This window comes from Tiliqua scincoides, chromosome 4, assembly GCF_035046505.1.
Source record: "Tiliqua scincoides isolate rTilSci1 chromosome 4, rTilSci1.hap2, whole genome shotgun sequence".
NCBI lineage: Eukaryota > Metazoa > Chordata > Lepidosauria > Squamata > Scincidae > Tiliqua > Tiliqua scincoides.
In genome coordinates, this window is record NC_089824.1 from 116,501,114 (window position 1) to 116,624,948 (window position 123,835).

The 123,835-nt window shown below is 43.8% G+C and overlaps 3 protein-coding genes across 7 annotated transcripts; 2 read left to right on the top strand and 1 right to left on the bottom strand.

Annotated features, from left to right (window-relative positions):
- Positions 1-38,669: 38,669 nt before the first annotated feature.
- On the top strand, positions 38,670-54,283 carry NPL (N-acetylneuraminate pyruvate lyase). Of its 3 annotated transcripts, none has more exons than XR_010794379.1 (11): positions 38,670-38,742; positions 41,648-41,721; positions 42,733-42,820; positions 44,429-44,486; positions 44,960-45,035; positions 47,125-47,217; positions 49,532-49,674; positions 50,575-50,621; positions 50,903-50,987; positions 51,592-51,748; positions 53,765-53,823. XR_010794379.1 is itself a non-coding variant. In XM_066625710.1 (11 exons), exons 1-11 carry the CDS (start codon positions 38,678-38,680, stop codon positions 53,914-53,916), a joined length of 921 nt encoding a protein of 306 aa, XP_066481807.1. In that variant the 5' UTR covers positions 38,670-38,677; the 3' UTR covers positions 53,917-54,283. The 3 variants fall into 3 exon arrangements, 2 of the variants coding, with proteins under 2 accessions (XP_066481807.1, XP_066481808.1); XM_066625710.1 differs by having other exon boundaries at positions 51,709-51,748; positions 53,765-54,283; XM_066625711.1 differs by lacking the exon at positions 38,670-38,742 and adding an exon at positions 38,749-38,852 and having other exon boundaries at positions 51,709-51,748; positions 53,765-54,283.
- A 4,832-nt stretch (positions 54,284-59,115) lies between these two features.
- DHX9 (DExH-box helicase 9) lies at positions 59,116-87,213 on the top strand. Of its 3 annotated transcripts, XM_066623774.1 has the most exons (28): positions 59,116-59,250; positions 60,254-60,392; positions 62,703-62,843; positions 63,866-63,983; positions 64,184-64,296; positions 64,848-64,996; positions 67,890-67,936; positions 70,048-70,184; positions 70,417-70,506; positions 70,612-70,773; positions 71,084-71,161; positions 71,761-71,952; positions 72,854-72,995; positions 73,445-73,527; positions 75,220-75,376; positions 76,901-77,001; positions 78,466-78,679; positions 78,831-78,925; positions 79,463-79,536; positions 79,963-80,115; positions 80,622-80,782; positions 81,740-81,851; positions 82,325-82,486; positions 82,617-82,744; positions 83,519-83,748; positions 84,549-84,664; positions 85,476-85,676; positions 86,715-87,213. In XM_066623774.1, the coding sequence occupies exons 2-28, from the start codon at positions 60,282-60,284 to the stop codon at positions 86,989-86,991; spliced, it is 3,744 nt and encodes a 1,247-aa protein (XP_066479871.1). In that variant the 5' UTR covers positions 59,116-59,250; positions 60,254-60,281; the 3' UTR covers positions 86,992-87,213. The 3 variants fall into 3 exon arrangements, with proteins under 3 accessions (XP_066479871.1, XP_066479872.1, XP_066479873.1); XM_066623775.1 differs by lacking the exons at positions 59,116-59,250; positions 60,254-60,392 and having other exon boundaries at positions 62,762-62,843; positions 63,870-63,983; XM_066623776.1 differs by lacking the exons at positions 59,116-59,250; positions 60,254-60,392; positions 62,703-62,843; ... (1 more) ...; positions 64,184-64,296; positions 64,848-64,996 and adding an exon at positions 66,668-66,773.
- Positions 87,214-98,243: 11,030 nt separating this feature from the next.
- SHCBP1L (SHC binding and spindle associated 1 like) lies at positions 98,244-120,739 on the bottom strand. Its single transcript, XM_066624535.1, has 10 exons — positions 120,479-120,739; positions 118,083-118,232; positions 115,922-116,136; positions 111,195-111,281; positions 108,085-108,303; positions 106,083-106,188; positions 103,500-103,653; positions 101,334-101,584; positions 98,900-99,022; positions 98,244-98,741 (listed from the first exon to the last, which is right to left on the bottom strand). The coding sequence occupies exons 1-10, from the start codon at positions 120,737-120,739 to the stop codon at positions 98,505-98,507; spliced, it is 1,803 nt and encodes a 600-aa protein (XP_066480632.1). The 3' UTR covers positions 98,244-98,504.
- Positions 120,740-123,835: the final 3,096 nt, after the last annotated feature.

Consider the following 123,835-nt stretch of genomic DNA (forward strand, 5'->3'; position numbering starts at 1 on the left):
GTGCAGCTACTATTTACCAAGCTTAATATGATGGTGCAGTTTTGCCTTGGAGACTCTTACTTACATGACATACATGGAATGGAACACTTCAGACCATTGAAATGCACCATATAAATATGAAGCGTTCTCATTTACATTCAAGGGACTAATGCTGAGTAGTTCCATTGCCAGGTCTCTCAAGGGTTGAAACCCAGGTCCAATTACAACACAACAAAGTGGACAACTAATCTGAAGTATGGGTGGGGAGGGATTAGAAGGAAGAGGCCATCAGGATTGGATGCACAGCCTTGTGTGCACATACAGGAGCAACAGTGAGAGAAAGTACAATTTGTGCCACAATTTTTAAAAACCCTGCACACAGTGGTGGTCCTCTTATACTGAGGGAGGAGAACTACCGCTCTTCACTCCAGCATTGCTGACTGTTCCAGAGGGTCACTCTTGCACCTTTTTAAAGATTGTGAGCTCTTTGGAAACCAAAGTCAAGGGCTGGATTGCACCCTCAGTTATTTTGAATACAGTGATCCTGCTTTCTTACTTAAAAATCTTCTAGAACAATTATATACAGCAACAGTGGCTGAACTTCTATATCCACTTTCCTGGGAGTAAGCCTCATTGAACACAGTGGGACTTCTGAGTAAACTGGCACTGGTTGCTTTACAGCATTGGATTGGGCCATTAACTTTATATGGCTATAATACTTCCTTGGTTTTGTTTTTTCTTGGGTTGAAAGTTACAGTTGATTTAATTTTTAACAACAGTTTCCCTTCCTGATAAGATTTCCTTAACTCAAAAACAATGAGGTCTTTTCTTTTGTTATATTGTAGTATGTGTATTTTTCTTCTTGGTGTGCTAACTTTTAATTTGTAGTTATTGTTGTTATATGTGTTATGTTTCTTGGAGTTTATATTATCAAAATAAAAATGTCAGGAAAATAGAATTATTCTATTTAACAAAATACCATTCTGGCTTCCAGATCAGTGTCCCGAGAACACAGATTTTATTCATTCCCAGACTACTAGTTGCTTGCTCAATGGATTTTGATAGTGGCATGTAGGCACAAGGCAATCCTACCTGAAGATAGAAACTGAGACCAGTGTTCCTCCAGAGCATGTGTGCATGAAAAAAACAATGTAATGGAAGCGTCAGAAGACTGGAATCTCATGACTACCTAAGGGGGTTCAGACATATTGTTTTCTCTGAGGAATAACAAATTCCAGCATAGTGTCTCTGGGTGTTTGCCTGCTCCCTACTCCCCTGTGCTCAACTTATATATTTACAAGAAAACAAATACCACAACAATGCTATAAGTGCTTTGTACTGTCTCTAATAATAATAATAATAATAATAATAATAATAATAATAATAATAATGGTGATAATAACTAGGTATGAATTTAACCCTATAAAAACCTGTAAAAGGCTGGGCCGTAGAACTTCCTACTGTTTGCGGAAGAAGTGAAGAACCATGTGAAATAATCTGGTACCAGCAGAAGTGGGAGTAGAGCTTTATGACTAGTAAAGTCTTTTCCATCAATGCATTTCTGGTGTATGCTAGACACACTGGCAAGCATATTTTTAGCTACAAATTGCTGTTCCATGGCTAGATTTAGATAAGGTAAGGCAGGGCAAAGGAGTTATAAAATCATTACTGCATGGTGCTAAGGGATGTGTGTGTGTGTGTGTGTGTGTGTGTGTGTGTGTGTGTGTGTGTGTGTGTGAGAGAGAGAGAGAGAGAGAGAGAGAGAGAGAGAGAGAGAGTGCTGCTTATTGGTGATTTTCCACTGTTTACAAATTGCACCAGGATCAGCTCAACTATCTAGGCAGACTAGTTAGCAGAAGCCTAGGATAGCAGAAGCCAAAGGGAGCTTGCCCTGCTGGAAGCAGCACATAAATGCAGGCTCTTACTCTGCTTCAAGCGTAACCAACTCCCCATGTACACTGAAAGTGCACAGAGTTGTGAGGCATTCTGGGGCACATTCTCATTTTGCAAGGGAGCGCCCTCAGGCTTCCTATCCTCCCTCTCTAACTAGGATGGCTAAGGGCCCAATCCTATCCAATTTCCCAGTGCCAGTGCAGCTGTGTCAATGGGGCATGCATTGCATCCTGTGGTGGGCAGGTAATCACAGAGGCCTCCTCAGAGTATGGGAGCATTTGTTCCCTTACTTCCGGGCTACATTGATGCTGGAACATTGATGCACTGGTGCTGGAAAATTGGATAGGATTGGGCCCTAAAACCCTTAAGCCAGGCATGTACTGGCTTAAGTTCGTTAGGTAACCTAACCCAGAGTTCGCTCGGTAACCTAAGATCAAAACTGCACAGATTGAAAGGTTGCCTCACGACCCATTTGTGCACGGAAAAGTTACCTCCTTCATTATGCCATTTCCTGCTTCGTGACATCACTTCTGGCCCTCAGCAGGCATTGCAAATGCTGTTTTTGCCCACTGTGTGAAAGGAGCTTGACACCCCTGCTCTAGATCACAGGAGTAGCCCATGTGATTTTCTGACAACTTCTGCATAAACCTTGTGGCACCTTAAAGATAAAGGCTGCAATCCTAACCACACTTTCCTTAGAGTAAGACCCATTGAGCAAAATAGGACTTACTTCTGAGTTGACCTGGTTAGGATTGTGCCCTAAAACAGTTATACTGTAGTGCCATTCTGTGCATATCTACCCAGAAGTAAGACCCATTGTGTTCAGTGGGGTTTACTCCCAGGAAAATATTTATAGGATTTCAGCCTTATCATGGCACTACTTTTAATAGGTCCAAAACTACTTACTGTCAGTTTTCTTTATATGCAAATTTGCTATCTGTGAATTTGCTTATCTGCCAGAGAGAGAATTGCTACCTTCTCTTGTTATCTGCACCTCTGTTCTCGTTATCCACTATGCAGAGACCTTCCGGAGGTTTCAGGGACCTTCAAAATGGCACCTCTGACCAGCATAGACCCCTTTAGAATGGCCAGCTTTGCTTCTGCCAGTCATTTTAAAGGGGTCTGTGCTGGTTGCAGGTGCCATTCTGAAGGTTCCTGCCTCTTCTGGAAGGTCTCTGCAGCATTCAGAGCAATATTGGTACTACCTGTTGCACTCTACTGGTGTTCTGAGAGTCTCTGCTGGATTCTTCTGATTTTACGCCTTCCACCCCAGGGTACACCTTGTACCTAACCCCATTGATCCCATGAGATCTATGGTTTGTTATCTGCAAATTCGCTATCCACTAGGTTTTCCAGGAACTTAACTCTAGTGGATAATGAGAACTCTGTAATGAGAACTGACTCTACATTTATTTGTAAATATATAATGTCAGATCTGAAAAGACATAGAAAGAGTTGCTTTTGGAACTTATTGAAGCTGCCAGTCTTGTGTGTTTGTGAGATGCCTTGGATTTAAATTCCTTGCATAAATTCCAGATGTTATTTATTGTTGTTGCTTAGATTACAGACAGATAGCAGTCATCAAGGTTGCTGAATGCTATCTCTAACCCTGCAGCTTGTACTGCTTTGGATCTGTACAGTCTTGTATTTCACACAAACTGCTGCTAACCACCCACTGATTTTTCATTCTTTGGTTCTTTTTTTCATGCCTGTAAGATCCCTCTTCTCATCCAGCTGGTCTTCTTTTCAGACCGTCTCCTTAATTAATTCATTAGGAGTCAAATACGAGCACATCGTGTTGGCAGGACTAGCTACACCATTGTTGCAGAAACAAAAATGAATCAAGGTCTTGAATATTTAGCCAGAGTTAGATATATAATGCATTCAGACCAAGACAAACCCGCTTGTTAAGGGTTGAATCTCCTTTGTGCATCCAGTCCGTCCTGATTGGTAGGTTATGTGATGATGACACAGTCCCCCTTTTCTCTCAGAGTGTGTGCAAATTTTACTGCAGCTTGTTAACACCCAGAAATAACTTGCTTATGGTCTGCTTATGTGAGCAATGTAATGCACAGCCAGGTGGGATCTGGTCCACAAAAGCTTGTGCCACAATTAATTTTGTTAGTCTTTAAGAGTGCCACAAAAGCCTCTTTGCAGGAGAAGAGGGCTCGTTCTTGAAAATTGTACTGCTACTTCTGTACTTAGGAGAATCACCAGATGCCACTACCCAATGACTTCTGAAACTGGATTTGCACAGTGCTGCTTGGCCAGCCCTTGTGTCAATCATGAAGCAAATTCCCCTTTTTCAAATTGTGCAGAGCACTGATTAGCCAGCCCTTCTGTCAATCATGAGGGTACCTGCAAACAGCCCTCTGTCACAGCAGTTTTGAAAGTGTGCAAAGTGAGAAACCACTTAAAAATGTGCTTATCTGCCAGAGGGAGAATTGCTACGTTCTCTAGTTATCTGCACCTCTGTTCTCATTATCCACTATGCAGAGATCTTGCGGAGGTTTCAGGGACCTTCAAAATGGCAGCTCTGACCAGCACAGACGCCTTTAAAATGGCCAGCATTGTTTCCACCAGTCATTTTAAAGGGGTCTGCGCTGGTTGCAGGTGCCATTCTGAAGGTCCCTGCCTCCTCTGGAAGGTCTCTGCAGCATTCAGAGCGATGTTGGCACTTCCTGCTGCTGGCTGAGGGAGTGAGCAAGTAGCATGGTGGAGGCAGCCAATCAGGGAGGACAGAGGCATGCATAGTCAGAATGCCACTCCCCACAGCCTGCAGCTTGAGGTGATCATGTCACCCCACCAGCTCATAAACACCAGCCCTGCTGCCCTGCCAGCAGCTCCATTTATTTATTTCTTTATCTTGAGATTGAATATGCTACTTCACAGAGCAGACTTGGCTACTTCTCCACTAGTCTTTGAAACTAGTGCACACACTTCTGCACACCTATGAGAGCAGCAGTGGAACATTCTAGAGGGAGGGGGAATAAGAGTGGGTTGCTTACTCCTTCCAGAGGAGAAAAAAAAATCTGCCTGATGCACACACATCTTCAAGTCTAAGAATGCTGAATTGCTATTTTTACTTGCTGGGATTGCTGTACTTTTCTTTCAAGTCTAAATTCATCCAGGACACTTTGCTGAATAAAAGGGGGCTTACAGCTGCAATAAGAGCTAAAACTGTCAGGCAAGTTCATTTCTCAAGTGTAATCACTACAGGCTGTGTAGCTGCTGGGAAGAAGACAGAAGTGCCTTGGACTCAACTTAATCCAGTTTTGGTGGGAACCCCCTGTCCATTTTCTCCTCCCTTTGGGTTTTCTCTCAGAGTTACACTTCCATGATGTGCTCATGAGGTTGTTGGCATGGAGCTCTCTACTGGTTACAAACAACTCAGATGCCTCAACAGTCAGAATTTCCACATCCTTTGCAAATATCGACAACACAGTCCCCATATAATGAACTAGTCACATAAGCCTACCATTGACACTAAGTATCTCTAGGCCAAGGAATAAACAAAAGCTACTGTGGCTGCCAAAAGAGAAATTCCAATCATAAAATGACAATGGAGAAGAGGAAGCCTATCATTGTTCCTATAAACATTTCTCACATTTCTTCCGGCCATATTCATAAGCAAGGAAATTGAGGTTCAGCTGCCTGGAATGTTATACTTACAATGGAAGGCCACACCGTTCATTGTCGCATATCACATCTGAGTTATTTTTCTTGCTATTGTTCCACTGGTGCTTCCTATTAACCACAGAACTCAAAACTGCATGCAGGCTGGGAGCTACTTCTTCATTGCAAAGTGGCATCAACTGAGGCAACTTGTTGGGGAGACAAAGTGGGCAGGAGAAAGAATGTTTCAACCTTCCATTTTCTACACCTTCTCCCCTTCAATTCTATGCAACACACACCCACCAAGTGAAGTTTCAGACCTGGGTGTGTAACAAAAACACAGACTGGGAACCCCAGCCCCAATGGTTAGGGGGAACTGCAAGTGAAGGATTACACTCTTCTCCCACTACCCAGCTTCTTTCTTGAAAACTGTCACCTTCCAGTGCCTCTTTGCAGAGGAGAGGTGGGACCCAGGGTTTCATCACATGGCTTCACTAATGGCACGATCCTATGGGCATGCCGCACAACCAGAACTTGTATTCTGGTGGCATGGCATGCTTTATGGTGGTCATAAAAGGTGGCATGCTGTTCAGTGCAGCTGGGCTACTGCTGCAAGTGGCCATGCACCTGTGGTCTGCATAGGAACCCCAGTGCCAGTAAGTCAGCACAGGGGTGAGCAGGGGCAGGGGGTAGGTGGAATGAGACGAGGAGGGGGAAGAATGGGGTTGAGACCAGGATGGGGTGTCAAGGCCAGGAAGGTGGTCGTATTGGGAGCAGCAGTGCTGTTGATATCCTATCCCCTTCCTGTCGTTGATCTGCCTTTGTGGGTCTACTTGGACTTGCACCTCTCTGGCCCAGGTCCAAGTTGAGCCATTTGGGCAGTGGAGGCTAACCCCCAAACAAGGGAACAAATGATCCCTTGCCTAGAGGAGATCTCTGGAACTGCTTCCTTCCCCCCCCCCCAACCGCAGGATGCAGCATGTGCTCTGGTGGCACTGCTGCATAAGTGGGAGCGGTTTAGATGGGATTGGGCTGCCTGTAACATCGCTCTAACCTTAAGTGTGGAAATAGTTTCTAGCTTTGGTTGGTCTGGTTAGTTATTGTTTGTACATGAATTCTTTTTAACATAAGGTTGTAAGTGGTCTTTGTGTTCCATTAAATGGGACAGAAAGGCGGGATAGAAGTACAGGTGCAGCCTATTTATCCACGGATTTTTTATCTCTGTGCGGATTTGTCTCAATGAGAATGGGGTGGGGGAACCAAAAGTCACACACACCTTTGCCTCCTTTGCCCTGCACTGGCATCTCGATCCATTTCCAGGCAGCCTTCCAAAAAGGCTCTGCCTGGCCCAGGCAGGGAAATAGCCCTGGAGCCCTGGAAGAGGTTTCCCTTGGAAAGGTACAGTAACACTCCTGGAGACCCTGAGCCAGCAAAGAGGCTGAAGACGGGAAGGGGGGGGGGCAAAATCTCTGTAGGCAGAACATGTGCAGCAAGGTGGAGCTCTCTCTCTCTCTCTCTCTCTCTCTCTCTCTCTCTCTCTCACTCACTCACTCACTCACACAGGGGCAGGTGTGGTAGCAATAGAGGGAATTGCTTTAAAAAACCCAGGGAGTGTTTGCCAAATTCCCCCCCCCCCATTGAGATGCTGCAGGCAATCACTGACAAAAGCAAACCCCCCCCCCCATGGTGCAGGCAATCACCGACACAAGTAAGCCTTCCCACCAAGCAAAGCATGAGATATAACCTACAATCCTCTCCACACTTTCCTGAGAGTAAGCCCCATTGACTACAATGGAGCTTACTTCTGAATAGAAACGCATAGGGCTGGACTCTTAAAAGATCAGCATCCCAGCTGTGAAAGAAGCTGGGCAGCTGGCAACGGGGAGGGCTGAGTACAGAGCGGAGGGGAGGGGATTGATAAAAGCTGCCTTAGTTTCCTTCCATCCGGAAGTGTCAGGCTGCAGTGTATTTGCTTAACTCTATGGAATTTAGCAGAACACGTTTTTTGTTTATCCTGCCAAGTCACGGAACGGAACTAATGCGGATAAATAGGCTCCACCTGTATTTAAAATAAATCAGACTGCAAAAACAGATTTGACAGTCTATAGTCAATGTTCGGTAAAATCATGAATACTGAGGTAGTTGTGGTTTCAAAGATGGATGCTCGCTGGTCAAGAGTGGGGCTAGTTTCCACTCCTTATGTGTAGCAAAACTGTTCAGACCTATGCAAATGCACCTGATTCAGACAGATATCAGTTTTGAACATTCTTTGTTACAGAATTTTGTATCTCAGTTCACTGGTCTAGTATCTGAGCATAAAGTTGGTTTGTTATTTGTGTACAAAGCCCAACCTGAGAAACAGGAAAAAAGAACTTCAAGCATCAGGAATACAGTGAGATACCCAGAAGGTCCATTTCATACATTATGCAATATTATGCCACAGAAGCAAGAGAGATCCATGCCAGTATTTTATAATTCCCAAAAAAGTTTATCTCCATTAGCAGCACTGATATAATTACTTGCAATTTTGGAGAGGTCTGCCATGTTCTCAGTGTTATTTGTTAAAAATATAACTGCCAGTTATGTTGCAATGTATTGTAAACAAGAAGCCAACCCTGCTCCTGTTGAAAACAGTAACATGTCAAAGTGACAGCCGCAGACTGACAGGAACACGGTATTTAGTGGGGAAGGAAAAGCTGGAATGATTTTCCAAATGAACATCTTTATCTATGGGATAAATCATCTTTGTGCATTTATTATTTTGCAAACCAGGGCAGGGGCTACTGGGGGGGGGGAACAACAGCATTATCAGGGGAGAAATTAACACAAGATGTTCCAAAGAAGGCGGGAAACTGGAAACTAGTGGCGAATAAACAAGATAAATTCAAAGCATTCAGTCCACCAGAGGATTCTCTCATGTGATCACCATTCATTTTACAGGGTCATTGGCAGTTACAGCTACAGTAATATTTGAGTTTTCAGGGCACTGAGCAAGGCCTGGAGGGGATTGATCTTGAGCAGGAATAATCAAGCAGCAAGAAACAGGGTCAGTTCTTCAGCACCTGGGAGAGCTCCCAGGGAAGGAGGATGTTGTTTTAAGAATGGCACAATTGTATTGGCCATTTAAATGCTCAAACCCTACCTTGAAACAGAAGCCCAGACCAAATGTGCAAAATTCCACATGAAAACCTGCACTTCCCCTAGAATAACTGCATATTTGAATTCAAAAATCCACAAGAGTTTCCTTACCCATAGATTTTCCCCATTGAATAAGCCAAGTAACTTTTTTCACTTTGTGCAGCGCAATCCTATCTTGCATTGGAACAGGCAGGCCAGGAGGCCTGTGCTGTATCCAGTGCAAGATTGGGGCCAAAAGTGACTCAGCCAGAGGCAAGGGGAAACTCTTCCCCTTACCCCAGGGTAAGCCACCACAGCCCCAATAGGTCTCCTCCATTGCGCAACCTCAGGAGATGGTACAAGTCCATCGCTGCTTGGGGAATGGGGTTGGGATCCAGCATAACAGCCGGGTACCAACCCTGTCTCCCCATCCCCTCCCTCTCCCGGGACCTCCCCCTGCCCTGAAACGCCTCCCTCCTGCCTCCTTGCTGCTTCCACCCTGCCCTCCCCAGACACCTGCATTGGCTGAGCTCAGCCGATGCAATCCTCCCTCCTCAAGTCAGTGCAGAGGCTGGATACAGCCTCCATGGGCTGGTACGCGTCTCTGTACCAGCCCAGCCAACTCCCAAGGAGGTGCAAACGTGCTTTACAGCACATTTGTGACCCTCCTGGTTCAGCACAAGGGACTTGCACCGACTTAGGGCGCTGTTAAGATTGCACCCTTAATCTGTTAGTTATGAATCTTCCAAGAGCGTTTTGAATATATGGTTGGAAAACTCAATAGTTGGAAAACTCAATGGAAAAATTAATATTGTTAATATCCATGATTTTTGAGTCCTCAGAGGAGATGCAGCATCACCCTAGACTGCCTCTTTGCAGGATCATCTTTCTTCAGAGCTTATCCGCTCCTTCTTTTCACCTCTTCCTCCTCACTTGTGGTGAGGTGAGAAAGGCATGAAAGCAGACCTATTTTGGCTGAATCTTTGGATTGACTAATGAGGCAGGAAAGTAGCATTCCAGCAATTTCAGCTACTCCTGCCAGCATTAATGGGCTTCCTCCTCACTGTCTGAGGCAGGGGTGTCAAACATAAGGCCCGGGGGCCAGATGCTTTTTATGTGGCCCTTAGGCTCTCAGCTGCTGAACAGTGCTGAGGTGTTACAGCTAAAAGGGCAGCCCCCACAAAAATTGGGCTCTCCCATATCTTGAAATATGATATAAAGATTTGCATGTTTTCTCTTCTGTCATTTGTACTTAAAGAATTCCTAAGTGAGAAAAAGTGCTTATTTTTGGTTATGAGTTGTTTAATGACATCGCTTCCTGCCTAACGACATTGCTTCGGCCCTCAGCAGGTATCATGAATGTCATTCGGCCCTCGGTATGAAACGAGTTTGACACCCCTGGTCTGAGGAATCCCTCATGGAGTGAAGAGGAATGGAGGGCCTTCATTGGCATTTGGCAGAAAGAGGTTGTCCAGGCAGCTCTCATCAAATATTATTGAAATGTAGAGAAGTTCTGCTATACTTCAGAGAAGCTCAAGAACATGAACTACCAGAGGTATCTTGAGGCATTCAGAGAATTACAAAATGGTAGTGCCTCCTTGCTGTCCAAGTTCATAACCTCATGTGTTGAGTCTCAAGTCTCTACCCTCAAGTCAAATCTGAGTCTCCGAGTCATAACTCAAGTCTTCTCAAGTTTCTGAGCCAAATTTATAGAAAAAAGGGAGGTGGTGGGGAACTGTGTAGGGGGGATGGCAGACACCGATGGCAGGCACATCCAGAAGTCTGCTTCCCAGTGTCCAGTGGCAATCAAACTGCTGCAGCCAGCCTGGAGCCACCAGCCACTGTACAATAACCCAGGCAAGGCGAACAGGAAGTTCCAACCTTGCCCGGGTGATTGTACTTGCTCCTGGATCACCAAGAAGCTTTTGTGATACTTCCCGGCAAAGTAGGTTAGTAAGAACACACACATAGTGACTCAGATGCAAAGATGGCTTCAAGTCCTAAGTTGAGTTGCAAGTCACTGCCTCAATCCCAAGTCTAGTCAAAGTCAGTGATTGACAAGACTTAAGTCTGATTTGGGAGCGAATTGTGGTACTCAAGTCTACATCACTGCAAAATGGTGAATGAGGGTAATAGCCATTATGGGTGCTCCAGGACAAATATGCCTTTGACATCCTTGGCTCCTTCCTGTGACTGGACAATGGAGTGATTATATTTCATGCGAGTGGTTCCCACATATCTCACAGGGGCGGTGCAGCAGAAACTCACATGGAAGAACTGCCATGCTAAAGGACGCGGAGGAAGAAGAAGACAGCTAAGAAGTGGTCTTGAGTCTGATTTCCATTAATCCAGAGTTCTCCACAGCCATTCTGACTTGCTGGGGATGAATAGTTGATAGGAGCAGGGAGATCTGAAGGGGGGTTGATGTCTTTCCCACCTTTATAACTGACCACAGAAAAGATAAGCCAAACACTGAACTATTTAAAACCAGACTCTCCTTTGCAGAAATTGAGCAATGCAGACTCAGATGACTGGGGTGGAGAGAATTCAGCATTTGAGGTACAGGCAGAAGCAGCAGCACTTGAGTTCTCCAGGAAGTTGTTGCCAGCAAACTGGAAAATGAGTGACAAGTTCAAAGAGATCCTCAACAGCCTCCAGGACAGAGACCAAGCAGTGTGGGACACACGCTTGGAGAGGGCAGTGGCCAACAATGAGTCAGGCTCAGACAATCTGATCACCAGCCTTGAGGCTTGGCAGAATAGAAATTGCAGGACATTAGGATGCTGGTTGGGACTGCTGAAGTATTCAGTGCATGGTGAGTGGCTTCATGGAGACTGTTATGATAGAAGCTTACCTGTCCAGGCCTGAACCTCCACATGCTGAGGGGAGGGGAGAAACTCTAAGATGTTATTGAGGAGCCACAAGACAAGGCACCTTTTGTGTACCTCGCCACATACAGAACAACCCATTTGCTAGCAATTGTTTTGGATGCATTTGTAATTACCTGTTGTTACACTGGAATGCTGTAACTATACCATTAAAGATTTATTTTGGAATGGTTAACATTAACATGGCAGTAAATTGTTTTAAAAATAAGCCCTCGTTTGTTCTAAAAAAGAAAAGAAAACCTATGTCTTTATGTGAACTAGTAATCCAGCAGCAGCAACCACAGTGCCAAGACACTCACTGGACCAGAAATTGTGCTGCCCTCTGAAGGGCCATCTTTCATGCATGCCAGCACACACATCCTCGATATGCAGACTGAGTGTGCCCTGGGGGTCCCTGGGACATGTTTTCTCCAAACACCAAAAAATTCATAGAAAATTGGTATGTGTAAAATGTGCAGTAGAATGTACTGTTTTCACTCCACTCTCCTCTCTTTGCCTCTCTTTGAAAACTTCTCCATCCTTGGTTTTGTTGTGATTCCCAAAACTGAAAGCATGGGGAAGAAAACAGGGAGCAGTAGTCTAACTTCCACTGATTATGACTGAAATGTGGTCACCTACAAAGTGATCATCAAGTTCTGTGTTGCCCGTGGGCTTCCTTTCCTGGTTCCAACTGGGGTGGGTCATCCTTAGTGCCAACAGTCAATTAGCCACCCAACAATCAATTTATGGAGATCCTCCCTGCTCCGAAGCAGGAAGAGAAGCCAAAGTTGCAGCAGGTGGGCAAGCTCGGCCTGCACAGCCTGCCCTTGCACTTCCAGATTTGCTTCTGCTGCTGCCCAATTTCAAGGGCCAGCCCCCCCCCCCAAATCTGAAAATGTCATAAGCCCCAATGCTTGCCAAGCGCAGGCCAGCCATCCTGACTATTAACATCTACCAGGCGGCAGCAGCTGGGAAGATTACTCAGTTGGCCCATGCCTCAACAACCTCTCCCCCTGCCAGAGTGGGTGCTGCTGGCTGCACTGCTTAAAGGGTGGCCTGCAAAGTGCTGTCCCTTCGGCTGAGGCTTGGGAAGGCAAATTCTTCAAACATGCTGTCCCACACATGTCCCATTTCTCATCATCCAAAGTGTTCGAGCAGCACTAGGACACAAAATCACAGAGAGGCACAAGTAAGCACAGGGAAATGGTTACATTGCCATCCCCCTTGTGCCTGTGAGAACAATGTGCTCTCATCCACTTCATGTGGAACATGTAGCTTTCCCACACAAGCCTCCCCAGAAATGGATGGGAGTTATGCAGTGCCCGTTCATTTCTAATGGGGCGTGTGCAAGTGAACACTCCACTGGACTGTGCCCTAAGAAAGCATCCCTTTCTGAAAGTTAAGGATGCCATTGACCTGAATGCTTTTCATTCATCACATTTATATGCCAATGTAATGATTAGGGCTCCAAGCCTGAATTACTTTAATTGGTAGTTTAATCAGCCAAAGCTTTATTAGCTTAATCAGTGAGTGCTGATTTTAATCATTAGGGTAGAGAGTTAAAGGAATACCGTACTTGTTTGTTTAGGCTCTTTTTTGTTCTGTTGGGTTAATAGAAAATATTAAAGATGGACTTTCCTTCTGGGGACTATCAAATTATAAATTATCTCCAGTTTTGCTTTAGTATCTGAAAAAGACCCCTTTGGTGAGGCTTTGTAGCAACCCCCCCCACCTCACTTCATCCCAAGGGGGTAATTTATCAAATAGGTGGCTCATACTCCCTGGGGCCATTTCCCCCTCTCTGGGGGAATCAGACAGAAGACAGTGACTTGACATTACTACAACTCTCCTTTAATTGAGGTACACATGCTTTCTGGGTCTTGATGGACGCTTCTCCCCGAAGCCCTACCCAGGCAGAACCCCCCAGCACTTCAAAGGCTTTGATGATGTGCAAGTTCATTTACATTTGATCATTAACTATTTGATTGGTAAAAAGGTAAATTGTTGTTCCTCTCAGCCTTCTTTAAATGGCGGACAACACTAAGGGCGCAATCTTAACCAACTTTCCAACTGTGGAAAGTTGTGCCAATGTGGCGTGCACAACTGTGCCAATGTGGTGTGCACTGCATCCTGCAGTGGGGAGGCAGTCAAGATGCCCTCCTCAAGGTAAGGGCATGTTTGGCTAGGTCAGTGCTGGAAAGTTGGTTAGGATTGCACGCTAATTGTCATACAGCCTGCTAACCTGCACACAACGTGGCAGGCCTGCAAGCCTGAAGGAGGTCATAATCTCCAATGGGTCCAGAAGGCTCTTAACAATAATGACATGGAATTGGTCCCAGATCTGCAGCAGATGGGAGGGCCATTAAGGGCTCTCTCCACTGGACCCTCTGCAACACCCTTGAGCTCCCCTGAACATCTTCTCAAGCCAAATAAAAAATCTGACCTTTTAAGCAGTTTGAGATTTGAGGAAGCTGATATTACTTGTAAGTTCTAGCATTTTGCTAGAATCAGCATCTGGCTTCAGCTATCATCATCAGACCAGGCTGAGAAAGGGTTTTTTAAACCCTCAGTTGGGAACTAACTAATTTCTGAGACACCATTTTTGCCTAGTTCGGCTCCTAAAGCTGCACAAGGACTTCCAGTTCATAGTATCTCCAGTCCCTCCAAGAGCTTCCTGTTTCAGACCTACTGGCTATTCTGCTCCAGACTGCAACTATGTACGTCCTTGCCACTGAGCCAGAACTCAAACCATGACAGATATAGACCGTTGGATTTCCACTGGTGTGTTACAACCTGACTTCAAGTGAGCTGCATGAGCAATGCTACCACCATTTATTTCTTGAGTTTTTGTTCTCTCTTATTGATTTTCAGGGAAGCAGCAAAAAAGGCTGGATAAGTCAGCTCAGTTATGTGTGTGAGGTGAAAGAGTCCAAAATTGCTGCTGTTGAACACTTGTTTATCAGCAGCTGGTGTGAAAGTCATGTTTGGGTTGCAGGAGGAGTTAAAACAGAAAATTGGGAATGTCAGAGAAAGAGATAAGATTAAAAGCAAGTCCTCTGTTGAAGGCTATAGTTAAATGTTTTCCTGGTTCTAGAAAAGTTGAATTAAGTCAAGTTGTACTGGTTCTAGAAAATAAAGTCCCTAGCCTAGTGATTTATTGTATATTTGTCCAAGGAATCCTGGTTCCCTACACTGACTGTTGAGTTAGATCTCCATGGCAGAACAGGGCAGCACACACAAGCTTCCTATGTGCATGGGCTTAAAATGCCTTGGTTTGATGGTGTCATCAGATGAATTGATCAAAGGAGCGGAACCCACCTGCCTTCACCTTCCCATTACTTTACCTAGACAGACATGTTTGATGGCCCAATTGGTAAGGCAGGCTTATTGCTAAGCAGAAACTAGAGGAATTTTCTGAATCCTCATTGACATGAGGCAGGGAATAATGGAGTTCCAAACAAGGGACAAAGGACACGCTTGCCAGCAGCTCTTTAGGCTGCTCAACCTGTATAGGGGCTTCAGGGGAATTAGAAGTCTCTGAAAATAAGAGAAATAAGCAAATAGAAGGAAAAAAAATGGGGCAGTTGTCACAGCATAAGACAACTTGTGTACAGCAAACACATTGTGACTGAACAAACATGGGGGGGGGAACAGAATATGTGGATAGGCCATAAATGCTAGTACAGTGTTGCTCTCCAGAGAATTCTTTGAATTATCTTTGGAAGATGTTATGTTGGATATACCAGTTATACCCACTGGCACTCTTTCAGTGTTGGCATTCCTCTTTCTCAATGTTATTGCCATTTTCTCCCTTGATGAAAAGAAGAAATAAAATTTTCGCCAACGTAATTCAGCAATGTCACAGGAACCGTTGTAAAACTAAATCTGTTAATGGGGGTATAAAGTCATGATTTTTTTTTTTTTTAAAAGGGTTGCTACAAGCAGTCCAGTTAAACCTTCACCAGGGCATAAATTGTGTCCAAGATTATTATTGTACCAATCTCATAACTTCCAGTCAAGCTCCAGCTCAGAAGAGATGCCAAAGGATGATGACAAGCCAAGTCTCACAAAGTGGATGTAAATCATGATACAATAAAGCGTTTTGAGGATTCTTCAGTTAAAAAAACAAAGAACACAAACTATAAACCGACAAACAACGATAACAAATAAACCACAAAAAAACAAGAAAAGCCAAAACCCAGAAAACCAAAATTCTTAAAGCAAGAATGAATTATGGAAATTGGATGAAATTGCACATCCGAAAAAGCCTTTTTAAAAATGAAAGCTGTTGCTTTTTGTGCATCTGCTCAATCTCCAGGAGTCCACGTGAGGCACCTGCACTGCCTGCTTGGCAATATCATCAGTCACGTTGATTTTCTGAGCCACCAACGATAAACACAAGACTGTAAAAGTAATACATCTTTCTTAGTCAATGACACCTTCTCAAATACTTTCGGGCACTAAATATAACACAGTTAAGCCATGGCATATGGTAAGGCAGAGAAGTGAGACCACATGATTGTGTGGAAAATGCTCTCTTGGGTTTTAATGCTATCATAGGAGCTCACAAAAAATGTACCAACCTTACTACAATAGCATTTAGCAACAACCATAGGTATTTAAAGGAGCATTTCACAACTCATTCCAAACTAGCCACTTTCCTGTCCTTCTGCCAAATACCTATACATATTCCTATAAGGTGGGGTCAAGAAGACCTGTTGGAAGAACCTGATTGACCACTGTTAACAAGATACTGGACTCTGTGGACCCTCAAGTTGAATCCAAATGTGTGTACACCAGTATTTGGTTGGGTGCAAAATTCTGAAAATGAAACCCATACGCATGCACGCACAGAGATGCATTTAAATCAGGGTGGCCCATCCTTAAGGCCGTCTGTTGCAGGTTGCATCAGTAATAGATTGCAAGGGGTCTGAGGGGGCAGAAGATCAGGGGTGCCTCACCCTGCATCTGCTGCTGCTGCCTCTCTCCAACACACTACTGATTAAAGCTGCAATGATGTGCTTCCCACTCACTCAGAGCCCAATCCTGAGCTCGACGTGCTGGCTTACGTGCTAGTCCAACGCTGGCCAGTGCTGGACTAGTGCCGGGCGGGCGCCCGGCCTCTGCCGCTCAGTGGTCACACAGACCAGCGAGCCACAGAGAGGAAAGCGGAGGCAGGGGGGGCCTTCCGGGGAGGGAGGAGGTGGGCGGAGGGCGGGGAGAGGGTGGGAGGAGGCATGACAGCGAGGCGGGGAGAGGGCAGGGAAGAGGGCGGGGGAGGGAGGGAGGCAGGACCAGTGAAGTAACGCTCTACCGGATCCTGAGCCTTCTCATCAGGCTCAGCGCAAAGGCTCTTGCTTCACTGCCAACCTTTTGGTTGGTGGTGAATTGAGTAGCCCCATTGTGGAGCTACTCCCTTTACCCAGTGGAAGAGGATGAAAGTCCCCTTCTCCGGAGGTGCCGCCTGCAGCTGCCATGGGAGCGCAGGTTACGGTGGTAGTCGTTTTCGGTGAGCCTCAGGCATGCAGGAGCTCAGGATTGGGCTCCTTCTTACCAAGCTCCTCGTATGCTGTCATCAAACCCAGAAGAGCAGGACTTTTGGTTTTATTTACAGGGACAGTGAAAGTAAAGGAGTTCCTTTGTGCTATTCTTGTAAACAGAATTGGAATCCCACACCTCCAGGTTGGACAACAGGACAAGAAGAGCACAGTAAAGGTTTGGGGGCTTTTGTTGCAGAGGCAGCAGCTGCAAGACATCATCCAGCTGCAATCCAGGTCACTCCACCACAATTTAAAAGTAAAATAAATATAAACTAAAGATGGAGCAGCAGTAATGTGTAAAGCTCAAAAAACCCTGCTGAACTGGGGCTGCAGTCTGATACATACCTGGGAGTAAATCCCATTGAGCTCAGTGGGACTCACTTCTGAGTACACCTACACAAGATTGCTCTGTAAGGGCACAATCCTAACCCCGGGTTAGGCTGGCACAAGTCACTTGAATCAATCCAGGGGTGTTGCAAACGTGCCATAAGGCACATTTGCTCTGACGTAGGAGTCGGGGAGGGCAGCACAAGGAGTTGCGCTGGCCTCCCCGCGCCGGATCCAGGTCTGGCAGGGTAGGTTTGCGTCAGCCAAGCACAGCCAACACAGGTAAGGTGGAGAGGGTGCGAAGGAGGCGGGGAGGAGGCATTTGGGGTGGGGGCAGGCAGCAGGCATTCCTGGGGGCAGGTGGGTGGGGAACAGGAGGCAGGGCCAGGATCTGGCGGTTATGTCGTATCCTGATCCCGTTCCCAGGCAGCACAATGCGGCCCCTGGTCATTCTGCCTGGATCTGCACCACCTTGTCAGGTGGCACAGATCTGAGGAGACCCATTGGGGCCACTGCAGCGTGACACGGGGTAAGGGGAGCAAGCTGTGTATCAGATATCTCACCACCAAATACACATTGGCATCTAGTCCGCATGTGCAGTTTGTGACTGAGCAAGGACATTCATGCAAGCCTCCATCCATGAATTTTCCCTGCTGGATTTTGGGAGAAATGCTCAGAATTTTAACAGCTATGAGCCAGTGAGGAGGCAAGATAATTCTAATCAAAGCGAGTGAGAGAATGATCTTGTCCCCTCACTGGCTCACATCTGTTAAAATTCTGAGCATTGCTCCCAAATCCAGCAAAGAAAATGCACAGAAGCTCACATGAATGCCCTTGCTCAGTTGAAAACTGCACATGCAAACTAGATGCCAATGTGCACTTGGTGGTGACTTTTTGCAGTACTCAACGACCATAAGCCCAGGAAATACTTAAATAACCGGATGTCTTACTCTGATAAAATGACTTCTACTGAAGTACTTTGAGACTCTGTTTCTGAAGATTGAATTGCTTTGATTTTCAGAACGTCCCAGTGGGGGTAGAAGAGACTAGTCCAAGAAACAGACATGACACTTCCCTGCAAATATAGAAACCATAATGACTCTTCCAAATAATGAGCTCTGGGAACATTATGGTGTCACAGCATTGCAAAGGAGGAAATACGGATGTCATTTACATCTGTAAGTGACAACTTAAAGTCTCGGCAGAGTGCAGCTTTTATCATGAGGTGTCAGCTTGAGACTTTTCTCAACTGACAGCAGTTTTAATAGCCTCTTGAGCTTCAGCCCAGAAGCATCTGGCCCAGTTAGCAAGCCTGAAGAGACTGGAAAGGGAGGGTGCCTTTTATACTTTGAATTGAATGGTCCTTCAGAAGTAGGTACCATTTCAGAGAATGAAATATGTCTTCAGAAGTCTTGTTCTAAGATTGTTCTAAGTCTCAATGGTATCTCACAGAGAAATTTGTAGAATGTCTAATTTGGGCAACCCAGAATATTGAGGGTGTGGGTGTGACAGAGCAAACTTCTTTCACAAAAGGTGGACTTATTTAAAGGTCAAAGATAATTGAAAATTATCTTCAAATAATTTGAAAACCCTTCAAACAATGAAGAACTTTGTAGGCTGTGTCAGTCAGTTTGCTCCTCAGTTACTTCACATTTAAAAGCCTCATTATAAATTCCTTGAATGTAGGTTGTTTCTTGCAGAGATGTTGCTTCAGAATAAACATCCTCACAAGTTATCTCCATCTATTAAGGAATCGTTTCGTAAACTGGAGAACCACAAAATTAGTTTAATTAATGCAATTTGTTCCTATCAGGCAACATCTTTCCAGAAAGACCAATTTTTACAAATTGCATGGTCTACTTTTTAGATATTGGGTTAGTTTGCCTCCACTAAAGAGCTTTGGGATATACTTGCTTTGACTCTTCTGTATATGTGTGGGTATTCACATCTGGCTGTTAACAGTCATAGTCCTTTTAAAAAAAACATTTAATAACGCACTACTGCTATAGCTTACAGCTATTGCCCCCTTCTTGAATTTCCACACAACTCTGCATTTCTCATCTGACACCTGTTGTGAGGTGTTTTCAAGTTAAAGAAAACTGGTAGTGCCCCCAGTCATCTCCATAATGAGGACTTTGTGAATGCTAATCAATGAAATACAGTATACCAGAGAGCGAAAGATGCAATACTCCTTGGAGAATGCTGGCTCCTGAAGGGGTAATAACATTAACTTTAATGTAGCATAATTAAAAAGAAGCAAGTATAGATAAAGTCATTCATCACTGGCCTACTTTCCTGACAAACCCTTAGATGAAACAAAACGATGGATTCACAAGGCTGTATTCTCCCTAAGCAGGGATTTTATATATGTATCCACAAGGAACTTTTCTCTCATGAAAGAGCTCCAATATACATTTGTCACCTCATGAAAGAGTTCCAGTATACATAATTATGCATGGGAAGGATAAAGTGGATAGAGAGATGCTCTTTATACTCTCACATAACACCAGAACCAGGGGACATCCACTAAAATTGAGTGTTGGGAAGGTTAGGACAGACAAAAGAAAATATTTCCTTACTCAGTGTGTGGTGATGGCATCTAGCCTGGATGCCTTTAAAAGGGGATTGGACAAGTTTCTGGAGGAAAAATCCATTATGGGTTTCAAGCCATGATGTGTATGTGTAACCTCCTGATTTTAGAAATGGGCTATGTCAGAATGCCAATGCAAGGGAGGGCGCCAGTATGCAGGTCTCTTGTTATCTGGTGTGCTCCCTGGGGCATTTGGTGGGCCACTGTGAGATACAGGAAGCTGGACTAGATGGGCCTATGGCCTGATCCAGTGGGGCTGTTCTTGTGTTCTTATGTTCATTTGTCACAGATCTGACTGGAGGTAGAGCTAGTCATCTAAATAAACAGGCATATACAAGTAGAGCATGGGGGGGGAGCAGCTTGGCTGGTTCCAAATTCACTGCACCAACAATGCCAACTGGTTGGAAACTGCAGCCACTACACATTCCTAAGGAGGCTCCTATAGTGAGCTCCCTCAGGAGGCTCCTATAGTGAGTCAGCAGCCTGGAAGGCTGAGTCATTTGGAAGCAGCAGCCATTTCTGCTTTGTTGTTTACCATTCCCTTTATCCTCCAATGACTGGTGAACAGAAAGACTTGGTTTTGAACCAGCTCATTGGGTGGTGAAGCCCACCCGATTCCCGAGAGCTGGAGAGTCAAAGCTCTCAGCTAACCCCAAATAATCCAACAAGTATGCCCAGAAGTTATACAAAGGAAAATGAGGAGAACTCCATTGTGTATTTGCCCTGGTCTCTTCTCTAGTGCCACAGCATATTTAAAGTTAATTGAACAATGTTAACAAAATTCATATTTTAAAAATCTGCCATATCTTTGTCAATAATACCTATGCTTTTGCACTCATTGACCAGACCTCAAGAAGCAGGAGCAAGTTCATCACATTGCACCACACTGTAAACTAGAAAGCTAGAAAATGACTTTAAAAATATATATACTTTTATATATACCCGTGGGTGCCTTCGAAGTTACAGACCTGAGGACATCTTTGTGTGCCTCCCTATTCGGCCTCTCCAGGGAGAATATCTGTGCAAGTGTACCATAAATCTTTCCCAGAATAAGAACCACTCCAAGGTCCCTTTTCATATGTATCATTCCAGATGAGTCATTGCTTAATCCTAAGAAGCCCTTGGAGCTAAATCTTCTCTATCAATTCAAAACCAGAATTTCAAGCAGAAAATAAAATTACAGCTTGTCAATTCTCATTCCATCAGAGAGCACTGACAGATAAAAGAGGAGAGCATGCAGGGAAAAGGATAACAGTGATTAAAGAAGTGCAGCGGGGGGGGGCCCTCTAAATTATACATAGTTATTGGGGGGGATTCACTGAAATGTCTACAAAATGCCATCTGCTTTGCTCAGGATGGGAATGCATATTTTCTAAAAATATGGATTCAACAAGACAATCATCTCTACTAGTTATCACATCTGCTAATAAATGCATTATATAACATTTTGGGTTAACTCCCAGCAGAACACAAAATACGTTCTCTCTAGATGGTGGGGGGGGGGGCAAAGTTGTAAATCATAAGAACATAAGATCAGGATCAGGCCATAGGCCACTGGATCCAGGCCACTGGATCAGGCCATAGGCTCATCTAGTCCAGCTTCCTGTATCTCACAGCGGCCCACCAAATGCCCCAGGGAGCACACCAGATAACAAGAGACCTCATCCTGGTGCCCTCCCTTGCATCTGGCATTCTGACATAATTTTTACTGTACAGTTCTGTTGTACAGGTTTGCTCAGAAGTAAGTCCCATTGTGTTCAACTGTATGATAAGTATGCACATGATTGCAGCCTTAATACTGTTATGTATTCTTCTTTCCCTCAGTCGATAGGGAACAAGCAATCTATGGGTGTAGAAAGATGACATTTTTCCAGAGATTTGAAGGTGGTTTGGAAGAGGGACTGCAGCCTGCTTTGTGAACACTCATCCCACTTTCATTTCTGGTGAATAGAAATGCAGAATTTTGTACTGCCTGTCAGACCTGTTTGATCTGAAGCAACTGTGGAGCAAAAGAAATATGTACAGCATGGAAAATGTATGTCTTTCTTAAGCACTTTTGAGATGCTTACAAACTTTGGGCAAATAGACACGTAACATTTTTAGAAGATTGAGGCTGCAATCCTATGCATGCTTTCCTGAGAGTAAATCCCACTGAAGACAATGACACAATGAGTAAACAAGCATAGGATTGTGCTCTAAGGCTAATCAAAAAGTGTTTGTTAGCCAGTGGAACAAATACCAGTGGCAGAACTTCATAGTATGACAGCTGATACTTGACCCCACTACACAAAGACTACATGGCTTTGGTGTTCCTGGCCTGAACCTACTGGAGATGACTAGGGCCTCAGATCACTTTCAGCAAGGTGTGACTGTATGGCATCTCTTCAAAAGTTGTGTGGGTTGGGCAACAAGTGTGCAGAGTGGAAGAGAAATCAGGAGGCACCAGCAACCAGAGACAGTGGCATCACTAGAATTTTTGTTACCTGGTGTGGGAGGCCTTAGGGAGGCCTTAGGCCTTAGAACTGCAGCCTGTGAGCCCAATCCTAGGCATGTCTACTCAGGAGTAAGTCCCATAGTGGTCAATGGGGCTTACTCTCAGGAAAGTGTGGGTAAAGTAAACATAACCATGTGGCTGAGTTTGCTTTCCATAGAGCTCAATAGACTGCAGGAGGGAGGGAGGGAGGAACCTCCTCCTCAGGTGTTTTGGGGGCTGCATTCATTGGATCAGGACCATTCTGGTGTTGTTAGATTCCTCTCAGCCTGCCTTTTCCTAGGACTATGGCATGACAGGGTAGCTCGAGGGTAGCTGAAGCTGCGATGTTAGTGCGTCACCCCCCCAGGGCACGTCACCCGGTGCGGCCCACACCCCCCGCACCTCCTAGCAACACCAGTGGATGGAGCCAAAGGTAGGGCCAGCCTGGGCTCAAATGTTTATATAGGTCAAGGTGGAAGATGCACCCTGAGTTGTTCTATACAATTCTTTTATGTTGGAGGTTGGGAAACTCACAGCACAATCCTAGACATAGCTACTCAGAAGTAAGCCCCATTGCATTCAATAGAATTTAGATCCTGGTATGTATGTATAGGAAGGATCTCAGCCTTACATTTATTTTTCTATTTGGTTATTTACATTGTGCCTTTTCACCAAAAAACAAAACATAAAAGCCTTCCCAAAAATCTTCAAAATGGGCAAATAGCCATTTTAAATAGCTGTGATTTTGGGTGGGAAAATGGCAGAAGGAGAAAAGCTGAACCCCATTTCTCTGAACCATGGTCCTGATCAGGATTGTCTCTCACAGCAATTTTCAGTGAAAATGAGGCAGTTTTGATAACAAGGAAGCCTCTTTAAAGCATATTTCGATGCACATCTGATTCAGCCCTGAACAAGGTAAAGAGGTCAATCAAAGAGAGCCCCTGGCTACTTCTTTGGCTGCAGCACAGGCCTGGCTGGCTCCACCATCAGTCTTCTCTTCCTGCGGTGCTTTGAGTGGGCTGTCTGCTTTTTTTATTTTTAAAGTGTTGCATGAACATTCACACTTTTATGCATTTGTCAACTCATTAATTAAAAAAAATTAAGTGCAAAACTGTTCTCGGGACTGGGAAGTATTTTGGTGACATCAGTGCTATGCACAGCTGGCTTCTGTTGCCAGCTTGCAGAACTATTTTCCCCCAGATTTCAACCCTGTGAAGCAGCACTTTTCAACATTTGTCCTCCTCTGTACCAATTCACATGGTTCACCTATTCAAAGTATCACCAGAAGTAACTGGTGATGGCACCATTGCCTGTTACTTCTGAGTTGGGAGACCAGATTGATGCAACAAATACCAGTAAGAGGCTCAGGGTGGATGAGAGGGCTTTTATAAGCATTGAAAAGCATGCTTTGGAGCTCTGCTCACAGAGCTGAGCCTCCTACCATTGTTTGTTGCATCATGTTCCTGGTCTTGCTGCCAGGTAGTAGGTGTTCAGGTGTCCGCTGTGTGCCACCAGACACCACCTCACATACCACTGGTTGAGAAACACTGCTGTAAAGAAAATATAGCTTTGGCTTGACCACTTCTAGACTAGAAAAGGTTTGCAGCTTCTTTCTTTGAAAGTACCATTTTGCTGTGTGTCTCCTTTTTGCAAGTACTTTTTCCAAGTTCCACCTTCTCAAGCACTGTTACCACCAGAGATGGCTGCCACGCACCAAAGTCAGTGGGTTTATTCCATAGTTCTCCCTACAGTAAGGAAGATACTTCTCTGGTCACTGGTGTCTCTAGGGAGGTCCGAGCGGTGCGGGTGGCACAGAGTGACGCGCGAGGGGGTGACGTGCCCTGGGGGGTGACACGCTAACATCGCGGCTTCAGGAGCCACCCCGTCATGCCATACACCGTTGGATGTGGAATGTCCATCGGAGTGCAATGCAAAAAACAGAATTGAAATAGCTCTTTTCCTTTTCAAAAGTTATGGCCAAAAAACCAAAAAAGAAAATGAATGGATCCCTATGGAAAGTGAAAGTGAGTCGTATTGCGCGTTTACTCGCGAGTAGGCATACTTGCCATAGTCCGTCAGGAAAGGCAGGCTGAGAGGACTCCAACAACACCAGAATGGTCCCGATCCAATGAATTCAGCCCCCAAAACACCTGAGAAGGAGGTTCCTCCCTCTCTCCTTCAGTCTATTGAGCTCTATGGAAAGCAAACTCAGCCACATGGTCGCGTTTACTCGCGAGTAGGCAGGCGTGCCTTGCCTTTTGGTCAGGTCAGGCAAAGGGGAATGTGAGGCCACCAGAAGGGTCCCAATCTGATGGAACTGGAGCACCACAAATGCTCCAGAAGGCAACCGTCCCCCCACTAAGAAGGACAAAGAGGCGAGGCTTGAACTGTTAAGGGGAAAGTTTTCTATTTTGCACTTGCAAAGCCAGGTGGGTCTTTACCTTGATATGCTTGAAACAGAAGAACTTTAAACTGGGCACTGGGAGGGCTGGAAATCTCACTGATTTTTTTTTTTGGGGGGGGGGGGGGGTTATTGCAGGCAGGCTACAGAGTAAGCCCCATTGACCACTATGGGACTAACTCCAGAGTAGACATGCATAGGATTGGGCTCACAGGCTGCAATTCTGCCCACACTTTCCTGAGAGTAAGCCCCATTGACCACTATGGGACTTACTTCAGAGTAGATTCACTTGGTGGAACAGGACTGGCTCCCCCTTATTTAATTATTTCTTTTATTTTAATTTAATTATTTATAATTATTTATTTTAATTTGTTTGATGATCTCCCTCCTGGCCATGACATCACTTCCAATGGGTCCTGGACAGATTGTCATTCTAAAAAGTGGGTCCCAGCGCTAAAAGTTTGAAAACTGCTGCAATAAGGTGTTAGTAAGTTGACACAGGGTGTGTGTGTGAGAGAGAGAGAGAGACTCTACAAGTTTTCAAAATCACTAAAATCAGAGTTTGGAGGAGTAACATCATCATGTTATATATCAATCAATGCGTAATTTCATGCAGAATGCAATGAAACAAACCACATTGAAATATCTATCAAAAGGTACAGCCAAAAAAACAGTGGGGGCAGGGTGTTGGGGTGTTGCCCCACCCACTGCATGGGATGGCGCGCAGGCCTCCCGCACCGGGTGACGCGAATCCTAGTGATGCCACTGGTTCCATCTGCTATACGGATGGGATCTGCAAGAGAGCAAAATAGACTAAAGCCCTGGGCAGATTAAATTATTATTATTATTATTATTATTATTATTAACAGTATTTATATACCGTTTTTCAACTAAAAGTTCACAAAGCGGTTTACAGAGAAAAATCAAACAACTAATGGCTCCCTGTCCCAAATCTAAAAAGATGCAAAAAGAACACCCACAGACAGCCACTAGAAAAGACACTGCTGGGGTGAGATGGGGCAGTTACTCTCCCCCTGCTAAAAAGAGGAGCACCCACTTGAAAAAGTGCCTCTTGCCCAATTAGCAGGGGTAAATATGAAACAAACCCTTATAGTTTTACTGTGAGGTTTTAAGATGTTTGTGAGTGTATAAAACTGAACTGAATAGGATTATAGACATCCAACCAAAACTTCCCCCTTTTCCCCACCCCATACTAATTTTGGACTAAATCATTCTGAATACTAGAGCCTGAGTCAAGTAGATCGATTTCTCTACATTTGATTCACGTCCACTTGGGCCTGGTTAATGTGTTCCCTTGATTACTAACAGCAAGATGTGATAACTTGCAAGCATGAATGGGACTTCACAGACAGGACCTTCATGTCACTGCGAATGCTTGGCTTTTCAGCATTCTGTCCCCCTCTTCCTTTTTCAATCCAGAGAGCAGGAGGAGGAGGAGGTGATTAGCACTCCCCCCAGTCTGCTGCCTGAGGCAACCGCTTCAGTTGGCCTTATGGATGGGCCAGCCCTGTGTGTATAGTACTCATATACAGAGAAATTGTGTTACGTATATGCATGTGTGAAACAGCCCCCTGAGTTGGCTTTACATGTTGGGTTCTCTGAATGCCAGAAGCATCATGCCAAGGTTGAATATGCCCACAAAATCAGCATACAAAGCCACCTTTATTTGACTTGCATTCTAGGGAGACAAATTAACTTTCATGCAAATCCTTTCATGCAAATTTCATTCCTGGTATTTCAGATTAGGGCTGCCATCCTAACCCTATTACATGGTATTTGGGTTGGAGAAATTGAACTAGTCACTTCAGCATCTTTAAGAGTTTCCCAGATGGCAAAACACATTCTGCAGATGCAGCTCCCCACTCTTCCACACATGAAATTAAAAGTGCTTTTATGCATGTCCTCCATCTATAAATCAAAGAAACTGTTGCCATCTTTGGCCTTTTCTCTTAAACCTGCATTGATTTTGATATTTATATTTGAGTACTTGGTAACATTGCCACCGTGAAATGAACACTCATTTCACTCAATTAGAGTGTTCAACTAACAATTAACACATACCATATTAGAATGCACGAATTGCAATTAATCCTTCTATTAATTCCCTGCTAACTAGGTAAGAGGCGCTTTTTCAAGTGGGTGCTCCTCTTTCATTTAGCAGCGGAAGAGTAACTGGCCCACCTCACCTCAGCACTGTATTTTCTAATGGCTGTCTGCTGGAGTTCTTTTGCATCTTTTTAGGTTGTGAGCCCTTTTGGGACAGGGAGCCATTAGTTGTTTGATTTTTCTCTGTAAACTGTTTTGTGAACTTTTTGTTGAAAAGCAGTGTATAAATACTGTTAATAATAATAATAATAATAATAATATTTGCTACAGTGAGCAGTGTGCAAGGTATCTATTGAAAGTGTGATTCAGTCTTCCAGTGCCCTGTGTGTCTGCAAACTTTGGTATATAACTACAGTAAAGAACCCAATTACATGATCTCTGGATACCCATAGTGCCAATTAAGTAAACTAACTGGTACTGGCATTCTTTGGTAACAGTCACTCACTAATACTGAAGATGATGGAAAGAAAAATGATCACAGCAAGGGAGGGGGAGACAAAGGAATAATTCACATGGGAGTTTTTTCATTCTTCATCTTGCTCTATAGCCCTGGTCTTCATATTGAGGTATCAATCACCCAGTCAAAAGAAAAAAAACAATTACATGTCTTCTTACAGCTCATTAATCTAACATGAACTGCGGTGGGGAATCATTTTGTGTACAAGAGTGTTGATTTGTCATTTGTATAGAGATTTATGGGAGGGATTTAAGATGTCTTTGCATCAGGTTGCATGTGAGTATGTGGTAAGGGTTGCCTTGATAGATCTCTTCCTGGGGGAGAGGGAAAGAGGAGGACACTCTTAATAGTTGTGGCATTCATGAAGCATCTTGTTCCTCCATTGTTCCATGGTACACAGGTGGAACTGTGGCTGGGGCAAGTGGAAGAAATTTTGAGAGACTAGACAGAGTTGGGCTGGAGCTTTAAGCACTCCCATATTGTGGAGTCCCAGCTGTCTCTGCTTGTTTCCTTCCTCCTCATGTCTCAGGAGACAGACTCCCCACACTGCTAAATGCTGACAACACTATTAAGGGAAATTTATATCCTTAGAAAGATTAAATGGCATCAGGCTTAAAGCTGTCAAGTCTAAACCTCTGGCAGACAATTATATGGCGCCTCGATGATATGCACAATCTTCAAACGGTGCACCGAAATATTTTTTTCAATGGGTTTTACTCTCAGGAAAGTGTGGTTAGGATTGCAGCCACAGTGTTTTTAAAAATGAAGGAGCAAATGGTGGAATAACAGTGATGGCAAAGTAATCTGCAAATTAAAGGGCTGCTTTCATCAAAGAAGGTGGCCTAAAGACACAGGAGTAGCTTTAAACCACACCAAATAGAGAGACCTGCACTCCTAAGTGCACTTTCTACAATCAAAGAGGCTTATTTCGGATCAAACGGATTCATAATCTTGCTCACTGCAGGATTGTTATGAGGGAATATAATATGGATGGCATATGGAGCTACAGTCTTCATTCTCTTCCCAGCTGACTATAGAAAAGCAATACCTCAACAGTATTAAAGGGCCTAAGGGAGCAATCCAAAGGCACCTTAAGCCGGCCCAAGTCCCTTGGGCCGGCATAAGAGGGTTGTAAACGTGCCGTAAAGCACATTTGCGCCTCCTTGCAGAGAAGCCAGGCCGGCACTCCAAGAAGTGCCGGCCTGAGGAGGCTGGCATAAGGCTCCGCTGCTGCTTCCCCACAGTAGCTTGTGTCAGCGCACTCACGCTGGCACAAGTGGCAAAGGAAGGCATGGGGGAAGCAGGAAGGAGGAGGGAAGGAGGTGTTTCTGCACGGGGGAGGGCGGGTGATGGGTGGCCCCGGGAGCAGGTGGGCACGCAGGGAGCCGGAAGTGGGGCTGGGACCCGGCAGTTATGCTGGATCCCAACCCCCATCCCCGTGGAGAATGGAGCGGCTTCAACCACTCTGCTCTCTTCGGACTTGCACTACCTCTAGAGGTGGTGCAGGTCCAAGGAGACCCATTGGGGCCAGCAGCCCTTACCCAAGGGTAAGGGAAAGAGTTTCCCCTTGCCTCTGGCTGAGCCGCTGCTGCCCACAAACCCACACTGGATGCAGTGCAAGCCTCCTGGCTTGCCTGCTCCAGCGCAGGTTTGGATTGCGCCCTTAGTGTATCTTTCACTTGAAGATCTCCAGGCTGAGAGAAATATTTCAGCAGATCCCACCTCTGATCTTAGGACATTCCCATCAATTACATTAAAAACACTTCTTGCATTTCCTGTTTCTATAATTCAGATACCAAACTACACTTGGCAAAAATGTACCCTTCATTAAGTTTTGAAATGGCCACCTGGTTTCAGCCTACATTGATGACTTTCACACACATACACAAACCAAGCAAAAGAAGCCAAACGTGCTTTTAAAGTTTTGTCTGAAAATGACTTTTGAGCGGCCCAGCTGACAGCCATTCTGCTGTGCCTGAGAGCTCTTTTCAAAGAAATGGCTGTCCTCTCCAGGTTCAGAAGTGACAAGCAAAGAGAGGGAAGGGAGTTGGATCCGGAATAGTTTGTGGTTACCACCTTGCTCTGAAAAGTATGGGCACTGCAGATAATACTGACTTCGCCCAGAACTGGTTGGGAAGAGATTTTGGCAGTCTTTTCTTTTTTAATTAACATATCAAACTACAAATAAAGCTTCAAATTCCTGTCAAAACATTGATACATGCTAGATCAGTATTCATGATGTGAAAAATGATATAACATTACTCAATTCAATCCTCATTTGATATTCATGAAATGAGAACTAATAATGGATGATTAATATATAATAGCATAATTGCAATTCTAAAGTTTTCAGTTTAAGTTGCCAAACTAATTTGTCATTCTTGTGTTCTTCAACTCTTATATCAAATTACACCATATCAACAAAATTATTCAAACTTAACCCATTGTTTCAACTCGTTTAATCCATCCGTACATCTGCCTCCGTACATCTCAGTCTATCCTTTCTGTACCTTGTTATTTGTGTCAGTTTAAGAGAACTTAGCATAGTCCTTAATACTGCAAAATTGATGGTATGTGGAATTTCTTCCACTGTTAGGGCCCAATTCTATCCAACTATCTAGGGCTGATGCAGCCTTGCCAATGGACTGTGAACTGTAACCTGCAGCGGGGAGAAGGCAGTCATGGAGGCTTCCTCAAGGTAGGGTAACATTTGTTGCCTTGCCTCAGGGCTACATTGCTTCTGCATCGGCATTGGAAAGTTGGATAGGATTGGGCCCTTAAGCTATTAAAATGTGAGCAGACAAATTAGCTTGATTTCTTGCTTAAACCTAGCCTATTTAAGTAACATAAGAGTACTACCACAGACTCTAATGGGACCTGTACTCAGGTGATGTCCCTCACTTTAACGAGGACTTTCAAAAAGGTCTGTACAAGAATTCTGCAGTCTTTTGCCCTTTTCAATAACATTTCTGAACTAAAGCTAATGTGTAACCATCACAGCAAGATGCCACATGGAAAGTCGTGGGGTATAGTGTGCCCTTGGGTTAACATGAAGTGGGAGAGGTGCTTTTCTCCAACCAGTCCTGACCAGAGCTGGCCCAAGACCTCACAGCACCCAAAGCAGCATGCCAGATGCTGTCCCCCTGACCTGCTGATGTTCCAGTCTCTCTTCTCCCACTTTCTGGATTAGAAACCAGTGAGGCGATTGGAGCAGCCAAGGAAGTATAGAGGAGAAGGAACCACTGGACTAGAGTGTCAGAGACATTCTGATCTTATGGCTCTTTTCTCTTCCATACTTCCTGTTCTGCTTTTATCCCCTTCTTCCTTTTTCAATCCAGGGAGAGGGAGAAGGAGGAGCAGCAGCAGATGCTATTATGCCAATGAAGGTGAACACATCTTGCCAATCTGCTGTCTGAAACAGCCACTTCAGTCATCTTCATGGATTGGCATGACATTGAACTTGCTGTCTGCTTTGCATTGCCAAGGAGGTCAGATATAATTGCAATGCCATCCTTTCTGAGCTATGGCTTTGTGGATATTGAACAATCACTGAGTGGACTCATTGGAGTCCTATAAAAGACTGAGGGCCTTCCAATCAAGGAAAAAACAAACTTCATTTGTTCCCACTCAGGCTTTCACATGCAGCCTCTGGCCATGTGGTAGCTGCTGTTCCATGAGGTGCTCCCATGACACTAGGGGTCGCATGTGAGTGATGCAGCCTTATTAGCGAGGCTGATTCCAGACAGTGCCAGAGATCAGCCAAGTGAGCACAGACCAAAGGTAGATGCCCATGAAAGGGCCCACTTAGCCAGACCAACCCCTGAACCTTCAGTACCAGTGGCAGACCCCAATATCTATAGAGCAAAAAAGAAGGCATTTGGTCTTGTTCACAAGGTTGCAGCCCCCAGCATGATGGAAAAACAGTTACCACACAGCTGGAGACTGCATCTGGAGGGCATCTCCCATGGGTCCCATCTAGCTCCAGCAACACTCTGTCAGTATTCACATAACGGATGGGGTTAGTGCTCATCAGGGTACAGCATTGCTGTACTGAAGTATCTGTCAGCTGGCTGATTTTTTAAAGTGATGTTTTGATAGGACAGAGACTTCCAATCCTATCCAATTTTCCAGTGCCAGTGCAGTCGTGCCAATGGGGCATGCAGTACATCCTATGGTCCAGAGGCAGTCAGGGAGGCATCCTCAAGGTAAGGAAATGTTTGTTGCTTTATCTCAGGGCTGCATTGCAGTTGCACCAGAGCTGGAAAGTTGGAGAGGATTGGGCCCTCAGCTCTCACTGAAGTGTCTGGACTGTGCCACTTCAGACTGGAGGTGGGGCTCATGTCCTGGAATGTTCCTGTATACATACAGTTTGCTCCACAAAGAAAAATACCATATCAGACAAAATACCAAATCAGACAGAAGGTTAGGCTAGAACCTTTTTCCTTGATGTGTTACTTTTCCTCTTGCTGAAGTGGTACAGCATGAAATATAGTGGTACAGTGAGGGCTAGGCCAGAGTTGTGGCATATCTATACAGAGAGCCAGCTCAGACATTCACGTATAATACAGGAGAGAGGCCTTACTTTAATAGTGACAGGAGGATGTAGGAGATGGCTGATGGTCTGTCCTTACCTCCCCTCTGACTTGCGCCAGCCACTTTTCTCTGTTGTGACTTACTAGTTATTTTTAGTTGACAGTGAACTTTTGGTAAGGCTCATTGTGTCTGAATGTTAGAGAAGGGTTTTATTTGAAAGAGGAGGAAAACTACAGTGGTTTTATTTTTTTGACTTTTCTGTAGAACCATTGCCCTCTAGTGTTGGAAATAATATTTGCACTCATTTGCAAATAATAAGAGCCTTTCCAAATTTTCAATTTAGTGCAATAAAATAGTTGGAACCAATATGAATTCCTTGCAGGAAACCAAGGCAATCTTCCCTCAAGGAAGTCATCCAAGCATTCAATTGACAACATTTTGTCATTAAAGGAACTCACATCTTCCTTTGGTAGCCATCTGTGGCTTTCGAAATAGTTGCATGAAATGTTGTGAGTTAGTCTCTCCAGTGCTGAGGTGTGCACGTTACGTTATTAAATAAATAAATCATAGAATGAAAGGGATCTTGGAGGTCATATAGTCCAAGCCCCTGCTCAGAGCAGGCAACTACAGCAGATGGCCATCGAGCCTCTGCTGAAAACCTCCAATGAGGGAAAATCCATAATTGCACAAGGCAGGGTCTTCCAGTGCTGGACAACTTTTACAGTTAGGAATTTTTTTCTCATATAAAGCCTAAATATACTTCCTTGTAGTTCAGCCCATTGGTTCCAGTTCTGCCCTCAAGCGGCAGAGAGAATGTCCTCACCACCAGCGTGGCAGCCCTCCACATACCTGATGGCTATCGTATCTCCTCTTTGCCTTCTCTTCTCCATGTTTAACATACCAAGCTCCTTTAACAGTTCCGTGTAGTGTTTGTAAAGCTGGCTTGGCTTTCTCACCTTGCCTCATCACAACACTAAAAGGTCCATCCTTGTTCTGGAAAGGAGCACTTCCAATTTGGACAGCTTGAACCTGAACAGTATCTGGAACTGGTATCTCCCAGAAAGACACATCACGTAACATTTGTAAATCTTTCCCCTGGACACCACTCATCTGATGTTCAGTGTCTGTGTCATGGCTAGAGTCACTTTCAGCTGTATCCTCCACTTCTTCCAATTCTTCCATGTTTTCCGCTTCTTCTGCAGAATGCATGCTAGCTTCGGATTCATAAGAAGCAGCTTCTTCAATGGGAGGCAGAGCAGTGTCTTTGGAGGAACCAGGCTGCTCATCTTCTGGTCTTTTTTTTTGCATATTGAAGCATGGCTCCAGCTTGTTGCTTGATAATTTTCTTTTGCTTCTCGCTTTCTTTCTGTTGCTGGGCTCCACTGGGCCTCTTAGACCTATGCAGTCCAGTTCGCCCCATAATTGAATATCCCTCTTAATAAAAGAAAAAGTCACAATATTTTTCCCCTGGAAAGGAGAACACAGCTCTCTCTAACAGATACAGGCACAATAATGCTTCACATGCACATTCATCATGCAATGACAACTGTGCATGCATACTACATACATTACATGCATACTGTAAATGCACAGGTGGACCAGACCTTCATGTGAAAATGTCACAGGAACAGCTAGGACAGTCACAATCTGTAGGTAAGACTTTGAATATCTGAACTGGCCCTGGAATTGTAAAATCTGCAATCTTTCAAATGTGGAATGCTGCTTAACTTTGCAACTGACTTAGTGCAAACAGTTATTTTACCAACATATTGTTGCACCAGACTCTCTTTGTGAGTCTGGAAAACGTGGTAGCTGCTCTACCAATGCATTTGTTTAGCTCGGTATCGAGAGAAAGAGTGTCGGAGATCGTTGAGCCAAGGTACACAAAGTCATGGACAACCTCCAGTTCATGCGCAGAGATTGTAATGCAGGGAGGTGAGTCCACATCCTGAACCATGACCTGTGTTTTCTTAAGGCTGATTGTCAGTCCAAATCTTGGCAGGCCTTGCTAAAACAAATCATGAGCTGCTGGAGATCTTTGGCAGAGTGGGTAGTGACAGCTGCATCATTGGCAAAGAGGAAGTCACGTAGACATTTCAGCTGGACTTTGGACTTTGCTCTCAGTCTGGAGAGGTTGAAGAGCTTTCTGTCTGATCTGGTCCGGAGATAGATGCCTTCTGTTGCAGTTCCAAAGGCCTGCTTCAGCAGGACAGTGAAGAAAATCCCAAACAAGGTTGGCGCAAGAACACAGCCCTGCTTCACTCTGCTTCGGATGTCAAAGGGGTCTGATGTGGAGCCATCAAAGACAACAGTACCCTTCATGTCCTTGTGGAAAGATGATGCTGAGGAGCCTGGGTGGACATCCGATCTTGGGGAGAATCTTGAAGAGGCCGTCCCTGCTGACCAGGTCGAAAGCCTTCATGAGATCTATGAAGGCTATAAAGAATGGCTGTCGTTCCCTGCATTTCTCCTGCAGTTGTCTAAGGGAGAATACCATATCAGTGGTGGACCTGTTGGCTCGGAATCCACACTGTGATTCTGGATAGACGCTCTCTGCAACTACCTGGAGCCTCTTTAGTGCAATGCTAAGGAGAGAGATGCCGCAGTAGTTGTTGCAGTCACCCCTGTTGCCTTTGTTCTTGTACAGTGTGATGATGTTTGCATCCCTCATGTCCTGAGGTACTCCACTTTCTCTCCAACAGAGACAGAGGATTTCATGCACTCAGTGACGATGATCACAATGATCACTTTGCGGCACTTTAGAGCTTCAGCAGGGATGCTGTCTTTTCCAGGTGCCTTGCCAAAGGCAAGGGAGTCCAGGGCCACGTGAAGTTCTTCTAGGGTTGGTTCACTGTCAAGCTCCTCCAACACAGGCAGGCACTCAATGTTTTTCAGCGCTTCTTCGGTGACTATATTTTCTCTGGAATAAAGCTCAGAGTAGTGCTGCACCCAGTGTTCCATCTGCTGCATCCGATCCTGGATGACCTCGCCTGCGGCAGACTTCAGAGGGGCAATTTTCTTCTGTGTTGGACCTAGGGCCTGCTTGATACCTACCATCATACATCCCCTTGATGTTGCCCGTGTCAGCTGCTATCTGTATCTGGGAACAGAGCTGGAGCCAGTAGTCGTTAGTACATCTCCTGGCAGTCTGCTGGACTTTGCTGCGAGCAGCTCAGAAGACCTGCAGGTTGCACTCATTGGGACAGGCCTTGTATGCTTCTTGAGCTCTCCTCTTTATCCAGCTTCTGCTTAAAGACACACTGGGTTCTGCTAAAGCTGTCAAAACTACAGCAGTTCTCAGCTCTAAGACATTTGAGCCTCTGCCTCCTTACCTCCCTGCCAACAGTACAAGTCTGAATATTATCACTTCTTGTTCTTCCCTAGCTACTTTCTAAACAGAAATCAGAAATAAAATAATTCTGAACTTTGCAATTGAAGCACAGTATGCCAGTCCTGTGAAATATATATGTCACCGCACAATGTATTCCAATGAAATGTTCCCCCCTTGTGCCATGAAGGGGTAGAATAAACAGGTAGATCTCCATCACTCTGCCCCCCCCATTGCTATGTAGGGGTAGAATGAACACATAGATCTCCATCCCTTTCCCCCTCCTTGCTATAAAGGGGTAGAATGAACATATAGATCTCCACCACTTTGCCCTCGCTTGCTATAAAGGGGTAGAATGAACACATAGATCTGCATCACTTTCCCTCTCCTTGCTATGAAGGGGTAGAATGAACACATAGATCTCCATCTCTTTCCCTCTCCTTGCTATGAAGGGGTAGAATGAACACATAGATCTCCATCACTTTTCCCCCGCTTGCTATGAAGGAGTAGAATGAACACATAGATCTCCATCACTTTTCCCCCCCTTGCTATGAAGGGGTAGAATGAACACATGCATCTCCATGCCCCCTTTTCCCTGTAGATAGAAGGAACATCATGCACAGTCATCTCCATCTAAGATGGGCAAACACTCTGTTTCCCCCCCCCCCCATGAAGCATCTCTGAGATCCATGCCGTGGGTGGGGAGGCAGGTGAGGCAGAGCCTCCCCGCCTCCGCTCATGGGTTGTGGGTTGGCGGCGGCACTTTCTGAAGAACTCTGGTGGGGAGGCTCTGCCTCACCTGCCTCCCCACCCACTGCATTTCCCTGCTGAGATCAAGAACTCCCCCCATCCCTTAAAAGCTGGAGGCGTGCAGTGGAAGCTTCATGCCGCCTGCAAGCCCCCTCTTCAGGACTCCGTGGTTCCAACTCTCAGCCTGCAAAGGAACCCCTCTGATTGCACTGCCGGGCTCAGCCAAGCGGATTAGCCTGCTGGTTCTGAGCATGCTCGGACCTGTCGGGCATGCTCAGTGATTTAAGACCGAAAAGAAAGGGAACTGGCTGAGTGGATCAAGAACTCCTGGCTGGGGGGTCGGGTGAGTAGTGAGGTTGTGCGAATGGTGCCACCCAGGGAGGCATCAACAGATGCATTGGAAAAAGGAAGTGCAGACCCCACCGGTGGGGAGGGAGCTGTATAGGGGGAAGATGCTGTCTTCTTAAGGCAGACAGATGGGCAGCAGCCGGGACAGGCGATGCGTGCTGCAGCAGCACATGTAGCTCTTTTCCAAATAGCCCAATAAGTGGGAAGGCTCTAATGATCGTGCAGCAGCTGACTGCAGAGAGAGCTGTCCTGGAGTATGGGGGGGGGGCATGTCTACTCAGAAGTAAGTCCTACTGTGTCCTATGGGGCTTACTCCCAGGAAAGGGTGGATAGGATTGCAGCCTAAGAGATCTTGTGATTGAGGCTGACAAACTCCAGATGTCCAGAAAGGAAGGAAGGTCTGGCAGTAGGTGCAACACGTGTCAGTGTCTGCAGAACCTTGCTCAAGAGACACCCAGAACAGCGCAGTTCCCTTGCCTAGGAGGACTTCGTGGAAGTGGCCAGGTAGTCAGACTACTCTTCCTCGGGCTTGATGTTAAGGGAAGGGGAAGGAGAAGGAGAAGGAGAAGGAGAAAGAAAGATGTCAGGAAAGGGCTTTTCGGGTAGCCCTATCTGCAGTACTGTATGTCCTGACTCAAGAAGGGAATTCGGGAAACTCTTTGCAGACTGACATGCGGTGGCACCAGGTTTACTCCAAGTGAGCTCAACTCTGTTCAGTGGGGAGGCAAGCAGTTAATGGTCAGCGAGGTTCTCTGTAGCTTACAGCCTTTTGGAGTCTTGTTCTCTTTGAATTTGCCCAGTCAAAGGTTAAAACCATCTAACCATGTGGTCGTCCCCCTGTGCTGGGATAGCAAAATGTCTTGTCAGCTTCTGGGATAAATGTGTCTTGACTTAGAATCTCTCTCCCCCCCCCCCCCCACAGCATCTGTTTGCTGAATATGTTAGAAGAGAAAGGTTCACATGATTATGGAGCTGGAGTACCTTTTCTTGGATGAAAAAAGCTGTAAGAGTTTTGTACAGAAAAACGATTGGGCTGGAGTAGGTCCCTGGAAAAGACATGATGGAAGTCTGTAAAATTATGAGGGGTAGGGAAATAGTAGAGAAGAAAAAGATTTTGTCCTTTGCACTGCTAGAACTTATGGTCTCTCTCTCTCTCTCTCTCTCTCTCACACACACACACACACACACACACACACACACACACAAAATACTGATCTGAATTTTAAACTGATCTGTAAGATGTTTACCAACTTTGTACCCTGGACTTTGTCATTTAAGGCTTGGGTATTAACAGATCTTGCTCTATTTATTTATTGGCAACCTTCAGTCTCGAAAGACTATGGTATCGCGCTCTGAAAGGTGGTTCTGGCACAGCGTCTAGTGTGGCTGAAAAGGCCAATCCGGGAGTGACAATCCCTTCCACACCGGGAGCAAGTGCAGTCTGTCCCTGGTCTGTCTCCCTGGCTATGGGCCTTCCTTCTTTGCCTCTTAGCCTCAGACTGTTGGCAAAGTGTCTCTTCAAACTGGGAAAGGCCATGCTGCACAGCCTGCCTCCAAGCGGGCCGCTCAGAGGCCAGGGTTTCCCACTTGTTGAGGTCCATCCCTAAGGCCTTCAGATCCCTCTTGCAGATGTCTTGCTCAAAGACAGATCTTGCTCAAAGCCTGCTTATTTCTCTGTTCCAGGCAGACCTCTTCTCTTTCTCGGACTTCATTCCAACTTTGCCATGGCACCCCAAAAGAAACTGCAGGGCCTTGTGGCTGCCACCATCACTCCAATGACTCCAGATGGGTAAATATTTCCTTGGCCAAGAGGAATGGCAAACCACTTTCCAAACTATGGGGTGATATGCCCTTGTGATCTGTTGTTCAAATGAGAAAAAGACCCTTGGAATCCCTCAGGTGTGCATGGGATTTTTTGATGTTCTGAAAGTATCATAGTTGTTGCATTTTTGTTTTTAATTCTGTTGTAAACTGCCTTAGTGCCTCCCAATGGTGAAGGAAAATGTGAGATATAAATATCTTAAACACACGAAGTCATTTTTTGGAGAAGTTCCCCTATAAGATGTGGAGGAACCTCTTCTAAGAGACAGAAACTAATCTCCTGGGTCCATGTGATTATTTCTTTACCAGATGTATATGTTGCTTTTCCTCAAATACTACCAAAGTGGCATACAATTTTAAAAGAATAAAACCCCATGGTGTATGTTGTTGATCTATCACAATAAATAAAGTGGAAGCACAACAGAGGGGAACTGATTCTTGTCTGGAATATATCATGGGTGGGCAGATCACACTGGTTGCTGGGGTTCTTGGCAAGAATGCCAACTTTGCCATGGCACCCCAAAAGAAACTGCAGGGCCTTGTGGCTGCCACCATCACTCCAATGACTCCAGATGGGTAAATATTTCCTTGGCCAAGAGGAATGGCAAACCACTTTCCAAACTATGGGGTGATATGCCCTTGTGATCTGTTGTTCAAATGAGGAAAAGACCCTTGGAATCCCTCAGGTGTGCATGGGATTTTTTGATGTTCTGAAAGTATCATAGTTGTTGCATTTTTGTTTTTAATTCTGTTGTAAACTGCCTTAGTGCCTCCCAATGGTGAAGGAAAATGTGAGATATAAATATCTTAAACACACGAAGTCATTTTTTGGAGAAGTTCCCCTATAAGATGTGGAGGAACCTCTTCTAAGAGACAGAAACTAATCTCCTGGGTCCATGTGATTATTTCTTTACCAGATGTATATGTTGCTTTTCCTCAAATACTACCAAAGTGGCATACAATTTTAAAAGAATAAAACCCCATGGTGTATGTTGTTGATCTATCACAATAAATAAAGTGGAAGCACAACAGAGGGGAACTGATTCTTGTCTGGAATATATCATGGGTGGGCAGATCACACTGGTTGCTGGGGTTCTTGGCAAGAATGCTGACCTACATGGAATTCAGGGCCACTAAACACAGGTAAGCTATGACTTGGGAGATCCTGTGCTTGTGTTTTGTCAATCTAAAATCTGTAAGTGGCCCATGAGGATGCTGGTAAGTGGGGCTGGGGGGAAAAACTCACTGAAGTCGGCTTACCCCTGGAGTAAATGAATAAGGTGGGCCCCTCTGTTATATACATATATTTCAGCCCAGGAATTGGCCTGCTGCTGGATCTTATGTTCTTATGTTCTTATCTTGGAATCTTGCATAACTGAAGTGCTAAGATCAAAAGGTGAAAGCAGGAAAGCAACCAGTATCTGCTGTTTCTGCCCCTGACAATGTTGTTGTTCAGACACAAAATTTTGTCCTGGAATCAACATCACATTGCCCTCCAGAACGGAACAGAGTCTTATGCTGCCTCTGTAAGCAAAGATTGTCTACCTTGACAGATTAACTTCTTCAGTCAGCAACAAATGAGAGATGCAGACAATTATGACCTCCATATGAACTGCATGTAATCTTGGAGCCAGAAATCATGTTGCAACAATGACTTGCCCTGAGGTCCTTTTTCCCCATCTGTGGTTATGTAAATCTCTGAGATGGAAGTGCAAGAGAAGAACAGTAATGGGGTCTGAAATTGGACAATAGTACTGAAAGTAGAATGAAAGACACTTATGAGACAGAGCCTAGATAGTCTCCCTTCTTTTGGCTCACAAGTGTTTGAGGTGTAAGAAAAAAATGGTGAATGGAAACAGAAGTGGCCTAGGTGACCACACAACACACATGATGCCTGTTACTGGACCATCTTTCAAAAAAATTCTGCCTTGTCTACAGCTAAGGATAATGTGCCTGCCTAGTTCCAATAGGTTTTGTAGAGACTGGTGGAGTAAGCCAAAAACGTCCTTCCTACCAGGTCAGAAATCTTTGCATCAGATTGGGGGGGGGGGGGTGAGGACAAGATCTTAAGGTCAAAGCATAATTAAATTTCTTGTTGCACAATTTCTTTTAATTATTTTCTGCTTTATTCATAGGATAGCTGCCTTGATCTAGCGTACGTGGGGAGGGAGGAAATCAATCTTAGAAGCCTATTATAGCTTATCTCGAAGATTGAGTGCTTGCAGAACAAAGGAAAGGGAATCCTCATTATCTGACCCTGCAACTCCTAATGATAATCCATTGTTCTTTTGGTCTGTCTTGCTTTGGCAATTTTGCTTTAGCAGTCAGGTCACATGTGGTGTTTCTTGAAGACCCATGTGCAGAATGTTCACGGAGGGCTGCTTTTCATTTAGATATTGAATGAGTCTTGTTTTGCATGCGCATGCAAGACATGCATGCACACACTTCTTTGGGGAATGAGTGTTGGCTGGCTGAAGTGCAGACCACAATTCAGAATATTATAGTTCCGCAGCTGATTATGACCTTCCACACAGCATGTAGGCAGGCATGTGTTTTTCTGTGCAAGAATGGCTTCCAGGAGGAGCTTTTGTCTGAAAAAAAGAAGGGGTGACAAAATGCCCAAGGATGTTCTTATTGAAATAAGTATTCTTCCTTGCAAACAAATCTATAAGTTACTAGACCTCAGCTTTTTTTACTGACTTCCTGCCCATACATACCTGTTTTAACTGTTGGTATCCTAAAAATTTCAGGAGTGGGAGAAGATGTATAGCATTTGTACATTTTTCTTGCCTGAACACCTGGAAGAAGTTCTTTTGGGAAGTTACATGTTGTGGCCATTTTTCCAAGCTTGGAGTATCTTTTGTTATTGAATTATGGGAAATGAAGCACTTTGCTTTGGCATATTTGGACTAAAGAGAAAGGAAGCCTTTCTTGCTTCCAGTTCTTCCCCATCCACTGTAGAAAATGGTTCTTTTTCATATTGTTAGAGCATTATCGGTGCATATTGCACTTTACCGAGTAACACAGACCAAAAAAAAATGTTTCCTGCCCTGAGAAACCTATAGCCTACATTTCAACACTGGAAAAGATGACATAAGATGGGATGGAAGGGGAGAGGCTAGGGCCACAAGGGATGGATGTGAGCAACAATGCTGTTGTTTACTCTTAGGCTTTCTTTAGGTTGTGGGTGAGTAGTTCAGCCACAGATTAACTGCTGTCTCATGAACAAAATTGATTTTGAAGAGGATTTGACAGGGGAAAGAAATGTTGGAATTTTGACCCAATTTTTCCTCCCTTACCCAAAGCAGAACATGACCGAGTTGCCACTAACCTACAAGTCTAATCCATCTGCCTACATCTCCTGCGCAAACGATTCCTGTGAACAGGAATCCTGTGTACATTTCATGTACAGTATACGATATCACTTGTAAGAAGTTCCTTAAGCAGTAACTTCCCATACCTTTCATTTCTTTTCTTTTAGAGAAATCAACTTCTCTGTGATTGGCCAGTATGTGGATTACCTGATAAATGAGCAAGGTGTGAGGAGTATATTTGGTAAGTCATGGCGTATAATTGTACTTTTCCAAGAGACAATTTGCTGTTGTGTATACTGCAAAGCCTTAAGACTGTTTGGAAGTGTGTAAGAATCCCAGTGTGGTCAACTAGGATGACATATGCATCCAATATGTCAAAATGTTTCATGTAAAATGTGGTCAGTAACCATTTGGTTAGTGACTGTCTATGTTTACCCTACATCTGGATTGGGATGGTCTATAGTGGGTCTATCACGTCTTAAAAAGCAAGCTGATTTACTGAAGCATCGGGTTCCTGCAGGATGGAGCCGCCTTGTTTCTGAACTTGGGTGTCTACCTATGAAAGTCTAAGCAATAAACCAACCTTTAAGGTGACTGAGAACTTTGCCTTTTGTAAGCATGTGCTTCAGCTTGCACCACACCATCTGATTGGGCCTCTTGGTTATCTGATATTAAATGGGATAAGGTGGGCTTATATTCTGTTCAGGGCATGGGGAAAGTGACTGCAGACTGTGACCTGAGCCACTCGGTGTGTCTACAATGAACACTTAAGCTGGTTAAATAATAATTTCCTTACCCAAGAGCATGCCTCCATTGCCCCAATGGGTCTTCTCAGATCTTTGCCAACTCTTTTGCTGGTGCAAGTTGGAGGAGAATAAGGGAGAGAGAAGGGAACAGAGAACAGGGTTAGAATTCGGTGCCACTGATATCTGCCCCTCCCTCTCCTCCCTGCCCGGAAACTCACCCATGCCTCTCTGCCCTATTCCACCCACCACTAGCCACCCCAACCTACCCGTTCCCCCCCAACTTCATTTTTGAAAGTGGACCCTGAATGACTGGTGGTGGTGCACTGTGCATGCCAGCATATGATCATTTACAATACCAGAACTGTGTTCCACTATCATAAAGGGCAGATGAGTCCTAATTAGGATTGGGCTGCTAGTCAAGTAGTTGGTCCACCAAAATATTTCACCCTTTTACCAAAATTTGTCCCTTTTTTCTGTCCATTTCAAACATGACATTTTTGTTACAGTAAATGGGACGACAGGAGAAGGCCTGTCCTTGAGCATTCAGGAGAGGAAGCAGCTGGCAGAGGAGTGGATAACAAAGGGGAAGGATAAGTGAGTAACTCTGGGGAAAGATTGCCGTGTTTGTGAAAATTATTGCCTACCTAAGCAACTGCAGTTTTTGGTGAACTCAGTCATAATGTTTCCTTCCTTTTAAAGACTGGGGAGAAGGAAATGGTTTTTTTCAACATTGGTGTTCTGAAGTTACAGTACATTACTGTCTGCCTTAGTCAGCAGTTGAATTTCTCATTGCCCAATGAGAGGAGAACAGAAAGTGATCATTTATGGGAACTGTCTTGTTTTGCCTAAACTAGCTCTCACAGGCTAGAAACAAGGTTAGAATATGGGGAAAGGGTGAACATTGTTCTCCTAAAATGGGATTATGGCAGTCTAAGAATCCAGGTCCAGAGAAAAAAGAGACCTCGGGGATCCATCTTCTCATATTGGAGACTAGAAATCTGACCTGCACAGCAGTTGTGACTGGATCAAGTATTCTAAATGCAAAGTTTGCAAGTATGAATGACTTCTCAGCAAGTGAGGTAGGATGGCACAAACTCAACTTCTGCATTTTCCACTGAATAACAAACCCTGTAGAAAAGTCCTCCTAGGCAAGGGAACTGCGCTATTCTGGGTGTCTCTTGAGCAAGGTTCTGCAGACACTGACAAGTGAGGTAGGATGGCACAAACTCAACTTCTGCATTTTCCACTGAATAACAAACCCTGTAGAAAAGTCATTCCCAAACTGGTGGGTCATGACCCATCAGCCTTAGAAGTGCTGGCCTTTGCCTCTTTAAAGGGCAGAGAGGGGAAAAGGATCCCCAGGATCACGCTGCTGCTGGGACAGAAGGGGGAATTTACTCACCAACAGGTCTGGCTGGCTTGTATGGATGTGGGCAGCCCTGTGGAGAGATCTCCAAGCCTCTGATTTACTAAAAATAGAGATCAGAAACCACTTCCAGTTTCATGATCATAAACTGAAAGTGGTTTTCGATCACTTTTTAGTAAATCGGAGGCTTGGGGAGACCTATGGAGGGCTCCATGGGGCTCCCCGCACCCCTGGAAGCCTGCCAGACCTTCTGGTGGGTAGAACCTCCCCTTCTGTCCCAGAAGTGGTGCGATCCTGGGGATCATGTTGCTGCTGTAGCCTCACCCCCACAAAGAAGTGGTTCCCTCCTTCCATGGAGGATTTTGGGAACCACTGCTGTAGAAATAAGAATGGAAAATGAGATCTTTTCTCCTTCCCCCAGAAATTTTGAAATGTGGACTAAATATTTTGCAGTAGTTTTGCTCTGTGTGCCATTACATGTTCTACTTTTCTCTCAAAAAAAATCTGCTGCATAAATTTGCTTTCAGGTTTTTTTTATTGCATTCCTTTTGCATCCTTCGACCCAATGAGCTCAGGGCAGCATACACGGTTCTTCCAAACCCATTTTATTCTCACAATAACCCTGTGAGGTAGGTTAGGCTGAGAGAGAGCGACTCTTCAAGTTCACCCACCTAGTCATTTCTTGTACAATGGGCACCACTTGGACAATGTCCTCTGAATTAGCTTCTAATGCACAACAACATATACACCAATGTGCTATTATTGTGAACCCCTCCCTCCACCCTGCCCCTATCAAAAGCATAAAAATAATTCTCCCTCCCCCCTTTTTTTCACAGACTGGATCATGTCATCATTCATGTGGGAGCATTGAGCTTGCCAGAATCAAAGGGACTGGTGGGTATGTTTTAATGTTCCTTGAAGCTGCTTTTCTCTACCCTGCAATTGCATTGGTGTAAAAGGAGACAACTCTTCAATAGCATCTGAGGGTGGGGGTAATGGTGCCATGCACACCTTCTCTAGAGATATGCACATATATAAGTTGGCTCTGATGGCTTACTGCTAGTAGGGTGGTTGGAGATTCTTGCATAATGCACAGCACTGGGCATTGCCTCATAATTCAGAACAGTGTGGTGAGCTACACATGTTGGTGCCTAAAAATAAAGGAAACAAAGCAACCATTGGTCTGAATAAGATTGTGTAAGCTTATGAGATGACAGTGGGGATTCAAAACCAGGAGCATCTGTTTCAGAGCAATGTATTGCCATGTCATTTATTTTTAGGTCCCTAGGACCATGGTGGTGATGGCGGTGGTTTTCTAAAGCAGTACAAAAAGGTGTCTCTGATTTCTCCCATTCCTTCCTTTCCAGGCTAAGCATGCAGCCGAAACCGGAGCAGATGGCATAGCTGTCATTGCCCCCTCCTTCTTCAAACAAGTGACCAAAGGTGAGTAAGTCACTGAATCCTACCAAGTTGCTTACAGAAAGGACCATGAGTGGTAGAGCATATGCTTTGTGTGCAAAAGGTCTGTGGTTCAATCCCTGGCATCCCCAGGTCAGACAGGGAAGAATTCCTGCCTGAAACCCTGGAAAGCCACTGCCAGTCCATGCTGACAATACTAACCTACATGGACCAATGGTCTGGTTCAGTATAAGGCCAAGTCCTCTCTCTCTCTGTGCTTTAAGTCTTGCAATCTACTCTTCAGGCAGACTTCAGGACAGTATGTAGAATTCAGACTGCAATACTATCCACACTTACCTGGGAGTAAGTCCCACTGACTACAATGGGACTTACTTCTGAATAGACATACATAAATGACTTTACAGCACTGTGGAGATGCGTACCTGTAAAGCCTCAATAAGTGTGGGCAGTTCCTCTGCATATCTACTGAGCTCCTTAAAATGCTTGTAGGTAGGGTTGTATGTATGTGTGTAGAGAAACCACAGCATGTGACGTTGGGTTTCCTGGAAAACGCCGTTGGTTTCCTGGAAAATACAACTTTCATCTGAAAAAGCAAAGGCAATCTTCTGGCGTTTATGGCTGTGAAGATGTGGAAAACATTTGGACTGTGTCTAGTGAGCTATGGCATGGCTCGCTAGTAAGATTTCTAGCATGCAGGTGACAGGTCCTCTATCAGGTTCAGCCCAAATGGAAGCAGCACCAACATTTTTGGTCTCCCTTTTCCCTTTTTTGTATGCACATTAGCCCATGTGCATGCACACACACCCTCCCCACTGCCTCTTCCTTTGCCCTGCTGCATTTCTCAGACAAGAGGAGTGGGAGGAGCTTGGGAGCAGAACAGAAAGTCCCTTCCCACCCAGCTTGTTTTGAAACAAGGAGGAGGGTGAGACTGGTGGGTGCTGCTACAATCCTGTTCCTGATTGTTCTCGTTCTAGGACTGCCATCAGGTACAGAATCATAGTGGCTCCCTATCTCCTCCTCTTCCAATCCTTCCATTGTGATTTTCTTTTTGCTTGTTCTCTGGCAGTGAAGGAGGAAAAGGAGGAAGACTGCTCTGCTTTCCTTGTGGAGGATTGGGCCAGTGCAGGGTGTCACACACCTCTGAGCCAAGCTCTGCACAGCATGGAGCTTGGTAACCTGGAATGTTGGCAATGACACGTAATGTCATTGCTGAGCATCCAGGGGTGGCATCACAGTGCCGTTGTAATGCCGTGCAGAAGATGCACCAGCATGGACTGCTTAGAGCAGCCATTTTCAACCACTGTGCCATGGCACATTGGTCTGCCACAAGTGGTCTACAGCTGTGCCACAGGAATTTGGGGGAAGATCATTTATTAGTAGAGCCAATGGGAAATGTAACCCCCCTCCCCCCCCCGCAGTATGGTGTGCCTTGTCAATTGTCAAAAACCTTGACAATTTTAGTGCCTTGTCAGTGGGTGATGAGATGAAAACGGTTAAAAATTGTTGGCTTAGAGGGAGTATAGCTTGGGGCAGCAGCAGGATGGTGCAGTTGGTGGGCTGGTGGGGTCAGAATGCAAATCATCCCCTGGCTGTTCACCGCCATGTGCTTCCTGAAGTGATCCCCTTCACCAAAAATGGCATCCGTTTTGCCCTATCATGTCTAGTTTTAGAGATATAGTATAGCCTCATTAGTGAATGGTTCAAGCAGCTTCCTCATGAGGAAGCCATGGTGTAGGCTTCCTCATGAGGAAGCTGCTTGAACCATTCACTAAAGAGGCTATGCCGTGTCTCCAAAACTAGACATGATAGGGCAAAACGGATGCCATTTTTGGAATCCCAAATATACCCAGGAATTGGTGTAACATTTAAGGAAGCAAAAAGTGTGTTGGCCTGTGTAATTGGCAACCCAGATAGCACAGTCAAGGGTCAAATTGAATACTAGGGGTTCTCGGCATCCAAGAGTGGTTGGCTTCTGCTGGGGTTAAAAAAACAGGTGGTACAGGCTGGACTTGAGCTTGTGCTTACATGTCACATAGGACTGCATTATATGTGTCATGTATCCATCAGACGTGCCCAGATTTCCAACAGCTTTCTTGGTCTTGTTTCTTTTCAGGTGCACTAGTTGCTTTCTTGAAAGAAGTTGCCTCAGAAGCTCCTGGCGTCCCATTCTATTATTACCACATCCCTCGTCTGACTGGTATAAAAAGTAAGTTTTATTCATCAGATCTTCCTGATTACATCAAAGAGAAATGTTTGACTCAAAATGGTGTGTTCTGTGAGTTTATGTTTGTATCCTGCTTTTCTTCCATAGAGCCTGAGGCTGCAATGTGGGGTCTCAGGATATCTCCCCTCTAGGCATGTCCAGACCCAGGCTTGCACAGTTTTAGCAAGGCTGTTGCATCATGTGGCATCAGGCCATGCCCTGGTAGCATGACCAAAGCTGCAATTCTATGCATGTTTCCTTCCTAGTAAGCCTTGGTGATGAACAGAAGCCCTTCACCTTACTAGGAGATCCTATCTATTGTGTATATAAAATGGTGCTATTATGCCTTAGTTAACTAGTACAGCTTGCCATTATGGCCTCTGTAACCCGCACATTCATAAGAAAGGCTTAGCCTTGGTATGTATTGGCCATACTAGCATGTCTCTGTTAGAACAATGGACCAGGCAGAAAACACAAGGAAGGTCCAAAGAGCTGTCTAGAGGTTTCCAGCCATTGAAGTAGCCAACGGAAAAGGCAGGATCTCAATTCCCTGAACCCATAAAAGGGGAGAGTTGGATGGAGATAGATGCAGTTCCCTAGTCTGCAAGATCCAGAGCAGTGTGACAGCAGTTACAGTCAGCTCAGCAAGTGCTGGAAAAATCTAACAACATACATCTAATTAGGGACAACTTTAGGTAAGTTGCATTAAGATTTGATTTCATATGCCTCTATGGAAAACTGAGTCTTCTAGTGCCTGCTCTTGAATATTTGAGCATTGCCTGATTTTTCTTTCTACCCTTTTTTCTTTTTAATAAATGGTTTTTATTTTTGAAAGTTTAACATCCTGTTTCAATTGGACAAGAGCAGAGAGGAGTTCTCCATCACTAATGGCAAACACTACAAAGTCTTGAATAGGTGTAGAGCTTGGCCAGGTCAGTTAGATCTCCTGCTGCTTCTTTAGCAACCAGCTTTTATACTGAGGGTGAGACGAGACTTCCTATTCTGCTCCTAGGCCCCTCCTTGGTAATTGGGCTCATTTCAGATGGGAAGGACGGTATGAAAAGGCATTCCTTTTTCTTGGTCTTTCCTAATCACAGCAATCCTGCAACTGTCAGTCAAGATATCATATCTGCCACAGTCACCTTAGAAGGTACCCAGGGGTGTGTCAGAAGGTCAGGTACATGGACTGTGTGCATTGTGTTTTCCCCGTCCTGCAAGATGGGCCACAGCAGCTTTACCTGATCATTACAGCCACATGAAATGGGGCTTCCTTCCAAGGAAACATGCATGGGATTGCACTTGCAAGGATTGCTGTGACATAAGACTGCACTTCACAGGATGGTGGTGGGCAGAATGGATTCACATCTCTAAGTGGCAGGGGTTTTAAAAAAGATTCAGTAATGCTTGTACTAGTGGCATCATGCCTAGGTTTGATGGTAGTGGCTGATTCTATTAGTGAAAAGAACACCTGTGCATTCATTGGAATGTTACAATTGGTGGCTTATTAGCAGAAGGTCCCAGTGTTCATGTGTCTACCTCTGCTAATAATGACTGAGACATTCTTGCTCTGAACTGCCTATGTTACAACTTATATTGATTCTAAATCATTTCAACTGGCTTGGCTTTCACCAAAGTAGTCTAAAGACTGTAGTTTTGATGGAGGGCTGAGAATTCTTTACCTCCCAACTAACATTCCTACAGTTGCTTTTCTGGAACAAGAGAATCACTGTCCATCCACTTAAGAGTGTAAGGTACTTTATAGTTGATTCTCCTATCAAAGAATTTCATTTCTGTTGCCTTCTATGAGTAAAGTAAACTTTGTGGTTATTCTTCTCCATTCTTTGTCCCTGTACTTAGACACTATTTGTGGCCAAATTTGCTCAATGTACAAGCCATATTCAATAAATTTCAGAAGTTTGAGGGCCACAAGAGATGTATGAGAGCCATAATATACAAGAAACATTTAAATTTTGAAGTATATTTACTCACCATGAACATTTGAATCCAATGGACTCTCAGTTTGTACCTGGTAAATAATTATAAAGCTTGGAAAAAAAATTTATTTCTTTTTATATTATGATGCAAAAAGGAGCTCAGCCAACATATTTCCAAGAGCCACACATTATATGTCAAAGAGCTGCATGTGGCTCACAAGCCAAGGTTTGGCCACCCCTGCTATCTATAGTACACCATGGGATAGAATCTCAGCCTATATTGTACTGCTGTAACCTGCACTGCCATCACTGAAGGAGATAAATATTAAATGTGGTGGTATTTGACTTTGATGTGACTTGTAAGATTCTCTCCCTCGTTGCAGTTTGTGCTGAAGAGCTGTTCGATGGGATGAAGGAGCATATTCCCACCTTTCAGGGAGTGAAATTCAGTGACACAGACCTCTTGGACTTTGGACGGTGTGTGAGGAACAATGGCCAGTTTGTGTTGCTATATGGTGTGGATGAGGTAAGATAGAAGTAATGTCATTGTGATGGGACCACCAGGGATGGTGTCATTGATCTGTGCCTTTTGTGCTGGACCCCACAGATGAAACTCTGTACCAGGGGAATCTTGGGGCATGGTCTGAGGGTGCATGATATAGCCACCATGCTGAGCAGGTCTGGGTCTGGTCACTGCCTGAACAGGAGACTGCCGACATAACTGCCTTGCATTCCATTTTGAAAGAAAGATTCATAGGCAGAAAGAGACTGGCCAGATAGGATAATGGCTGAGAATCTTGGGCTTTTGGGGTGGCAGTGGGGAACTCACATAGCTCACCAGTTCTGAAGTCAACCATTCAGGCTTTGAAAGGGCTGTTTGGTGTGCCACAGCCTCCTTGCCTCTTCCTGCAACTCCTTTAATTTACTCTCCCCCCCCCCCCCAAAGTGGTAAATGGCACTAAGTCTGGTCAACCCTTTAAATGTTATAAATCTCCTTCCTTGGCTGAACACTGAGAAGGCAAATTCCAATCCTAGAAGCATATTCCACATGAAGGAAGAGGTGGAGGCTGAAAATCCAGAATGGAAGAACAATCTAGACAGCACAGGGAGGAAGGGAGGTTCTGCTACCTTGGAGAGTCTTGAGCATCTTTAGACTAAAAATGATGGAGAAGGAGTAGATGGCTGCAGTGGTGGAGGTGAATGGAGAAAAGTGGCTGACTTATCACTACCATCATTTTTGACATACAGAGGACCTTGGAAAATGCACAGCTGGATGCCATGAGTCACCATGGCTTCCCCCCACCCTCGTTTTTCTTCTTCAGTGGTTACCATCCAATAAGGGTAGAAATAGTTCAGCAATAAGCTGTCTTAATTTTCTTCAAACAACAAGGAAATAAAATGCACCTTTCTGTTTTCCACTAACTAGCAACTCCTGAGTGCACTGATAATGGGAGCAACTGGGGCAATTGGAAGGTCAGTCTCTTTCTCTGTGTGTGGATGAGAATGTTTGAATGAAAATGGTAAGTGCCATATCTTCTACACAAAACAAGATTCTTATACAGTGCATTGCTTTTACTGTCTCTGATCCTGGGATGTGAGCGTATGTAGGGCAACATCCATGCAGTACCATGTACAATTCCTGTATTGGGATGATCAGAATTGTTCTGTTCTAATGATGGTGCTGGCATTTCTTTCTTGTTGAATCTGCTTTTGCTTTCTTTGGTGTAATTGTTTTGTTATCCGTGTTCTTGCAGTACATATAATTACTTGGGCAAGGTGAATAACTTAATGCTGAAAGCTTTTGCTAATGGAGATCACTTCACAGCGCAAAAATATCAGGTATGATGTTTCCATCTAAAGTTGTTTATAACGGAAAACAAAACATCCCCTTTTTAACTGTATGTTTTGAAGTAGCTGTTGCACATTCTAACTAGCAGTTGTGTCTGTGTACACACATACACCTGATTCAGCTAAGGAACATGGAAATGGCACTCTGTGCATTATCACTTACTGGGTAAGAATTACACACATGCACATGAGTGCATGATTCACCTCTGCAGTCTAGCTGCTTGAGCTGCATGCTTGGTGGGGGGACTCTAATTAGTTGCTGGAGAAGAACTGGCACTGGCGTAGCTGGGGAGAATGGTGCACTATGTTTTGCAGGAAGCGGCTCCTCCCCTTCCCCTTGGAAGCCATTTGCCTCTGTTTAGCCTCATGGCAGTGTGCCAGCGGCTCCTCTCCTCTGCTTTGGAGCCATGGGGGGGGAGGGAAATGGAGGCGAATGGCTCCCAAGGCGGGGGAGGAACCACTTGCATGCTGCAGGGATGCTCCCTACAAAACTTAGTGCGCAGCCCCCCCCTCTAGCTATACCAGTGAGAGCTGGATTCAGTTCTCTCTCTCTCTCTCCACCCCCCCCCCCAATGCCTTACTTCACTGCAAAAAGCTGATTGGTAGGATTTCAACTCTTTTGGGGCCTTGGATCTCATGTCTCCAGCTGCTCCCTTTGGATTGAAACCATAGACTCAAATATGAGAAGTTAATCTTACCTTGTCTCTTCTAGTTCTGTATTCAAGAATTCCTCAGCTTTGTAATTGCACAAGGTAAGTCCAGCAGTAGATTCTATTTTTTATGCCCCTCTTACACGGTCCATATGAATAAATATTCACATGGATTGAATGCTTCTGAATTCTACACAAGTTTCCAGCTTTCAGTCACCTAAGATGTCCCCTGCTAAATCATGCTCTGAAAGCCAGTCCATTCAGTCATTTCTTCTTTCTTCCCCTCCCTTATTTGTCTTCCATGAATTCATCCTAACATTTCCACCAGATATGGTTTTTCTTCTATTGTTCTGATTTCTGTTGAACTATGATACTTTTTTCCCCAAAAGCATTTCCTCTTTAATGTTTAATGTAAGATTATAATAACAATTGCTGCAGCTATTCAAGAAATTACATACTACAGGTGCAGCCTATTTATCCACAGATTTTTTAATCTTCAGATTTGTCTCCACGAAAATGGGGTGGGATACTGAATGTCACTCACACCTTTGCCTCGCTCCTTTTCCAAGCAGCCTAAAACACTGCAAAAAGGCTCCACCTTGCCCAGGCAGGGAATAGCCCTGGAGCCCTGGAAGAGGTTCCCCTTGCAAAGGGACAGTAACACTCCTGGAGCCCCTGAGCCAGCAAAGAGGCTGAAGAGGGGAAGGGGGGGCAAGAACCTCTGTAGCCAGAACATGTGGAGGTCTCTCTCTCACACACTCACATACAGGGACAGGTGCCATAGCAACAGAGGGGATTGCTTTAAAAGAGAAGATAGGATTGCTTTAAAGAACCCAGGGAGTGTTTGCCAAATTCCCCCCCCCCATGGTGCCTTCCCGCCAAGCAAACCATGCAATTTGCAGCCCAATCCTCTCCACACTTTCCTGGGAGTATGCCCCATTGACTAGAATGGGGCTTACTTCTGAGTATAAACACATAGGGCTGGACTCTGAAAAGCTCAGCATCCCACCTGTGAAAGAGGCGGGACAGCTGGCAACGGGGAGGGCTGAGGAGGGGGAGGCAGGAGGGGCAGGAGAGGGGATTGCTTTAAAAAACCCAGGGAGTATTTGCTGAATTCCCCCCCCCCCATGATGCAGGCTGTTGGGAAGCCTTGGAGAGACAGGTGATGGTGAGCAGAGAGCTGGACTACAAGTCCCCAGAATGCTCCGGGGCACAGGAGTTTCCTTGATGGTGGTTGGGAGGGTTGCAGGAGCAGCAGCAGTGAAGGGGAGGAGCAGAAGAACCTGCAGCGCTGTTGGGAAGCAGCCTGGGACACAGAGGCTTCCCAAGCACCACTCCAACTGTGAAAGAAACAGGACAGCTGGCAACAGGAGGGTTGAGTACGGAGGGGAGGGAATTGAGAACAGCTGCCTTAGTTTCCTTCCAACCAGAAGTGTGAGGCTGCAGCCTATTTGCTCTATGGACTTAAATCTATGAACTCAGCACAACGCGTTTTTTGTTAATTGTGCCGAGTCACGGAACGGAACTAACGCGGATAAATAGGCTCTACCTGTATGCACATACTAGTTATTTACCAACATGATTAATGGGGAGATAGTGTCTTGATGGTTCAGAAGATGTACAAACTATTTCAGTATATTAAGAAAGGATTTTGTATTTAATCTCTCTGCATTTAGAGAGATTACATGCCATTATCTTTTGTAAAAGATTGCATTCTCACTTCTCCCCTGGAAATAAGAGGATAATACTGACTTGCTTTACAGGGCTATTGTAAGGACTGCAAGAAAATGTACATGAACACTCAAAATACTATATTATTATTATTATTATTATTATTATTATTATTATTATTATTAATGGTAATGATGGTGTATGTGCCCTGTTTCTCAAAGTGCCCTGTAACAAAAATTTCTGGGTTTCAGATTGGCCAGAACTCTAAGGGTCAATACCAGATTTATTTGGAAAGCAAATAAACCTTCTTTTAAGCAAAAAGGCAGCTCAGTTGTAATCCTAAAATTTACATAACGAACTATGGGTCATAGTGGTGGGGCTGGGGAGGTATCTTGATTAGATCTTTGATTTGTTTGAATAACTTGTTTGGTTTTGTGTTTTGGCTAGGCTTTGGCGTTCCACAGATCAAAGCAGTCATGACTTTGATTTCAGGGATACCAATGGGTCCCCCACGGCTTCCACTCTCAAGTGCTTCTGAGGACTTTGTTGCCAAAGTAAAAGCCAAATTAGAGAGCCTAAAGAACAGTCTCCACAGTTAGTGTTAAACATCAGCATGGTCATAGGACAGTTGATGCAACATGGTGAGCTGATACTACTGGAAATGTAGTACTCGAGAGCACACTGACTGAACAAGAGAGAACCTGCCTAACTCTGCCCTTTAACCTTGTCTATAGGGAAAACCCTACAGAAGTTGCTTTTCTGCTCATCATGGTGTCTCTTTGACAGCAAGAATTTAGTGGTTTTTTGATAATAGGAGGATCCTATTTGGATTGAGTGAAGAATTCCAATGATTTCAAAGAATTCTTCCAGTTTCACCTGAGAGGAGGCAGGGAGTGGATTGGACAGACTAACTGTGGGGAATATCTTGCCATTTTTGTACCTCAAGACAATATACTGGAGAGTAATAAAACTGAATTTTGTATTTCTTAATGTTGTTCGGTATTTGTTGAACCCTAACACTGGAGAAACTCCGATACTGACAGACAAGTTCCAGAATTTTCAAAAGGTGCTTCTATTAGTTCATTTTTCTGGAATTGTCACCCTTTATTCCAGCTGTAGGAGGAATTAACTACTCCCTTCCAAGGTTCTGAACCTAGAGAAATTGCACACTGAAACAGAGGCAGCTCTAGAGATTTATTTCAAAGAACAATTGCTCTGGTGCAATCCAACATACCTAACACAGGCCAGCTATGAAGAACTGCAACCCTAACAATGCTGCCTAAGGCATTTATACCTGTTACATGTATCCATTACAATATTTATAAAATAAGCTTATCTATTACCATATTTGGCCATCTTCATGTTATTTAAAACTAAGCATGTGTATTACTCTATCAAAATTTAGTTATATAATGTTGACATATGCAGACTGACCTCAACTCTCCACCTCTAAAATCAGCCATTGTTCAGGAATGATCTCCAGATCCCTGTTTGTGCCTCAAACATAATGTATCTTTTAACTACTAATATGGTTAGTACAGCTAGATTCACACACATGGTTAAACAATAGACAAGGCCAAAGACTGTTCCTAAGCATCTTTAGTTAAACACCTTAAACATAGTTAAAAATCTTCTTTTTCAATCTTGTAACAAGACAATGGTTATACACAGAGGCTACATGGATTTTACAATACAATGGTAAAACCTGTGACATACCATAGATATGCATGCATGAGAAAGCTTAGAGTCACTAATAGTCACAATACTGTTCTGGGCCTTCAATTTCCACCACACAGCATTTCTCAACATTTGTTCCCTGATGTACCAGTTTGCATGGCCCACCTCTTGGAAATACCACTGGACGTAACTGGCAATGATGTTATCACCAGTTACTTCCGGATTGGGAGGCTAGATGCGTAAGCCTCCCAGTAAGAGACTCAGGGCAGATGGGAGAGCTTTTTTGAGTGTACAGAAAGTGCAGGCTGGAGCTCTGCCTGCTGAACCAAGACTCCTATCACTGCTTGTTGGTGTTGTGTTGCTTGTCTCACAGGTGGCAGGTGTCTGGGAGGGGGGAGGTCCTGTGCATACCACCTCAAGTACCACGGGTGATACAAGTACCACTGGTTGAGAAACTTAAAGTTATTCAGTTAGTATTTATGGAGCATATCTTTCCAGTGTTTTCCTCTCCTATACTACTTCTTAAGACTTGATTTCTGGTGATTTTTTGTTGTAAGATACCATTAAGACTTTTCACTGTTCCTGTACCCTTAAACAGCACTACCACTATTAAGAAGGGAGAGGGGAATGAGAGGAAATGAATAATTAAAGTATTACCCTTCCTAAGTGGAAACTGACCCACAGCAATTCAGAGAGGCTAATCAAGGGACTCTTGCTAAACCCTTCAACCAGGGTCAACAGGAAGCAATAAAACTGGCTGAAACTGCAAGTAATACACGTGCTAACAACTTGAAGATATCAGAGGCCTTTGCTGAATGGAACTGATTCTTGAACAGATCTTACGAAAGAATCATGGTCATAGGACAGGGCATTATATTTTACATACACCATTGTATTAAATGCTGTGTGGAATTTGCATCTTTATTTTACTTCCAGTTTATTGCAGACAGGCAATTTTTCAGCGGCACTAAAGGTATTTGTATAAAAAATCTTTCTGAATGCTAAAGCATCCAACTGAAGTACAGGTTGAGCCTCATTATTCGTGTGGGTTCCACTTAGATGGCAAATGGAACTTGTCACTTCCTCTCACATGCTTTCTCTCTCTCTCTCCCCAAGGCCCAACATATTTGTGTTGTGTCAGAGGGTCCTCTCCACAGAACTCTTCCCCTCCCCTCCAACTGGCTCTACAAGAACAGGTAACTATCTTGCGCCTGAACATAAGAACAGCCCCACTGGATCAGGCCATAGGCCCATCTAGTCCAGCTTCCTGTATCTCACAGCAGCCCACCAATTGCCCCAGGGAGCACACCAGATAACAAGAGACCTGCATCCTTGTGCCCTCCCTTGCATTGGCATTCTGACATAGCCCATTTCTAAAATCAGGAGGTTGCACATACACATCATGGCTTGTAACCCATAATGGATTTTTCCTCCAGAAACTTGTCTAATCCTCTTTTAAAGGCATCCAGGCCAGATGCTGTCACCACAAACTGCGGCAAGGAGTTCCACAGACTGACCACATGCTGAGTAAAGAAATATTTTCTTTTGTCTGTCCTAGCCTGGAACTCTTTCCCTTCTCCCCCCTTTTTCTCCCCTTCTCTCCCCATCTTTAGTTAGCAGCTGGGGTTGGCAGAGCACAGACCCCTCCTTGGCTTGCTTCTCCCAAGGAGGGGAGAAGCACAGCTTGCTTCTCCCCTCCTTGGTCTCTCATCCTCCTTTCCATTTTGTCCACTTGACTTTCTGCATCCCTGTCTTGCCTCTTGTGTCTGCTCTCCAGCCTTCCTCACTCCTTCCTACAGTATTCTCCTCCTCCTCCTGATGACTGCTTGGCAGCTTTCCTGTTTCTGGTTTCCCTTCCTGCATTGTCTCTCTCCCATTTCATTCTCTTCTTTCTCTGTGTACCTCTCCTCTCTCTGTTTGGGCTCACTGGCAGGCCACCATCAATACTTTATCCTGTCATCACCAAGCACTGCTCAGAGCTTCTTTCATCCTGATTGACGGCCCAGTCCTATCCAACTTTCCAGCCCTGGTGTAGCCATGCCAATGGGGTGTGTGCTACATCCTGTGGTGGAAGGGTAGTTATGGAGGCCTCCACAAGGTAAGGGAACATTTGTTCCCTCACCTAGGAGCTGCACTGCAGCTGCACTGGTGCTGGAAAGTTGGATAGGATTGGGCTCTGAGTTGTCACGGTCATAGTTGTTGGCAACCTTCAGTCTCGAAAGACTATGGTATCGCACTCTGAAAGGTGGTTCTGGAACAGCGTCTAGTGTGGCTGAAAAGGCCGATTCGGGAGTGACAATCCCTTCCACAACGGGAGCAAGTGCAGTCTGCCCCTGATCTGTCTCCCTGGCTATGGGCCTTCCTTCTTTGCCTCTTAGCTCAGACTGTTGGCCAAGTGTCTCTTCAAACTGGGAAAGGCCATGCTGCACAGCCTGCCTCCAAGCGGGCCGCTCAGAGGCCAGGGTTTCCCACTTGTTGAGGTCCACTCCTAAGGCCTTCAGATCCCTCTTGCAGATGTCCTTGTATCGCAGCTGTGGTCTACCTGTAGGCCACTTTCCTTGCACAAGGAGGCTTCGCACGGTCATAGATGCTCCAGGCAGTCACAGTTTTTACAAGAAGGGCAGCTGCCTAGAGGAGATGCTGTTCTTGTTGAGCCAGAAAGCACCAGTTAAGATGTTCTGCGTCTTCTATTTTCCATGCAAGAGGCAGGAATAATAACATCCAACTGACATTCCAGCTTTTGACAGTTAGAAATGTAATTGGGCCAGTACAGTGTTGTTGCTGACAGCCCACCTTCTCTTCTAACTGAATACTGTATACTCAGAGGAGGACGGGATAGCAATGGTGGCTGACCTGAATATGTTGAAAGAATAAGACACAGTGCTAGACTTATGTGTGCAAAAAAAAAAAAAAAAAACACAGGTTTTACTGCTATTGTGCTACTTTTCTGGGAAGGTTTGGTAGCACTACCCTGGGCTTAACGTACACCAGTGTTGAAATCCAGGTATATATATTTTTTGTTGGCATCCTTCAGTCTCGAAAGACTATAGTATCGCACTCTGAATAGTGTTCTGGAACAGTGTCCTCTCCAGTGCGCGAAGCCTGGGTAAAGTAGATATGGAGGATAGACTGTTACCCATGCAGCAAATCCCCCCTCTCCACGTCGCTGAAATGGTCCAATGGAAAGGCAGAAGCCAATACGGTTGGTTGCAGCGGCCTTGCAGGAGTTGCCAGAACGTGACTGTGTTCAGCCATGAACTGCCTCAGGGACTCTGGCTCCGGATTTTGCCTCGAGGTTGACTCCTGAAGCTTTTTCCATAACTGGATGTAGCCACAAGGCAGTGGAGGTTTGGGATCAGAGTTTTCCTTCTCTCAGATGAGCCGCCTTCCCAGGCTAAGGAGTCCCATCCACCTGGTGGCTGTTTAGTCGCCTCTTACGCCAAGTACAGCCAAACTGAAGGCCTATTCTTATCCCCAGCCCCCAGGGGAATGTGCTGGTATGTGCTGGTAATCCAGGTATGTGCTTTTGTTATTGGGGCTCATCATGTGTCAAGCAATGGATGCCTCTCAGGATGTGCAGAATGCCCACCTCTCTGTTGCCACTAAGGAACCAGAGTGTGTCCCCATGCACAGACAGAGGGGATAGATTCCTAGCAGATTTGAGTCCATGCATCTGTTTATCATCTATTAAAAGCAGGAAGCCCGTCTGTTTCTGTAGCAAACTGCCCCAAAAAACTGGGACGGCGCAAGGCTTGTCTTCGACTGCTGTGCAGCGCTTCCTTCTCCTGTTGTCTTTTCTGCGGTCTTTCTGCTCCTGGGTGCAAAGGTTCTGGGGTGCATTCTAGAGCACTGGTCTGTTTATTGCTCCGTACGGCTCCGTTTTGCTCCCCCCGCCGGAAATGGCTCCGAAGCGAGGGGCCGCTTGCCCGCCTCGCTGCCAGCCTGAGTGCTTCGCCCCCCTCCAGCTACACCACTGCGTAGTACGCTCTTAAGGCTGCCGCGTTCCATTTGGCCAGCCCGCATGCTGCGCTGCACTTCCACCTCCAGCCGCGGGGGGCGCGCGTTCGCTGGCCGGAGGACAGCGCCGTTTCCCAGCGTCCACGCACTCTCGTTCTGCGCATGCGCGAAGCCTCCACCTTCCCCGTCGTGAGGCGACAACGGCGGAGGAGGCGGTGAGAGGGGACCGGATTAAAGCGGTTCCTGTGCGAGGCCAACGTTTGACTCCTCCGCGGAGGACGCAGGCTGCGTATTGCGGGGTTCGGGACTTCTTTTTTATAGCTCTAACCGAAAACTTATCTGCGGGTATCGGTGTGCGCGCTGTGACGCCGCTGAGAAAGAAAAGGGCTGGAGATGTCAAAGGAGGGGCAGCGCGCAGGCGCGGAGGGATTTGGGATGCCTGAGAACGGGCGCTTGGGAAGGCGCATGCGCAGTAGAGCTGCTGCAGAGCTCAAATAGTGTGGCTGGGCAGGCAAGTGGTGTGTTTGGGCTGGACACAAGGGAAGCGGGTGTGGGTGATCTGCTCCTGTCTGCATTTCCTTCTTTGGGAAACCATAAGAACAGCCCCACTGGATCAGGCCATAGGCCCATCTAGTCCAGCTTCCTGTATCTCACAGCGGCCCACCAAATGCCCCAGGGAGCACACCAGATAACAAGAGACCTGCATACTGGTGCCCTCCCCTGCATCTGGCATTCTGACATAACCCATTTCTAAAATCAGGAGGTTGCGCATACACATCACGGCTTGTAACCCTTAATGGATTTTTCCAGATGCTGTAGCCACATCCTGTGGCAAACAGTTTTGCCATTTTGCTGCCCATTCTGCCAGTCTAGAGAGATCCTTCTGGAGCTCCTCACAATCACTTCTGGTCTTCACCACTCGGAAAAGTTTGGTGTTGTCCGCAGACTTAGCCACCTCACTGCTCACCCCTGTCTCCAGGTCATTTATGAAGAGGTTGAAAAGCACAGGTCTGTTTCCTGGTCTTCAACCAGTTCTCATTCCAGGAGAGGACCTGCCCTCTAATTCCCTGATTGTGGAGTTTTTTTAGTAACCTTTGGTGAGGGACCATGTCGAATGCCTTCTGAAAGTCCAGATATATAATGTCTACAGGTTCTCCTGCAGCCTCGCTAATCTCCTGGATTTCTCTGCTGCTTCCTATGAGCACCTTGATGAGAACTTTAATATGGCATCCTAAGTAAGTGGGAGATCATGTTGCTAGACAAAGGAACTTTAGAACTTAAATGTATTGCTTCTTCCCACAGGGCCCTTTCCATTCTGGCCATTCCCACCATGGGGGATGTGAAGAATTTTCTCTATGCCTGGTGTGGCAAGCGGAAGGTCACCCCAGCCTATGAGATCCGTGCTGTAGGCAACAAGAACAGGCAAAAATTTATGTGTGAGGTGAGGACTTGGAGCGTGTGCATGTCTGAAAAATTGAAAGCAAATATATCCGTCATGTGCCCACTTGGGGAAGCTTACTTTGAATAAGTTGCTGTCTAAATGGGGTGATATCTGGCTTATGGTGCAATCCTGATCAGCACATGAGCCGACGCAGGACCCCATGCCAGCTCTCAAGTGTCACAAATATGCCATAAGGCACATTTGTACCAACTCAGGAAGTTGGCTGGGCTGGTACAGAGGCCCGTGCCAGTTCACCAGGGCCAGATCCAGCCCCTGCGCCGGCTGCAAAAGGTACGTTTGTGCTGGGTGGCGCAAGCGGTGGGAGATGGTGGCAGGAGGGCGTTTCCACAGACAGGGCTTGGCAGGGGAGGACTGAGCCCAGGAGAGGGGCAGGTGGGATTGGCCATATCTTAACCCCTGGCCTGGGCAACCTTACATGAGCTGCTTGGATTTGCACCAGCTAAATAACTGACACAATTCTGAGTAGCCCCATAGGGCAGGTTGGGGTTAAGCATGGGTTACAGGTAAAAAAAAAAACCCTTACCCCCATGGTGACCAACAGCCTCCCAACCTGTGTAGGATACAGCACAGGCTATGTGACCAGGCTGTACTAGTGAAGATTAGGATTGGACTGTCCGTCTTTAACAGTGAAGGTTTGGCTGTGTGGGTATCTGAGGCATGATCCAGTGAAGAGTGGGTACTTTTCAGGCCCATTGATTTCTATCAGTGAAAATTAAGCACATATTTAATTTTCTGATTTAATTGAGTGATATTTGAAATGTGGTCAGTTCTGGTAGAATTGTGCCCTTATTGCTTATTTAAGTTTTCCCACTATTGGTCTATAGTAGATATGCAAGGTGACTTACAGAATTAAAAATAAGTATCCAAGATACCAATAAAATGACACTTGAAACATCTATCATTTGTTGTTTAGAAAAATAATTTTAAAGGGTATGGGTTCTTAAATTGATCTTTGATTATGTAAAAATAAAATCTTTCATGTGGTTATCTTAAGTACTTGGTTTGAGTTTACCAGTATTTCTTTGTGTGACGTCATGATCCTCATACCTGCTTTCATAAAAATGAAATAAAAAATTAGACGGGTGTTTTAAAAACCTTAAGTCAATGGTGGCTGGCCTTTTTGAACAAGGATGCAAAAAGCCAAGTCCAAGGTTTGCGTATTTACCTGTAGTGCACACTACTACAGCTCTATTGTTGTGCCTAACTTGAGCTGGCAAACAGTACAGTACAGGGACAGGAGAGGCAGGCAAGAGTGCTGGCTCCATGCTGTATTTACTAGAGCCAAACCCTCCTGTTCCTCTCCAGATGTGTATGCCTGCCATCTATGGACTAAACATTATACCAAAGTCAGTGAGGTCAGAAATAGTTGCCAGTAAAACCAGGAGCCTGCAATATTTGGGTAGAGCAGGGAATTTTAGAATGGGCAGTTTTTCTCTTATTCCTGCATGACAAGCTGCATCTGCCAAAAATCCTTCTACCTCGCAACTAGCAAAAGTATCTAATCCCTGTCCTCTCCTAGGTATAATGCTTCCTAGGTATTGCTGAGCAGTGATGGAGTGTGTGTGTGTGGGAAGGGGGGGGTTCTAGGGATTGCCTCTGGGTAGAGGAGATTGGGGCTATACAGTAGTAATACTGGAGATTGACCAGTACCCAGCCTAGGTATGACCAGTACCCAGCGCTGGGAGCTTCTGAATGCTACCCAAAGTCTGTTGCAGCCTCTGCCTTTGCTAAGAGTCTGTTTATGTTTAACTCTATTGTTCTTCTCTGTGATTGTTGGATAATAATAATACTGGTATTTATATACTGCCTTTCTGGGCATCGAATTACTCCTCTGACTTTATTCAAGGCGCTTCACATAGGCAGGCTATCTCTAAACCCCTGAGGGGATTTTTATAATAACAGAGAGGTTCTATCTTTCAAGAACTGCACAACATTTCAGATGGATCTGAAAATATATCGGTGTTTTTTTCAAAAGAGACTAAGACCAGCCTCTGTCTTCTCCCATCAACACTGTTCCCTTGCTACATGCCTTCCACCTCAGTTGCCACTTAGCATCTAAACTGTGTGCAGTCATACCATCACCCTTGTTTGGATTGTGTTGCCATGGCAAGTAGGTTATGGGAGTTGTTTGCTGGAAATCTAAACTGCTGTTTGGCATGCCGCTTGCTCCACTAGCAGTGGCATGCTACATTGTACGTCTGCATGTCCTGTCTTAGATAGCTGGAAGTGGTGTTTTCGCAGTGATCTGGTGTGTTGTTGAGACTCCCTCACAGTATCTACTTGTTACAGGTTCGTGTGACAGGCTTCAACTATATTGGTATGGGCAATTCCACCAACAAAAAAGATGCCCAGACCAATGCTGCTAGAGACTTCCTCAACTACCTTGTTCGAGTGAATGAAATCAAGAGTGAAGAATTGCCTGCTTTTGGGGTAAAAATGGTTTTCTTGTTCTCCCCATAGGTGATTTTAGTGTCATGACCAGGTGTGCATTGTGTTCAAAACTCTTTGTTAAAAAAAATGATACAAAGTGAATTGTAATCTGTAGCTATAGAATAGTTCTGCAAAGTTTTAGATATCTGTGGAATTTACTGTTTAATAAAATGAAGTTACTGTACATGGTATTTTACAAAATGGGAATTTTTTAAAATTTTGATAAGACTCAGGTGGTGAGTGTGGGGAAGAGATGTTATGGGGAAGAATGGGGTCTGTGTGTACCACACAGCAAGAGTAGGGGCTATTTGTAGTACAAGCATGTTTCCTCAGGATAAAAAAGTCTGGCTGAGTGCTTGCAGTTTTGGAATCCCTATATTCTTGTTGGCATCCTTCAGTCTCGGAAGACTATGGTGTCACGCTCTGAATGGTGGTTCTGGAACAGAGTGTCCTCTCCAGTGCGCGAAGCCTGGGTAAAGTAGGTATGGAGGATAGGCTGTTACCCATGCAGCAAATCCTCCCTCTCCACGTCGCTGAAATGGTCCAATGGAAAGGCAGAGGCCAATACGGTTGGTTCCAGCAACGTCGCAGGAGTTGCCAGAACGTGACTGTGTTCAGCCATGAACTGCCTCAGGGACTCCAGCTCCTGATTTTGCCTCGAGGTTGACTCCTGAAGCCTTTTTCATAACTGGATGTAGCCACAAGGCAGTGGAGGTTTGGGATCAGAGTTTTCCTTCTCTCAGATGAGCTGCCTTCCCAGGCTGACGAGTCCCATCTACCCGGTGGCTGTTTAGTCGCCTCTTACGACAAGTACAGCCAAACCGAGGGCCTATTCTTATCCCCAGCCCCCAGCGGATAATCCCTATATATAACCCTGCTTTTTAGTCAGATTAGCTATGCACAAGGAAAATGCAAAGCTGGGGTCAGCTTTTAGCAATGAGGACTCTTGAGTGTTGGAAAAAGTGCAGTTTCTTTATGAGGAGTGCCGCATTGCAATTTACAGAATATTTGTTCTTGCTTAGGTAGGATCTGTGGGTGCTCCCAGTGGAGACATGGCTGGAGCAGCAGAAGATGGAGATGCAGGTGATGCTCCATTGGGAGGGCCTCTTCCTCCTCACCTAGCTCTCAAGTCAGAAGTGGGTAAGACCCTTAACCTCCTACAGCAGATATGCATTTTCTTTGTTGCACTCTTTGTACTTCATGAATCAAAGTGTGGTAGGAATGTGTCATTGAAATTCAGGTTAATTCTATTCTTATTTTTAAAATACCAAAAGGTATTCAGTGTGTGTGTGTGACAGAAACGACTGCAAAGCATCTTGTGTTCCTTTCTTACCTGCTAGACGGTGTTCCTCCTTCTGGACCTGGAAGCTCTGGCTATGGTGTAGCTCAGTGGGACCGAGGAGCCAATCTGAAGGATTATTATTCCAGGAAGGAGGAGCAAGAGGCCCATGCAGTAAGGGTTTTTGCTTTTTTTTTTTTTTTAAGTTGACTGCATTCAGTATAGTTTCAGGTTAGGTATGTAGGCCACATTATGAACTGAACAGTATACTTTTATAGGCTTTTTAAAAGGTTCTATGGGGAAGATGAATAATGCTTAGAAGTCTAGAATTTGGCACTCTGTGATATGCAAACAAAGGACACTATTGGTTATTCTTACTCACCCAAAAATAATATATGTAGGGGATAGTGAAATAATTCAGAGCATTCTACAAGATTTCAAGAGCTGTCCCTGCTGTTTGTGGGTCTGCAGAAGGGAGAGGCAAGAGTATGAAACCCCCTTACTCCTGAGAGAACACAAACTGTCTCCTGGTAGGCTGGTGAGAACTCGGTCCTCTCTGTTATGTGTGTTTTTAGTGTGCATATCTAAACTATTAGATAGACTGGGGGAAAGCTTAGTTCACTTAGCTTGCTGACAAGATTATCAGTTTTAAATTGTTTTGTCTTACATTAACATGTCATTCAAGTTCTAAACTTGAATTACAATTTGTTTGTTTCTACTACTAGACCTTGGAGTCAGAGGAAGTAGACTTAAATGCTGGCCTTCACGGGAATTGGACCTTGGAGAATGCCAAGGCACGTCTGAACCAGTTTTTCCAAAAGGAGAAGATCCAAGGAGAATATAAATACACTCAAGTGGGGCCAGATCACAACAGGTTTGCTAGTTTTTCTCTGAGTTCTAAGAATTAGAAATGATGTCAGCTAGACACTCCTTGTGGTCACCTGTGTTCTGTCCTTCCCAACAAAAAATCAATCTCTGGGAAGAGATAGCATGAGTTGTTCCTCATAAGGGACAAAAATCATATCTTCAGGCACAATTTTTTTCTTTGCTTAGAGTTTGAAACCTACTCTCAACTACCTTTGCAAGAAGACATTTTATCTACCTTCTTGGTAGACAAGATAATGGCTCTACCCTACAGTCTTTATGTAGCAATTAAAATATGTGAGGTTCATGAAGTGGAAGTCTGTATAAATGGTTGATATTACTAAAGAACTAGGCCAGTAGTTCTCAGACTTTTAGGGAGCTTTACTCCCAAAGTAAGTCTTTGCAGGGAAGGGGCGAGGGCAGTGACATGATCCCCACAATCGCATTACTAAGGGACGCAAGGGGGTGGTTTTACTTATTGTGTGTTAGGGTAAGCAGCAGGAGGGGCAGGGAGCCCCATGCAGCCCTCCGCAGGGCTCCCTGAGGCTTTGAATCTTCTGAAAATATCAAGCACAAGCCACTTTCAGTTTGCGAATGCAGACAGTTTCTTATTTTAAGAAATGTACTTCATGTCTCTTCTTTCTTTGCATTTCCATTGGGGCGGTTTTTTGTGGATTGCTTTGAACATGAAAACACCGTCAGTGGACTTGTCACCACCTTACTGGCCCTGCTCCTGTGTGTGTATCGGCAGCTGAAGCTTTTCCCATTGCTGTGTCAAAGAAAGACTTGACCTGCTTAATTTCTTTGTGTTGTGCTCTTAAAGACACAGGAGCAGGGCTGCTGGAAGGGTTGGTATCCCTAATTTTGAATGTTGCAGATCATGTTAATTTCAGGAGATCTTTCCTACAGGTGCAGAAGTTGTACTTAAGGAGAACCCTCATTCCAAACATGGATAAGCTTTAAAATGTGTTTGCTTGATGAAAGTGGGGTAGTTGGGTGACAGTATGTTTCTCAGCCTGCTTGCTGTTTTTCCAGAGAGCGTTGCAGGGTGTGGTACTTAATACTCCCAGGAAGGCTTGGATGGATCACTGTTTTTAGGGGGCAAAAAAGGGCTGGTTTTGGAAACATGCAGTGATTGTTTAGATTTTCTCCAATGCTGAAATTTTCATAGCCGAAAGAAGGGTGAAAAGTGATGGTGTGTCTCATTCACATTGCAGGGGGTGACCACAAGTAGCTCACAGAAAAAAGCTTAAGTTCCATTGTATCAGTGAGCTCTGATGTTTCAATCTTTTCTGTTTTGCACCTTTTGCAAAAGGAGAGATGTATTTTCCATGCCATATTTTCCTCTTCAGTGTAGGTACCATGGTAAGGGTATTAAATTTGGAATTAGAGGCTGTTTGTAGCAAATAATATTGAGAGTGCAGAATTCTAAACCCAAGCATGTTGTCCGGGTGCACCAAGCAGAGCCTGAGGGATGGGAGGGTGGCTCCACAGCAGCACCGCAGTGGAAGTTCCATGCTGAAAGGGGTAGCCGACTGCGACACCAGAGATTTTTGCTCATTCACACATGTGCTGCTGCTTAGGCTGTACTAAGCAATCACATGGGAGTCTATTGTAAATTGATTTCTGGTGTCGCTGTTCCCCCCCTAGGTGGAGGAGAATGAATTGAGTGCTGAATATAAGCCTGGCTGAGAAACATACTGGCATCGGTGTCATTAATGAAAGGGTGGCTGTTGTGTCCCTGAGAGCCAGTGGCCTTTTGACTCATGAAGCCGCTGTGCCTGAAGGTCAGTTTACTGGTGGTTTAGGAAGAGGCCTACAAACAAGCTCTGAGCATCATCTAACTTCTCTTGTTTACAGTGAGATGTGAAGACCTTGGACTTGTTGCTGGGTATAAAGTGAAAACTGCTTATCTAGCTTTGTTGCTGCTGAGTGTCTGGGTCACAAGCAAATTTGAAAAACTTAGCCTGTGATTCAGATACCTAAACATACTTCCTGGAAATAACAAGCCCAATACTATGCATGTTTAGTTGGGAGCAGGTCCTAGTGAGTTACGTGCATACGATTGTGGCCCCAGTGTCTTTGGCATGCACTATCAGATTTACCTGGTTAGGATTATAGTTCTGTTTTCTCAAGATACACAGGATTGCAGCTTTTAGTTTTCCACGTATTTTTGGGAGTAAGTTGAACTTGGTGGAATTTACCACTGAGTAAGCATTGTCCTGTAAGTGTCTTATGCCAACTAGAACTGTTCCTAACTGCAGTCAGATCCCAGATGGAAACAAAGACCCATGGAGCTACCTCTGCTATCTTAGAGGTTAGTCTAGCCTCAGGTTTATTTCTCCTAGATAATTTGTCTCTGAGAGTGCTGCCTATACTGAGAGTGCTACGTTGCCAATTTTGGCAGTCAGATCATGCATGGGCTCATGTCTGATGTCAGAAGTCAGCACTTATGTAGATGCTGCAAGGTAGCAAAATTCTAAATGGGGTGTTTAAATGTGGTTCTTGTCGGGGGTTGTGTGGTTCTACTCTGCAAAGTAATCCTGTAACATTTTTAGTTTAAATTTCATTCTTCAAGAATCTAGTTGGCTTCAGGGTTCGTCCATTGTTTTGCACTTCTTGTGTGGGAATAATAAAAACTGTAAAGCTCAAATTGTCCTCTTCATAATGGCTTATTCTTTGGTGGTATGATGGGGGAGGGAGTTTATTTTACAGTCACTTCAGAGTAGAACCATTTTTAAAATGCTAATTATAGTTCAGTGTTGGGGATGGAAAATGTTAATGTTTGAATTTTGATGGGGTTTGCCTAGTCACTTGGAAGGCCTGGCAATGTTGGAGATATCCAGTGTGATTGGTCCTCATCAAAAATGGAAGACCTAATGCTGCTTTTCTGTATGTTGCAGGAGCTTTATTGCAGAAATGACCATTTATGTCAAGCAGCTGGCCAGAAGTAAGTGTTTGTCTTAGTGGGAGTGAGCATCATGGCATAGTTTATACAGTCTCAATTGAAAGGTGTTTCATTTGCCATTCAAACCAGTGCTGACAGTGAGTTTCAGGTGCTCCACCTCTGCTGACTGGCATAGATCCTTCTTGGATCTATGAGAATTTGGAACCAAATCACTAGCTGGTTAGTTAAAATCAGTACAGTTGAGCCCCTGTATCCACGGGTCTGGTATCCCCAAATTCAGTTATACTCTGATGGCAGGGGCTTCGAACTACCATGCCCATTACATTACCTTTGTTTTATTGTTGAAGCGCTTGCAGCACGGATGCTTAACTGAAGAGCCTGAATGTCAGTAAGCCTGCACATTAAAGGGCGATTAACATGAAGCAGGAGTTTCTACTTCCTGTTAGTCTTTCCGTAGCATGCAAACAGGTTGCCTGCATGTTTGGGACCAATTAACCAAGAAGCACCCGTACTGCAAGCGCTTCTGCAGTAAAACATAGGTAATTAGCGCATGGGGCCCGCTATCCATACAGGTGTCCCCTTTATCCATGGTTTCTGTATCCATGGTCAGGCCCCTGGAACGGAATCCCTCAGGATACAGGGACTGCCTGTACGTGAAATTCACCTTCTTCACTTCCACCCACTGCATCACAGTCCTTATTGTTCTCAAAATTGCTAACACACAACGCTTCAGAAGCCACCTGTGGCAGAATCCCCCTTCTGTATATTTCTTAAAGATACAACAGCCCTCTGAGATTCTAGACTAACTGTGGACAACCCATAACTCATAGGTTTGAGAGACGTTTTGCTAATGTCCGCATGCAGAATTACCAGAGGTCCCCATGGTATTTATGGTGGCATAATTAGCATACATGCTGGATTTCGATATTGTGGCCCTTTAAGATAAGGTAGGGCCATTCTTGTGGTTCACTTGCTATCCTGGATTGTCATTACTGGTCTAGACCAAAGGCCTCCAAACCCTGGCCCGCAGACTGGATCCAGTGCACCAGAATTATCCTTCCAGGTGTGGCATGGGTGAAACCTTATTCTTCCACACTGCAGTCTCCAGTTTTGCTGCTGCTTTGCACAAAATTGCATAGGGCAGCCACTTCCCCCAGCAATCAGGGCACAGAGCCTTCTGGAGTGACGGGTAGTGGAAGTGGCTGCCCAGCGCAAGTTTATGGAAGAATTGGCTGTGAAAATTGAAGTCTGCATCATGGAACGGTGAGACTTTGCCTGCACCGCGCTCGGAAGACTGTTCCTGGTGCATGCCATGGGCCAGTTTGGAGAGTGCTGGTCTAGATCAGTGCTTTCCAAACCCCAACCCGCGGTCTGGATCTGGGGTTTGGGGAAATTCCTCCATACCATGAGTGGAGCCAACCATTCTGCCTCTCTGCTGTGTGTATTCTGAGCAGATCTGGGCAGTCGCGTCTGCCCTGATGTCCTATTGCACAACCTTCTGGGATGCCAGGTAACAGACATGACTGCCCTGAGTGTCCTGGTGCCCAGATCTACTCAGAATGCATGCAGTGTGGAGGCAAAACAGTAAGCTGCTGTCTGAATGGGGACTGCTTTTTTGATGGACAGCAGTTGCAAGTTTGGCAACTGCTGTTCTAGATTGTAAACCAAACTGTAGACTGCTGGTCTAGACTGTGCTCTGTGGTTCCTTGGCTTCACACCCACAACTTCCAAACCTACTTTGCATGTCTGTTTTGTTCCTGCCAACAGTTTTATAGAACTGCTTACTGATGAAAAGTAACATCGGAAGCTTCTAACTTTGCCCGAGCTTGATATTTTCAGTTATTTCCAAACTCTCTGCTTCTTACTGTATGTATAAATTAGACTAACTAAACAGATAACATCTAAATAAATTACTGATTGTATAACTAGGCTGTGAGCCTACTCCTGAAATCAGAAAGTAATTGTGGAATTACTGATGCCAATTAGGTTCTAAAGCCTGTTTTCACATAAATAAAATAGAGCTCAGATCAACCGTTTTCAGGCAGCTGGTGATTGTGGTAACACTTGCATTCTTAACCTTATCTTACTATGGAAAGAGAACCCGAGTCTATTCTTTATTGGCCACTATCTTATTTTTTGCTTCTGTATTGCAGGAATCTTTGCTCGTGAACACGGTTCTAACAAAAAGCTGGCAGCACAGTCCTGTGCACTCTCTCTGGTCAGACAGCTCTACCACCTAGGCGTCATTGAGCCTTATTCTGGGCAGACCAAGAAGAAGGAAGGTGAATCGGTGAGTCCTGTGGGAAATGTCCTACAGTTGGCTGTAGTCTTCAGCAGGTGGTTGATTCAGAATGTGTAGTTTGCTAATGTGAAGTCACCCACCGTTCTAAGATCATACTAACAGCTGAAAGGTTGGTATGGGGTTTTTATCTGTACAGAACTTAAAATAGTCTCATCTTTGATCTGAGACTATCCTTATGTGGCTTTATTTTTTTGGAACTTTGTTTCTGTTAATTCCATAGGTAGAGCCTTATGCAGTCAACCTGACTTCTGATTTGGAAACTCAATTGCAAAAACTCATACAGGAGATGAATCTTGAAATTGTACCACCTGTAAGTGCATGATCAAAAATAGTCTGTCCCCACCCCACTCTTCTTTCCTGGTTGAATGAGATTCCGCCACTGTAAACAGCAAAATTTTATCTTACTAATTTGCAGCCTTCTGATCCCAGCTGTCCTGCTGTACTTAACATTGGGAAGTTGGCCCACTTTGAACCATCCCAGAAACAGAATCAAATGGGGGTTGTGCCCTGGTCACCCCCTCAGTCAAACTGGAATCCATGGACCAGCTGCAATATTGATGAGGGTCCTCTGGCATATGTAAGTCTACAGTTTGCGTATACTATCATGTGTGTCCTTATGACATATGCTAATAGGGGCCCTATCCTATCCAACTTCCCAAGACTGATACATCCATGTCAATGGGGCGTGCAGTGCATCCTGACGTGGGGGGGGACACAGTCATGGAGGCCTCCTCACAGTAATAGAATATTTGTTCCCTTACCTTGGGGCTGCATTGCGACTGTATCGGCACTGGAAAGTTGGATAGGATTGGACCTTCAGTCAGCTTATTTGTAGCAAATTTCAAGAAATGTGTCTTAAAACCTTGTGTTCTTTTTTTTTTTTTTAGGCCACACCAGAGCAGATAAGCATAGACCTAAAAAGCAATCTCATGTATCAGTTGGAAAATGATCAAGAGTTGCAGAAAGTAAGTGTGCTCACATTTGAACTTGTGGAGGCTAATGAAGAGTGATTTTGTTTTACTCAAAGAAAATTGCTAAGATAACATTTTAAGAATGTTATGGTTTAACTGGTTTTAATCTGGTACTTACAATTTCACTTGTGGGCTACTGTGGAGTAAAACTCCGCACATCAAGTGGTCTCCCATGAAGCCCATCTTTTCCTCATCTCCCAGTGGTCCCAGATACACTGAGTGATCAAGTTTTTTGGAGAAAGATCTGGCTGGAGGCTGGGCTTGGTGCTTGTTTTGTAGACCTGGTTTTCTACCTCTGCTGGAGAAGGATGTCCATTCTAGTCTCTGGTCTATCACAGTCTGAACCAACATGATGTGCCCACACACCTTGATTGTCCATTCCATGCTATCTAAAAGCGTGTGAACAGTATATTTGGGGAGATGAGTCTCCATCTCGGGGGTCTGAAGAAGTGCATGTTATTGGGAGCTTTGGATGGATGGGTTTATTTGTATTTTTATTCTCAGGAGAGAGTCAGCCATGGGACTTCCAGTTGCCTGGGTTAGGCTGATTATAATCTTACTGAGTATTAATGATGAACCATTTTCTGTTCCAGATTCTTCAAGAGAGGGAAACTTTACCTGTGAAGAAGTTTGAGCAAGAGATCTTGGCTGCCATCCACCAAAATTCTGTCGTCATCATCCGAGGAGCCACAGGTTGTGGCAAAACCACTCAGGTTCCACAGTATATCCTAGATGAATATATCCATAGTGGAAGAGCTGCTGAATGCAACATTGTTGTGACTCAGGTAAAGGGCATATTCGCACACAATATCTGTGATTTTACGCAGTACAGTTGTCCCATGTCATCCGTGGTTTGCTGCAGGTGCCAACCCCAGATCTGAAGGGCCTCAGAATGCCTCCCAGACGTACTGGAAGGTGCTTCTGATCATGTCCGGGAGGTCCTTTGAGGGCTTTCCAAGACCCCAATATCTGTGGAAAATGGTATGGCCCACTGTGTTTGACAATAGTACTTGTTGGAACTAGTTGCCACAAAATCTATTAATCGGCCAAACCTCAATATACTTAACGCTCCCACTTCATCACATTGTAGGTGTCATATGTACTGTTCCACTATGTTGCGACACTTATTTCCCAGCCACTGAATTGCCTACCTATTCATGCTCAGGTCTTGTAATGTTAGAAATAGATTTGGTTTTCATTTGTCTAATTGAAATATGAATATAATAATAATAATGACAATAAATCTGAAAAAAATGATTAAATATAATAAATCTGAATATTTTGAGGTGACAAATCAGTGTTATTTGTAGTGCGTATATCCTGATTGTTAGGAGTCAGGACAAATGTTAGGAGTCAGGACAAATGTGTTCATTTCCTTAATTTTATGCTAGCCGTTTTAAACAGGTGTTTTGCAATAATAAAGATGATGTCAAAAATAAAGGCGATAGGTTGCAAAATGCTAACGTGAACTATTTACATCCTATCTGTGCATGAAGGTTAAAATATGTCATTAGATTATTGGCGCCAAAATGGGCATTTGGGTGCTGGGCACATGGGAATTTATCACCCTCAACAGGAACTGTTGCCAAAACTTGGTTTCAATTCAGTGGTTTTCGTCCATGGGTTTGCTGTAGGAGTTTTGTTGTTCAGCTTCCATATTTAAACTGAAAAAAATTACCTGTACAGCCTCGGAGGATCAGTGCTGTTTCTGTGGCCGAACGAGTCTCTGCTGAGAGAGGAGAAGAACCTGGGAATAGCTGTGGCTACAGTGTCCGATTTGAATCGGTGCTTCCTCGACCCCATGCTAGTGTGATGTTCTGCACTGTAGGTATGTACTGGTTTCTGTGCCTAGCTTGGATGGAGAGGTAATGTGACAAACTTGGAGCTTAGGAGAAATAAAGACGCCTTTCCCACTGTGGTGTTCCTCATGGAGAACGTGGAGAATACTGGAATGCTAGAAACCTTTTTTACTCTGGATACAGTCTCTGGATTTTGTACCCTGGAATGATATGTTTTCTCTTATGTTTGATCACTGGGCTCTTTAGAGAGATGAGGTCAATACCAAATCCATATTAATGATCACAAGGGACTGTGAAGAGGAGGTGGTGTTGGTTGTTCTCACCAATTTTAAATCTTTCTGCAAGCAAAATGAGGAGTTGGCACAAATGTTGAAATGGTTCATATGCTTTATTGTATCATAGTGCTCTGCCCAAGAGCTTTGGTGAAATTGCCACTTAGCTGACTCTCACCTTCGTTGGCATGCATTTTTCTTTTAAGGTGTTCTCTTGAGAAAGTTGGAAGCTGGGATCCGTGGAATCAGTCATGTTATCGTGGATGAGATCCATGAAAGAGACATTAATGTGAGTTAGCTTTGAATTCTATTGCAGCAGAGCTTGTTCGCTATGTTTCTTTCAATATAGTTGGTAAGTGTGCTTTCTGTGATTACATGACTACTAACTGATGTATTTATAACCTGCCTTTTCCTCATGCTGGGGGAGCCTAAGGCAACTAATAAAATACAATTGTCATAGAACGATATGAAAACTGTAAACAATAAACGCATTAAAAGTGGCAATATAGTAAGCAGAACACAGTAGAGCAGCAATAAACATGTTAGATATATATCCTTCCATATAATCTGGCTCATCCTCTCTGGTCATCGGAGGGCCCTCTTACGAGTGCCACCACCTGTGGAGGTGCATGGAATGTCGGCAAGGAGCAGGGCCTTCTCCATAGTGGCACCCGCTCTATGAAATTCCCTCCTTAGTTTACAAACTGCTCCCTCCTTAGAGGCTTTCCAGTGGAGCTTGAAGACATTTCTCTTTACTCTCTCCTTCTGAGGTTCTGGCTTTTTATTAATTTTATGGGCTTATTCTTTTTAGTGTTTACTGGTTCTTCTGCTTGTGCTCCTGGCTTTAATTGGGTTTTAATTAGGTTTTTTAGATTGCTAATTAAATTTTTTATATTATGTATTTTTTAATTGACTTTTTGTAAACCACTTGGGAGATAAAACTCGATGGATGGATAAATAAATAAATAAAATAGCAAAAGCCTGCAATAAGCAATAGAACAGTGCTTTTGTAGCTTCAACATTCTTGGCCCTTATAGGGTACATGCACACATTAAGTTTGTGCAGCATTGAAGCCAGTACATCTTAATCTCATGTCTCAGTAAGTACTACATTACAGCTTGTTACCTTGTGGTAGACTGCAGTTATATCTAAGGCTAAACATAGTGTCTCCCCAGGTGGTTATGTGTAGAAAACAGCTGTACAGTACTTTCCAGATTAGTCCCATAATCTTTGACAATCATGAAAGACATCTCTTAAGCCTTCCAGTAACCATCAGCTGGGGAAAAGCTAGAAGGGCTTTGATATTACTTTTGATGCCGGGGACTTGGCGCACCTTAATTGTAGTTTAGTGATAAAGGCTGTAATCTTAAATATACTTACCACAGAGTAGGTTCCATGGAATACAGTGCCACTTCTAAAAGTGCATAGATTGGGTTCTAAGAGACTGACCAGTACATTGGGAAGTGTCTAAATTGTTAGTCGCCTCTGCCATGAACTTGCTGGGTGGCCAGTTCTGTCAGTCTCCACTTGGATTCTCTCCATTGAGAACTGTGTCCATCTCTAGAAGAGAGCAAGATCTCTTTGGTGAGCCTGGTTGAGAGCAACTGCCATCTGTCTCCTTTCTTCAAAAGACTGTGTCCACCTAGCTGTAGGAAGAAGTCAGATACAATAAAATTGCAATGCGATTTTTTGATTTATTTTTTTTGCGTAAGTCATCCTGAAAGCTTTTTAGGTTGAGATGCAAAGTAGAAACCAAAATATGGTTAAAATAATATTGCCCTTACATGGTGGTTGTAAGAATAGCAACCCAATAGCGATATGAAATGGTTTGAACAATTGCCATAAGTGCTAAAATTCAAGGTATGTATCTTGGTTGGTTATTTCTTGATACGGTAACTAAAATGCTAAAGTCTTGTTTAAATAGGTTTGTTCTGTAAGGTAAACCTGAATTCTGATTTGATTTCTTTCTTTGTTTCTACAGACTGACTTTCTGTTGGTGGTTCTACGGGACGTAGTTCAGGCCTACCCTGAAATCAGAGTCATCCTCATGTCTGCCACCATTGATACCAGCATGTTCTGTGAATACTTCTTTAATTGCCCCATCATTGAGGTCTTTGGCAGAACCTACCCAGTTCAAGGTAAATGACTTTTTAAGCGAGTATGTGAAAAGCTGTTCTTCTTTGTTTTGTGTAGTATAGAAAAAATACTGCCATTTTAGTATGTGTCATAATTTCAGGCATCACATTAAACCATGTTTTTGTGTCTTTTGCTTGCACAAGTCTCAGGCATGTGTTCTGCTCCCCCTCCCCTTCACATGTGCAAGGGGAAGAAAATGGAAACTTCCTTTTGTAGTTGAAAAAAAACTGATTTGTCATTATACCCAAACCCAGTAGAACTTGGTTTATTCTAACCCCAGTGTGAACAAGCCAGGAGCTGATCCTGCTTTGGTATCCTGGCTTTGTTTACAAAGTGCTATGTGAGTGAACCTAAGGGAGCATCAAGTTTGTGCATGCAGAGAAAGAAGTGGAAGATTTTGCTTTCAATTAAAACAAGCCACAGTTCTTTGTTGCATACAGACTTGGAGAACTGTAGTTTGTTAACTATAGGTGGAAAAAGACAGGGTAACAAATCGCAGTTCTCTAATTCATATATAATGGGGAGTTACAAATTGTTACGGAAGTGAAAGGAGAAGCTTTCAATCTCCTCTGGTACCGTGAAGAGATGGCATGTTTACACAGACCATGAATTAGAACAGTGGTCTCCAAACTATGGTCTGGAGGCCACGTATGGCCCCCACAAGATTTTATGTGGCCCACAGCAACTTAACTTAAAATGTTTTTTTTTGCTAAATTTTTTGCTGACATTTGACATTTTTACTCATTATATATCATTTTTTCAATTTAAGCACAACATTATTTCTTTGTAATTACCTTTCTCTCTTGGTTCTGAATTATATCATGCTGATTACAAAAAAGATCCAAGTAAAACTTAGTCATTTAAATTTCATTCATTCATAAAACTGATTTTTTTGGGGGGGGGCATGAAAATGTGAAAAATATGCAATGTGGCCCTCATACTGAAAAGTTTTGAGACCCCTGGATTAGAGTTGCATCTGAACCAGGCCAAACTGGTTAGAACAAATAAATTTGGGCACAGTGACAAATTACGGCTTGTTTTAAACCACAAACTATAGATTTTCTGCTCTTGTGCACTCAAGGCTTATGCTAGTAACACTAAACCATGGTTTAATGTGGTTTGGTGTTACATCTGAACCCAGCCATTGTCAGATTGTGCTATGACCTTTCTTAGTCATATTCTTGTAGTGTTAAATATTGGTGTAGAGATGACATGGTCAAGTTGGTAATGCTAAAAATAGAATCGAGAAGATCTGGTTTCCAGTATAGATATGATATTAGAGAGAAGCCCTCTTTGTATTGTACTTCATATAAGAATATATTTTTTTCTTCATATAATAAAACACCAGCATTATTGACTTGTGGTGTGTTTGTTACTATATTTGTCAGTATTTGTTTTGGATGGGAGAGAAATGAACTTTTACCTTTGGAATTCTCATCTTGAGCTAGAAATCCCTGCAAAGTCCTTTCAAGAGATTAGCTGGTGAGACAAATCCCCACAGTAACCAAATGCTCTGTTTGTTTTAGAGTATTTTCTGGAAGACTGCATTCAGATGACAAAATTCATTCCTCCACCAAAAGATAAGAAGAAGAAAGATAAGGACGAAGAAGGTGGTGAAGACGATGATGTAAGTTGTTTGAGGTTTTTGCATATATAATTTCAGCAGCACTCAAAAGAACCAGAACAATAATGGTCACGCTTTACTGGATATACTGTCTTGATTAACAGAATATAGTTTTACTGAATGGACTTTTGATTCACATACAGTAGAAGTTATGTTATGTGGCACTTGGTTAAGTGGCAAAATTGGCCAACCAGAATCTTTGCTCAACATTTCAAATGAGCAGAGATGCCAATTAAACAAGTGTGCTGCTTAATGAGGCATTGGTTAAGCAAACCCTCCATCCCCTCCTGACATCCCATCCTCCTTTACCTGACAGGGCTCCCTGTGCAGAGCTTCTTTGAGGGCCTTATAGGAATGGAGATGTACCACTTCATTTCTCATAAGGGCCTTGTGAGGGAGCACTGCTGCAGAGGGAGTCCTGTCGGGTAAGAGATGCAGCAGAAAGAGCCTTGGGGGGAGGCCTGTAAGTCTCAAGCGTTCTTCGTTAATTTGGATACCTGGCAACCCCAATTCCCTGTGCATGCCAGATAACAAAACCTTTACTGTATATTGTTTTGAGCTATGGAAAAGTGGCTTGTACCTCTTCTTAAAGTAAGGAAAAATATGTACTTCACCCATATAGGAAGTAGGGCTGCATTTAAAGTGTTGATTGGAAGCTAAGAACTCTGTAATACAAGAACACAGGTAAACATTGGGAAAGTGACTCAGAAGTGTGTCTCGGTTGACATTGTCTCTGCTTTCGCTTATGCAGGTAGTGAAAAACTATATTGTACTCATGTTCCTAATGTTGCTTTCTGTTACTGCTCCTCCTTGGGTTTTGTTTCTCATGACTTTGGCTGTATTGTTTTTATCTCTCTTGTATCAATCAGTGTTTTATGATTTTATGTAAACTATTTTGGGCATCAGTTGATGTGAATTGCAGATGTTTAAGACAGAAAGTAAATGAAAAGCATTGATCCCCTTTAATTAGAACTAGACAGTAACTTGAATGGGCAAATATCATCTCTTCTTCTTATTATTAATAGTATTTATATACTGCTTTTCAACTAAAAGTTCACAAAGCGGTTTACAGAGAAAAATCAAATAACTAAATGGCTCCCTGTCCCAAAAGGGCTCACAATCTAAAAAAATGCAAAAGAATACCAGCAGACAGCCACTAGAACAGACAGTGCTGGGGTGAGGTGGGCCAGTTACTCTCCCCCTGCTAAAAAAAGGAGCACCCACTTGAAAAAGTGCCTCTTACCCAATTAGCAGGGGTTATTGGAGAAAGGGTTATAATTTGCATAAGATGCCCTTTTGGAATTAGGGCCAGAAAAAAATACTCTAGTCCTCCAAGCTATATCATTGCAATCCTTCCATTCAGATTGTTCATGTAGGTTGCCCATCCTCTTGGTAGTGTGCTGCATAAAAATATTAGAAGTGAAAGTGTTCACCTTCTTGTGTGTTTTGTATTTTTTTCTCTTGTAGGCTAATTGCAACCTTATCTGTGGTGATGACTATGGCCCAGAAACAAAACATTGCATGGCCCAGTTGAATGAGAAGGAAACTCCCTTTGAGCTCATGGAAGCTCTGTTGAAATATATTGAGACCCTGAATGTTCCTGGAGCAGTCCTCGTCTTCTTGCCTGGCTGGAATTTGATATACACCATGCAGAAATACTTGGAAATGAATCCACACTTTGGTACATGCAGTTTTCTGAGGTGTTCATAAATGTCTCCTTGTGTGCAAGGAGCAACTGGCTGAAAGAAAAAATAGCTGAACATACTGGGTGAAATGGATGTGAACTTGTATGCATGGAGTTTTGAAATGCTTGTCTCCCTATGTTATCTTAGGAAGCCAGCGGTACAGAGTTCTTCCTCTGCATTCCCAGATTCCTCGAGAGGAACAGCGCAAAGTGTTCGATCCAGTGCCCGCTGGAATGACCAAGGTGAGCCTCCTCGAAGAACTCTAGGCAAGGAAAAAAACCCGTATCCATGGGGGTTCTATTTCTGAACCCCTGTGCGGTTAAGTGAAAACACGGATATGGGTGACCACTGTCCTGCCACGCTCCAGAGCCAAGGGAGGGTCTCCTCCGGGTGGGTCGTCTGAGCTCAGCTGAGGCAGCCCACATCCGTCTGCAGCTTTTACTGCTCTCAGACTGAGTGTTGCAGTCGAAAAATGTCACTTCTGGTTTTTAAAAAGAACCTGAAGTGATATTTTTTAATACCTTATAAGGCCTGGGGAAGCCACCGAGGACAAATATTTGCAGACTCTGCTGGGCTCAGAGGACCCTTTGGAGGCAACCTGTGGAGGGAGGTCCCACGGACCCAATCCACAGATAAGTGAATCTGTGGGTTTGGGATCTGTGGATACCAGGAATCTCCCCTATAGTAGGGAGTCTGGATAATCTTGGGATGCATGTGTGTGCTTTTCACATGGTTCTTTGTTAGAACAAACTTTGAGGCACTTATTTGTGTCTTCCCAGGTAATTTTATCCACCAACATTGCAGAGACCAGTATTACCATCAATGATGTTGTATACGTTATTGACTCGTGCAAGTGAGTTTTTGATTCTCCTATTTTACTGTGCTGAAATGTTTCTATGTTAAAGTTCTTATAACCCCCACTACCTTAATTTTTTTAGTTTTAACACTAAAACTGTAGATAATGTTAATCTCCCCCCCCCCCCCGGTATATTTTACTGTGATCACTGCCTCTCGAGTATCTGATCCCCAACAATCTCTTTGACTAATGTATCGCATACTGTGCTGTTTTCCCAAGTGTGTTTTCGTGCAACAAATATTTGATGGCTTATGGGGCCATCTGAAACCTCTATGATCCTGCCTTGCACTTCGACATTTTGGGTAAATAGTACTGCTAAGCATTGATCTCCCCGAGTTTTTGAATATAGAATCTAAGGGAAAATCTGTATTTTTTTTTAATCTTGAGGATATTTGATAGCATGTTTTCCACTTTGCTTTGCAGGCAAAAGGTGAAGCTGTTCACTGCTCACAACAACATGACCAACTACGCCACTGTGTGGGCCTCAAAAACTAACTTGGAGCAGCGAAAAGGACGGGCTGGACGTGTCCGTCCTGGATTCTGTTTCCACCTCTGCAGCAGAGCTCGATTTGAAAGGTAGTCAGTCATCAAAAATATCCGAGTAAACAGTTGAACTGAACTGGAAAAAACTTATGAACCCAAATCAAACCGAACAAGATGGGGGTCATTAGCATAAATATATGTACCCTGCAGAAACTATAGGAAGAAGTGGTAACCTAAGTGTTGTAATCGTGCCCTTGATTTCATTAGGTATGTTCCTATTACTTTATGATGAAATCACTTTTCTAGTACTTTGCCAACTTTCTTTTTTTTTAATGACTGGGCCATTTCTGTTGTCACTAAGAGGACCAGTGTAAACACAGATGATCAGAAAAGCATTTTCATAAATAGGTATTGCTTCTTGTGCGTCTCCTTAGTTTACATTTTGATATGGAAAATTACCTGTGAGGAGCCTGAGAGGTTTCTTACATTGCTGGAGCAATAAGCATACTGGAAAGCTGTTGATGTGGGCAGAGTGATGGTTAGCCCTCAGAGATGAACACAGCTACATTGGTTTTTTCTCCCATTTGTTTTGTCTCAAGGCTTGAGACTCATATGACCCCAGAGATGTTCCGAACACCATTACATGAAATTGCCTTGAGCATCAAACTGCTACGACTGGGAGGGATTGGGCAGTTTCTCGCCAAAGCTATAGAGCCACCCCCTCTGGATGCAGTGATTGAAGCAGAGCACACGCTGCGAGGTACACGACTGGCTGGCTGGCTCTTCTTGTCAGCAAGCACAGATGCTGTTCTTAACCTCCATGTCTGTTTTTCTGTCTCTCTCTCACTCACACACACACACACATACACACCCCATTCATAGTTCTCCATGACTTGGTAATGTTCAGTGTTGCATACTACATTGCATTATGTGTATGGCACCATCTCTGAGAACTGTTCAGGAACTTTCATTCACCCAGAATTCATCAGCCAGTTGACTGAGGAGTCATGAGGGTAAATATGTTTTTGCCAATATTGAAAGATCCTAATTTGTTTCTAGACTCAATTCCATTCAAAGTGCTGGTATTAACTGAAAAAGTCCTGAGTGGTTTGGGACTGAAGGATAGTTGATAGACTGCCGCCTCCTATACAAACTCACCCATCAGTTGAGTTCTTCATCCGAAGAATGTCTTCAGGTGCCCTTGCATTTAAAGGTTAGGCATGTGGCCACTGGAGAAAAGACCCCTTCTGTGGTGGAGCTCCAGGTATAGAATTCCCTTCCTAGGCAAATTTACCAAATGCTTTTGGGACACTTGCCTGAGTTTCAGGGAAGTTACAGGGAGAAGTCGACTGACCAAAGGGATTAGTATCTGGTGGTTAGCATGTATGCACCCCTTCCTGCTTTTCATTTTCCCATTACTTGAACCAGCAACTGAGTGGGGGGCGGGGAACGGGTAGGATATCTTTAGGCAAAATATTATCTGTCTGCCAGTTCTGTAAGAACTGCCCTTTGGATCAGTCAAAAGTTTTAGTAGATCATCTTTTGATTTCTAAAAGCTAGTTTTGAAGCCAAGGGGAAGTACAGAAGCAGGACGTGAAGACAACAGTCCCTCTCTTGTTGCCATCTTTATGATTTAAAGCAGCAGTGTGAGTTGTGAGGATGAATGAATAATTACATTTATGCTTACAGATTTTGCTGTTGTACTGTTTCGTTTTAGAGCTTGATGCGTTGGACTCTAATGATGAGCTGACACCACTTGGGCGAATTTTAGCTAAACTTCCCATTGAACCTCGCCTTGGGAAAATGATGATAATGGGATGCATTTTCTAGTAAGTGTCATTTGCTAAGACTTGGGCCCAGTTCAGATGTAACCCTGAATCATGGTTTGGAGCTGCATGAACCAAGCCTAAAGGAGCTGTGAGGTTGTACACTCCCCCTCCTCTCTTCTTGCACTTACAAAGACAAGAGAGAGAGGCTTTGCTTTTGTGTAGTAATGATCTGCAGTTCTGTGACTTGTTCATACATAGTAACAAACTGCTTTCTGATAGTGAAAGCAAAAGTGTTCACTTTCTCACACATGAGAAATTGGGAGGGGGCTCCTGCTACTCCCATGGAGGCATTATTAGAGGAAATTGAGGCTGGTAGCCCTATGATTCCTGCTCTCTAGCATCCACACCTATGAATTCTGTGGGGCCATTTGAATGGTTTAACAACATGGTTGGATATGAAGTGTTACTGAAATGGAGCTCCTGTTACTGATAGAAAGAGCATGAAACAAGTCATTCTGTGGATTCTGTTTCAGCGTGGGAGATGCTGTGTGTACCATCTCTGCAGCCACCTGCTTTCCTGAGCCTTTCATCAGTGAGGGGAAGAGGCTGGGTTACGTCCACAGAAATTTTGCAGGAAACAGATTTTCTGATCACGTGGCCCTGCTCTCTGTCTTCCAGGCCTGGGATGATGCAAGGTCAGTTGGTTTACAGCAGCAAGGCACCCTGCTGAATTGCAGTAAAAGTTTAGCATTTTGTTGTTTTACCCCTAGAGTGGCTCTACAGCCAGTTTGTAAGTTGCTTTAGCTCTTCATTTTGCTTTTGCAGAATGGGTGGGGAAGATGCAGAAATACGATTCTGTGAGCATAAGAGGCTCAACATGGCAACTCTGAGAATGACATGGGAAGCCAAAGTGCAGTTGAAAGAGATTCTGGTCAACTCAGGATTCCCAGAAGGTAAAATGCTGTGTGAATGTCACCAATTTGGATGTGTTGGTTTTTTTTTCCCCTTCAAGTTGTTGAGGCTGAGAATATTGAGAGTGCAGGCCCAGGGTGAGTTTCTAACCACACTTATGACTCGAGTGTGAATCCCACTTTGTTCTGTTCAAGCAGAGCACCAAATTGTTAGAAACATGAATATCATGAATGGGAAAAGTCTGTTGAGTGTGTTGGTTTGACAGTTGTATCACCAGAGCCACAAGGAGTCTTCTCCAGTTTTGCCCCTTGTACAACAGTGCTTGTTGGCAAAATGGTAAGCATTTTTATTCTCTCCTGAAATGGAAAAGATAGAATCTGAATTGTTTCCAGGATTAGCTGTCTTAGAGTAATTCTGCAGTAGTCTTCATCCCACTTTTGGACAGAATTATTGTTAACATATAATGAATTTAAAGATATGTGTGGAGCACTCTGACTGTGCAGTTTACAAAACTGGCTGCCACTGCTCGATCAGGGGAGGTCCTGAATCCAGCATGTCCTTTTTGTAGGGAGAGAAAAATGATTTCATTTTCACAGCAATGTAATTTTAATTCTTTATTCATAGTAAACATTTCATTAACCTTTTTAAATTAATGTAGTTTTTGTTACGTTTGCAGCATGAGTGTGTTCTATGACAACTCTTGAGAATTGGATATGTAAACTAAAAAGTTTGAGGCACTTACACACTGTTATCTTGAATCAGCTTTCATTATTTGCAAGACATGGAGAAAAACCAATTTTCTGTTCTCTTTCCAGAGTGCTTGATGACACAAATATTTAACAACACTGGACCAGATAATAATCTGGATGTTGTTATATCTTTGCTGGCCTTTGGCTTGTACCCAAACGTCTGCTACCACAAGGAGAAGAGGAAGATTCTAACCACCGAGGGGCGCAATGCACTCATTCACAAATCTTCAGTCAACTGCCCATTCAGTAGCCAGGATATGAAGTACCCTTCTCCATTCTTTGTTTTTGGAGAAAAGGTAGGCAAGAATAAACACAGATTCTGGGTGACCAAATTACCTTGTGCTTTTGAGTACAGTTTTAGATGCTAAGAGTTGTAACTTTCCAGTGAAAATTAGCCTGTTAAAATGTGACCAGTCTGATCTCTGTATCTGGCAAATTCAGAAGACCTTTAGTGCTGTGTAGTATTTCACAGAACCTGCATTTTGTGTGTCCTGATCCAGCATGACCCATAAAGCATTCTTTATTAACTAGTAATGACTTCCCATGCTCTGGTGTCTAAGATCCAATTGAAAGCCAAACTTGTATCCTGTTGTTGTTACCTTGAGCCATGTGACTTTTCAGCACTTGTAGATTGCCGGACTTCTTTTTTTTTTTTTTTTTAAGGGCTCCTGAAAGAAAATGTAATCTTTTTTCTTAATATGGAAAAGACAGCTCTGTGTACTCTGCCTGTACTTGGAATGCATGTTACGGATTTCAGTAAAATTATATTTGAATAATTTTTGTTCTAGTATTTGAGCTCTAGCTGCCAGAATTGGATAGTATAGGATGGTAGGGCAGGGTGGGGGAAGCAGATTGATACTGATTAGAGCAAGACAGAATGGAACAAGAACCTGCCTTCTAGCAAGCAGAAATTTTGTTCCCACGTCTCTGCTTTTGAAGCCATTGTGCAATATTGGGATGGTTTCAATCTCTTCACTGTAACCATGTCTGGAAACTTTTTTTTTAAATGTGAAAGTTGTCACGATCGTCCTCATTATGCAGCAGACTCCATGCGTGCATGATTCACCCAACCTGCTGTATGTTTTTCCATCTGCAGATCCGGACACGAGCCATCTCTGCGAAAGCCATGACCTTAGTGAGCCCTTTGCAGCTGCTTCTGTTTGGCTCCAAAAAAGTGGTATCTGATGGAGAGATTATCATGTTGGATGACTGGTATGAACTTTTGGCTGAGTCTGTGTGTGAATGCACAAGGGGGCACTAACTGAGATACAACAGCTGGTTTCATAGCTTAAAAGGGCTGTGGGAGGAAGTACATACAAGAACAGTTTTCTCAGAGCACTTCCTTTGGTCTGTGGGAGAGGAGAATTTGCTTAGCAATACTGTTGGTTGTAATGAAAATGCGTGAGATCCTCAATGGACTCACCAGAAGCCTAGATCCATGCTTTTGGGAACAAGGGCCACTGTGCTTTCATCATAGAGGTAACTGCAGTTTTGCTATCTGCCCCCCATCTCTTTCAAAGTGGTAATAGTTATGCTAGAAATCCTTTGACAACAGTTAGAGGTTTGTATCCTTCATTAATTGGTAGACCCTGTTCTAGGTCTGCCTCTCTTCTTCCTACTTTGTGATGATGGTAATATGATCAGTGTTGAAGTGTTGATTGCCATATTGATGCATCAGACATGGGAATCAAGCAGGGCATATTGAGGGCATATTGCCACTTAAAACTTGTCTCAGATTTTTCCTGTTCTGGAAATCTCCTTTGCTTGGGATCCTTACTGGAGTTCTTGGCATTCTTGCAAAACAACAGTTGCTGGGCTTCTTTGGGGAATGTGATCACATGCACACCGATTTTATGTGCTGGTGATGTCTGAAGGAGTTGGGGTAGTACCACTGATGGAACAATTGGTTCTAATTGAACAGAGAGGAAAATATGGGATGATATCTTCTGAAATGCATCTGCCACAGCAGAGTAACACCTTATACACCCAGCAAGTCATTTTCACATTGTCTTTTCTCCTTTAGGATTAAACTGCGAATGCCTCACAATGCAGCAGCCTGTATTGCTGCTTTGCGTGCAGCAATGGAAGCCCTTGTAGTGGAAGTAACTCAAAATCCAGAAATCATCAGCCAGCTAGATCAGCTGAATGAGCACATGCTCAACGTAATTCGACAGATTTCCAGACCAATAGCTGCTGGCATCAACCTCGCAGCAGGCAATATAAGGTTAGCTCCAAGCTATTGTCTTAGAAGCATAAGGAAATGCTTATAGTAGTGAAGTAAGAGAGCAAATGGTGCAGACTCCACCAGGCTCACACAGGATGTGATCAGGCAGGAAAATGATGAGATTCAGTAGGACTCAATGCAATGTAACGTAATGCACTTTATATAATCTTAGAGGTGCATAATGTTGAGTTTTGTGTTTGTAATTCCTATGGAGAGAAATTTAAATTATTGAAAAATTTGAGCCAATATATGTTGCAACCCATAACACAGGCCTACAAAATTGAGGGTCAGAAAAGTTTTTCCCAAACTTTATGGTGGTTTGATGTGAATCTGGGGTGCCGATTCCAAAAATGGCATCGGTTTTGCCCTATCGCGTCTAGTTTTGGCGATATAGTATAACCTCATTAGTGAATGGTTCAAGCAGCTTCCTCATGAGGAAGCTGCTTGAACCATTCACTAAAGAGGCTATGCCGTGTCTCCAAAACTAGACATGATAGGGCAAAACAGATGCCATTTTTGGAATCGGCACCCCAAATATACCCAGGAATTGGTGTAAAGTTTAAGGAAGCAAAATGTGTTGGCCTGTGTAATAGGGCAAATGGTAAGATACAAGTTAAGATTATGAGTGTTGTCACACCATTAGGTCTGTTATAGTTCTTTTTGCTGTGGCTCAACCGTGTGCAGAAAGTACATTGGAAAAAGAATGTTCAAAAAGGGAAGCCTTAAATTAATTGTTTGATCCCATACAATGGGAAGACTTATACAGAAACTCTTTAAGATTACAAAAAGGATTGTTAGAGGATGGAATACAGATGTATAAAATCACAAGTATGCAAAGAGAAATGTTTACCCTCCAAATGTCTTGCTTAAAAATGGGAATGGCTAGCAATAAGTCACAGAAAGCCAACTTCTTTCCACACTTCAAATTACCAGTGTGAAAGAAGGAGATTTCTTGGTGCAAGAGCTATATATAACTATGTGTTTTGGGCATTGTATATATCTGATATTTTATAAATATGGTTTTCATTTTGTTCCTAGGTTCGGTGATGGACCTCGTCCACCCAAAATGGCTCGATATGACAATGGAGGTGGCTATCGAGGAAGAGGAGGTGGTGGCTTTAGGGGTGGGTATAGAGGAGGATACAATGCTTATGGTGGAGGTTCTGGGGGACAAGGCTATTCAGGTGGGGGTGGAAGTGGTTATAGAGGGGGTGGAGGCTTTAGGAGATCTGGTGGAGGCTACCGAGGTCCAGGAGGAGGATTTCAAAGTGGGGGAAACAGGGGGGGTGGGTTTAGAGGAGGATGGGGGTGGTAGGTGTGGTTATTGAAGAAATCATTAACCACATCGGCACAAAATAATGCATGAACGTGTTTCCTTTCCTTGATTTCTTTTCTTGTAATGTAGAAGTTGTTTGTAGTCCTGACATTCACAGTAGTTTGAAATATGGTTTTGAATTCTGATGTTTATATTAAATATTCTGATTGCTATAATATCTGTTCGTTTTGGTCCTAATAAAACAAGTTGTTTTTCATTTCATTTTTTAATACTGGACAATGCTTTATCTTGATTTGGGTCTAAATGTCTGATATTATACACACAAGAAATATGAAAAATGGGTCAGCTTAGACTTGGTGACTTTAACAAAACTGAAAGCAATATGATAGACTTGATGGTAAAACTCCATACTCCAAGGCAGAACTTTGCATTCTTTTATCTTAAACATTTAATGATGTTTTTCTAAAGCTCAGAGACTTGCAAAGTAAAAATACAGCAGTATGTACAGCCACAAAAATAGCATTACCAACGAAGAATAAAATAAAATAAAACAGCTTTGTGAACTTTTTGTTGAAAAGCGGTATATAAATAATGTTAATAATAATAATAAAAGGGGGTCTGTTGAACATCCACCAAATCAGCTAGTACCTAACCTGCCAAGCCACAGGCCAACTGAAACCTTGTAGCCCTTTGTGAAAACAAGCAGAGAGGCAGAACTTCAGCAAAATCTTCCATGGCCTTGATGAAATCACTGTTTCACCAGGGCTCTCCTATCAAGCACAGTTCCTATTTCACATGCAGTTGGAATATAAAGCATGGCTGATTTTTTAAAACACAGCTAATGCAAAGACTTGGCAGAAAGATGGGTGGTCTCCAGTGGGGGGAGCTATGATGGGGCAAGTCCAGATGGGGACAGTTCATTGTGGCTTGACTGGAGTCAAATCGTGAGTCTCCACCCCCTGCAACTTGACTCAAATGAGTTCCAACTTTCCAAGTTGCCCAGAGTGTTTTCACAACTTGAAAAGATTCTAGTCTTGAGTAGTTTCCTTTAAAAAGCCCACCACAGCTCCACAGGAAAAAAATGGAACTGCTGCCAGACTGTGTGTGTGTCTGTGCTTCAGAATTCTCTTTAAACATCCCATCTAAGATAACAGTTTGGAATGTGCTGATCTTTTCCCTTACCCCATACAATCCCACCCCCAGCCCCAACAAATCCCATCCCACTTCACATCACGGAGGGAGGGAGGGAGGATACATCCCAGCTTGGCAAGGCAGGAGGGTACAGCTACTCCTGTCTCCCTCCCTCTCCCAGAGACAAATCCTCCATACAATGGATGGTCCTGGAGAGAAGTGCCTCCCTCCCCCAAATTCTGTACATGTGCAGGATCCTCACACTAATGTGGAGCCAGCTAAAATGGATACTTCTGCAAAAATTGTTACAAGTCCTGCAAGTTTTAATCCCAAACAAAAAAAAGTTAACCAGTTTGCTCTATTTCCCCCCACCACCACCAGCCCCTGTCTCTGAACACAATGTACCCCACTGCAGATGCTAGAGCTGCCGCTCCTGCACACAAAGCCCGGCTTCTGGATCGATGCAAGAGGTTTTTTGGGCAAGATGGAGGCGGCGCAACCCATAGCCATTTGTGGGCAACTCAAGTCATTCAAGTCTATGGTGACTCACAAGTCACAAGTCCCTGACTCAAAATGTTTTGCCAAATCATTGGCACAGGTGACTCAAGTCTCCACAAGTCAGCAAAAATGATTTTTTATTTTTTTTGCAACTTGTACTTGAGTCACTTGACTTCCCATCCCTGGTGGCCTCTACAACTTATTATCTGAAAAAGTCAGTATCGGCCACTTGAATTGAGCCTGGAAGGATACTACCAGCAACTTCAGTTTGAATTTTTTAGGTTGTCAGTAACTCTTTGGAAGGAATATGAAACATAATATCTGCAGTGATGGGTCCCTCAATCTGGTATACAGGCCTTAGTCGCAGAAGAATGATTATGGAGCTTTGCAGGGTAAAATAATTCAGCATAGTTTAAAATCTAAATTGGATGAATTAAGTGTAGTATACACTTAAGTGTACAGGAGAAAAAGTGAAGTCTTTAATTTCACTTTCCATACCAGTAGAACAAGAGGTTACACAACTGTTACATGATCAGAATGTTATTTCTGTTCCTTTCCTTTTAATCCAAGATGTGCAAGACTTACTTGATGCTAGGTGCCTGCCTGGAGAGCAGACCTGGTAACATGCCTGTTTACGTGACCAATGGCAAGAGGCCATAGATCCACAGGCCCCAAAGACTACATTTTTCATTGAATGATAGAATTGATCTGTGGAGTTCAGGGCTCCAAATTTAATGAAGACTTTTTTACTCCTTAAATTGAAATTGAGTTTTCACACCCCAAATTCAGATGACGCTTTCCATCCCCAAGTCCTAAAACATAACCTCACCCAGTCCATGACTGAGCTCCAATCTAGGAACAAGCCAGCTGCCCTGCAAATAGCCACTGCACCCTCAAGTGGGTGGGAAAACAGGAAAAATCCAGCAGGGGGTCATCACTAGCAAGAGAGGATTCCTGATTGTAAGAACCCCACCTAGAATGCCACTGGATTATATGAGGTAAAAATCCTTGGCTTCAGACCCTTGGGTTCTTCCTTGTTCACTTGCCTTGCTGTTGTGTTCAAAACTCTGGTGCTGCATTCTAGCCTTGATTGGGAATTCAGGGTGGTAACATTACACAACCCCTTTTCTAGCTTTCAGTTTCTCCCTGAGAGCTACTGAAGTTGCTGAGCCAGCCCATGCTGTTAAGGTAACCTTGTGGGCCACTTCTCTCAGCATCCCTTCCTCCCAGAAAGACAGCTCTGCTCCCTTACCCTGCTCCCTTCTAGCCTACTACCTTATTGCATGTTAAGGGCATGCTTCATAGGCCGCTTTCAGTCTTTGAGGCCCTTCTTTGCCCAAGGAGACTTGCTTGCGTGGTTCTCTGACACTACAGCTTCAGCAAACCAATGCTCTCAAGGCTTGAAGAAGCAGGCTAGGTAACCTTGATCCATGGTGCAGCCTTGCCAAAGACACACCAACTCCTTGCTTTTTTAAATTGTCTTGAATGAAGTCCTATTGATCGCAATCTTAGTGTTTTGTTACCTTTCTTTTCTGTGAGCGCTGTGTGGTTACGTATATATGTGAAGCCATTTTTCTTCTTTCTGCACATTTTTTTGGAGACCCAAGGTGAGCTTCGAGCCTCCTTAAATTCCTGGGACTGACCCATCCAGTTAATAGTAGTAGTAACTATAACTACGCCTTTCTGGTCATCTGATTACTCCTCTGACTTTATTCAAGGCAATTTACATAGGCAGGCATTTCTAAATCCCTCAAGGGAATTTTTACAAACAGAGGTTCTCTTTAAAGAATCAACATTTCAGAATGGATCTTCCTGGTTTGGTCTCACTTCTGGCCTCCAGTTCTCCCACACAGGCTGGCAAGCAGCTCCATCTCTCACATGGAGGGCAGCCAAGACACTTCTTGCTCACACCAAGAGCAGGTGGAATCACTCAGCTGGGCTTGTCAGCTGCTTCAAGGTCTCACCATTCTCAGCCGTTCAGGGAGCTGCCTGTGTCCTCGAACTGGCAACCTTCTGATGTTATCTTTGGGCTAACGGAGGCTCTACCCTCTAGACCAGACCTCCTGCCCAAACAAGGAGAATGTCACATGCCAGTTGTGATATCCCTTCAAAAGCTTGGGCTATCAGTTATGAGTTTTTAATCAGTGAGAGGGACTAGCTCCCCGATTGCAAATGGGTGAAGTGTATTCGTGGTCTGTTTCTAGCTCACCCCTTGCCTGTAGTCCTCAGTTCAGGCTCTAAATAGCCACTTCCAGCTGGTTTTCCCTCCAAGGTGCCCAGGTTGCTCTGTGAAGCCCAGGTTCCCCCCAGCTTCCTCTGTGAAGCCCATTTAATCTCTCCATATCCCTTCTTCCCCCTCCCCTAACTCTCTCCCTTCATCTTCTAAGATGTTCTTCTCCCCTACCTTCTTTTTCCTCTTTCCCCACAGCTCCACATTGTATGATTGTTAGCTGTAGAATTTCTTGTCTAGATTAAGTGTGGATGAGTTACTTCAGTTAGGTCCAGTTTGAACTCCATTTTTAGGGAGTCTTTGAGCACTTTACTTTTGTGGACCTTCACTCTTATCTTCACTCTGATGAAAGGCGCTGTTTTTGCAACTGGGACTTTCAGAAGCTAAGCTGAATCCAAGTACCTCCAAGCTGCAATCCTATCTTGCATTGGAAATGTCAGGATGAACGCCTAAACCTCTATCATTTCAGTCTCAACCAACAGTATCTTGTTAGGATTAGATTTAATGATGTTACTTAAATGGCTTTACTGGAATTGAAGTAAGTATCCCTCAGATCTACTTGTACCCGTAAAATAATGCTGTTCTACTGCAGTCAGTATGAAACTTAGACTCTCCATGCAAAAGGATTGGAGTTCTGTATATCTATTAGACTTTTAAGCCCAGAATAGGACTGATACCTACTCCTACTCTTTTTGCACTGACATAGATACTGTACATATTTTTCCTTGAAAGAGCCTTGCAAATTCTGTGATGTTTGGAAACCCATCCAAAAGTTTACATCTCTGCTCCCCTTGGCAACATGTCCCTTGTCCCCTCTGATAAGTGTACGGCTCCTACCTCATCTCTTCCCAGTACTGAGCATTCAAGCTGCCTCCTTTTCCAATACTAGCTATGCTCAGTATACAAGCTGTCACTGCCTTTCACAAGCACATACCTATCTTGTCCTGGCCTGTCTTTTTGAAGCACATAGACAAACAAACCTTATGGGAGAATCAGCATGGCTTCTGTTAGAATTCTTGGACAAGGTCATGTGGATGTGGGAGAACCTATGGATAGTATATATCTGGATTTTCAGAAGGCGTTTGACACGGTCCCTCATCCAAGAGTTCTGAGAAAACTCCACAGTCAGAATAAGAGGGCAGGTCCTCTCATGGATTAGGAACTGGTTGAGAACCCGGAAATAGAGAGTGGGTGTCAATGGGCAATTTTCACAATGGAGAGAGATGAAACGCAATGTGCCCTAAGAAAAGTTATGTGGGACCAGTGCTTTTCAACATGTTCATAAATGACCTGGAGACAGTTAAGCAGCGAGGTAGCCAAATTTGCAGATAACACTAAATTTTTCCAAGTGATGAAGACTTGAATGGATTGTGAAGAGCTCCAGAAGGATCTCTCCAAACTGGGGGAATGGGCAGCAAAATGGCAGATGCATCACAATGCAAGTACTGTAGATACTGGCCAATAAATAAATTTCTGCCAATAAATCAAGCTTAGAACATTACCTTGCCTTATCTGTGAGGTCACTCAGGGATCAGGCTTTTAAAGCAATTCACAGAACCAGAGAAGCAATGCAGAGATAATTAGAGGGCTGTTAATCTCCAAGGCAACCCCTCCAGGGCAAAGCTGCAGCCAAAGTTAACGTTTTATTCTCCTGAAAAAATAATAATAAGCCAGAGCTGAAGGTCCTTCTGCAGCCTTGTTCCATTTTGCAAATGCTTGTCAGAGGTCTGTTTTTTTAAACACCAGGATGTAATCCTTGTTTCCATTTGAAACAAAGTCCCAGGCTAAATTCAGTGCACCATTACTTCAGAATAACACCCATGGAAAGCAATGGGTCTACTTCTGAGTAAAAAGTTTGCACCTATATGCGGCTGTACTTGCTCATCTCTCTGCTGTGAACTGAATTGCGCACTCCCAGTTATGTGTTATAAGTTATGTTATATGTAGAGCCTCTGGTTTAACATACCAGGCACCTTAAAGAAGGATTTGATTCATGATTCTCCTGCAGTGGTCCCCAATCTTTTTTTCACTTGAATACCCTTGGCAGCCCATTTCCATTAATTGCACCCCTCATATTAGCTAAATATTAGTAATTAATATGAATATAAGCCCTCCTCTGTATGAAAGTTCATACTTCATGTATTCATCACAGTATTCCTTTTCACTGTTTTGCACCAGAAGTGACCTGAGAAATTATTGTTGATTGCTCACTTTCCATATTATGTTTCAGTTTACTGGGCTGGTCTTCAATCACCAATTCATACATGAATCGATGACCAAAAACTAGCTATTGGTGGGGCTTTCACAGCCAACTAGGTACCTCCCTTCCTGTCTTGCTGGCCCTGCAAGGCATTCTGGAGCATGACCTGCCTTTTTCTGTCATTATTCCATTCTTTTTCAAGTACCCCTTAAAGATCCTGTCGAGTGCCCCCAGGGCTACATGTACCCCAGGTTGGAAACCACTGTTCTACTGGTATGTTGTTTACCATGTACACTGAGTGTCTACAAAAAGGTTGTTTAGACCAGAATTTAAAAAGCTGAAGAATAAAAATGTATCTTGTGATCTTTACTATATTTTTTAAAAAATTAAGACTGTATAGTTCTTAGGTAATAATTACTGGTAGATTATTTTGCAGGATCTGGCCTTGGGTAAAATCAGACAAAACTATAGTCAGACACACACCCAAATTTAACCCCTGACTTATCCAAGGGGCATAGAAAAGCCCATGATTTTTGACCCAAAACCTGTCCTCAATTTATCTGACTTACAGGTGAGTATCTGCGGTGAGTGTAAAGTCATGCACATTGGGGCAAAAAATCAAAACTTCACATATAGGCTAATGGGTTCTGAGCTGTCTGTGACAGATCAGGAGATCTTGGGGTGCTGGCGGACAGCTCGATGAAAGTGTTGACCCAATGTGTGGCAGCAGTGTAGAAGGCTAATTCCATGCTTGGGATCTTTAGAAAAGGTATTGAGACTAAAACAGCTAATATTCTAATGCCATTGTACAAATCGATGGTAAGGCCACAGCTGGAGTATTGTGTCCAGTTCTGATCACCACATCTCAAAAAAGATATAGTGGAAATGAAAAAGGTGCAGAAGAGAACGACCAAAGTTATTCCTGGGTTGGAACACCTCCCTTATGAGGAGAGGCTACAGCATTATGGCCTCTTCAGTCTAGAAAAAAGGTGCTTGAGGAGGAACATGATTGAGACATACAAAATTATGCATTGGAAGGATAGAGGGATTTCAAACAGCATCAGAGCCAGGGAACATCAACTAAAATTGAGTATTGGAGAGTTAGGACAGACTAAATATTTCTTTACCCAGTGTGTCTATGGAACTCCTTGCCACAGGATGTGGTGATGGCATTTAGCTTAGAAGTATTTAAAAGGGGATTGGACAAATTTCTGGAGGAAAAATCCATCACAGTTTACAAGCTATGATAGCTATGTACAAGCTCCTGATTTTAGAAGTTGGCTGCTTCAGGATGCCAGATGCAAGGGAGGGCACCAGGATTCACGTCTCTTGTAGTATGCTCCTTGAGGCATCTGGTGAGCCTGCTTTGAGATACAGGAAGCTGGACCTAGAAGGGCCTTTGGCCTGATCCAGCAGGGCTCTTCTTATGTTCTGAAATGGGAGAGTGCCATGTGGTGGACAGCAACACCTCATATGCTAAATTCCAGCAGATACTAGGAGATGCTGAGAATGCAGATGGGTGCTGAGAAAATAAAGGAGATTGCTGCAGTGTAATTGTGACTACAGAAGTAAGGAGACTAGAAGGCAAAGGAAGAAGCAGCAGTAGAGATACTTCTGTAGCTCTAAACTTTGGTGCAAGGCAGCCGCTCTTCCATTTGGTAGCATGTATTCAGAATCTCTGAAGTACAGTACCCAGTGCAGCCCCTCCTGAGCTGAGGAAGCAGTGGGGATCATCCTTGGCTTTTTACTGCACTGCAGAAATTACTGCTTCCAAACTTCATTATGGGTATGTGGTATGGGTAGGATGGGGATACATTCTGAGAACCCGGTTGTTAAGCTCATTTGTCATTGTCTGAACAGCTTAGAAAGGCAATTGGATAGCACCCCAGAATGTCTTGCAGGGCTGGGAAGGCAGGCAGGGAAGATGCAGGTTAGCCGATTGAGCGGGCAAGGAAGGGGGGAGCAAAACTAGGCCAGTGAGTTCAACAGATACCCCATATACACCCTCAATCCTCCTGGCCTGTTCTGTTGGTCAAACTGTTCCCTCCAGCTCCACTATGAGATCACAGTCATAAATGTAATTTGCCGTTGGTGGGAACATTATGTGGTGCATATCTGAAACAAGACCCCATCGTACCAGGCTCAAGGTAAGCATAAATTTGACTTGGCTACCATTTGTGTAGTTCCATAGCCTCAGCTGTTCTAAAACTCTTATGTTCCACACTCAAAAACCGAACTTTGTGTGCCTGTGGAGATGCAGGACCCAAAGCAGCCACTGTTAAAGGATGTAAATGTCATGAGTAGGACCTACATTTTTGGGGGGGTCTTGTGATACTTTAGGCTGGCATAGAGCCTAAACTATGATTATGTCAACTAGGAACTTAAGAATTAGGTGTGTGAAATCTGTTTTCCAGACTTTTTCTGGTGAAGATGAAAACAGAGAAATGTTTCCCTTTTTTCTCATAGGCTGATGAGGAGCTTGAAAAGGCAGTTCACCAGAGTTTCCCTCCTTCATGATTAGGTACATGGGGGAGGGGAATACTACAGGATTTGAGCCACAGGCTTGGGCAGCCTACCAGAAGGAAGACTGATTTATGCAAGATGCACAGCTGTTGGTGGTTTTATGCAGGATGGGTACCCATTTTTAATCTATGTTGTGCCTGATCATTAATTTTAATCTTTACATAAAAATAAACTGCTAGCAAAGAAAAAGTTAGCCAGTGAAACCTTGCAGACAGAAGCTAGATCCTCAAGTTTCCCTTAAGGGTAATCTCCAATGTGCAACCTGTGGAATCCTTGTGCTGGACCTGCCCTTTTGCAGATAATGCCATGCCTCAGAACAGAATTGCAGTGCACACCTTGGGTACACAGAATGTGTCTGTTTTTATCCTTTGAGAAAGGGTAGAGACTATGTTTTATATCAGAGACCTAACTGGTTCCACCCATTTGCTCTCTAATCAGTACTCAAAATTGGAATCTAGCAGAAATGCTGATATCTGCTTGACCTGCCAATATGTAGCTGTGAATAGCTGTTGAACTAGAAACCTGGACTGATTAACATTTTAAATCCAGCATATTTGTTGGGAAGGCCTGTCCTGCATCTCCTCTGGAAGGGTGGCACCTTAGACTGAATGGTGAGGAGTACTATCAGATGTTAATCAGTGGTTCTAATACTGGTCTCCTCACTCCCTAAAAACCAAGTAATTTTTCAGTAAAACTTGCATGTCCCTCCTAGCCATGTGCTGAAAGTGTTGCCACCCCAACAGGTGAGTAAGATACCTGCTCTTTGAGTCAAAAGCAACTGATTATTTTTTCCTGCCTCTAGCATAACACTTTAGTCCCCAAACCTAATTGTGGCCAAGTCAAAATACAGGTGTGCACCACTTAAGGGGGATATGTTCTATCTCTGTTGTTATGCAATTAGGTCATTGAGACGAGGTGATTAAGACATACAAAATTATGCATGGCAAGGATAAAGTGGATAGAGAGATGCTCTTTACACTCTCGCTTAACATCAGAACCAGGGGACAGCCACTAAAATTGGGAGAGTTAAAACAGACAAAAGAAAGTATTTCTTTACTCAGCATATGGTTTGTCTGTGGAACTCCTTGCCACAGGATGTGGTGACGGCTTCTGGCCTAGATGCCTTTAAAAGGGGATTGGACAAGTTTCTGGAGGAAAAATCCATTACAGGTTACAAGCCATGATGTGTATGTGTAAACTCCTGATTTTAGAAATGGGCTATGTCAGATGCAGGGGAGGGCACCAGGATGCAGGTCTCTTGTTATCTGGTGTGCTCCCTGGGGCATTTGGTGGGTTGCTGTGAGATACAGGAAGCTGGACTAGATGGGTCTATGGCCTGATCCAGTGGAGCTGTTCTTATGTAGGTCATTAAGTGAATATTCAGGCCAAACTATTGGCTTTGTGTAAACAGACACCCCCTGCCAGACACTAGCTGGCTGCACAGGCTACTGGAGATTGCCTTTTTGCATTAAGAGCCACTCTGTTGTGTAAACAGACAGTCTGCTGCTAGCTATGGAAGACACGATTGCCTCATTAAGAGTATCTTTATTGCGCTTTGACCACCATCATATATTAAGTCTGTCGTTAAGCGAATGGTTAAGCGACGCACACCTGTATGTGTAACTGAAACAAACGAATAATTCTTCCACCTTGCTTCCATGTTTCTCTTTGCTTCAATTTATGTCCCAATTTCTCTGTTGCCACCCCACTGTTGAATTTTATAAAGCTAAATAAATAATTCTGCTGAAGTTAAAAAGCAGGCTTCCTACTGGTACTTAAAATTACTATATTGACTTACAAACAAGATAATTTTACAAATAAATTTCAGTTTCCTCTCTGAAATAACATCAAAACATTGGTATTTTGTATTGTTAGTTCCAAGAAGTTAGCAAATTGGATTCAGAGAAACAATGCTGTCTGAAGTGTCTGTTAAATACTAGAAAACAGCTGAGAGCCAATATGTAGGATTGTAAAGATATGTAGAGATAACATAGATCAATGATGATAACTGAAAACTTTCAGCTGTGACAAATTGTAGGCAACACATTGGCACACTAATACTGAATTGACAATTATGCACAACAGAACAAGAAATAGAAGGGCAAGAAAAACTGGTGATAATGATGAGTTGAACAGAATTGACAATCCTTTAAAAGTCTGGAATTCTGTTTCTGTGGCTCAGCTGAAATATGCAGTTTGGCCCCATTTGTATTTCACATTAAACAGCAGCCAGGGGAAGAATGAGAACTAAGATCAGGGCAGCAATGTTCTCAGGGCAGCAAGGGATGTTCTCTGCCCCCTCACATCACAGACTCACTGAAAATGAGCCCCTAATGCTGTTATTCATCCCAGAAGGGAAGCTTCTATTGGTCCCAATGGAACCATCTCTATTAGAGCTAAATAGAAGCTTTTCACCAATTTTTAACCAGCTAGAACTGTTTGAATGCTAGAGGTGGGCTGTTACAGGGGAATAATTGACTTCTTACATTAGTTTTGGCACTGATCACTGCTATTTACACTGTAATAAAAATGAAGTTCATCAGGCAAGCTTACATTAATGCACTGGTAAATCAGCAACTAACTTTTTCAGAACCAATGTCAAGCCTCCTAATGGCTATGGAAATTATGCTATCAACAATAGCATTAGCAGTTACACAGTGATTTTTACGAATACGTTCATGAACTGGAAAAGGTAAATACAGTGCTGAATGTATAAATTATAAATCTTTGATCTATAATGCAACCAACTCTAATTGTGGTTTCTGTTGTAGAGGATTAAATTAAATGGAAATTTAAACATATTCTGTTCATGCTAAGAGATGGAAAAACTCCCCCTTTACTCAGAATTTTAGTTATGAAGCTAATCTATGTTTTAACAGTATTCATAACAACTCCTCTTAGTAATGTCTTTTTAATAAAGCAAATTTTCCTCCATCATAGCAAATGGTTGAAACTGTGAAAACCACAGCTTCAGTTAACTATGCTGATGCCTTTAATGTTGTCCTCTAATATATTGGTGTTTATCTCAAGGCTCAGTTCCTGCATTAGTTTGGAAACAGAATCTTCTCCATCTCCTGCTGCAGCACATTCCACTGTTCCTTCAGCTGTAGCACACAGCTGTTCTGAAGGCTTAATAATAGTCACTCCATAGCCATTGTTACTGTAAATATGATTGTTTTTCATCTTCAGTTTGGGAGCAGGAAGGACCTGTTAAGGAAACAATTAATTTTCCATAAATTCTTTGTTTTCTCAGTTCAGTCAAACTACTTAAATTTAGAAATCATCTCAAGACCCCCAGTCTCTCTATCTCTTCCCCAATAATTAAATATAACACAGCGGCAATCCATTATCCAACAATGATTTACCTTAATGTTAATTCCACCAAGGCTACCCCGTGAAGAGTCACTGTTTCTGAAGTTGTTACAGTGGTGAATTTTGTTACCCTCCAACATAGCTGTGCTTCCTGGATACAATTCAACTCCAGCCCCCTGAATACAAAACAATATTTAGCTTGATTTACAAAGGTTAACATGACCACAAGAAACATTTTAGTGCACACGGCTGGGGGGGGGGAAATACAAGAACACTGATAAAAGCATTTACAGCCCTGCTCAGCAACTTTATATAACTGCTACACTGAGTTCCAATTGTTTGATTTTACATAAGCTGTTCTGGGAACCTAGTTGGATGATGTACAAATGCCTGATAATACCCCCTGATTGCCTGATTTAATTTTTTAAATTAAAAAAACAAACAAAAAACTTCAATTGAAGTCAGTGGACTTTTTTCTAGTTAAAAATAGCTTGCATGCGGCAGTACAAGGAGGCTCAAAACCACACTAGAAGCAAACCGCTAAATTCTCCCTAACCCTACTGTTTCATCAATTTGCAGATAGTGCTAAATAGCAAGGGTGGGGGGGGAGCAGTAACACCCAAACCCTATATTTATATGTTTAAGGGCGCAATCCAAAGGCTCCCTTGTGCAGGTCAAATACTGTCGCAAAAGTGCTGTAAAGCACTTTTGCGCCAACATACGGGGAGACAGGGCGGCACACAGATGTGCGCCGGCCTCCCCATGCACAAGTCCTCCCAGGACACAGGTCCTGGGGACAGGTGAGTTGTATCTGCCAAGCTCAGCTGGCATAGGGGTTTGGGGGAAGGTGGGAGGGAGGCATTTCAGGGTGGGGAGAAGGCAGGTGTTCCTAGGGGTGGGCAGGCAGGGAGTGGGAGGCATGACCAGGATCTTGCAGTTATGCTGGATCCTAACCCCGTTCCTGGGCAGCCCCAGGATGTTTAGATTTGCAACACCTCCTGAGGTGGCAGACATCCAAGTAGCCCTATTGGGACTGCAGTGGCTCTCCCCAAGGTAAGGGGAAACTTACCCTTTCCCCTGGTCTGAGCCTCTGGCTGCCTGAAACTTGTGCTGGATACAGCACGGGCCCACCGGCCTGCCTGTTCCAGCACAAGTTAGGATTGGGCTGTAAAAGACTTATATACTGCCTTTCCTATGTTCAGGTTGTGCAATTAAACACATCTGATTTGGTCAAAAGCCCTAAAACTATGGCCTGGAGATGACTGATGGTCCCTGAAACACTTTTAGTTAAGCTCTGACATGACAATGATAGAGGAAAATGCTGAAGAGCAAAGTGTGTTTACCATGTGCAGAATATCCAGCTTGCTCTTTAATTTACCTTTCAAACTGATATGCAGCTTGGCTTTGTACTAATTGCATGCAGTTGCAGCACACTTGTCAAAATAATTTGCAGCTGTATGGTGTTCTCTCCCTTGTGTACTGTTAGTGTAGCTGGATCAAAATCACAAAGGAAGCTAAATTTTAATTCAGAAGCCTTTCAGGTGTCCCCCTGGATTATGGCCCTAAGCTTGAAAATGTTATGGTCCAAATAGTGGTCATCAGCTCAATGATGTTTAAAAAGAAACTTGGAATCAAATAATAAATGGGAAGGTACAAAACTGTGCTGCACACTGGCTTGAATAGGAAGGCAATCAGTTTAACATGTGCACAACTAGGTTTGGGAAACAAAGTGCAAAGTGCACTTCTAATGATGCTTAGCAACTTTTCTACACTTTACTGGGAGGCTTAACTCATATTTTGAAACTGTTGAATCTAAGCAATATGGGGTGGGGGAAGGGAAATACCCACAAACACTTTCTAGCTTTCCCAAGAACCAATCATGTAGATTAACAAGGTTGCCTTTCAAGAAAAATTTACATTTGCGCTGGCACAGGTTTCATTACATTCCACGGGAGAATTTTGGCTGTTGGAGGTCTTCTCGGTGGGGAGGAGGGGAGTACGTCCTAGCAGTCTCAGTGGGTCAACTCCAACCTGCGCCAGCAATATTGCTGGTGCAGGTCAGCACTGATCCATGCAGGATGCTCAGGCCTGAAAATGGCCTTGGGATCGGGCAGGCATCAGCGCAACCAATTCTGCATTCCCTGGCCTGATCTCCCCACCCCACTCCATCTTATCCCCCATTTCACTCTCACCCTGCCCTGTTCAGCCTCTTCTCAACCTCCCCCTCTGCTCTGGTGGGCCTCTGTCACTCCACCAGCGCCAGTAGGAAGGCTCCTGCCTTCCGGCTGGTGCACCTGAGCCCTGCACTGCTGCAAAGTGCTTTACAGTGCTTTTGTGGCAGCGCACGCCAGCAGAATGCATGTTCTACTGGCACAGGCTCTTGTTAGCATTGGTGTGAACGTCTATCTTTTTGTATAGTTTCTGTTCTATGTAAGCATGGTACTTTTTCAAACACACTGCATCTTGCATTGAACTTAAACAGAGTACCTGGGCCCCAGTAATCTCACTGTTTGAAACTGTCAGAGAAGCTCCAGCAAGTACACAGATGCCAGTTCCTTCACATTTCAAGACACAGTTCTCCAAAACTGTATGTCCAGATTCAACTACTATAATCCCATCGACAGTCCCTTTCTGTATCAAAGTAATATTCATTAACTTCAGATTTTGTGCCCTGGATACTACAAAATTCTCATGGGCAGGGTCTGAAACAATCACAATTTCCTCTGGTCTTCCAACACCTAAATAAAACGGGGGGAAAAAGCCTTATTAAAACTAATCAAGGCTGCAATTCAGTACATATGCTTATCTGGGAGCAAGTCCCATGGAACTTGGGGATTTGCTTCTGGTGAAACCTGTGCAGATTTGCAGTGCTTATATGCAGCAAGGGAGGAAGACAGGCCAGAGGACAGAAGAAATGGAACAGAGGGAGAAACTGCATGTAAATAAATGGCCAAGCAGCTTTGCACAAAACTTCTAAAGGCTGCAATCTTACACAACTGGACAGTTTGCATTGGCAAGGGATCTGTTCCTGGATGCGCACACCCACACACACACATACCCTGTGGATGCAGAAATCCGCGGATAAGTGAATCTGCGGGTTGGGTCCAATAGGACCCATGGATGCAACCAGAGGTATTATTTGGTCATGTCTGAGGGCTGAAGAGGCTGTGTGTGGCCTCTGTGGGCCTCAGGAAGGCCCCCAAAAGTGTTGGAAAGGCGCTTCTGATTTTTGTGGAAACCGGAAGTGCTTTTCCAACCCCTCCAGTGGCCTTTCTGAGGCCCACAGAGGCTGCATGTGTCCTCTCCGGGCCTAAAAAAGGCAATTCCAGTTTTTACAAAAAACCGTAAGTGCCTTTCCAACACCTTCGGTGGCCTGAGGCCCACAGAGACCACACGTGACCTCTCCAGGCCTTGGAACACCTCTAGTTGCGTCCAGGAGATCAGATGAGGTCTACAACCACAGTTCAGAACCTGCAATGAATCAAACCCATGGGGTCCAAATCTACAGATTAAGAGAGTCAACCTGTAAACACTTACCCGGGAGTTAGTTAGCATTCTAAAATTCAGATCACATTTGCAACAATGTATTAAAACAGTTGTTTTAACAGAACTGAGGACTTGGGGAAGTGCATCACAAAATTCATTTACGCTAGCCATTTCTTTTCAATTGCCAATTTCTCCTCTATGAAACTATAATGAGACAATAGATTGCATTCAATTGTAGGCACTTCATATTATTATTATTAATAAGAATTCAGATGGGGCCTTGGTATCCATGGGGGATCCATTCTCAGACCCTCATGGATGCAGAAATCTGTTTCTGCATAACCAAATCTGCGATCAGCCCTTTAAGCCTTCCAAAGGGGATCAGAGCTCTGCCTCTGGCTCATGTAGGGCCAAGTCTGGCTCCACAATGGTCCAGAGGACCCTCACTTGAACCAGATCTGCAGATGCAGAATCCATGGATATGGTGGCCCCACCTGTATTTATATACCACATTTCAACAGTAGTCACAAAGCAGTTTACATAGTAAAATAAATCACAAAATTGAATATAATATCATTTTGAGATTTCAAGTTAAAGTTATAAGTTATAGCTCCACTACCATTCCCAGACATAAGCTACTTGGCCAGGGATTGGTGCATCTTGGTGGCATAGCTCAAGGAACACCCTAAGAAACCATAGCAATTAATGTGATTCTCTGCTCAAGAGGCAATATAGCAGGGAATTGGATCCAGACTCTCCCTGACCTCCTGGCCTTCTTAATATCAGTGCTATCACAAATAAGCTGACCAGCATGGCACATATACATAGCTGGATGAGGTTCTATGGGTTGTAGCCAAAGGAAGTTAGTAATCACCAAGACCCACTGAAATTAACAGAACTTGCATTAATCACAACATCTCACTTATTTCAATAGCACTCAACTGTGACTAGCTTTCTTTGGATAGAACCCTACGTACTGTAATGTCTGCAAGGAGAAAGTTGAACATGTTCCCATTTTGATAGGAAGTTTCAAGTGATTCACTTTCTTCTGAGAAGCCAGGAGAACCTCTCATTTCAGTTTTCTTAAATCTATTTAATAAAAATCACAGCAGTGGCTTCTAATTTGGCAATTCTAAACACAAATCAATAGGAAAGTATACTAATGACCTTTAATAGTAATATCTTCAGTGAGCATGGAAAGATTTGCTGCTTTATATTCACCAGGGAAAATAAGCACATTATCTCCACTGTAACAGCTGTCCAAAGCCAAGTTTAAGTTATCATGCTGATGAAGCAGTGTGTCAGTGGATAATTCTTTAACCTGGACACATGAGGTAAAATACAAAAACATAAAATCAAGAATTAAGTTAGACGTTCAAAATTTTCAGAAACTACTATCTAAGGCAGTTTACAACATGATTAAAAAACAAGCCATTACAAAAAAGTAATTAAACAGCAGACATTTCAGCCAACAAAATAAAATAAAGGATCAGCAGTCAGTAACATTTTCTGGGGTCAGGACATATCAAGAGTGTTCCTGCTCCTCACGGATAGGATGATATCCTATGAAGAGTAAAAACTATCTTCAGTGGCAAGGCTTCACTAAATTTCATAGCTTTATCAGCGTGGGAAGTGGGTGTCATTCTCTGCCCAGTTCAAGACATATAGCAAAAGTTGTGCCAGTGACTACATTAGAAAAATATGGAACCACACTGACATCCTACAAAATACACCAAAAAGTTACCACAACTATAACAAGTAGAAGAGGCATGTCATGAAGAACAAATCAAATCATAAATCCAAGGGAAAGCTATTCATAGCCTTGCCTAAAGTAGCAGAAGACCATCAGAAATAGACAGGTCAGGATGTCCTCCCATCTCCAAACTGAAGGAACACTCATGTCCAATGTTCCATTTTCCAGAAGAAGGGAAGGATTTCCCTTCACATTTTCCTGTGAAGGGATGCATTGTAGTCATGCCCCACCCTGGGCAGAAACTGTTGTTATAATGCCATGCTACATAATACCACCTCCCCAATCAAAGCTGCCTCAGCAACATGGAAGGCCACATACCCATCTTGTACTGACAAACACATTGTGGTATAAAAGTTCAAAATGTGGTCTTGAAAAGTTTCCATTCATTTGGAATCATTGAATTCAACAGCATATTGTGTTTATCTATTAATCTCAACAATGGGTAGCTAAAACTGGACCTTCAAGGCCAGCAGCTTTGCATACACTGTGTGAAGAGACTCAAAGCATAGTTTTGTGAGTACTCTTGGAACCACCTGAAGCTTTCCAATGGGAAACCTGTAAATGGTAGGAAGACGCAGGGTGGTCCTCTCAGAAAAGTATGCTTATGGTTTATTCCAAAACACTATGCACAGCCACCAGCATCATCTCACAAAGGTTTTCCATGTTGTAGGATGATGAGAGAGAGGCTAGTAGTATTTATATCATGCCCACAGGATACATGAGGCACGGAAAACATTTCCACTAAATCCTTACATAATTAAGTGGAGATATTCCAAACAGGATATTATGGTGCACACTACTTTGTATTAAACTAGACTGTTCTCTGCATTTGTAAATAGTTTCAGCATCTCAGAAACAAAACATACAAAGAGATTTGGGCAGATACCCTTTACAAACTGAGTATGTGAAGGCATCAAATCAGATTTCAAAAAAATCAAGATGTTGAATCTAGGATCAAGATTAAAGCCATCCTGATATATCATTCCAATAATACACCTAACTAATACAGAAAAGCTTATCCTCAGCCCTTCACTACAGCTAAAAGATGTAGAAGCCAATGAGGACAGCTTAACAAAGTAAACTGAAATAAATTTGAAAAGACCCTTCTGTGCACAGGTGCTGGGGCAGAAGACAGAGAGGGTATTCTACCCGTTCACAGTCATGCTGTTGCCAGGTTATCAGCAGAGCAGGTAACAGCTCAGCATGAATTTTGACAAAGGAAGAGAATCCTGCACATTAGAGTCAGAGAAAGGGAAAAACAGTTGTGAAGTTATTTTGGATATGACAGAAGGAGCAATAAAGGTTTATTGAGGAAAGAGAAATAGCAAGGAAGGAGGGCTATTAACTACTTGGAGGTTCTTGAATTTAGCAAATGACAGTGCAATCCTAACCTATGCCAGTAGAGCCAGGCTACATGGTCTGTGCTGTATTCAATGCCAGTTAGTAGCAGACTGGAGATCACCTCAGGGTAAGGGGATCTTTTTCCCCTTACCCGAGTAACACCCCAGCCTGCCCTATGGGGCTACTCAGATCTATGTCAGCTATTTAGCTGCTGCACATCTGAGAAGCCCAGTGCAACACCAGCTTGGAGGAGGGTTAGCGCGGCATGCACTGCCACTGCTGATTCCGCCCCCTTCCCAGGTCCAATTCTCTCCCAGTTCTACCCTCCCATGCCCAAAAATGCCTCTGCCTGGACGTACTACCCTCCCACCACCCTCTCCCACCCACCAGACTGCCCAAAGCACACATCTGTGCTGGCTGGTGAAGGATTAGGATCCAGACCAACTGAGCCAACACAGACCTCTGCACCAGCCTAGCCTGCTCCTGAGTAAGCACAAATGTGCCTTATAGTATGTTTCCAACACTTGGAGTCTGCACAAGAGAGGCTTATGCCGGCTAAAGGGGGTTTGGGACTCGACTATAAGTTAGAAACAACAACAAACACTATGCAATTCTCTGCCAACTCATGATGCACATTCAAATGAAATGTTCCTTACCATTTCTGCTGTCACCGTTTTTGAAACTATATAAGTTACAGTTTTCCCATCATCTCTGCGTCCTTTCCTACGTTTCAATATTCTTGGGGTCAGAGGTCCATGAGCCCTGCAATGTAAAATGAACTCTGAACTACAATTAATTTTAGACAAAGAATTCTGAGGATAAGTACAGCAAACTGACTTAAAGTACACGTAACACTGCATCTGTTTCATATTTAAACAGATGCAGACATTTAAGCCTGAACAATATCCCTATACATGACAAACATACCAGAAATGTCTGGCACCAGAAACTAAATTCAAAGCAAGAACATTATGAAGTATTTAGTATTTAAATTTTTTGCTCAACAACTTAATTTACAACTCAAGCAATGCACTGCAGACCCTAGAAATCAAGATCCTTAAACATTTTTTAAAGTAAGAAAATTTGAATTTGCATAATTTAAACAATATTGAAATCAGCTAGTGTTAAAGAGACTAGACCAGTGATTCTCACACATTTAACACTGGGACCCACTTTTTAGAATGAGAATCTGTCGGGACACACTGGAAGTGATGTCATGACCAGAAGTGACATCATCAAGCAGGAAAATTTTTAACAATCCTAGGCTGCAATCCTACCCACACTCACCCAGGAGTAAGTAATTTAATACCCATTTAATAGCATTGTTAAAAGACTATACTTAGTAGCTTGTTAAAAGTACAGGTCTGAAACATTTCCCCAAATGCAGCCACATACCATGGTAGCATTAAGTCTAATATATTAAAAATGAAATATTTAAATGAATGGGGACCCACCTGACATTGGCTCGCAAGCCACCTAGTGGGTCCCGACCCACAGTTTGAGAAACACTGAACTAGAGGATCTGGGTTCAAAGCTCTCTGGAAGCATTTTTACAGTTTGGAAAGGAATATCAACTTTTAAAAACAAAGTGTTAAATCCATAGATTATTAGGATTATGCAGTTCATTTTTTAACATGTGGCCAAAGCAAGAATATGTTTTTACAATGTTTTCATGCTCCATTTTCTCTGCCTTCTAGTAATTCCCATGATTCATTCAGCTACAGAACACCCACACTTCAACAAATTCTTAATAAGATAGACATACGAAATTTAACTTGTGTTATAAATGAAGAATAGGATTCATAATATTGCCAGGGCAAGTGAGAAGGGATTAAAATATTTTAAAATAAATTCTTTGAACTATAGTCTACCAGCTGTTATATCACATGATATTACAGAGCTTGAAATTTTGCTTACCCCCAAACACTACTTTTTAGCTTTTACTTCAGGCAATAAAGGCAGAAATTATGTGAAATGCAATAGGTTTTCTACTTATAATAGAATTTCACTCACCACTGGGGCATTAAAAGAACAGCTGAGGGGAAAAGCACACTGCTAGTACCAAATAGTGTGTTCAGAGTGCCTGCTTGAGACTGCAGTGGAAGCAGCTCTCCATTGACTCAGCTAATTGACTGTCATTTCGAACATTAATTTCCTGTATTAATTTGCAAACTGTGCTATTTTGAAAACATGCAAATTAAGCCCACATTAATTGAGAGCTGCCTGTATAATTTATAAATGAAGTGATAAACTAGTAAAAGCAAATATTTGGAGGATAAGCAAAATCCTCAACAGTGCAATTCTATCCATGTTGCTCAGAAGTAAGTCCCACCAGGGATGTGCAGTATGTGCAGCGCAGGGATGGCAGTGAGGCAGAACTGCCCTGTTATCCATAGAAAAGAACCGTAGCTGCACCACTTGCTTACTCCTGAGGAGGCTCTCCTTTCTCAGGTGTCAGGAAAGCCTCCTCAGGTGTACATGGGTGGGGTGGCAGCCATGCTTTCCCACAAACTACGATGAAGCAGTTCTGCCTCACCTGCCATCCCCGCACCTCACATCCCCAAGGCCCACTGTGTTCAGTAAGGTTTACTCCATATGTGCTTAGAACAGCTGCCCTAAGTTTGATAGCACTAGATATCATATGTTAAATGAAATTACCTCAGACGTAAATCTTCCCATATTTTCAGCAATCCACATAGCATTATTAGTTCATAGTATTTTTTCCAACATTCAACAGCTTCTTCTGCTGTGGGCTCTTCCTTAATATTACTTTGATAATGAATCAATTCCAAATGCATGCTCTTGTACTTTTCCAGATTTCTTCTAAAACGATGAGCAATTGGAGCAGGGATAATCCCATTTTGAATATCACACCAACTATGAAGTGATAAGGACATTAGAGCTTTCTTACCATTGAAACTTCATGCAAGAAAACCAAGCTCTAGTTTTCACAAACAGCAGATAAGGTAGTAACATGGTTAGAAAAAGAGGAATGTTATCTTACTGTAAATCTCCTGTTCTTGGAAGAGGGGAAATCCTGATCTCTGGGAATATTCCTCCCATATTCCTCCCATTGGAGGTAGGGCAAAAAAGAAAGTTAGTTCCACCCCGGGTGAGGGGCATCAACACCCCAGACTGAAACTGCACAAACTGTGAACAACTCCTTTATCTGCTATAGGACCACAAGCGGCAATATATGAGATCAGACTACTATGCCACATGCAGTCACCTAAGTGGCCAAGATAACTCAGCTGAAGGGATGGCCTGTTAGGGACAATCCCCAGGGAAGGCCTACCTACAACCTCGTGTCACTATCATCCAGAAGAACAAGCTAAACATGCAAGTGCAGCAGGTGGAATGCCCCCTTCCTCTTCCAAGAACAGGAGACTTATGCTGAGACAAATTTCCTGGTTTCACTGTAAGCGGGGCATTCTTGACCTCTGGGATTTGACAGAACATCAGCTAAAAGGATGGGACCAGAAGAGGCTCCAACTCCCCCATAACACTTTCTGCAGCATCTTCCAACCAAAGCCCACCTCAGTTGAAGAAAATCAGTCAATCCTATAGTGTTTCGTGAAGGTGTGCACTGATGCCCACACAACTGTTTTGCATATCTCCTTCATGAGACTTGCCCCCAAAAGGCTGCAAAGGTGGCCACACCTCTCAGGGAATGAGAAGCGATTCCCCCACCAGGGGAGTTTTTCCCAAAGACCTGTATGCTAACTCAATACACTGAAGTAACAACCTAGCCAGGGTGCCAGAGGACCCAACTGTCTTGTCGTAAAACAAAACTTAGTCTTCCTGAACTAAGAAATATGATCAAGAATCATAACTCCCTCTTAACAATTAGCATGAGCCACACCTCCATGTTTCATGTACTGGCATGGGGCATAAGGACAGCAGCACCAACACAGGAAATATTTAGAAAAGTGAGCTGACCTTCAGCATGACCAGAACAGTCCAGAGAACCAATCTTATCTAGGTAGAAAACAAGCAACTTCAGGTTTGAAGACAGGACTCAAACCTGGATACCCACCTAGCTGATGTGATAGCTACCAGAAACAGAGTTTTGTAGGTCAATTCCCTTAGAGAGACTCTTACCATAGGCTTGAAAGACAGCCACATGAGCACTGAAAGCACACAATTCAGGTACCAGTCAAGGAAATTGTGCACCATCAGTGGACTGAGCAAAGCTACCCCTTTCAGAAAACATTTGACAAGATAAGTGAGTGAAACACCACCCCTACAATCCAGAATGCTCTTGAGTGAAACTATTGTCTTTTGAGTCATGATGAGCCTCTCCTTCAACCTGGTATGTAGGAACTCCAACACCTGCTTGGGTCTTAACTTCTATTCAAACATCACCCCCAATGCTGCAGTTTTCAAACTCCCAGGGAGTTTAAAAACTGCAATAAGTTCTTGCAGGGGCGGGGGAGGCTGCGGGGGCGGGGGGAAGGCAGCAGCGCAATCCTTTGCCTTTGCCTCTCAAGGGGGCTGCAGGGGCTTGGGCTTGGCTGCAGGGCTCCCCAATGCTTCAAAAGTGAACGTGGAGCGATCATGCTCCACTTCCGATTTAGCAGAAGCAGCGCGCGATCACTCCACTTTCACTTGTGAAACTTCAGGGAGCCCTGCAGACAGCCACGCAGGGGTCCCCGCAACCCCAGGAGGCTGCAGGAGGCTCTGGTAAGCGTACCCAAGCCCCTCCAGCCCCCCTGAGCGGCACGATCCTGGGGATCTCGCCACTGCCTGCTCCCTGCTTCCTGACTGCCCTGCCCCTTAAGGGGAAACAGGCCAGGGCCCACAGGCTGGGGTGTCGTGACGCCCCAATCTGAAAAGCCCTGCCCTAATGGCTTTTCATGTCATACTGTGTAAACTCACGGCATGAACTGGTGTCTAGATGCCATCAATGTATCAAGGACAGCCTCTTAAACACCACACGACCCTAGCCAAAGCCTTTCAGCCTCCATGCTGTTAATTGAGCCTGCTCAGAACTGGATGGAGAATACGACCTCGGCTCAATGGATCCTCTCTGACTGGGGGGGACAAAAGTTCCTCTAGTAGGAACTCCAACATTTCTGGTAACCGAGGCCACCAAGATGCTATCAAGATTACGTTTGCCCTCAGTTTCCAAATTCTTCTGACTAGTCACTAGTGACACAGGGGAATGCACTCAGCAGAACCTAAGGCCACTCCTGGGTGAGGGCATCTACAGGCCCACTCCTATGTTTCTCTGCCACTCCACAGCACAGCACTGCCAAAATGGCTGCCACTGTATCCTTAGGGGCAAAGGAAGTTGCCAGAGGTCTCCTCAGGATAAGGGAACATCAGTTCCCTTAAGCCTCGTAGAACCCAGGCAGCCCCTATGGGACTACTCAGATGTGTACCAGGGAGCTGGCACAGAACCAAGAAATTTGTGTGGGGCTCTACATCTCCAGAGGATTCAGCAGAGGCTTCCCTGCTGCACCTTCCCTGCCCCCCCCTCCTGGCCCTGAGACACCCTCCCTCGATCTGCCCAGTTCTTCCCCCTCCTCACCTTCCCCCACCCCGAGAAGCCTGCACGTCTACAGGTATAAAGCAAGCACATTTAAGAGAAAGCTTCTAGTCTTCTCCCTGACATTCTTGCTTTCTATGCTTTCTATGTTATTTTGTGGAGAAGCATTCCAACATATGACCTTTCACCACAATTCTGCAGTGGTACCCACTTAAACACAAGTTTACCACTTCCCTGCTGTTTGTGAGAAGTAGGGCTGAGAAGCATACATACTCACATCTTAATCCTCTCTTCTATCAGTGCAGCATACGTCTCACTATTTTCATCATCATCCCAATCTCTCCAAAGGAAGTCATAGAAAAACCTAAATAAAATCCATAAGATGTTACAATAAGAAAAACATTTCCTGCCAGAAGGCTTACAGTTAAGTAAAAATCAAATTTTGAAAGTGAAATAAGAGAATAGGAAAAGGGGGAATGCAATATAAAGCCTTAGACATTGCAACTGCGTTAAATGTAAATTAATGTGAAATGTGAAAAAACAAACCCCTCCAAAGGTTGGCTGCAGTGTTTCTCAGCTCTTTACTTATTGCTTCAGATTCAATTTACTTAGGAATATGCTGTAGTAGAAAATAGGATGTTTTATCTTTTACCCCAGGGGTGTCCAAACTTTGTGACAGAGGGGCCACATCTCTCCGACATCGTTGGGGACCAGGAAAAAAAGAATTAATTTACATTTAAAATATGAATAAATTTACATAAATGAATATATTAGAGATGGTACATATGAATGAATGAAGGTCCCATGATAGTTCAGGACCTCTAAATCACCTTCTGCAAAACAAGGCTAGCCTTTCTTTTGCTCTCCGCTTCACAGATGTGAAACAGCAAGCAGTGGAGGGAGCCAACTTGAAGCTCAAATGAGAGGTCACGCAGTTGGCCCTTGCGCTGAATGTAGTTGCATTGGACCAGCATAGGCTCCAGAGGCTCACTGGAGAGTGGGAGCTCCCCACGGGCCAGACTGGGAGTCCCTGAGGGCAGCAAATGGCCCCCAGGCCATGGTTTGGGCACCCCTGTTTTACCCAATCATCCTTTGTTCTTACCTAGTTTTTCTGATTTTTGTTTTTTAGTTCTTCTTGGTACCCCCTTGAATAAATGTCCTGATTTGATTAAATACACTAAAGTACTACTTCAGGTTATGCTGAAATGTCCTTAATGTTTTACTTTGCCAAAGATTTCAGCCACATTAACCCCTATATCAGTGGTTCTCAAACTTTTAGAACTGAGACCCACTTTTTAGAATGACAATCTGTCCAGGACCCACTGAAAGTGATATCATGGCTGGAAGTAACATCATCAAGCAAGAAGTGCTTTCCTGAGAATGCAGCAAGTACTGAAACTGTCCATGGCACGCACTGAAATTATGCCATTTTCTACAGATAGGCAGGCTATAAATAAATGAAAATGAATAATTATGAATACTTAAAGTAAAACCAGTGTGACCAGAGGTCATAACCGCAAAAGTGGACAAGGCACCCCAAAATGTAGGACATGACAAAATAAAAGCTAAAAACACTTGTATATTAATGTCATGTGGTTAATTTAAACACCATATTATTAGTATTATTAATTATATCATTAATATTAATAATAATATCATTAATATTAATAGTATTATTAATATCAATATCAGTATCATCATTATTATTAAATTTGCAACTATATTACATATAATTTATTATTTACAAGAAAGTTATGTGCTGCCTGATCACAGGAAAAAGGAGAACATTTAAGTTCTTTTCCAGGACACAAGGCTAAAAGAGAGGGTACGTCCTAGAAAAAGAGGTTGCCTGGTCATCCTGAGTAAAACAAATAATGAGAGATAAGATGGGAAAGCCAGCCCTGTTCCACCAAATGAATTCTCTCTGTAGCCTGCCTGCAATAACCTCAAGCCCCCCCCCCCAAAAATCAGTAAGATTTTCAGCCCTATCCAGTATCCAGTTCAATTTTAAGTTCTATTTAAGTCAGTTCGGTGTGATTTGGAACAAAATCAATTTTAAATCCAACATGTTTTCTGTTTGGGCTGGATTGAGATTCAAAGCTTCCCTCTAAATAGCATAAAAACCCCAGAATGAGGAGGAGAGGAACTGAGGCTCCACTATCTGGGGGACGACGACAATGCTTTCCAATAAAGCAGTGCTTCCCAAACCTTTTAACATTGGAGATCACTTTTTAAAATTACCACACCATCAGGACCAACCTAGCTTTACAAGACTAAAAAAAAAAGTAAAAAGTCTTATCAGATCAAACCTCTTTTTACTGTACTATGGTGGAGGGGCTGCCTTCTGGAGCTCACGTTGAGTTCCACATTATTATTATTATTATTAACAGTATTTATATACCACTTTTCAACTAGAAGTTCACAAAGCGGTTTAGAGAGGAAAAATCAAATAACTAATAGCTCCCTGTCCCAAAAGGGCTCACAATCTAAAAAGATGCAAAAGAACACCAGCAGATAGCCACTAGAAAAGACACTGCTGGGGTGAGGTGGGCTAGTTACTCTCCCCCTGCTAAAAGAGGAGCACCCGCTTGAAAGAGTGCTTCTTACCCAGTTAGCAGGGGAATAACACATTCATTGGATTGAGACCATTCCGGTAGCCTTTGCCTGACTTTCCACACAAGCTAAGGCATGTTTGCTTACTTGTGAGTAAACAAGAACATGTGGATTAGTTTAGCTTTCCATAGGGCTCAATACATTGTCAACTTGGAGGAAGGGACTTCCTTCTCAGGTGTTTTTGGGGGGCAGTGTTCATCAGATTGGGATCATTCTGGTGGCGCTGGATTTCTCTTGGCCTGCCTTTCACAATGGACCAAGGCACATTTGTCTACTCACAAATAAACACAATGTGGCTCCGTTTTAATTTCCATAAGGCTGAATGCATTTTCCTCTTTTTTTATTAGTTTGCCAGTTGCAGCTTCATGATTCCACCAACAATCAGCTCACAACCCACCAAGTGGGTTGCAACCCACAGTTTGGGAAACACTGTACATCAGTGGTTCCACACTTAGCACTGTATAACAGTGGTTCTCACACATTTAGCACCAGGACCCACTTTTTAGAATGAGAATCTGTCAGCACCCACCCAAAGTGATGTCATGACCAGAAGTGACATCATCAAGTAGGAAAATTTTTAACAATCTTAGGCTGCAATCTTACCCACACTTAACCAGGAAAAAGTTGCATTTACTATCATTGTTAAAAGAATATACATAGTAGCTTGTTAAAAGTACAAGTCCGTAACATTTCCCCAAACACAGTCACATACCAAGGTAGTATCAAGCCTAATACATTAAAAATAAAATACTGAAATGAATGTGGACCCACCTGAAATTGGTTTGTGACCTACCTAGTGGGTCCCAACCCACAGTTTGAGAAACACTGTACAATAATATATATGGTAGGGTTTCTCAAACTTTGGGTCATAACGCACCAGTTGGTTGCAATCTGATTACTTAGTGGGTCATGAAACAGAAACAAGCTGATCGCTGAAGAAGAAAATGTATTGAGCCTTATAGAAAGCAAATCTGAGGCACAAATGCATGTTTACTCATGTGTAGGTTACCATGCTTCAATCCACTTCAAAGGGCAGACTGAGAGGAACACGTTGCCAACAGAATAGTCCCGATTCGATTAAAGAGACCCCAAAAACTCTCAAAAAGGAAGTCCCTCTTCTCTCCAAGTTGACAAGGAAAATGTACTGAGCCCTATGGAAAGTAAAACTGAGATGCACATGTGCATTCACTTGCAAGTAGGCAAACGTACCTCATCACTTATCAAAGGTCATGTGAAGGGGAGTGCAAGGTTACCAGAATGGTCCGGATCTGATTAATGTGGAGCTCAACACCCCACCATAGTAAAAAGGATAAAAACAAGAGGCTTTGAGCAGCTGCTAAAGAGAAACTTTTTTTAGGCTCATAAAGCTAGATGGGTTCCAATAGAGTGTCTTTTTAAAAAGTGTGTCCTGGTGCTAAAAAGTTTGGGAATTACTGGTATAACTGCTAAAGAAGCAAGGCAGTCTCCCTTCTCACACAGATTATACACAGAAACAAAAGATATGAACTCAACCTGAACAATAAAGAAGCAATTTATGTATCAAGATAAAGGCAGGCACTTCTAGTACTCAAGTAGCACAGAACAATCAGAATATCACTTATTTCCCCATTCTGTTTTAAATTCCCCAGGTCAGTTAAATTACAGGGTTTGTTTGTTTGCCTAAGAGAAACTTCATTTTTGTAAGCACACAGCAGAGATTAAACTTTAGCAGACTGCAGGCATTAATGAAGGACAATGTTTGAGTAATATATGTTGAAATAATTAGTAACATAGTCATCAGTCAAAGCAGCTGACATACAGCAGGAACTTATAGTTCCAAAGCAAGGAGCAAATTAAGGATAAGACTCAAAACATACCCTCAGGAATAATGTTCCTACATCAGCCACTGCTCCAAATGACAGACCGGCAAAACACAGATCTGAGATAAAATGCTGTACATTTGTATCGCAACCTTCAAAAACGTACAACTGAAGCAAAAGGTGTATAACTTCTAAAGAACACAAGTTCATAAAACCAAGGAAAAGACTAAAGAGGACCTGATATCAAAATTCAAAGTTTTTCAAAAACTTTAATATATCCAGAATTTATTTTCACTGTATAAGAGCAGCTGAACAAAAATGAAACTTATAAAAAGGTAATGAAGAATGAGTTGAATCTGTTAAATGGTCAGCAGTAGAACTGTTAGTTTTTAAGATTTTAGGGCTCTGTAATTTCAGTACTCTAATGCAATTTGTTTGCACAATATTTTAATTTCACTAACATATTTTCATCCCTAACAAACCTGAACCAAGTGTAATATTCTCATAAGAATTCTCAATCTTCCATAGCTGTTTCTATTTTAAAGCAATTCTATGTTTAATACCCTGCTGCATAGCAAGCTTGAGAACATACCTCACAATTTCCAAAGCCTTGGCTATATCAAAAACTATACTATCCTGCCCATCAACAGGATAAATTTCCAAAAGAGGCACACAATGATCCATTTCCTCCAGAACTTCATCAACTAATTGTCTTGGAATATTTGCAATATTAGAAGAAAAGGGTTCAGCTACTGATGCAGACACTTTAAAGTTAGCAGAGGGATTCTTGGGCAATTTGCAAAAAACCTGTAATATAACCCAAAATTTCAAAAATTACAAGATAAAAAGAGATTAAGATTCATATTTGTCAATATGTTCCCCAATAATTTTGACTTCCCTGAAATATTGTAAAACTAAATTTAGCTATACAGGCATAAACTGAAGCGTTAAGGTTAATAAACTCCAAATTATTTAATCAATAATGGCTGAAGAATGAATGTTATTGATCAGTTAACTTGCAAGGAAGAGAGAAGGGTGTGGTAAGTAGACGGAAGAGATATTCTAAATCAAGATAAGGGAACAAATGAAGTAAAGAATTTGTTTGATCTTAAACTGACCATCTTTCATTGCATCATATGCAATGCATCTTTCATTGCATTCATCCACATCCTGAAGAGGAATTCTGGCAAGATGCAATGAAAACCAAAAAGTAGTATCCTTTCTCTATCATACAAATACTGTGGAAACTCTTTAAGAAGACCTGCAAGAGTTCTTCCTTAATTAATATATTGCTATTATTACAGAAAAGTGAATTAACAATAAAGATATTTATTTAATTTTCTGTATTAATTTACTAATAGCCCAATCCTATCTTCAGTCATCAAAACAGCATGCAGCAGTGCGAGCTCAACTATATGATATGGGCTGGGTGGGGACTGTGACATGACAGAGAAGTAAATAAATCAAATTTTTACTTATCTATTCAGCTGCACCATGGTCCCCAATGAGTCTACTTGAATCTGCACCAGCTCTTTGGTTGGTGCAAGAGGACCCAAGGGGGGGCATAGGATAACAAAGGTGCCTTTGCTGCTGATATCTGCCCCGCCTTCCACTGATATACATCCCAGTGGCCTCAGTCCTCACCTCAATCTTCCCTTCATCAAAATGATTCTCCCCACTCCTCACTACCAAATTGCCTCCTCTGGCACTGGTTGGGCACTCCAGTAGCATGCATACACAAGATTTGCACTGGCAGACCTGTTGCATGTTCCGTCACTGCGGCTGCAGGGCTGTTGGAGAGGGACTTCCTCTGACAGAACACTAGTTCTGTCAGTGGAAGGCACCCATAAGATTGGGCTGTGAATGCTATATACAGTATTCAATTCAAATTTTAAATGACAATAAAATAAAGATTGTTGCATTAAAATATTTTAAATTGCATTGACTAAAATACTTTTATAAAGCTGCATAAACGAAATTCAGCATAATAATCAGTGGAGAAGTCCCTGGGTATAGGTATAGGCAGAACTTATGCACAGAAGTTCCCAATCAGTTTCAAAAAAACAGCACTCATTATGGACAAAGTCCTCCTCTACACTCATTTGATCTCTACTAGTAAACCAAGGGACATAAGTAAAGCCACATCTGCTTATCTCAAAATGCAAGGAGAAATATTTAGTATAAGGTACTCCCTGAAGTGCAGAGGACATCAATTATTAACACTGCAATCCTATGCAAGTCTACTCAAGGCTAATTTGGGAGTGTTTAATCTACTCAAGGCTAATTTATTGTATGTTTTAAAGAGTATTGTTATTTTTTATTATTATAATTTTTTGTGAGCATAGGTGTCTATTTACTTCTTGTAAGCTGCTTTTGAAAAGTTCAGGAAAAAGCATGTGTCACAATCTTCAGGTGGCAGAATTTCAAAAACAACACTTAGAATAAAAATGCACAAAAAGGTGGGTGAACTGGTAAGAGCTCACTTTCCATTCTATTATGTCTTAAGGTAAAAGTGATGAAAATGACTTTTCATTTTCATGAAAATGAACTTTCTAGAAAGCCCATGACATTTTCTAATACAAGGAACTATTCAAATTATAGGCATTAGTAACTACATTCATAGCATTGTGACTACATTCATAGCATTGAAAATTAACTCCTACCATTCTGAAATGTGCACAAACAGTATGAATTAAGACAAAATGCATCTATCCATCTATTTTAAATGACATACTAAAGATTAATTTTGTTACCTCGACAAGGACACCAACATATGGTATGGGAATTTCTTCAGCATTCACAAAAAATAGTTCTGGATTTGTCTTCCATACTCCTAGCCATTTTTCCTTCATCTTCAACTTCCCCAAAAGGTATTTACTAACAGCCTCATTGGCATCTTCTGCCTTTTACATAACATCAGGGAAAATATACATAATCCAAATTATTCATTGTTTTCAATGTTAGAAATGTATTTAGATATTTTAAAAATTAACAAAACATGACTGTTTTTTGCTAATCTTATAATATGGATCCTTTATACTTCACCATGCTCTCTGTATCTAGTCTCATATAAAGTATCTATCTATAGAACCATTTGGTAGACCATGTGAGGTTTAAATAAGACTGGAAAAGATAAAAGCCCACCTTCTGTTTCAGAAGCCCATGAAGTATCAGATAGGGAAAGATCCCTTTCCTAGAACACTTAGGAGCAGGATGGACATCTCCTTAGGGCAAGGGGCTATATTTTCCCCTTATTCCAAGTAAAGTCTCAGCTGACCCTATAGGGCTTCTTGTATTGGTGCCAGCTATACAGTAGCACCAGGGAAGCCAGATGGGAGGTCAGGATACAGTGGAGGCCTGCTCCGCCATTCCCACCCTCCTCCTGTGCCAAATTCACCCTCCCCTGCCCAAAACTGCCCCCTCCACACCTCCAACATGCCCTCCTGCCATTCTCCCCAAACCCACACACTGTCCAGCATAATTTTACCTGGGCTGACCAGCAAAGGGTTTAGATGTGGTTCCAGCATGCCAGCACAGACCCTCACACTGGCCCATGAGTAGCTGTAAACATGCCTTACACATGCTTGCAACAAGCTGAGCCAGTGCAGAGATGCTGTAACTCAACACAAGATTTGGAATGCACCATTAAGTAATCTTATTACAAGAACCCTGCAGGTGTGCTGTTTCTGGAGGTATTAGCCTTGAAAGTATATTGATAATTCTCCCCACCCCCATCTCTCTAACAGTATAACTGGTTCTGCAGAAATACAGTATTTTTGTTGACTGATATTACCCACTGACAATTGAAATTGCTGTATAGGATAATACAGGGCTAAATGACCACTCAGCATTAGTGACCAACTTCACATTTAATAATTAATATTAGATGGCAATGATTACACTATGATTACACTAAGACCTTTTGCTATCCTACTCATTTTGTTCCATTCATGCAATAAATGACTACTGTTCTTAATCTCCCAAGTTAAAAAATGGGGACCCAACAGTGACAGTGAGATGTGGTAAGTTAGAGTAAAACCAAAAAATGGGCAGTCCAAGCTTATGCTTTCAAAAAGTCACTCTGAGGACCCAATTTTGCAAAAGCTTTTGCAGTAAGGACTGGCTCTGAAGGCAAGAAGGAAGGGCCACTTTACACCAGAGGCCAGGCGCCTGAAGAAACTTAGGATGCAATCCTAACCCCTTATGTCAGTGCTCTCCAGCAGTGACATAAGGGCAGTGCAGCTCTGAGGGAAGAGAACAAACATTCCCTTACTTTGAGGAGGCTTCAAAGTGAGTGACACCCAACTGCAGGATACAGCACATGTCCCATTGGCACCACTATGCCAGTGCTGGAAAGCATTGACATAAGGGGTTAGGATTGTACCCTTAGTGTTTTGTACACCCACTTGTATGCAGGGGAGTGAACTGTGGGGTGCTGAGTGTTCCATGAAGTGCTCTTTGCCTGACTCCTGCTGTGGCTATGTGGTTAGTGAGCTACAATGTAGACTTACTGACTAGGGATAGGTCCAATCCTATCCAGCTCTCCAGTGCCAGTGCAGCCACAATGCAGCCTTGAGGAAAGGGAACAAATACTCCCTTACCTGGAGGAGGCCTCCATGATTGCACCCTCACTGCAGGACGCAGCGCATGCCCCATTCGCACTGCTGCGCTGGTGCTGGAAAATTGGATAGGATTTGGCTCTGATTTTACACTCTCCACCAAGTGGCCTCAAACCTGGTTTGCCTGGCTCTGATTCTGGGTCTCTGTGCAGTATGAGGCCCTGACTCCATACACCACTGCCCCCCAAAGAAGCTTGGCTCCAAGTGAAGAGTGCCTGCTCTTGCCTCCATGGACACCACTTCCTCAGCCAGCCAGTCTCACACCCTGTTGTGGGCTCAGGCACAGTGCTCTGCCCACTCGGTCAAACAGCCCTTCCAAGCTTTCTCCTCCACGCCCAGCAGAGCTACACTGGGCAGAGAAGGGGATCTCCAACCCAGGCAGAGGCAGGGAGGGAGGGCAGCAGCACTGGAGGCGACGGGAGCGCAGAGGCGCCCACACGGACCCCAAGGGCGTGTCGGGCCGGCTGAGGGGGGTGAGTGTGCGACTGAGAGGGCGGGCACTCCGAGGAGGCGCTCTCCTCTTCGCCCACCTTGCAGCCCTTCAGGAGGTGGTCGCAGTACAGCGCCACCTTCTCCCTGCCGGTGAGGGCCCCCAGGTGCGACGGGCACTGCAGCGGCAGCGGCTCGGCCTCCGGCTCGGCCTCCTCCCTGCCGTCCTCCTTCGGGCTCACAGAGAACAGGCGGCGGGCTCTGGCGTCGCGAGGCGAGCTCCCCGCAGCGCTCAGGCTGCCGCAGGCTCCCTCCTCGCCCTTCCCGTCGCCCTGCCGCTGCTCGGGGGCGCCCGACGCCATCGCCTCGACAGGCACGCGCGCCTCTGGCCGCGCATGAGGCCGCTGGAAGCAACCGCCGCGCGCGCGCGCGCAGCCAATGGGAGAGCCGGAGAGGGAGGCGTCTCGTGCCGTCACAAAGGGCCGTTATGGCTTCGAATGCCCCGTCACAGTCCTGTCTGGCCGTCTTCCTCCGCGGCCCCTCACACAGCAGCTGCTGGAAACTGTGTCAGCACGTGCCGGGACTTAACTTCTTCATGCCCAGCACGCTCTCCTGGCAGGGACTGCGTGTGGGCCAATAGGAACACGCACCTCACACGTCCCTACGTTGACAAAGCACTCACAGCCCATTCCTAGCCACACTTTCCTGGGAGTAAGCCCCATTGACACTAATGGGACTTACTTCTGAGTAGACATGCATAGGATTGGGCTGTCATACCCTTAACGAAGGGGCACTCCAGTAACCTGTGCTAGAGCCCAGGCCTATGCATGCCTACTCGGAAGTAAGTCCCATTCTAGTCAATTCTAGTCAATGGGGCTTACTCCCAGGAAAGTGTAGATAGGATAGCAGCCCTAAGGCCCAGTCCTATCCAACTTTCCAGCAGCCACAATGCAACCCCAAAGTAAGGGAACAAATGTTCCCATACCTTGAGGAGGCCTCTGTTAACAGCCTCCCCACCACAGGATGCAGTGCATGTCCCATTGGCACTGGAAAATTGGATAGGATTGGGCCCCTAGTCATGTGGCATTTATGCACATTACACTGAGGCAAATCCCACTAGCCCAGGGATCCCCAAATTGCCCTAGTAATAAATGACCCTCCCCCAAACCCTGTGGCACACCTGCACACCCGGCCCACCAGTGTGCCACGGCACAGTAGTTGAAAATGGCTGCAGTAGCCACTCAACAAGGAGCTGCAACTGGTCATGGTTCCTTGCTCCTGTGATAGCAAAAATGATTCTAAAAATGTAATGTGTGAAATAGCTCCCAGGAGCTACACTGCAGTCCATTAACATTGGTGTTTCCCGCACTGAGCCCATGAGGCGTCAAGGGAAGCCATGCGCCAGAACTGCAGGCTTGGCAGTCTGGTGTGTGCTTATTCACCACGTTTCCAAAATGTTTAGGACATTTTTGCACATTTTTGCTTCCCATCTTTTGTTTTCACTGGGGGATACACGCTTGCAATCTGCTGTCAATGTCAATGCAAAGTGATTCATATCCCAAATTTAACTCTCAACATGTCCTTTTCAAAAATATGGTTTAAAGCAGCTCTTGTCCAGTCTGATGCTAATTGACCACAATGTTCATGCACATTATAAATACTTCTCCTCACTTTTCTCATTATCAGTCTCTGATATAAAGAGTGCAGAAGATACTTAGGACCCAATCCTATCCAATTTTCCAGTGCTGGTGCTGGTGCTGCTGTGCCAAAGGGATATGCACTGCTTCCTGTGTTGGGGGTGCAGTCACAGAGGCCTCCTCAAGGTACAGGAACATTTGTTCCCTTACCCTGGAGCTGCATTGCAGCTGCACCAGTGATGGAAAGTTGGATAGGAATGGGCTCCTAAAGGCTATTTGAACTTCTCAAGTGAAAATGCCAATAATACATTATATGAAGTTTCTGTGAAACTATGGAATAAGCAGTTGTGGGGTTGCAACTTTCCATGTCAACCTGTTTTTTTTAATTATACTTGTGTTTTCTAACTATAGTTTGTTGAAAAGCGGTTTAAAAATATTTATGCTGGTCTGCACGTAGGTTGTGGTTTGTGCCTGGGGTGCAATCCGAATACACAGCTGGTTGACTTCAGACAAGACTTTATTAAATTCCATTAAATGTGAGAGACAGCATACTGAGTCAAACACGTGTGTTTTTCTCTCTGTACTTTTTATACAATTTCACACTCCAACCTGGTTGCTAGGCAGAATTATCAGGCTAAAACTTCTTCAGATTGGCCAAGACTGACACATAATATATATTAGGCAGATTGTTCCAGTCTCAACTGATCTCTGTCAGTTCTGTGGTAATTTCCCACTGCTTAGGTTCACCATTCGTGACACACCAGCGTGCCGTGGCACAGTGGTTGAAAATGGCTGAAGTAACTCATGTCAATACAAAATGTTTCTTATACCCAATTATTATATCATTTATATCTGAATGGCAGCTACCACCACTTTTGGCTGGGCCACTGCAGCACATATATGGAAGCATGAGAAATGGCCCCAGCAAATCAACTATCAGCACAACTCTTCAGTAGTATGTGCCAATAACGTACTGGAGTTTCTTCCAAATCAACCATATATACCTACTGATAGAATTAAAATATTCTTGTGTTGATATAAGTTCCGCCTCTTGCTTTATGCTGGCACAGGCAGCTGCTTTATACCAGCCCAGGAGTTTCACAAAATTTGCGGCTATTTGACATGCACCGGCCTGCCAGTGATGGATCCAGGCCCCATGCTGCCAGAAGTGGGTAAGTTCACACCGGCCTGGGCAGGCTGGTGCAGGGGATGGGAGAGAGTGGCAGGAGCGCATTCTGGGGGTGGGGAGGGAGCATTTTTGGGCAGGGGATGCATTGGAATCACGGAAGATCTGGCGAGGAGATAGGATGTGGTGTCTGCAGTTGCCCCTTTGAGAGTTAAGGCCTGGGGTTTCAGCAAAGGATGTGCTGCACAGCTGCAGCCACTAGAGGCAATGAGGTCCCTAGGGATATAAGGAGCACCTGAGGCAGGAAGGGTTTGTGGGTTGTAATGGAGAGAGAGTGGTGGAGGGAGAGGAGACCTACCTACCTACCTACCTACCTACCTACCTACCTACCTACCTACCTACCTACCTACCTGACTGACTGACTGACTGACTGACTGACTGACTGTTGACTTATGGCTCTGCCTTGTGGACTGACCTTCTGGCTAATTGATTATCTGGCTCAATTGACTGACCCACAACTCTGCTGACCAACTAACCGACTGGCTAATGACTTACTGGACTTTTGGACTGATTATCTGGCTCACTGACTAATGAACTGACCAATGAACTACTCGAACAGGCTGTGGAGTGCTGGAGAGCTAAGGTGTGCTGCTATACCTGGAAGGACTGCTGCTGGAGAGAACTGGGGCCATTGT

Bases quoted from the DNA above. Each gene is read 5' to 3' on its own strand.
- NPL (XM_066625710.1), top strand. From the start codon at position 38,678: ATGGCACCCCAAAAGAAACTGCAGGGCCTTGTGGCTGCCACCATCACT. The intron at 42,821-44,428 runs GTGAGTAACTCT...TTTTTTTCACAG, and splicing joins ATAACAAAGGGGAAGGATAA to ACTGGATCATGTCATCATTC. The intron at 50,988-51,708 runs GTATGATGTTTC...TGTCTCTTCTAG, and splicing joins TCACAGCGCAAAAATATCAG to TTCTGTATTCAAGAATTCCT.
- DHX9 (XM_066623774.1), top strand. From the start codon at position 60,282: ATGGGGGATGTGAAGAATTTTCTCTATGCCTGGTGTGGCAAGCGGAAG. The intron at 78,926-79,462 runs GTGAGCCTCCTC...GTGTCTTCCCAG, and splicing joins TGCCCGCTGGAATGACCAAG to GTAATTTTATCCACCAACAT. The intron at 82,745-83,518 runs GTAAAATGCTGT...TTCTCTTTCCAG, and splicing joins CAACTCAGGATTCCCAGAAG to AGTGCTTGATGACACAAATA.
- SHCBP1L (XM_066624535.1), bottom strand. From the start codon at position 120,739: ATGGCGTCGGGCGCCCCCGAGCAGCGGCAGGGCGACGGGAAGGGCGAG. The intron at 111,282-115,921 runs GTATGTTCTCAA...GATTTTATTTAG, and splicing joins AAGGCTTTGGAAATTGTGAG to GTTTTTCTATGACTTCCTTT. The intron at 98,742-98,899 runs GTAAATCATTGT...TTTCCTTAACAG, and splicing joins TTGGTGGAATTAACATTAAG to GTCCTTCCTGCTCCCAAACT.